Source organism: Vicugna pacos, chromosome 1 (assembly GCF_048564905.1).
Source record: "Vicugna pacos chromosome 1, VicPac4, whole genome shotgun sequence".
NCBI classification, from domain to species: Eukaryota; Metazoa; Chordata; class Mammalia; order Artiodactyla; family Camelidae; genus Vicugna; species Vicugna pacos.
Genome location: NC_132987.1, coordinates 68,372,415 through 68,499,750, shown reverse-complemented (window position 1 = coordinate 68,499,750; position 127,336 = coordinate 68,372,415). Strand labels below are relative to the sequence as shown.

General features: G+C 44.2%; 1 protein-coding gene across 1 annotated transcript; it reads left to right on the top strand.

Annotated features, from left to right (window-relative positions):
• Window positions 1-22,663: 22,663 nt before the first annotated feature.
• Window positions 22,664-119,242, top strand: ARHGAP31 (Rho GTPase activating protein 31). The gene is made up of 12 exons (XM_006210319.4): window positions 22,664-23,562; window positions 78,849-78,951; window positions 81,189-81,333; window positions 90,750-90,832; window positions 91,803-91,910; window positions 92,597-92,739; window positions 98,794-98,992; window positions 101,032-101,156; window positions 104,803-104,865; window positions 106,720-107,295; window positions 112,279-112,556; window positions 115,579-119,242. The coding sequence occupies exons 1-12, from the start codon at window positions 23,463-23,465 to the stop codon at window positions 118,009-118,011; spliced, it is 4,356 nt and encodes a 1,451-aa protein (XP_006210381.2). The 5' UTR covers window positions 22,664-23,462; the 3' UTR covers window positions 118,012-119,242.
• Window positions 119,243-127,336: the final 8,094 nt, after the last annotated feature.

Here is a 127,336-nt window from a genome sequence, read left to right as displayed (position 1 = left end):
TAGTCCCTGTCACTCACACTGGTTTGGGAAAACTGCCTATTTCCATCATTTTTATGGCTGGAAAAACTCATAATTCACAAAGCACTGGGTAGAGTACTCAGGAAAGTCTTGCTCAGTAATGGAGAAGAAGTAGCTCAACAATAAACAATGTTCCAGACCTGACTACTATATAGTAAAAACAAGACCAAAAAGACCAAACTAAATCCAAATAAGTTGAGTGTTTCCTAGAACAAAGTTCAAGAAGATTTATAGAGCTATAAAAATATCCAGCACCGAATAAGGTGAAATTCACAATGCTTGGCATCCAAACAAAGATTATCAGGTACACAGAGTCAAGAAAATACAACTGATGGGGGCAGAATAATCAGCCAAAAGCAACCCAGAACTGACACAGGCATTAGAATTAACACAGAAGAACATTAAGACAGTTATATTATAACTGTATTCCATGTATTCAAAGTTAGAGACATGGGAGATATAAAGAAGGACCCAAACTGAACTTGCAGAGATGAAAAGTAAAACACATGGTGACAATAGCATATAAGCCAGAAGGGAATAAATGAAAGTGTACTATTATAAGGTTCTTAGATTACATGTGTAGTAGTATAATATCACTTTAATGTAGGGTATGATAGACAAACATGTACACAATAAACCCTTAAGCAACCACTAAAATAGCAAAATAATGAATTATAACTAATAAAGCAACAAAGGAAATAAAATCAAATCAAAAAAGAAACTTAATTAGTCCAAAAGAAGTTAGAAACCAGGAAAAGAGGCAAACATAACAGATGAGATAAATAGAAAACAAATAGCAAGAGGATATACTCAAACTTAACTACATTAATAATCACATTGAATGTAAATGGTGTAAACACCTTGATTAAAAAGCAGAGATGGAGAAAAAAAGCAAAACTCAATTATACACTGCCTATAAAAAGTGCTCTTTAAATACAATGATAATATAACAAATAGATTAACAGTAAAAAGATGGAAAGAGATACACCATGCTAACACAAGTCAAAAGAAAATAAGAGTGGCTACTTTAAAATCAGACAAAATAAATTTCAGAGCAAAGAACAGTAGAAGGGATAAAGCAGGTCATTTTATCATTATAAGGATAAGGGCGTCAATTCATCAACAACAAATAACAATCCTAAATATTGATGAACCTAATAATAGTTTTTCAAAATACATTACATAAAAACTGATAGAACTGCACAGTTACAGTCAGAGATTTCAACCCTCCCTCTCAATATTTTCTAGACCAATTCTACAGAAAATCAGTGACAATACAGAAGATTTGAATAATACTATTAACTACTTGATCTGATTGACATTTATAGAACACTCTACCCAATAATAGAAGAATACACATTTTTTCAAGTGCACAGAGAACTATTATTCCTAAAGTAAGACAATAATATTCAATAGGATTAAAGTCATACAAAATACGTTCTCTTACTACAGAGGAATTAAACTAGAAATCAATAACAAAAAGATCCTTGGAAAATTCCCAAGTATTTGGAAACTAAACAACACCCTTCTAAATAACTGGGAGAGTAAAGAAAAAATAAAAAAAGAAATCGAAAAGTATTTTGGACTGAATGAAAATTAAAATATACATATAAGAATTTGTAGATGTCATTAATGTAATGCTTAAGTGAAAACTTACAAAATTAAATGTCTATATGAGAAAAGAAGAAATGTCTCAGAACAATGATCTCAGCTTCTACCTTACAAAACTAGAAGAGGAAGAGCAAATTAAGCATAAAATAAGTAGAAGAAAAAATAATAAAGATCAAGGCAGAAATCAATGAAGAAGAAAAGAAGAAAGCAATAAAGAGAATCTAAGTAATTCTGGTTCTTTGAGAAGATCAATAAAATGGATTAAGCTCTAACTAGACCAATCAGAAAAAAGAAAACAGACACAAAACTATCAATATCAGAAACTAGAGAGCTGGCATCACCACATATTCTACAGGTATTAAAAGGATAAAAAGAGATTATTATGAATAACTTTATGCCAATAAATTTCACAACTTAGATAAAATGGAAAACATCTTGAAAGACATACATTACCACAACTCCCACAAGAAAAAACAGGTAACATAAACAGCTCTATATCTATTTAAAAAATTGAAACTGTACTTAAAAGTCTCCCAACACAGAAAACTCAAGGCCCAGATAGCTAGTGAATTATAGAATTATAGAATCCACTAGCTAGGAGAAATAATGCTAATTCTACCCAAGATTAGAAATAACATACATATTCTACACAAATTAATATTTGTACTAATACTAGTTCTACACAAGGAAGAAATAATACTAATTCTATACAAGATTTTCCAAAATTTGAAGAGGAGAGGCTAAGTATGAGGCCAACATTACGCTAATACCAAACCTAGACAAAAATTTTACAAGAAATGAAATGGCAGACTAATATTTCAAATGTACATAGAAGCAAAAATTCTAAACAAAATTTTAGCAAATTGAATCCAATAGTATAAAAAAGATAATACAATATGACCAAGTGAAGTAGATACCTCCCAAGAATGCAGGATTGCTTTAAATGTTAAAAAATGGAATGGTAATTCATCATATTAGCAAAGGAGAAAAACATATAATCATGTCAACAGATGCAAAAACCACATTTGACAAAATCCAATATCCATTACTGATAAAAAAAAAAAAAACTAGGAATATGAAGGAATATCCTCAACCTGATAAAACACATTTACAAAAATTTACAGCTAGTGACATGTTCAATGATGAAAGATAATGATTTCCCACTAAGATCAGGAACAAGACAGGGATGTCTTCTGTCACCACTTATATTCAACAATGTATGTAGATACAAAAACTCTAAACATAATTTTATCAATCAAATTCAACAATATATAAAAAGGATTTTACATCATCACCAAGAGGGAGTCATCCCAGGAATGAAAAAGCAATCAATCTAATTTAATCAATGTAATTCAGCATATTAGTAAACTAAAAAGAAAAATCAGATGAAATAATACTTCTTAAAAAGTAATAAAAATGAATACAGATTGGAAAGAAAGAAGAAAAACTATCTTTTTCATAGATAACATGATTGTTTCTGTAAAAATTCCAATGGCACATACAAAAAATGCTACAAAAATGAATGAGTTTAGTGAGTTTGCAAGGTACAAGATCAATATTCAAAAATGAATTAAATTTCTGTATATTAGCAATGAACAATTGAACTTTAAATTTTAAAATACCACTTATAATAGCATCAGAAATATGAAAAATTTAGGGATAAATGTGAAAAGATGTGAAAGTGAGGCAAGCTGGGACCTGGGACCCTTGGCTGTAGGGCTTGCATTTGGACAAACATCTCCTGGAGCAACAGAATACAAAGTAACTATAAGGGACTAAAAAAATAACTGTGTACATGCACAGTTGGGGCAAATTATGACCAGCAAGATACAAAAAGTCCAAAAACTCAACTGTCACTTCTGAGGTGCTGGGAGCAAAAGCAGGGTACTGCATATGATCCCTACACAGAGCACGGCCTCTGGTCCAACCCATGGATCTGCCTACTTTCACACAATTTAAGGGACCAGCTCGCTCTCCCTCAGGAAGCAAACAACAGAACCTGTCACTTGTTTCAGTCCCTCATGCTGCAGCACGTGTCTGAGTAAAGTCTTGCCTGAATTTCTCCTCTGGCCTCTTATCAATTTCTATTGATTATGGAGTCCAAGAACCTGACCTGTAACAAAAGGTCTTACAGTGAAGATGACAGAACATTACTGAGAGAAATTCAAGAGGCCTAAATGAATAGAGTTATATACTTTGTTCATGGGTCAAAAGATTCAATATTGTCAAGATTTCTCTCCTCAAATCCATCTGTAGAGGGGCAAGGTATAGTTCAGTGGTAGCGGGCATGCTTAGCATGCACGAGGTCCTGGGTTCAATCCCCAGTACCTCCATTAAATAAATTAAATACATACATACATACACACATACATACATACATACATATATTTAATTACCCCCATATAAAAAAGTTTTAAAAAATTTAAAAATTGATCAGTAGGTTCAATGCATTTCCAATCAAAATCCCAGTACATTGTTTTCCTTCAGAAATTGAAAATCTAACTCTAAAAATTAAATGAAAATGCAAAGCACCTAGGATTCCTAAAAACAATTTTCAAAAAGAACAATTGCAAACTCTAAATAAAGCCAAAAAAGTTTTTTAAAAGGTAGTATGAAATATATTATTTGAGCAAGTCATGTAGTGTAAGAAAGAAGAGTCTACTTGGCCTTGATGCTTGTTTCATTCTCCTTTGAGCTTCTCAGGCTTAAAGATATTGAATTAGTTTATCTTCTGAGCCAAACACTCAAAGTTCTATAAAAAATAATATTTGCTGAAATGTAACTGTAAGTCACAGCTGGTTTAGAGGAGTGAAAAAAAGACAAAAGAAGAAAACTGCAAGTCACAAAATAATTTTTTGATTTCAGCTTTTAGAATCAATCAACAGATAAAATACAGAAAAATTAATTATACTTACAGAACAAAATGCAAATGCTATAAACCCTCACATTGTAAATATAAAGGTAGAGAAGATAGAAATTGGGAGGTACAGAGGGAGAGTGGGTGGAAATGAGGGGACAAGGAGAGGTGAAGAGCAGGATGAGGGGGCTACTTTTTTCTTCCTACCCAGTAGGGAATCAAGAATTACTACTTACATTGAAGGAGAAAGAATTCAAACGTTAAGCATGGTGTTTAGATTTATAATGATAATCAAAATAAGTATGGGAAATTATATCATTAACAAAGCACAGGAAGGGGGAAAGAAATGGAGAGCTAGTCTCAATGATTTGTTACCATTCATAGCTTTGGGGTAACAGACCCTGGATAAAGTATATAAACAGTGATATAGGCATAGAGTTTATAATTATAGCACTAACCACTAAAAGAATTAAAAACAAATTCCTTTTAATTAAAATTAAAATAGGAGGAGGGTATTGCTCAGTGGTAGAGCACACGCTTAGCGTGCAGGAGCCCCTGGGTTCAATCCCCAGTATCTCCATTAAAATAAATAAATCAATAAATAAACCTAATTACCTTTCCTCCCCAACAAAAACAATAAAATTAAAATACATAACAAATTCTTTTTAATTAAAATTAAAATTTTAAAACAAAATTTTTAATTAAAATTTAACTAAAATTTAATTCTTTTTAATTAAAAGCCTTTGGGTGGTAAGACATGGAGGTGAGAGAGAGGTTTGAGGAATGAAGCAAGAAATTCTTCTTTTTCCTTTGAATACCATTCTGTACCTTTTACATTTTTTTAACCAAGTGCACATATTACTTTTATTGTAGATATTCCTTATGCAATTTTATCATTTTAGTTTTGTTTAACTTTAGGTTTAAGGTTCAATTCTGTGTCCTCAGCACTGAGCCATGAGGAAATTATAATGCACCTATTTTTTAAGTTTTATGGTCAGAACATTTACATTTTCCAGATAAAGCTAAGTTACTTCACAGCCCATCTCCTCATGATCTTATTTTCCAAAAAACACTAACCCACATCCAAAAATCCCAGAAAGGCAATTTAAACCTTTACTAGTGTCATGAAAACATCAAAGGAGGGTTCCACTCATAATACATAATAAAACCTCTTAAAATCTTTCCCTGACCCGTTCTCAATGTCTCACACCATATGGTAGCTGCTCCCAAGTCTCTCTCCTTTTCAAACTTCAATGAAACACATCTCACACTGATTCTAGTCTCCTCCCTTTTCTTTCTGGGCCTTGCTCTCTTCTAAGTCTCTACTTGCTCAAATACAAGTCAATCTTCTCCTGCTGTCCATTTCATCTTTTACCACAAAGGTCTTTCTTCTTAGTCTGGGGCAACTGGCATCACTGTAATGCTATTGCTAAAAGAAAACCACATTTCCCAAAATTTGATTTCTGAAAAATCTGCCCCAAATATTTGAGACATATCTTGCTGGAATTTAGTCACAAAGCTATGTTTCTCTACTGTAATCATCTTAAAGATAGAAGTGAGATTTTATTCATCTTTGTGTTTGGGGAGCCAACAACATGGTAATTCTCCTTATAGCAAATGCTCGTGTTACTGGTGAATTGTAATTTGAAATCGCTTTTATGGGAGCATACAGGGGAGGAGGAGAGGAAGAAAACTAACATTTACTGAGCATCTCCTATGGAGCAGGCATCATGCCGTTAAGGCGGGGATAGAGCTTTGCACCTTCTTTTCTAGATCAGTAATTCTCAACTGGGACCAAGGAAAGCGGATGTGGAGGAGCACATGTAGCTTAAAAGAACCCTCCGTGTGAAGCTATTACTCCCCACCGTGTGTGCAAGCACACAGAACATGCATAGAACATTCTAGTACCCCTGATTCAGATAAACTAAGATGTTTTTACAAATAGTGATGTGTCCAAAATGCCGTTTGACCTTGAGGTCTTGAGGGTGGGGGAGAAAGATTTAAGAACCAGTGGTGGAAACTCTGTGTATGTGTGTTGAAGTGTATCTGTACACATACACACTCAAGATGCCCACTAGATGGCAAACCCACATCTCAAACGTTAATGATTACTAGGATGCCCCCTTCTGAGCATTTTAATGATTCAAGTCAAATTCCTGTAAGGCCGGAATATGATATACAGTTTAAGTATGCAAATTAACTTTGTGGTGATATTCTTACAACTAATAGCTAGGGATAGAGACTAAACTTATTGCTCTACAGTTTGTAGAATCTTCTGTGGCTTACTTTCCATGCAAAATATAGTATTAATGCAGATGAATTAAATTCCCTTACAAGATTATCTGATTTCATCTTTAGGCTTCAGAATGAGCTAATTATGGGACAAAGCAAGCGACAAGGCCAGGATTTTACCCCAAGTAGCTTAACTCCAGAAACTATTCTCCATTTACCAGGATGCATCTCCACCTCTCACTAGGATGAGAGCATAGGCAAGGAGGAATGCTGGTTCTCCTCTCTCTCTGTCTGTCTCTTGACGCCTACATCACTGCCAGGCTTAGTGAACACCACCATGCTCCAGGGTCTTAATGACTGCCCACTGGACTAGCACAAGCTAGCTGTGCCTTCGATCTTGCCCATACCCAGCCACGCTGACTTGCTTTCCACTCCCTGATCAGGTCCTGGTCTCACACACACATCTGTGTCTCTAGAAACACAGTCCTCACTGTCCTGAAAATCTTCTCCCCTATTATCTGCAGAAGCAATAGTCACTCTTCAAGATTCCACTAGAGTCACCTCCTCTAAGATGCCCCTTGCTGACTTAGCCAGGCTATTGGGCACTCCGACTTCAGGGCTCCTATCATGACCTTTGTCTCCTGATACTGCAATTGCCAGTGTGCCTGGCTCTCTTGCCACTAAAGTGAGGGTGTGGATGGAGTCTTTTCAACTCTGCGTCCTCGGCACCGAGCCAGAGCCAGAGTGGCCCCCTTAGGCAGGCTGCTGTGCCATCACAATGGTCCCACTGAGCTTCCTTTCTCTGGTAGCCCAACAACATGCTTCAAAACGTTAAAGTATGTGGGAAGAAGTCCCCCTAATCTCCCATATCCAACTCATCAATCAGATGAATCCCTGTCTACTTTTGTCACTATTCTCCTTGACCGCCACTGGAGCTCCTGGCTGAAATGAGCATGTGCTGTATAAAATTTACTTAGTGTTAGTGCCAGCTTAAGATACAGATATTTCCACCAAGAGACTTCAGAGTTTACTTAGATTCTTACCAATCTGATCGTTAGAGTAACAGATAACAGATTCTGACAGTACTAGGGTGAGCTCTGCTTCTTTACTGTGTTGGCTGTGTTAGTTTCCTAGGGCTGCCGTAACAAAGTATCACACACTGGGTGCCTTAAACAACAGACTGTATTATCTCACAGTCCTGGAGGCTAGAATTGAAGATCAAGGTGTTGGCAGGGTTGGTTTCTTCTCAGGGCTGTGAGGAAGAATCTGCTCCAGGCCTCTCTCCTGGCTTCTGGTGGTTTCCTGCCAACACTTGGCATTCCTTGGCATGTAGAAGCATCACTCCAGTCTCTGCCTTTCTCTTCACATGGCATTCTCCCTCCGTGCATGGCTGTGTTCAAATTTCCCCCTTTTCTAAGGACACCTTTCATAGTGCATGAGGGACCCATTCTACTCCAGTTTGATCACACCTTAACTCATTACATCACAACCACCCTCTTTCTGAAGGAAGGTCACATTCTGAGGTACTGGAGGTTAGAACTTCAACATAGGAGTTTTGGGAGGACACAATTCAACTTGTAACATTTGCCATATTTTCTAAAGCAAAAATAGGTACACATCCTTTGGCATATAGTTGACAGGGGGGCAGAATGTTTGTAATCAGGACTGTCTGGGAAACATAGGGGTTTAGGGAGGATATTTTAAAAGTAAATCCAGGCATATACATGTTAATCTGAAAGGTTTTGAAACAACTTGAAGGAGATATTCAATTGAAGTTCTTCTAAATGTCTAGAATTAGAGCAGAAACCTGTAGCTGCTTTAAATAGTCAGGTCCCATGAAACCAAATTAATGTAAGATAAATAGATGATAGAGATTCACACACATCTTAACTTTAAAAAGTGCACAATAAATGAGATTTGTGTGCCTTTGACTAGGTTCTTTTAGGGCTAGCATGGAGAATTAAATACCTGTGTACTGAGGATTGAAAAAAGCACAACGTTCCCTGAAATAGATGTGAGATATTTCAAGTGTAATTTTTATTATAAACTGGTACCATTTCCTCACCAACACCAACCCCCACAACCTTGGAAACATACATCCAAGAGGTATAATGAGAAGCAAGGGAATATATTGTCCAGGTTACAAATGTTTACAATTTTAGGGATACAATAATATATTGAGGGTAACTTCCATCTGTAACCTATTGTAATTCCTGTCCTCAAAGTAATTTCTGCATATTATGCTCTCAGAACAGGAGTGAAAAACACATCTGGGGACACCAGAGATGTAAGAAAATTGTAAGCCACAATCAGAGCTGCTTCCCAAATCACCCACAAAAGACAGTATATCTTCAGTGTTAGGATGCTGTTTAACAAGAGACAAGCTAACACTTTCTGAAACTATTTCCAGGTTCTAAACACTTAAATGTGAAGTAAATCATCCCAAACCACATTGGAACTGGGAAAGATATAAATAAATAAATAAATGCAAATAAAGTCTTATAAATGTGTTTTATATGGAACAAGAGACCAGGATGGGGAAATGGGGAAAATTCCCCAAGAAACTGCATAATGATAGAGGAAACAGAAGTACTGCTCAGTGAGAAGATAATAAAAATCACTCTCCTTTATGTATGGAGCACTAGCCTAGATACAGGGCAAGAGCTAGGCTACTTCCTTATCTTATTTAGTCCTCATAACATCCTTCAAGGTAGTTACTATCACCTTGATTTAACAGATGTAGGAACTGAGGCTCAGAGAGGTTAAGTAATTCGTCCAACCAAGGCTATGGAGCAAGTAAGAGGTAGAAGCAGGCATGGAAGCCAGGTCAGCCCCCGCCCACAGCCCATGCACCCAGAGCTGGTGAGGGGTCTGTGGGGGATCCAAAGCTCCTATCCAGTGCCTCTAGAACATCCCTGTCCAGAGAGGCCTGAGTAGGACCACCAGGCACATTGAGAAAGGCTGGACTGGACCCGGTGGGGAGTGCAGAGGCAGATTACAGGGCATCCCATGGAAGCTGAACAACAACTGTGTATCGGGAAAACAATTTTGTTCAAGAGGGCTATTTATAGGGATGTTTTTCCTCAGTACTCCCTTCCCCCATCTCCTCCCTTTTGTGTTAAAAGGCTCCTGGCAGATTGGTAAAGGGTTACAGGCAATGCACAGGAAACTCTGGAACACAATGAACGGGGCGGAGACAGATCCCCACCCACCTAAGAAAATCACTTGCTTCAGTATTCAGAGACCCTGGGGGAGACAGATGAAGGTCTGAACCCGGTCTCTGCTCCTTTTATTTGCTCTCTCTGAGCCAGAAAGAAGGCAATGTTCCCAAAGTGATGCAGAAGCAGAGGCAGAAAAGGAGGCAACAAACACCAAACAAACAAAATGCCAAGATAAATGAAATAAATCAGATGGCCAAGCCTTCCCCTTTCCTGAGGACTCCCGAATTCTCTGAGGAATCCAGGTTTTTCTTCCCAAAGCCTCTGTTTGGTTTAGGAGCTCCCAAGATACAGAGAAAGAAGTGAAAGAAGTGACCCCCAAAGCCAGCTGCTCAGTGAGACCCCAGAACCTACTGCTAGGTCCTGGGGACAGAGGACCTGTCTCCAGGGGCTGCCCTTCCAGCAGCAGCTCCATCCCCCTACCCTGACATCTTTCCCTCTGGGTCACCAGACAGACACCTCCATTGAAATGGATCCAAATTCAGACTCAGAAACTAAGGCCAGACCCTGTACAGATTCAGATGTCGGTATAATAGTGATTCAGCCCAGGGCACGGGACTCTCTCTCTGGCCTTATGAAGTGTCTTCTCTGCATGTGACTCTGGGAAGGAAGTTTCCCGCTGCTGTTTGGCAACGTCCAGTGCCCATGTGGAGTGGGATAAGGGGGTCTTGTTCATCGTTTCTGAGCACTGAAGATTCATTTAGTGCTACATTGTGCGTTATAGGTTACATGTGACTATGATTCTTAAAATACTCTACAGAACACAACAGATCTCCAAACTTGTTGTTTTTAAACAACATACAGTGCAAAGAAATGAGAATGTAACTAAAAATATTGGAGGGGGAAACTTATTTCTCAAATAATTTCAAATACCAGGTGCACATGTCTCATCTAATCTCTAGTCATAACCCCTCAACTTCCACCTACTTCTTCAGTTTACACTATCAAAAGACATTTCCTCCTGAGAGCTCTGGCTATGGCCCTTGACAAGTATGTTTTATCTTTCTCCAAAAAATAGTGTTTATCCTTAGCAGCCCCCAATCTTATAAACTTGGTGTCAGCCGAGGGGGGCTGAAGAGGGATTCAAGGAGGTGAGCTGCCCAACTGGAAAAATGTGCGAGGAGTCGACATGCTGCAAAACAGACTGCGTGAGGACTCGACATAGAGTGAAACAGCACTGTATTCTAGTACAACAAGATGGCTCTTGCCCGCATGGTGCACTTGTCCTGCTTTTATCTATTCTGCCCGCACATACGCACTATTCATTTCTTTGTTCATACTGCTTACATAATGCTACTAGCGCATGTGTACCTTTACTTCTTTGTTCATAAGGCTTACATAACTGACGCATGCATACATTTACTTCTTACCTCATACACAGGCGAGTTATTGTGACCTCTGACCTGGGTCCCATGGCCTTCTTACTGAAGGCTGCTGACATTCCACCCCCTAGGTCACGGGGACCCTGGCCCAAAGAGCAGAGTACTATATCCAAAGACCACAACAACAATATAGAGTACAGCATCCTGTCACTAAACAGGAAGCTACGATAGCCAGGACAGTCAGGCCCTATCTCCAGGAGGAGGTTAGGGATGACCACCAATCCTTAAGGGAGTCTCAAGTTACATGATCTCTATGTGGTCTAATTCTTGATCTATTTCTTGTAGTGCCTCAGCTACTTCCTTTTGGTGAACTGGTAAATAGATACAGCATTTAATGTGTAACATAGCACGTGTGCCACCCTGCCTTGCAGTGAGAACATCTAATGCCATTATATTTTGTAAGACCACCTCTGCATTTGGGTGGTCTCATCTAATAATTCCTCTATACCTTTCCTAGTTACATTTAATGCAGCTGGTATTTGCTGAGCTAAAGCTTCTACCTGCAACTCTACACAGATGGTCCCGGCACCAGGCAGGAACAGGGCCATGGTATAAAACCACCAAGCTACATGCTTTCCATGGTGCCACCAGGTGTGCAGCAGATCCCATTTCATGGGGTGCTCCATTAAAGTGGGCCGGATATACCCAGGCAAGTAAGTTTTACCCCAAGTATAGCACCCTGTCCATTTAGCCGTGCGATGTGACCATCCATGGGTGCCACATACCCATTGATACCCTGGTGGCAGGAAATTGGTGGGTTTTGTGCCAATCAAACACTGTCCATCCTACCAAGTGGAGGCATTTACATTGCGAGTGATGTTGGCACATAGCCCTTTGGGGAGCCACCCCACTGTGCAGTTTGGGGCCTCACGTTTAAACCACTGCTCAGTACAGAAAGGGCTTAGACTTCTCAATTTTACATGAACACTATTTATCCATCCCCATCCATTCCATACTGTCCTTCCAACTGGGGAGGGGTGCATTGCCCCGCTCGTGACAGGTGTATCTTCAATAGTCTGCCACCACAAGTCCCAGCGTGATCCAGTTGTCCTGTTGGCATTCCATCGAACCAAGGTGCTCCAATTGGCTTTAGACGTGGGGTGGAGGTGCCATGGCAGTCCATATCCTGAATCTATGGGAAGTTCAGTACAGACCCAACAATGAGAAACATTGTGGACTCACGCAAATGTGTGCACCCTAGAGAATACGGTATTCGTCATTACCCTGGGTGAAAGGATAGAGCAGAGTTGGACACCATAATTGGCAAATCTCTCCCTTCCAGGAGGATGCAGGTTACTTTATCATTCTGCAAGAGTACATGGCAGGAAGGGCTTTTTGTCCTGGGCGGTGGTACCACACCAATCCACCCGCACTGGGTTGGTTACATTCTGGAAGTGCTTCAGGAGCTATCAGCGGGATTGCCCAGAGTTCTAGGGCTTTTGCTTCTTTAAGTAGGGGAACTCCCATTTTCTCTAGGGTGACCCGTTCATCAAAAGGCTATTCTCCGACCTGTGGGGTTATCTGCAGGGCTTTCTTTAGCGCATTGCCCCATGGTTCCAAAAGGGCTAGCCAGGGGCCTTCAGTCTGAATCTGGTTCTTTCATGTCCAGGTATCCTATTGTCCCAAATTCAAAACCCTGGGGGCACGAAATATTAACGCCTGCCCTACTATTGGTATATCAGAGGCGTCCTTCATGGGCCCAACTCTGAGCCTCCAAATGGTCCCTCGCAATAACTTCTCTAGTGGGCTCATACCTGTATGGCGAGGTTGTTCATTTAAAAGACGTACCATCTGTGGCAAAACAATGTTCCAGCCTCATTCTTGTGGCTTGAGAGCCTGCAATTTATCCTTTAATAGGCCATTGTATTGCTCAATCATTCCTGTTATTTAGGGGCAGTAAGGCACATGCAATGTCTATTTAATATTATTTTTCTTGGCCCATTTCTGGGTCTGTTGAGCAGTAAAAGGGGTCCCTCTATTCCTTTGTATTTCTAACGGGGTCCCGTAAAAGGCCTTTAAAATTCCAATGCTGTGATGGTGGAGTTCTGCATAGCTTGGGGCACATGGTGAGCAAACCCTCAACCAGTAGCGGTGTCTATCTCTGTCAGCAGGTACTGCACGCTTGTACTAGGAGCGAATGGGCTTATATAATCTATTTGCCATACCTGCAATGGCTGGATCCTCCATGCAATCTTCTCCACTTGCTGGGTCCATTGTTGCCAGTGTGGATGGTGCTTAGCACACCATGGGCATTGCCGCATGGCATTCTTGGCTTCACTTTGACTCAAGTACAAGCCCCATCGGTCAGCTACCTGCCTCATTGTGTACAAGCCTACATGGCCAAGTTTCTTATGGAGCCAGGGACCTACGTTGGGTTCTGGGTTGTGATCTGTACAGGATGAAATTGGGCTAGGACATCAGTAGCATCATTGCCTGGTGCCAAGGCTGGGTGGTGACCCAGAACATGATAAATAGTATACTGATCTTCTTGGCCTTTATCCCACAACTGTTTTCACATATGCAGTCCCCATAGGGGTTGGTGCCCAATCATCCAGTCTTGCATGGCCCATTGGGGTATCCACAATGTGAGGCCTCGATATGCAGCCCAGTTATCCATGCAAATCTGCAAGGGGCTAGGTTCATTTATTAACATCATCGATACCACCCATAGCTCAGCCCATTGGCTTGACTGGCCTTCTCCTGTCTCATACCAGAAGACTTCAGTGACAGGGTGCAGTGCTACTGCAACCCAAGTGAGTGGACTGTCCTTGCAAGAACCATCTGTACACCAAGCAGTTCCCGGGGGTGGCCCTTTCCCTTCGTGAAAGGGACTAGGTACAGGGCCCACCCCTTGATGTGGGAGCATCTGTATGGCAGGCACAACAAATCTCACAGGCCCTAACACCTGCTGCAACTCTTCAGCCAAGGGACTAGCGGTGTACTGGGCTCTTTGTTCCAAATAAGCACTCCACTTCATCAGAGTTGTAGTCTGGGCAGTTCCCGATCAGGGTTGTTTCACCCATGTCTGTGTCCATCCTGCAGTGGGGTATATGGTCTGTACCAGGACCGTTTGCTTCCCCTCAGGGGTTCAGCAGCTATCAGGGACACATGCATTGCTAACAATTGTTTCTCAATTAAAGAATAACGATATTCAGCCCCTTTTCATAACTGATACCAGAACCCTATGGGCACTTTCCGATGCCCATGCTTTTGCCATAAGCCCCAACCATATCCATCACTGTCCACATGGACTGTTAACCAGAAAGGGAGGTCTGGATCTACAGTGCGCAGTGCTTGTGCTTGGGCTACCGCCCCCTTAGTTTCTACAAATGCACGTTCGGCCTCATCAGCCCAATTCCAGACTTCTCCCTTCTTAATCAATTTATAAAGGGGTTTAGCTATTTGGGCCAAATGAGGGGTAATCACCCACCAGTATCCCAGAAGACCTAAGTAAGTCTATAACTGTTTCACCAACTCAGGGCGGGAATATGCCCGAATCTTCTCTGTTACCACCTCAGGCAGCACTTTCATCTTACCCGACCAGATAATACCCAGACAGAATATCCAGGTCCTTGTACTTTGTCCTTGTTTATGGCCTGTCACCAGCCTGCCAGGGCTTCTCGCAGCACTGTGGCACTGGTTTCCAAATCTGAAAGAGAATCAGAGGTTAGCTTTATGTCATCTATATAATGGAACAAACAAACAGCATCCGGTTCGCTCCATGTAGCCAAGTCCTGGGTCACCAGGCCATGGCACAGTGTGGGGCTGTGCAGGTATCCCTGCGGCAACACAAGGGTCCATTGTCTACCTTCCCAGGTAAATGTAAATTGTTCCTGGCTCTCAGGGGCTATGTCTACAGAGAAGAATGCATTAGCCAGGTCAACCACAGTGACAAGTACCCAGTTCATGGGACAGCCGGTCCATCAAGTCTGTTATATTTGGCACAGCTGCGTGCATGGGGAGTGACTTTATTCAGTTTTTGATAGTCCACTGTCATGCTCCAGGAGCCATCTGGCTTCCGCACTGGCCACACTGGAGAGCTATATGGACTATGCGTTGGCCGAATAATATCGGCTTCCTCAGGCTTCAGAATAGTCCATCCTATCTCATTGTGGCCGCTGGGCAACCGATATTGTCTGCCACTCACCACTCGAGTGGCCTGTGGCAGAATCAGAGGTGCACGATAAGGGTGCCCCCATATGACTGTTTTCACTATGTAAACTCTCAGGCGAAATTCTCCTTAAGTCATCTGTATTTGTAATCCTTGCAAAATGTCTATTCCCAGGATATACTCAGCTACTGGAGATATATGCATTTCATATGCAGCAGGGGGCAAATGGCCAATACCCAAATTCAGAGTCACTTGTTTAATTCCCACGTGCTTGCTTCCATATCCTTCTATATCAACCCATGGTCCCCGAAAGTGATCCAGATTTCCATGCAATAATGTAATTTCAGCTCCTGTATCTACTAGTGCCAATACCCGCTGCTTATTCGTAGGGGACCAGTGGATAGTAAGTTCAACATGTGGCCTCCAGTCGCCTGGGTTCCCCACAACCCGGATGCCTCGGCCTTCTCCCTAGTCTGGGAGGAAATCAGCAAGGGCCACCTCTCGGGCCTGTAGGGAGGTTGGCAATGGGGTATAATGTTGCTCTGCGCTGTAATTTCTTCCATAGGGCTATCAGGATCTCCAATGATTGGCTGTCCAATTTTGCACGGTCCAAGCCAGCTGCCAATAAGTCACACCATATTTGTCAGCAGCTTAGCTTCTGAGGCCCTCCCTGAATAAGGGCATTCCTCTTTCTTCCCCCTGGCATGGGCTTTCCTTTCTGAGTCTCTGCATGGGAGGAGGTTGTGGACTCACCTTGAGTCTTGGTGGCATGTACTCCCTTTCGCCGCAACTCTACATCCCCTAGATGAGCCAGAGCCTCAGTTACCTCATGTATGGGGCGGTCTACATATGGTGCTAGTAGTGCTGCCATGGCCCCAAACGTTTCCGCTGGGCCACTAGCCAAAATCAAATACTTCATCCGAGCTGAAAGGAGTTCATCATCTGGACTGTGGAAGCGCAAAGCAAACATTTGGCTCACGCCCATTTCTCAGACAACTCGTGCTAATTCCAAATACGTACGTAGTCCACTTACTCACGTGTTCGGGCAAATCCCTGGCACTGTCCCATACAGTGTGTGCAGCAGCCATTAACCAGTTTATCAACGTATGGTTGCCGGCATTAGCATTCAACTGGCGAATGTTTTGCAGCCGTTTCTGCAATAAAGGGACGGTTGTTATACTGGCCAGCTGGCCCCTCTCCTTCGGAGATAGCTCAGTCTGGTTAGCCCCATCATCCCAAAGGCATAATAGCCAAGCGGGGACTGACTCACCCATACGCTGTTTGCATTGCTTTGCCAGGTCCTACTATTCCATTGACGTATCAGAGGTATAGGTGATTTGTTGTCTCTTGCCGTGGTCCCACAGGAGCTTCCCCATGGGCCAGGGGTTCCTCCAGTTTCCCCTCTGACTCACCGCGGGTTATAGACACAGCGGAATGGGAGGGGCCGGGCTTACTGCTCATGAAGAGGCGGTGGAGCTGAAGCCACGCAGGCATCGTTCCGCCGTGCCGTGTCTCTGCTCAAGGTCCTCTTCCTTGCGCTGTAACTGCTCCACTTGCGTCTGCAGTTCTCTCATGTCCCAGCTAGTGTACAGTAAAACCGATAAAAACATCCAGGATAGCCTCCCAGCTGCCTCTTGGTAGGCCGGTGGGACATTGTTTTCCTCTAAAGCCTTCAGGATGTCATCTGGCCTGGGTGCCACTGTGTCCCAGTACCCGGGTGGAGCCCACGCCAGCAAATAGGCTGCTACCAGTTACCATAAAGAGGTAGGGGGCCACATTGTTTCCATCCAAGCGTCCCTGTCAGGGGTAGGGGGTACAGAAGAGGCACTCACCTCATCCTGCCGGCTACGCCAAGTGTTAGTCGAGGGGGGCTGAAGAAGGATTCGAGGAGGTGAGCTGCCCAACTGGAAAAATTCACGAGGAGCTGACATGCTGCAAAACAGGCTGCCTGTGGAGCCGACGTGGAGCGAAACAGCACTTTATTCTAGTACAACAAGATGGCGTGCGCCTGCGTGGCACACTTATCCTGCCTTTATCTATTCTGCCTGCACCTGCACATTATTCATTTCTTTGTTCATACTGCTTACATTATGCTACTAGCGTATACATACTTTTACTTCTTTGTTCATAACGCGGACATAACTGGCGCATGTATACATTTACTTCTTACCTCATACACAGGCGAGTTATCGTGACCTCTGACCTGGGTCCCAAGGACTACTTACTGAAGGCTGCCGACAGGTGGAGTCATCTTGGACTCTATGCCCTCCTACATCTAGTCTTTTAAATAAAAGTCTGAGGTTCTGAATTAGCAGACAGGGGTACTGATCAATGCAATTTATTTTAAAAATTTACTGAGATTTCCTTTTTTGTAACCAAGTCTTTTTCTCATTATTCCCTCACCTTCCACTCTTTCTACTCCAAAATGCCTAGTTGACAGTGAGGCAACTGAATCACATTCTCAGCTAGGGAAGTGAGGCTGTAAAGCTGTGTTTCCTAATGCTTTTTCATTTATATATATAGTAATAATTTATATGTTAATTAATTATTATGAGGTATTATTATTATAAAAAATATATACATTTTTATGTACATTGTATATACAATATATATATACAATATATATACATTTTATATACATTGCAACTCTAGGAACTGAAAGGGAGCTAAAATACACAATGCTTTGGAGATAAAGACAGAAAAAGAGAGAGAATAACTTTTATAATAATAACCATATCTGTCTTTCAAACTTAAAGCTGGGAGTGGGACCATTTAAAACCTTCCTTCTTCTCTGTTCTTATCTCTGTGCCTGCTTGCTCTTAGAAGCCCATTTAGAAGCAAAATTGGCTTTCCTGGTTGCAGTGGTGGTGGAGCAGTGGGAGGCCAGCTGCCGTGTTTCAGAATGTATTGCCTGGTTACAGGCTAAAGGTTATCCCTGCTTCTAGGATGGGGCAATTGATTCTGGTTCTCATTCCTTTTCTCCTGTGAAGCTGACCGCTCCTCCACTCTGCTCTGATTAAAGATTGATAATGTAGACCTCCCTCAACCCCACTAAGGATGCTAATCCAATCTCATTTGGATACTTAGAAGCAAAAATTTGCATTATAACCTAAATTTGGGAACTCCCAGCACAGGGAAATGCAATAACAGAGTTTGGGATACATAACTTTCTAGAAGCCTTTTTGCTCTGGCCAGCCTCATCGCCTACTGGCTTCAGACCCTCAGGGCACTGGTGGCTGGGCTCAGAGTGGGCACAAGACATCTCTCATGGAAGAACCTCACACGGTGTATCAGTCTACTAGGGCTGCCATAGCAAGATACCATAAAGTAGGTGGCTTAAACAACGGAAATTTATTTTTTCACAGTTCTGGAGGTTGGAAGTTCAAGATTAAGGTGTCAGTAAGTTTGATTTTCCAAAGGCCTCTCTCCATGCCTGGTGGATGGCTGCCTTCTCCCTGTGTCCTCACCTGGTATTTTCTCTGTGGTACACATCCCTGGTGTCTCTGTGTGTCCTAATCTCTTCTCACAAGGACACCAATCACATTGGATTAGGGCCAACTCGAATAGTTTCATTTTAACTTAATTACATCTTTAAAGGCCTTATCTCCAAGTACAGTCAAATTCTGAGGTATTGGGGGTTAGGGCTTCACCATATGAACATCAAGGGGGGCACAATTCAGCCCATCACACCCAACAATCAGTGACAACACTCACATCTTTAAACTGGGAAGGGGGAGAGGAATGGGGGAGAGAAAATGTACCCAACAGGAGGAGGAGCTAACACTCATATCCAGAACAAAGAATTCAGAACATATTCATCACAGTCCAAGGATAAGGAATCATGTAAGAGTATTTAATTCGTTGGGCATGAGAAGAGGAGGGAGAACTCTAAAACTGCTGATTTCTAACTCTAATTTGATGGGCAAACTGGTAAAAGAAAAGGCTAATTCACAGGTGACATTAAATCTCCCAGTACTCACTGAGAGTGAGAGTAAATAAAACAAGTTTTTACAGCAGAGAAGATTGCTACCAGCCTTGGTGAGTGAAGGAAGCAGACAGCACCCTTTGACAGTCATCAGTCTTAAACAATTGCAGATAAGATACATCCTAGGCCAGGACAGAATTCTTCTGTGGGAGCTCCATGTGAGCGAAGTGCTTTTTACATCATGATAATCTCCTAAAGGCATAATTTATATTATCGCCAAATAGTTTATTAGTCATCCTGTTAACATTCCTACACTGTCTCCATGTAACCTCCTTCCTGGGAAATCCTCAGCCCAAGGGAAAAGTCCATTGAGACCCAAATCTGACTTCCTTCCGCAGGCTCAGAAAAAGGTACACATCTTAGAGTAAGCGAGGAGAAAAAGAAAAATGGCAAGAAGGGAGGAGAAAGAAAAATAGAGAGTGTCCCCCAAAATGGCTAGATTTGAGTTTGGCACCTAACACGGGGCTTCCTCAGCAATGAGAGGGGATAGGGAGCAAATGGGAGAGGACAGCTTTCCTGCTCCCTGGGTCAGGCCGCCACCATACAGCTTTGCAGCTTCGTTATCCAGCTTGATAAACTGAGAGTTCTTCCCACCATAAGGTGTAGATAATTGAGAGCTATCAAGTAGAGACAAAGAACTACCATGTCCCCATTTCAGACAGGGTTTGTTCAATCAGCTAGGCATAATGGACGCCTTGTCCAGTGTTCAGTATTACATTGACTCTGAACCTTAAATAGCTTGAACTCAGCTTATCATGAAGCAGGGGCAGAAGGGTCTCAGGCTGTTTCAGAATAAAAATTCTATGATTATGGAGTCCCTTTGGGAAATCCTCAGTAAAGCACAGAAGAGTCCTGGGGCTATGTCAGTTATCAGCTTTATGGTTCATCTAGGCAGCCCTGTACTGTGACAACCTACACCTGCTAGGTTTGATGATAATTGGGGCATCTGGTACATAGCTAATGTTATAATCTGAAGATTTTGAGAATTACTTGTAAATTACTGTTTACTTAACCCGTGAACTTTATTGTGAAAAAGACTATATCCGATGAAAAATTTATATAGGGGGAGGGTATAGATCAGGGGTAGAGTGTGTGCTTACCATGCACGAGGTCCTGGGTTCAATCCCTAGTACCTCCATTAAAATAAATAAACCCAATAACCCCCCACAAAAAAAAAAAACCAAAAAATTTTTTTAACTTATGCAATTAAAAATAAATATTTGAATACAGTCTGTTGATTCTCTAATATTGTTGTATCAATATACATTTCCTTACTTTGATAATTGCACTGTGGTTATATAAGATATTAATATTTGGGAAAGCTGGATGAAGGTAAACTCTTTGATTTTATTTTGCAAATTTTTTATAAGCTTACGTTACTTCAACACAAAAATTTTAAAGAATGTTTTTAAAGCTTTCGAAAGGCAATTCACAGGGCTTGACAATTTATCCATAATTTGTGCCTGGGGGCCTGGGTCTAGGAAAAGAACAACCTTTCAGCCTCTCTGCTGCCAAAATGATGAAATCCACTGTAGGTCAGATGAAATAATGAACATGAAAGTCTTTGCTACAGTAAACTCCTAAACAAATGTTAACAGTAATAATTATAGTCTTATGTGGAGATGCTTCTCCATAAGTAAAGGAACAAGCCACTATACTAAAAAACGCTATCAAATATTCTCCAAGTAGCTTATAAGATGCTTAGAAATTGCTATCCTGGCATTAGAAAACAGGTAATCATTGATGGATTTTGAGCAAAGCAGGCAAATAACAATAGCAATACTTCAGGAAGATTCAACAAGCCTTTAGTGCACAGGATGAAGGAGGAAGAGCCAGGACCCAGCAAACCCCACTAGGAGTGATTCTAGTAACTTAGGAGTGAATGGTCCTCACTGAATGGACCTGGAAAGAAAAAGCCCAGAGGACAGGCATTTTGAAGGACTCATCGGTCTGGGCGGGATTAGGCTGGAAGTGTGGGCGGAAAGAGAGAAATGAGTCAGTGGTTACTTGAAGACGTCTCGCCAAGATGACTGGGGCAATGCTGGTGTCATGGAGAGACAGATGGAAAATAGAAGGAAGGAGAGACCATACACAGAGCTTGGGCTGCAAACTCCAGTGGATCAGAGGCCAGGCAGGAGCAAAGGGGGGATAAGAGGCAGTGGGGGCTGCGAACTGGAGGACTCATCTCTCTTAAGAGGGTGGAGCCTCCATGGGGGGCTGCTACAACTCGGCATCAGCAGTGCTTGCCATGTGGGAATGTACCTTTGGTATTACCAGATCTTCCATTTTGCAAGAGAAGCCAGAAATCTAGATCTCTTATGTGATAAATGTTAACTCTTTAATGTTGGCAATTAATTTAAAAAATTTTTCAAGCATGGCATGTGCTAAACCAAACACATCTGTGGTCCAGATTTGGCAGGCAGGCTCTCAATTGTGAGCTCTGACAAAGAGAGTAGGTCAAGGGTCAAAGTTCATAAACTGTCTTGGTGATACATAGAAAAATGAAAGACTGTATCTAAAATACTGTACCTAAAGCTTTTCCCAGCATTCTGAACTATATGAACGTCCCTACCCTTCAAGTCTATATTTGGATTTGAATTTCTACAGGAAGTTTAATAATCCTCAAATGGTTAAATCACAAGAATCTGAGTGCTTACTGTGTGCTGAGTACACAAAAGTCAAGGAATTTCAAATCTAACTGGAGAAGATAAAACATGCCCTCCTGAAAACTTGATACATTACGAAACATCCTGGGAGACTGCTTTCTCCACACGGTGTAAGAATATTAGAGTCATCTTAAATCCTGGATTCCCCCACCCCCAAATAATTTCCATTTAGCAAACTTGCGTGTACTTTAACCAGAAGTCTGCTTTCACGAACACTGGTTACACAGCGGCAGCCTCCATCCCTCCCTCAGCTTGGGAGGGGAGTTAGCAGGGCTGGGGGTACCTGGACGCCGAGAGGAGGATGGGAGTGGCCGGCGGAAAACCGCTCCCGGTCAGGTTTCTCTGCTGAAATCCCAGTCTTTGTTTCTGTCCTTACTCTTTAAGTGTTTGTGTAGGAGAAGGCGGGCACCGAAATAGAAAGTGTCAAAGAGAGGATGACAACGAAGATAAAAAAAGGCAGGACTTTTTTTTCAGTCCACCTAGCCCCCTCCGTCCAGAAAGCCAGCGCGCCTCCTCCCGCCGTCTTCAAAGAGCCGTCGGTGGGGCAGGAAGCAGGCGGCTCGGGCGGCGGGTGCTCATAGGAGAGCGGCGATTTCCTCCCGAGCTGCCCAGTTATCTCTGGAGTCGCAGACCAGCTCCCCGAAGAGCGCGTTCTCTCCCCCACCCCGTACTCCTCAACCCACCCACCTACTTCCTCCAGCTCCATACACACACGAGCTCAGAGCTGCCAAAAATTTCCACCCTCCGCCCCCCTCCCTAGCTAACTTCCTTCCAGCATTTCCTGAGCTGGATGATCCTAGGATTTGTAAGACAGGAAAAAAAGGAAGGCGTGAGGGCGGGCGAGAGAGACAGGATGCCTGTTTTTCGTTCCACCGAAGCCGTCTGAAGGCAAGACCGCGCGCGCGGGGCAGAGGACCCACGGCAGCCCCCCCGTCTGTCTCCGCGCCCCTCGCCGCCGCCGCCGGCTTCCCCGCGCCCTCCGCCACTCCAGGGCTTCCAGAAGGCGGACCGGAGAGCTCGCCCTCCCTCCGAAGCGGAGGGAAGGACCCGAAGCCACCGCGGGAGCCTGTGAAAGTCCCTGGGACTCCAAGTGAGGAAGTGACACTCCCAGCGAGCCGGCCCGCGGCTGCCAGCTCCGCACGGCCTGCGGCACCGCGGCCCTGGAGGAGCGCGCCGTGGATTTCAGGCTCCCCGCCCGCGCCGGGCTCTGCGCCCCGCGGGGTCCATGCGCGCCGCCCCGGGCCCAGGCTCTTCCGGACGCCCATGCGGCCCCCCAGCGCCGCGCCGCAGCCACTGATCTAAGCCCCCCGGAGACCATCGTAGGCGCGGTGCCAAGCAGAGGGGAGGGAGAGACGGAGGGGCAACCTCTTCGGGACTAACTCATGAAGAACAAGGGTGCCAAGCAGAAGCTGAAACGAAAGGGAGCCGCCAGCGCCTTTGGCTGTGACCTGACGGAATATCTGGAAAGCTCAGGACAGGATGGTAAAGTGCCTTCGCCTCCCCCACCCCCGTCTTTTTGTTTTAGAGAGAGAGGGACTCTCCTAGGGTGTGCTATGTTCAATTCACAAGTTAATGTAATCCAGGCCTGTGCGCCGTTGTACTTTTTTTTTTAAAGAACATACAAGATTCTTAAGGTGCATAGCGCTGACATCCCGACGTGCAGAGGTTGTGTCAGTCCTTCCGTTTGTGTCACACAAGCCGTTAATGGGCGGTGCTGCTTCAAGTTTAACGGGCTGCCTCGGGGGGGTGGGGGTGGGGGCTCGAGAGGTACTGATACAGAACTTTGGACATCGGAAGGGAAGGAGGAGGGCTGGACTTGTGGGATGGTGTTCAGTGGGCTTCTCTGGGTACATAATTATGACTGCCTTAGGTGTCCCTCCCGGGCTGTCCAATTTCATCCGCTCACATCTTTTTTTATTAATGTGCTGGAAGGCAGGGGGTGCGGTGGATCCTGGCCGGGGGAGTGGTTGCACAAACATTTTCTGAATTTCTGAACTGATGCCAAATATATAGTACCTCCCTCTCTCCCCTTCCCACCCCCTCAGACCCTTTACCTCCTCTTGGCTTTCAAATTAGCATTTGGTGTGTCAGACCAGAAGAGTGTTGTAAAAAGGTCAGAGGGCCTTGATTTTAAAATAGTTTAGGATAAGTAAAAGAACATGAGAGTCTCTTGGTTTTCAAGGTCAGATTGGTGGGTCAGGGATCCTGAGGAGAAGAGACAATTTAAACATTTGTTGGGGGAGGGTGAAAGAAAATAGTCCAGAATACAATAACAGCATCTGAGGTTAGATGTTTTTACTCATAGGGAAGTTGGGGAAATTGAGCATTAAATGACTCCTTTTGTAAGGTTGACTGGCCCTGCACTTATCCGTGACAAAAAGGCCTTGTCTTCAGAAACTTCAGTGAGAGAGAAAAAAGTCCACTATATGGGCCCTATGTTTATACATAGAGAGATACAACAAAGGGGGGAAATGAAGGGCTGTTTAACTGTGCAGAATAATTCTGCCTCCAGGAAAGTTATCTCAGAAATGATTTGATTAACTCATATCAAATGTGCATCTCAAAAACAGAGCAATGCTTTTGTTTCTATTTCTTTTTTTTTTTTAAAGACTTAGCACCACCTAGTAATTTGCAGTGGTGTGATATTCCTGCGGTAGTCCTGAGTTCAGTCTGCCGTGTCATTCGGACAAATAGCTTAGTATTTTACAGCTGGGGAACCACAGGTTTCAAAACTGCCTCTTTTGAAATTGGGACACAACTGAATCAATTCATTTAATCCTCTCCAGCAATCTGGAAATTGAAATCTTGAAATAACATTGCTTGGATTGAGTTGTTTTGAGTGTGAGAGAACTCCAAATGTGCATCTTAACCACTATCCCCAGAAGTTCAGAATGAAATGTTGTCCTCTGCCTGTTTTTGCAGAGGGTCTTCATGTTAAGTCCAGGTTCACTTAATGCTCGCAGATACCACGTTCCATCATGTGGGTGCTGCTCTGGGCTCTCACTCCAAAGCTGAGAGTTGCATCGAGCTGCTGCTCAGTCCTGCCCTATTCTTACCACGTCACAGATCATAGGATGAGCCAGGAATCTCAGGGTTCTATGAAGACACCTCAGAGGCAGCCTTAGACAGTTCCTCTTTCACCTGCTTTATATTTGAGGTTTTCACGTATGTTTCAGTTGGAATAAAAAGAAAAGGGGCTACTGCTTAAACAAACAAACAAACAAATTGAAAACCAATACCCAGTGCTCCCTGCCCTGGGAGGGAGGGTAGGGGTGGTGAGTGCACAGTGGTAAATTGACCTGCCTAAGGTCATACCATCAATCATGCAGGATGCAGAGGGCTCTGGCACCCTAGGCTCCTCTCTCCCCTCTCTGGCTTCCTTGTCTAGGCCAACATTCTCCTCTAATGATTTTTTCCCCCTAAATTGAAAGCAGAGAGCCCTGCCCCAGGATCAGCAAACTTTCAAGACTGACATACCTGCATAAAGTTCTGCTGTGAAACAGAAGGAAACTGACCCACTTAATCATCCATACACCATTATTGTGCCATGTGGGAATTAGCCATGCATGATAAGCAGCTTACATAAATAAGAATAATTGGGATTTCTTTTTTCTCACATCTAAAACTAGTTAGGTGGTTGTCTCATTTTTGTTATAGTGTAGCATCAATAAATAGAGTCAGTGCCAATGGTTTTCTCTAAAACAATGTGTCCTCCTTGTGGACTTTCTGAAACATGTATCAGTTAATAGACAAGGCCTGGACTCTGCCCCCAGGGAGGAAAAGCTGACCTGGGCAGTGCCCCTTTGCCCACCGTCTTGAAAGTTCAGCCCAGAATCCTAAGGGTGACAAGTCAGTGTGGTAACTAGGATCCAGAAGGCTAGAGAGGGCCTCACCAGGCTGACATCACAGTTACTCATCTTTGGAGGTCAATGATAGAATGATAGACCTGGGTAGAGACAGAGAAAAATGAATTCAGGTCTAAGAGCACAAGGGCAGAAGGAAAGAACAGAGATGTGGGGAAGCCAAGAGAACTCTGGTGCCTGGGAGGGAGGGAAAGCCCTGAGCTGGGGTGCAGGACAAAGCTGGTGACAGTTAGCTGAGCTCAGGCCACCTGAACATGGGGAAGCTGCACCCTTGGACTGAGCACAGAAGATGAATGTCATCCACATCTGTAATTTGCTGTAGCCCAGCCCTGCTGCCTTTGGTTGGACAGATCTGATGGGGCAGGGTATGCAGGTGACAAATAGGTGTTCAGCTTAAAGCAGACATTGCTCAGGGCCAGTTGTCATCCTTGATCTTTAGGAAACTGATGAAAACCAGAAACCTTTACCTTACACACACACACACACACACACACACACACACACAAATCCTGTATACAGTTTCTGCGGGCATCCAAATGGATGCCACGTTCAGACCCTGCTGTTGATTGTACCCAGCTGCACATGGGGCTGATGTGAAGGGCCAGTTTCCCCCTTTTGTTTCTTTGACCACTTCTCCAGCCTGGTGAGATCACCTGAGAATGGCATGAAATTGCTTCTGGCCAACTTGGCCAGTATTTCTCTCACTTCCCCTCCAGCATAGTGGCTGCTGCCCCAACCCTCAACTCTCCCTTGGGAACCAGATAACTTTCTCTTCCTGTCTGTAATAGAGGGAGAAGAGCATCCCTTTCTCACTGCTGATGCTGAAAATAGTACACTTTTCTTTTTCTTCTCTTTGACCACTGAATACGAAGACCCTTGCTTGCAGCTATGTAATGAAAACCACATCATTTTGATGCCTGTGGTTGGGAGGCCGTGGGTGAAGCTCTGTGAGGCCACAGTGCAGCCGTGAGCATTTCCTACCTCTCCCCTCTGAGCCAAGTGCTCTGGGTCTTCCCACAGTGCTTGGAAATGCTGGGGCCAGGAGTCAAGGGCCCAGTAAGAGAGCATTACAGGAAGGCCATCTTCTGTCGCCATGCTGGTCCCACTCTAAGAGCTGAGGATGTCCTCTCACTTCCCAACAATCTCTGCCATTTTACTCACTCCCTGGTAACAAGTGTCGACGTGGTGGTTTGCCATGATGGCGGCCCAATAGAATCACCTCAGGAGCTTTAAAAAAACACTGATGTCCAGGCCCCCTCTCAGAACGATTAAATCAGAATCTCTTGGTGCCCAGGCATGGGTATGTTTTAAAAGCTTCCTAGATGATTCTGATATACAGGCAGAGGTAAGAACCATTGCTTATGGTGTAGGGGGTTACAGATCATTTTCCTCGGATTAGCAACCTTGACTATTCAGAATGTACCCTCTGAATGTTTGACAAGAACATGATTCTTAAAGTTTTTTTTTCCTAGTTCTTATCAGGTTGAAGAGAAAAAACTATATATATATGTATTTGATTTGAGGGATTACAGAGGTTCCATAAGAAATAAATAAACAGCCATTGCAAAATATAATTTTAAGCTCGATGAGAGTAAAATGGCCCCAGTATTCCAAAGAGCCAGAATAAGATAAAGGGAACTTGTAGCTGTTCTACATTTCTGAGGCTGAATCATTTTCTCACTTTGTTCACTGATTTAACAAACATGTATAAGGTGCTGTGGGAGAGAAAGAAACAGGCACCCAGACTCAAGAAATTTAGTCTTGAAGGAGGGTATAGGCCAGTGGTAGAGTGCATGTCTACCATGCACAAGGTCGTGGGTTCAATCCCCAGTACCTCCTTTAAAAATAAATAAACCTAATTACCTCCCCCTGCAAAAAATTAAGAAAATAAAAATAAATAACTTTTTTAAAAAATTGGGAGTGGAGACACCATAAGAACATTTATGTTTCAAATTTTTAAAAAAATCTACAGTCTAAGGGATGTGAACAAACTTTCAGAAACCAATAGCTCAATTAAGCTTTGAAGTTTGCCGTCATAACCAAAGGAGAAAATGTGAAAGTTTTTTATCTTCAATTCAGTAGATAAGAAACCCAAACACAGATAGGAGCAAAGTCTCAGCAAGGAAGGTGAACATTTTTCTGTTCAAGAGAAGACTTAACACTGAATGGAGAATCAAGGCAGGCATATTCTCTTTGGCTTAGTTGTTTTCTTCCCAGCATCTTGCCTGGCACCTGCTTATCACCACTTCCCAAGCTAACTCTTCATGCTTTGGGTCTCAGCTGCTTCTAGACGCCTTCCCTGATCCTCCCAAGTCAGGTGCCCCACGCTGAAGGCTCCCATTAGGAATTCTGGAAGCCTTCTGCCTGGGGTAGAATCCTAACTTTGACTGTTCCCAGCTGAGTGACCCTGGAGCAAATTACTTACCTCCCTGGGTCTCAGTTTCCTCACTTGTGAAATGGGGATTAGAGGACTGATGTGGAGAGAAATGAGTTACAGTGGGCAAAGCACTAAGCAGAGGGCATGCATAGGGTCAGCTGTGCATGTAGCTCTCATCATAACACCCTGGACTTGCCCCGCATAATCACACACTATCTGTGACTGAGTGGATGAGGGCTGCAGTGAAACCGGGAAATGATATGGTCAGATGGGCTAATCAGTCACCAAGAGGGAGGAAGCACACTGGTTGTCCCACCGAATGGAGGGTTCCCACAGGGATTTCCCAGAGCCACTGGGGAGTGGACCAGCAGTATTTAGTTGTGGGAGAGCAAGATGTTACCTGAAACTAAAGGGCCCTCAGAAAGATCTGAGAAACTGAAAGAGAAGTCAGGTCCTGGAGGTGGAGTTAGTGGAGATCAAATAATCCCCTCATGGGCTTGAGTATAGAGGGGCATTCTCGAATCGGGACTCCCACAGTGAAACAGGAAGATGAAAAGAGGAGAATTAAGGCTTTAAACCTGGGCAGAGTGACAGATGGCATGAAGCAGAACTGTAACTTCCTCTGTGTGGTCTGGATGTGGAAAACAGCACCCCACCCCACCCCCCAGGAGGATGGACATGGCTATTCCACCTACCTGCACCCCTCCCTCTCCAGATCTCTGCCCAGAGCCCCCTGACCACAGGTGTGGCCTTGCCCTGCCTCCAGCCCTACCACCCCCACAGCCACACAGCCACACAGATGCCTTCCAGTCTCTGGAGACCCAGGTGTTGGGATACCTAAGGAAGCCCTTGCCTCTGCCGCCCCAGACCTGCCCTGGAGCTCAGCGGACCATCTGCTGGGGCGGAGCGAAACATGTTGAAACTAGGAAGCGGTTTTCGCGTAGACAAGGCTGTAAGTGCTGGGTAAGCTCCCCACTGCCATTGGAGTGGTGGGTTTTGATGCCTTCTTTTTATTTTCCCCCTCAGCCTGTTAGGCATCTGTGGGCTAGCCTGGAAACCTTTCTCTGTGGGGTTGAGGAAGAGGGGAGAACACATTCTGAATTCCAGAGGCTGACTGACCAAGGCAGTTGTGAAGGTCTGTCCCCGGGGGTCACCACAATGCAGAAAGTTGCAGGGGTTCTGTGGCAGAGCATGGGAGAGGAGGACAGGGCTGGGAGGTCCAGGAATCAGTCAGGGGATACGAAGTGCCTCCAGCCCTCATCCATTAGTTATTGTAGCTCAGAACTTTTGGAACAAAGTAGTGCTCGACCCTCCTGCTTGGGGCTCCCTGGTGCTCATTTCCTCCAGAACAGGCCGGTCAGCGTGAGCTGCCCCTACCCTGCTCACACACATACACCGTCCTGGCCTCTGCGCTCTGGGCCTCAGAACTCCACTTCCTCTGTTGGTTCCTTCACACCAGTCTTGAGCCCCGGGAACATGGAGCTACTCGCTTTTTTGGTTTTCTGTTGTGTTTTCTTCTTCACTCATTGCTTGCCATGCATTTAAGCCAAGATGGCATTTCCGCACATATTGTCATTCTTCAAATTAATTTTCTTTTTGCTTACAGCAAAAATGTCCCAACATAAATGTCACACTACAGTTTAACTGGTTTTGGTGTTCCGCCCTCAAAGTATTGTCCTGACTGAGGTGGGGCCCCCGCCTGAGGGAACTCCAGAAGTCCTTCCCCTCAGGGTGCAATTTTAGGTAAGGCTCACAATAAAGAACCCCTGAGGAAACATGCTGACTTCAGTTCAGAAGAGAATAGATACTAGTACTAGGTCTTTTTTAAGAGCAACTTTTGATGGAGGAAGATGGTTGCATTAGGCTGCTGGATGGCTTAAGAAAGAGGGAGGGTCAGCCCCTTGGAAGGAGAGAAAGGCCCCAGAAATGAAGGCTGAGCCCCAGATCACACCTGCTTGTCATTTCCATTAGCAGAGTTACAGTCTGCACTGATTGCTTACTGTGTGCCAGTCACTTTACACATACAAAGTAATGGTTTTGAAATCCATAAGAATTGGGCATTTCCCCCCATTTTTACAGAGGAGCAAACTCAGACCCAAGAGGTTAACTCACTTGTCAAGATTATAGAGATAAGAAAGGCAGGATTTAAATCCAGATCCATCTGACTCCCAAGGCCATGGTCTTAGGCACGAACACAATCTCCCAAAATAGCATATTTCATAATTGGGCTTTTATGTTACAGTTTTGTCAAGAAAAAAAGAACAAACCTGCAAAAAGTGGCTTTTTCTCCCTTTGCATTGTGCTTCCCCCAGCCTAGATGCGGAATGGTGATAGTAACAGCACCTCGCCCTCTGCCAAGCGCCTTTCACACACATTTACTCTAAACCTACCTACCAGCTTCAAGTCCAGCTAGACCCCACCTTTCCCTCCTAGCACCTCCCTGAGCACTGTAGCCACAACCCTTCTTCCCTCTTGGAACGGCCCCTTCCTTAGAGTCAGAGGCACCCCATTTGGTCTTGGTTCTACCTGTTAGTCTGTTTTCTCACTGGCTTTGTGTTGGCAAGTGGATGGTGAGCTCTGCTGAAGGCAGGTGGCAGCTCACACAAATTGGTAGCTCACTGGCCTCTCAGGGAGAGCCCCACCGCCAACACTCAGCAGGTGATGATCCACCCTGTTTCCTCCTCAAGAAGCCAGAGTTTGAGCCCTTCTAGGAAGCTCAGGGCCTGGGATGTTGCTGATGTGCTGGAATATCAGGAATCCGAGATTGTTCAAGGTTCCCCACGAGGGCACATTAACTACTCCCAGATAGAAACCGACCCCGACTTTTCACAGGATGCCCCAGAAACACTGCCTTTTCCCAGCGCCTCACCAGTCACTCCTTGGTATGAACCACATTCTTGGCGGGGCCCCAGAACCAACTGAGTTTCTGGGATCGAGTCTCAGGCACTCTTTGTTCTAGTTCAAGCTTGGCTGATACATTCCAGGCCCCGGTGCCCCGCCCATGGCCTGATGCTGGCCCAGAATGCCTCTGGGGGCCCCTCCTCACCACCCCCCAGAGGGAGAGGGGTGAATGTCACCCTCTCAAAAAGCAACATATACCAGCTCTTGCTATTACAGACAGCAGAAAACAGTTCAACACATAAAGTAGGAGTCTGACAAACTAAATAAATCTGTACCCTTTGTGAATTTAGCTAATTTGTGTAATTACACATATTTCTTTCCCTGGCTCTTTTCATATTTTTGTTCAGAAACCATCTTGTATGGGGCTTTCAATTCAATGCAACAAACATTTAGTGGGATCCTAATGTGCTAGACACTCTTGGGCTTACAGGAGGCTCTCAAGTTGCTCTCAACCTAGTGGGGTTGCATAAGACGGGAAACAACTCGAAGAGTACCAAGAATGTAATGAGGGTTCTAGAGAGGGCAAGCGGGGGATGTTAACATGTGAGGTAGCCAAGTGAAAAAGAAATATCAAGAGTGGGTTCTTTGTAAGAGGGAAAAGTCAATGAAATGATAACTATCATCTGACTCGTGAGGAATGACGGAGATATGGAGAGATGGGGTGGTTGGTTTTTGCAGACAGGAAACCACATGATTTTGCCTGATACTTGTAATTGGTCACGCCTTCTTGTGCCCTGGGGAAGAAGATGCTTAAACTGTGGGAAAGTTGGTTGAGAGTGACTTACAATGGCCAGGCTTGGAAGCGGGTACCCTGGCCGGCTGACAGAAGCTGTCTTCAATGGCAGGAAGCTGATCCTACCCTCAGGAGAAGGCACTGTACCTGATCACAGCAAGATGGCAGTTAGTTTGGCTATGCCTGTGTCCTGTCCAAAGGCAGGGGAATGGAAGTTTCTGTTTAAAGGTAGAACTTTAAGAAGTGATGTTAACTGACCACCCTAATTGTTTCTTGATTAAATCTAACAGTGCAATATAAATGTGCGACCTCAACTTCTCCCCACTGTGTGTGGAAAGTTCTGTTTTTGCCCCCCATTTTATATATGAAGACTAACTCAGAGAGCTTAAGCAACTTGCTTAACATCACCCAGCTAGGAGTTGGGAGAACAAGGACTCAAACCACATCTGCCTGACATTAAGGATTCCCCTCATGCGGCATTGTCTCCCCTGGACCCAAAGAGCTGCAGTTATGCTAACAGTAAAACAGGGTCTGATATGCAGAGCTCCATGTAACCATGCATTGTGCCAAGGTGATAAGTTCAGTAGGATTTAGTTCGACTTTAACAAAACTTCTGGCAATGGAGTTCCCATCCTCAGTTTTTCAAAGTCAAACATTTCGGTTCCAAATGGCAGGATTCTAAACAGAGCGCATGCCCTGTTACCATAAGTAGCCCCTTCCACCGCTGCTTTCCCATCTGTTTCCTGCATGCTGAGTATTATTGGGAAACAATGATGTCAACTCTTCCATATAAATCTGCACCTCCCTGCTTGCCCCTCCCCTGCAATGCATATTTTTGTTCCTCTTTCTGGCTTTTGTCTTGCTGTTCTGTTCTTTAAGGACTCACGCTTTTTGGCGTCCATTGTTGGCTTTTTTTTTTTTAATAAGTTTTAGTTATTTAAGCTTCATTGTGGCCTTCAAAGTGCACATGCTTTCTTGGGTCCATATTTGGAAAATCCTTTGTTTGGCTGATAGCTAGAGTATGAGCCTGGTGTGAATGGGGAGAAGCCATTTTGCTTTCTGGAGAAGCAAAGCTCCATGCAGGGCTCTGTATTGGGTTCGGGGCTGAGGACACAAACCCAGCTTGGGGGCTCTCAGGCGCTGCCTTAGAGCTGTTTGGACCCTGGGCACAGAGCCTGCAGCTGAAGCTCAGGAAAATATACCCATCAAGTTATCTGTTTGCCCTCACCCAAGCCTGACTCTCAGACGAGACTTGGTTTCCTCAGTTCCTTTTTTTCTTACTGCCCCTAAAGACAACTTGGTTTCAGAAAGGAAAGGGGGTGCTGTTCTGGGGGTGGGTAGGAGGGGAGAGTATGAGTTTTGATTTCTGGGTGTAAGAATTCTGGACCTCTGTTTTTAAGCCTCAGGCAATGATACTTTAACTTTACTGGGCATAAGGATGACTAAAAATGTAGTATTTATTTTTAAAACGTAATTTAATTTAAAATTTAATTTCAAAATTTAAAAAATATTGGTTAAATTTTAGTACACTATTAGTACACAATAAGGAGTATTAGAAGTGCTCCTTAAATTCCATTTTGGACTCCTCGAAACAAAGTGGACTTCTGATAAGTGTTTCAAATGGGCATTTGCGTAGGTCCTGTAAGGCTCTGGGTCTGTGGAGAAAACATGATCCCACTGAAGGAGTTACTACACTGCAAGCCTTGAAGTGCCACTGCAGGCCAGTGTTCTAAGGCCAGTCTCTCTGCTTTTGTGGGTCTGAGGTGGGGCCCAGGAATCCGCATTTTCGAAGATGAGCTCCCGGTGACTGTGATGTGTTTGGCCTACTGATTTCACTTTGACTAGCTTGTAAAAAGAAGCAGCTAAGTGAAAGCACGTGATTTTCTTTTTTCATTATATTTTTTATATTGCTCAAAATTTCAGCAGTGAACATGTATTTTGACTATTTAAATTGAGGAAAAACTCTTTTCAAGTTAGTATGGGAATGGGGTGTCTTGATTCCTTGAATTTTTCACAAAGTCCCTTTGTTCCAATCCTTATTTTAAAAAAAGAATCTTCATAAAGTCTGTTAGTTTGCTTTCTTGCCTTAATAGATACAGATTAGTGAAATCAGTTCACCTCTCTGAGAAGCAGTGCATGTAGCAAGGTGGTTAGTGTGTGGCTAGTGTGCTGATAGTCTGCCTTGGTTCAGACCCCAGCTCTACTACGTGCTAGCTTTGTGACCGTGGATGAGATACCAAACTTCTCTGTGCCTCAGTTCCTTCATCTATAAATTGGGAATTGTAAGAATAATAGTGCCTATCACACAGGGTCCTTATAAGGATGAAATAAACTAGTGTACTGCCTGGAATTTAGTTAACCTTCTGTAAGTGTTAACTGTGGTTATTATATCCTTGGTGATTGGAAAGCTTATCCTGTTTCAGCCTCATTACTCAGAATGTGGTTCCTGAGTAATGCTACAGACGAGGAAGTTGAGAGAGCTGAGAACATATATTCCATGTATGTTCTCCCATGTATCCCTAAGGGCTCCTACTTAAAAAAATAGATAGATAGATAGATAGAGACGTAATTATTTGTTTCCTTTGGTTGAATGAATAAAAATGCTAGTTTTAAGATCCTTATCTGTTGATAAATATTTCTGGGGTGGGAATTTGGTAAACTTTTTAAATTTTACATTTCTTTAATAACCAGAAACAGAAAACAACTTAACAAATCTGAAAAGAAATGAAATGAGGGATATGGGTTATGGCAGGAGGCAATCATCATAGTGACACCCAGCCAACCGTCTAGTTTCCATCTGTGTTTCAGGAGAGTTATGAATCTGGAAGATGAGCCTGGCTCTGTCGCTGATGGACCAGTGTAAGGCCGGGTTTCAGTGGCCCCATAGGACATTCCACATGTGCCTGTTGCTTTGCCCCACAGGTGCATTTTGACAGCTGACTGAGTGAGGTATACCTGGCTCCATCTTAGGTTCTATGACTGCAGAGTGTGTGGATCGAGGGGTCCACCCTGCCCTCTTCACAGGTCGAATCAAATAGGGCATCTGTGTCCATTTCTCAGTGCTCTGTTTGAAGATGGAAGCTTACATATAGAATTATCTTTAGGAGGTTGATCAGGATGGTGAAGTTTGGACCTTCATTACCTCTGACCTCCAACCACTGTCATAGTTTCCTAAATTGTCTCCTCCCTTGAGTAGAGAGAAAATGAGCTCCTTGAAGACTGACCGTTGTCTGTTCATCTGCATGTTACATGTCTGCGGTCACTGGTTCCTTTCTGAACGCTCCTGGGAAGAATGCATTTCTTTGCCTTTTCCAGCTTTTAGAGGCTGCCCTCGTCTCTTGGCTCCTGCCCCCTCATCCCATTGCTTTTGCTCTGTCTGCTCCATCCTCACATGGACTTCTGTCTGATCGCCTGCCTTTATCTCATAAAGATCTGGTGATTACATCAGATAATCCAAAATAAACTCATCTCAAGATCCTTAGCTTGATCACATCTGCGAAAACCCCTTTAGCTATATGAGGCAACACTCACAGATCCCAGGAATCAGGACATGGATTTCTTTGGGGCACCGTTACTCAACCTACCACAGTCTGTTTTCCCCACAGCACATGGTTGGCTCAATAGCTATTAGTAATGTGAATGAAGGGAACAGGGTTGTGGTTGTGGGAGGGAGGAAGAGATGGACATTCACTAAGCACTTACCATGCACTGGGCACGGGGTCAGCTGGGACACAGGGATGAACAGGCACTGTCAGTCCCTGTGGGGGCTCATGATCCTGCGCAGGAGGTGGACACATCTTCCACTGAGCCTTACAAACCACAGGAGGAAGTGGATGTCATCAATTCTGACTCGGAGGAGCTAGATCTTTGAAGGAGTGGAATCTGAATAGTCTCTGCCTAAAGGGAAGATATTCCAGACAGAGGGAACAATACAAACAAAGGTGTTGAGGTGCAAAAATACTGTGGCAGAACCAACATTCTCAAAAGAAGACAGGAGAACAAGTTTGAAGCTTGAGTCACCTACCTGCCTGGAGGAGATTTGTAGGAACAAATGGCTTATTCAGTGACCAGTTTAAATCTTCCAGGGAAGAAAGAGTGATGAAGACAAATGTGCTAGTTTACATTCAGATTGAGAGGGGAAGAAGAATCTCGAGCCACATTTAAAGCAACTGTGTCCTTTTTGCTGTTTCTGCTGTTGCTCTTGAGAAAAAAACTGGACCCCAGTTTAGGCATAAACTTCATCCAGGTGGAGGGAAAATGAGGTGCCCCCAGCAGCTGTAACTCAAGAGTTTCAGAGTTTATTTCATGTATTTATTTTCCACCTTAGGAAGTTTCATTTCTGTCTGGTGGATGATAACCAGAGTGATGTTTAACATTCAAATCCAAGTTTTATTTGAGGTGAAAATGTTTGTAACATTCCTTCTCACCTGCCTCCTGGTCATACTCCTATTCCATCCAATCTCTTTGTCCTCCAGCTTCACTTCATCCTTGTCACTCCTCCAGTTTAAGGAACCACAGAGCAGACACCAGATCTATCGTCTGGCCGGTTCTCCTCCCAGGTGACCCCTTGAGATTGGCCCTGGATGCTCCCATTCCACTCTGAGAAGGCTGTCACCCCCTCAGAGCGGTGTCCTCCCCAACCTGCCTAGGTCCCCGTCTCGGAGGAGACCTCAGGGTCCCTTGTAGGTGGGCCTCCCTGTGCAGTGCCCGCCTCACCCTTGCCAGATTCCAGAACTCCAAGAACTAAAAATACTTGCTTCTCCAGCTGGCAGGCGCTCAAGCTGATTTTGTGCCTTGTGACTGAAAAGCAGAGGCCCAGAGGGTGGTGAGACTGGTGGGATAGCTGGCCCATGCCTGAGGGGTCCTCCCAGACTTGTGTTCACTCTGGACCGTGGGCGTCTAGCTTCATCACCCCTTCCCCAGGTAACCCCTCTAGCAGTGCTCCACATCTCTTGGCTCTTGAGCAGAATGGCCAGAGTCATGAAAAAAATTCAGGATGCCATTTTTCATGAGGAATGTGTACCTGCCACAGGTGCAAGCCATCCTCTTCTCTTGTGAAATTATAAAAGCAATTATAAAAAAAATCAAACAATACAGAGATTCATGAAGTACAGAATCCCTTCCCACATCCTTGCAGTCCCATGGTCAGTTCAGAGTCTGGGCTGGATTCATCCAGACCAGTTCTGCCCCAGAGAATCTGCTCCCTGAGGGAAAGTTGCTTGCTCTGCACTGTACACTGTGGCAGCCACTGGCCCCATCTGGCTGTTAGTACTGAATGTGGCTAGTGCTACTGAGGAACTGAACTTAAAATTTTAATTAATTTAAATTTACATAGCCACATGAGGCTCATGACTACCTTATCAAACAGTACAGAACCCTTTCTCTGTGTACATACTGAGAAATACACACATTGAATGATTGTCTTTGTTTTTTCCTCCCACAAAGATAAAGTTACAACATATACATGTCCTGAAATAAACTGTTCTAAATACCAGTAGATCTTGGAGAACTATCCATTTTTGTAATTATAGCTCAATCTCGCTCTTTTTAATCACTGCATGGGATTCTGCTGAATGGATGGTGTTTAAAGTTAATTTTATTTTTTAAGGTCAGGTGTCACATTCCTGTGGTTCAAAAGGTAAAAGGATTTAAAGGGTATAGCAACAAATCCTTCCTATTCCTGTCCTCACCCAAGAAGCAACTAGTGTTAATTTTCTTGGAAATCGTTCCATACACTTTGCATGTACAAGCAAATATATGTACCATAATTTATTTACATTTCTTTGTATAGAAATCTTTCTCTTTTTATGAGTTCCTAGAAGCTTTCTCTTATTGTCTAAATCCTGACCGGTTGATTTAGTTTTTATTGAATATGTTGTATGGGCCGTGCATCCTTTTCACTGACAATTTCTGTTACTCATAACTTATTGAATATTAATACCGCTTCCCTCTGCTTATAATGACGGTAGAGTTCACACATTTCTAATTATACCTTAAACTTGCTTTCCAGTATTTCTGAGGGATATTGGTTGGTCAGTCCATATTCTGTCAGCTTGGAGTCCAAGCCCCAGGCGAAGGCTAAGGCTGGGAGCAGGGGATAGTGAGAAGCTGTTTGCTGGCCTATCCAAGGCATCTTGATCACAGTGCTCTGGTCATCAGAGCCAACCTGGCACAGGCCACAGAGACCCAGGAAAGGGGCCAAAGCAGGTGAAACGGAGGTGGCAGCCTAAATAGGAAAAGTATCCTGAAGTTGATCATCTATATTTTTGCAGAAACTAAAGCCAGATGTATCTTAAAGTAGGACTGAAATTAATTATGACCACAGATTCTCACAGTGGACAAAAGGAGACTGTCCTGATGAGAGCTTGTCACCAGCATCACTCACTAAACCCTTCTGTGGCTTCCCGATGCCCTTGAGACAAACATCAACTCTATACTACCAGCAAGGTTTAGCAGCCCATCACACTCAGACACCTGTGTCCTCTGCAGCCTCCATGGACACCAGCTCCCCACCTGCGCAGGGCCCCCGGCCACACTGTCCTTCTCGTGGGCATCAGAAGTACCTGTGCTCCTCCTGCCTCCAAGTGCTTGTGCATTGACCCACCCTCTGGGTAGAATGCTCTCCCTGGCTTTCTTTCTAACTCTACCTCAATCTTGCCAACTCCAGCCCATCTTTGGGGACTCAGCTTGGATGTCGTGTCCTCCAGGATGCCTCCCCTGACCCCTCTGAGGAAGGGTTGGTGCTCTTCCTTTCTGATCCCATTGTACCCTGGGCTGCCCCAACACTACCGCTCTCACCCCCACACTATCCCTGCCTCTTTCTAGACTCTAGGTGACCCCGGGTCAGCTCTGTGAGATAGCAACCACATCTCCTGCTTCGTCATTTTACCACTGGTGCCTAGCATAGTGCTCATAAATATGTGTTGAGTGAGTGGATGGCTCCAGGGGAGGGCACCTGTCTCGGGTCTGTAGGGTGGCAGGGTCGGGTGGAGGGTGTGTTCTGCAGGACTATTTTGCACATATGTGTGCATCTGTCATGTGTTCTGTGTATCAGTGCAAAGACTGAGGAGGTGGTCAAGCTCTGGTGAAGCACTGGTGGAGCTTAGGGCTGAGGCTTCATTTGGCAAATAATTGTCACCTGGTTTTGGGGGAAGTCATCACGTTCTGAATCTCAATTTCCTCATCTAAAAGACAAGAATGAGAATTAGATGAGATAATATATGCAGAAGGGCCTTTAAAATGGAAAGTGAATATTGTAATTATCCTGCAAGTTTGGACACTGGTGCTCGGAAAGGACTGAATGGCCCCAAAGACTCTATTTACTGATACGCTGTGGATCTGATGCCTCCTTGTAGACATCACCTGCTGCCATATTGGAGGGAAATCAGGACAGCTGTTTCCCTTACATGACCCACACACACCCTTGTGCCTCCCCAAGCCCTGCCAGCTTCAGCCATGGCTCCTAGTAGAGGTTCTTCAGGGCCTTTCAATATGTTGTTGTGCAGGTGCACAGCTGGGGCTCCTGTGATGCCTTGTTCACTTAGGGCCTGAATCATCCTGTACTGAGGCAAACAGAGATAAGTGAACCAGAAGCTATGTCATGTTCAAGTTGAAAGACTCTTGGGAAATCACTATCCAAACCTCTCATTTAACACATGAGAACCTGGAGCCCTAGAGAAGATAGTCACTTACCCGAGAAGGTGCAGCTGGCCCAGTGATGTTTTCTGGCTGCTTATTGATGTGGACCAGAAATCATGGGTCAGTGTGTTTCTCAGAACCACCTAGCATCAGGGATCCCTGAGATGGGAGAAGAGGCTCAGATGATGATACCTTTAGGAGAGAAGGGGGATTCATCAGACTACCTCACAGTTTGAGGAAAATATCCTTTATTACATAACTGGTTGAAAGGATGACATCTATTTACTGACACAGAAAGATGCCTAAAAATATTTAAGTAAAAAAGTTTATAGAAGAGTACATAAAGTATACATAATTCCATTTTGGTAACTATAAATGTAAGACATTTTCTGGAGGAATATGCTCAAAACATTAATAGTGGCTTTCTTTGGATGGATCTTTTTCTCTTTCTTCTGCATTCTTTGCTGTGTTGACAGATTTTTTTTTTAATGATGGGCATGTAGATTGTTTATACTTTGAAAAAACTATAAGGTATTTTCATTTTTCTAAAAGCATACCTCCTAAATTATTCCAGTTTTCTTTGATTTTGTTTCCATCAGACATCTTTTGTCATCTGCAGCTTGCTCTCCTGTGTGAGGCCCTCATCTATACAGAGCCTAGACCCAGTTGTGAATTCCTATTTTGAAAAAAGATGAGATTGCCACCTGACTTTACAAAGTTGTCCCCTCAGAACATGGTTACAGAAAACAGGTCACTCTCAGATGAACTAGCCAGATTCAGGTTCTGATCCTGCCAAGAAGACAAGACCCCCACCTGTGATGACTCCACAGAGACCTAGCTCCTCCCACGCACACACACCCTGAGGCCCTTCCTAAACTTCAGCTGGACCTGCAGGCCTTCTGGCCACCACTTGGGGTTCAGGGTAAAACAGTCCTGGAAACCTCTGGTCAGACCTGGAATGTCTGACTTGTGGGGAGAGAGAGCTTTGGTTTGAAGTTGTGCAAAAGCATGGCTCGCTGGCTGCTCTGGCCACTGGCTGACACTCATAAGAGACTTGTATGATACCAACAGAGTGTGAGATAAAGGTTTTTTTTTTTTTTTGGTTTGTAAAAGTGAGGTCCAAGCTATTAGAAGGCAGAGAACCTGCCAGGACTGCAGGAAAGTTGGGGTCTGGGAGTAATTAACTCTTAGATGCTTACACCTTGTTTACACCAAGTCATCTCTTGTCCTGCACAGTCCTGTGAGTTAGCTGAAGCAGGTAATGATTACACCTGCTGCAATAACGAGGACACTGAGCTTCCCCAAGGGCACAGACCTAGTAATGCCCAAGCTGTGGCCTTCACTTACTACTCACTAGGATGCAGGATTTAAGTACATAGTATACATGTTTAAAGCTCTGGACTGGGAATCAGAAGACCTAGGTATTTGTCATGTGACCTTGTGGGAGTCCCTTCATCTTTCTGAACCTTAGCTTCCTCATCTGTAAAATGGGGATAACAGTACCTGTCCAGCTTGCCTTGTGGGGTGGGGATCTGACAAGACCATGGGCACGAAAACAGTGTGCTGTGCAAATAGTGAACTGCTAAAGGATGATACGGTATGATTAATTTCCCGGTGCAGCACTGAGGGATGTGTGTTTGAGAGTAACTTTCGCTAGACGGAACTGTTATTTTAGGACTGGATAAATCTAATATAGCCCACAACAATCCAACAACCCCCAGCCAGTTTCCTAGGAACCCAAACCTTCTATTTTCACACCCCTGTCCTGCTTTGGGTAGATTTTCAGCTTTGCAGAAAAATAATCAGATTTCCAGGGAAGAAAGAGAGGCCTCCCTGACCAGACATAGCTGGGCTGGAGTGAGCTTGAGTTGGAGGCTCTTCCTGAAATAGCTGCTTGGGGGATCATGCTTTAATCCTAAGAGACTGAACTTGCCTGCTTGTTTTGAGGGCTATTTAAGTACAAAACCCCTTAAATCTGTGCTATGCTTTCCTCATAGCAGGGGCCACTAGAGAGGCTGGGAGGCAGGGTCTGGGGTCCTCGCCCACCTGCTTAAGCTAGGATACTCTGCTTTTCTCATTGCTTTTTGTTTTATGCTGTGGGATGGAATTTATCAGAACAAAGCACTTCATGCTTTTTTTTTTTAAGTTGGAAAACCACTGCTACTTAAATCTGCAAATCAGCAAAACTTCTTTTCTGTCTCATGGTCACCCACCCAGCCAACCATCTCTCTCCCATGCCCACTCCTGACCTCACTAGTACCTCCTCGCTGAGATCTGCCGCCCTTACGTCTGCCCTGGCGCTTTCCTCTGGGCAGTCTAGGGTCTTGTTTTGTTTGGGGATGAGACATTTCACAGATCGTGCAGAACACACATGCAAAGTCGGTTTTGGGGGGTGGAGGGAGTCAGCCTTGATATGTAACATGCTGTTTTATATAGTGTGAGAAGTTTCCATTTTCAATGGAAACAACGAAGAAATGAGGCAGAGATGAAGGATTGGCATTAATGTTATTTCTCCAAATTTCTATGAATAGTTCTTGATCTGTTTTGCCATTGTGGATATAAATGTTTCCTATGTGAACACTAGCAACACAGAATAATTTCTGGCACTGCAGATGTATCCCAATTAATGTTGGATGAAAGAGAGGGAAGAGAGAAAGGAAGGGGGATAGGAAGAAAGAATGGAGTTGGAATCTGGTAGAGAAAAGTAACTTGAGAATTTTGGAAGCAGATAGCCTAACTTGAAGTCCTGCCCTTGCTAATGATGTTTTGTGTGACATGGAGTAAGTATTCCATATGTGACATGCAGTAACATATAAGAAATCTGTTAGATGAGGATAAACATATTTGCTTTATAGACCTCACAAGGATTTGTGAGGATCAGCTGAAACCGTGAATAGAAAGAGGACTTTCAGGTTTCAGTTAGGAGGCCATTGTTGTTCTCCAGCTGAAGACTCTGTCATCATTTTTTTCCCACTGTTCTTCGAACAGATGGTTTGGAGGATTAGGATCTTTCCCTCTTTCTGTTTAATTTTGGAGCTTTGAAACTAAACCCAGCTGTTTCTACAGTTTTGCAACGCTAGATCTCAGTGGTTATTCACCGGGTAGGATTGGAATTGATATAAATCACCTCCATTGGTACTCTTGAATAATAACTTGTGATAAGAATAATTTAAAGATAGCACTATTGGCAGAGGGGTTCTAGTCTAATCTTTTTAAAAAATATCATCTAATAATTTGAATTTTGCTTTGAATGTAACTTTTCCAGTCTTCAAATGCAGGTCAGCTTGATTTTTCATGAACCTCACATAATTTAGTAAAATGGGATATTTTACTTACTGTTTAATCTTGAATCCAGTTTCACAGAGCCTAGAGAAATGATGGTTTCTTCTTTTCCTGGCTAATGTGGCAAATTTCCAAATGATATAGATTATTTACATATTTCACTTAGACTTAAGACAGCTAGAACTTTTTTATTCTTGCATACTCCTAACTGAATACTGTAGCATCAGTCTCTTCACTTAACCATTTATTCTGAGTTAGACATTCAAATCTCTGTCTAAAAATTAAAAAAGAAAAACTAAGCTCAGCTAGTGTGGAATGTAGTGATAATTCAATAAGCAAATATTTCTGGGGAAAATTTTGAGAAGTGATGAAAACAAGCTCAAATACATTCCAGTATTGGATGGACATCCATCTCTTGGTACAGTGACATGCCCATTTTTTTTTTTTACATATAGGTCAAATTGCTCCCCCAAAAATGCCTTTTCAAAATAAGCAATGCTGCTGATCTAGTCCATCTTGGGACTCATTGTTAAAAAATTCTTCCCTTCTGCTGCCTTCTTTGGGGCAATACCAAACAAACATTAACAACTGTGGAACAGATGTTCTAACTGGAGAAGATTCCAAAGCTGGGCTCAAATGTATCCCCCACCAGAAAAATGCACCAACCACAGAGATTAATCTTCTGGTATGGGTGTTATGAGATAAAAGCACCTTCTGGATTTCATCACGTGTTTTTATAGAACAGCCTTTAGAGGGTTTTTTGTTTGTCTGTTTGTTTGAGGCCAGGGTCAAAAAGTTCTTCAATTTTGTGAGCCCAAGTGTCAGACTAATGCTTACGCTTGGTGCTTGGATTTTAGGCAAAGGAAACGGAAATCCTTTCTGTTCGCTATTACAATTTTTAAATAAGATGATTTCTCTGTCACCTTTTAAAATTTTGATGGAAGATACTAAGAAATCACTGTAATTGTAGCATCAGATATTTTAAGAAGATAAATTTTACTGATTTCCAGGAGTTGCAGGGTATCAAGCAAGACAGTTCCCACCTTCCATCTAGGTACCAATATAAAGTCTATGCAACCCAAATATCATGCTCCCTATTTCTTCATTTAACCAACAAGTATCTGTAGAAATCCTACATTGTCCTAGTACTGAAACATCCTATCTCCCAGCTCTAGTTAGCCTTTAATTTTAAAAGTCTGATTGGAAACAGAGTGATGAAGCAGGGGAGACTAGAAGGTGATGATGTTGGTGGGACTAGCATGTTGTTAGGGGAAGGCAATGAATCCACAAAGGTCCAAGTTCTAGCCCTCAACCGAGTGAGTCCTCCCACCTCATTCCCAGTGAAGGGTGTACACCTTTCAATAAGTGGGGGAGGGAAAGTGAGAAATAGTCCCCACATGATGAGATCAGCAAGAGAGGTGAGATCAGCAAGGGATCTCCTCTGACAAGGGGAGAATCAAGGGCAGGGAACTGGAATCACCCAAGACATCATTAAGCCCAGACAGACAGCTTTCTGTGTATGGTTTGGTAAATGTCATGCACATGGACACAAAGAATCCTAGATTTCAATCCCACAACAAGAGCTTTGCCTTCTCTTATAACATAGTTTCTCAACGTAATTTAAGCTCCATTAGTTGTTTTCACAGTGTCTAGTGTTAGGTTACATGAAGGAGACTGCTGTAGGCTTCATTCTACCAGATCCTCACACAAAACCAAAGGAGCACTGCTTTTATTAATTCGTGTATATTTTTGCTGCTACATGAGGATCTTCAGGAACACACAGCATGTAGACATGAGGCTTTCTTGACTTTCCTCCCATTCCCCTCTCTATAGAAAAGGAATGGGCCCCAGATAAGGGGCCACTTCATTGTTAAGCATTTTCCAACCCCAAATGAGCATAATCGTCTGCTTGCCGTGAGATACAAAATACTGGTATCAACAACCTTGGACCAAACATGAACATGAGGAGTTCATTTTGCACATCTAATCTTCACAATTAGAAAATATTCTCTTGATAAATATATTTATTGTAAAAGAATCTTTTCATGATGCTATTACATTGCCGTTTACTCCCTTACCTCCTTTCCTAAGTAATTATGTTTATGAATGCATTCTTTCCTTTGCCATTAAAAGTTCTATTCCAGTCTTCTTCCCTTCTGCCCATGAGTCAGCATGTCCTGCCAATCAGGAATCAGCTATGACCTCATCATTTCCTTTTTGTATATTCTAACACTCAGTTATTTGTCCCTCCTCTGGCCCACCGAAGGCATGCCCTTCCCTGTCATTAATGTCTTGGACGTATAAAAATTGCCCATCCCCTTTAACTTCTACATACACTTTAAATTATGGAAAATCTTTCAGTTAATGGAACAATTGCTCCAGTACCTCTTTTCTTTCACCCAGACCTAGTGGCTTCCTATTCAGTATGAATGAAATATATATTCATAAAATATACATTACATATGTAAAGTTTTTTGACAGATGTTCTAATATTTTAATTAATGATACATGCTAATCCTCACTGTAGGGAAACTGGAAAATATATCAGTGCTTTAGAAAGAAAAAAGTGCTTGAGTTAATTCTACCACACAAAGGTAACATTCACTTTCAGGGTTTTTTTCTATGTATATTTTCCACACATAATTGTAATTATATTGTATATATCTAATGTTGTGTCTTGCTTTTTCACTTAGCATTAATAACCTAAGTCTTTATTCTAGTCGTCAAACCCTGCTTTTAACATTATTTTAAGGCCTGGTAATATTTTTTCATATAATGCACCAGTTTATTTACTCTTCCTCATTATTGGGACATTTAAATTATATATTTTTAATATTATAAAGAAGGCCACAGTGAATATTTCAAGGCATATGGCCCTTTTGTTATGTTATGATATTTCTTTGGAAGAGATCCCCAGAAGTAAAATTACTGGTTTAAAGGGTGTATATTAGTCAGGCCTTTTTAGGCTGAGAGTGAAGGAACTCAAACTGCATAAGAAAAAAAGGGGCTGGTGGTTGATTCATATATGCAAACTTTGGAGGTCAGGATGCTGGCTTTAGGAAGCTGGGACTTAAGGCTGGAATTGCAGCTTTCTGAGTTTTCCTTGTCTCTGGAATGATGTAATAGCGTTTCTCTCACGGAGATAAGTGAAAATGGAGATAACGTACTTCAAGTGCCTAACCCACAGTGACAGCCCTGCACCATCTTCCACCTTTTTTTAGGGTCAAGATATTACAAACTTGCCTGGCCTGGCGGTTGAGCTTATCACCCATGAATCCCCAAGGCCCTTTCCTCCTTTTGGCCGGCTGTGTTGAAGACGGGTTTGTCTTGGTCTCCCTGGTGCCGTTCAGGCAGCCCTGCATTTCGCACCCTCATCATTGTTTCCACCCTGACCGCCCTGCCCAGCCATCTCCCACCCCAGCCGCCCACCCTAGTGCTCAGAGGCCACCGCTGAAAACAAAGGAATCTCCGGCTAGTCTGGGAAGGACAGGCCGAGAAGGGGAGGTGGGCGGGGGTTCTTCGACGGAGCCGTCTCTTCACTCCGTTGCCCTCAAAGCCGGCTCCTCAGTCATTTGCTTGCTGACCTGGGTTTAGGTCGGGCCCGCGCCAGGCCGGTGCCAGGGACGGGACAGGAGAAAGGGGCTCAGGCCCAGCCGGACCCAGGCGGTGGGGTCGCGACCCTCTCCCCTTCCCGCCGCCGCCCCCTCCCTCCCCTCCTCCAGTCCCCGCCCCCGCCAGCTGGGGAGCCGGAGAATCCTCCCGCACGGCCCTCGGGGTCCGGAGCCGCCCTGCCGCTCTCTGTCCCTTCGGGCGGCATCTTCAGCTTTACCAATGTCAAGGCCACGTTCCCGCTGATCTCTCCCAAAAGAAACAATGACGCCGCCTTCTTCTCCCACTGCCTCGGCTTCCTCTCCAGCCACTCCGCCCACGGGTTTCGGATCCCCTTTCGGCGTCGGGAACCCGCCCCCCTGCGGCTGCGGGGAAAGCCCTGCGCCGCCGCCGCTTCCCGAAACGGCTCGGACGGCTCTGAGTCACCCGCGCGCGGCGGCCCCTGGCACGGCCGCCTCGCCGACCCCCGCCGCTCTCTGCTCCCGCTTTCCCAGGAGCCGGGATGCCCGGGCGACCAGAGATCCCGACTCCCCCGCCCCGCAGCCCGGGTCTGTGCGGCCCCGGGCAGAGGTGGGGTCCTCCCCACCTCCTCCCCGCGCCACGGTGCGGACCCACCGCGCACAGAGCAGGAACAGGAGGAGGAGGGGCGCCCTGAACATCAAACTGGGGTTTTGTTTGTTTTCTTAACCATATCCAGGAAGAAGGGAAGCCTGTCAGATAACAGGAAAGGAAGAAAGAAAGGGGACAATCAGAACTGTAGGAAATTGTTTAAATTGCCTCATGTGACATATTATCAATTGAGAGCGGGAAGCCGGTGGAAACACAAGTGGGGGCTGGCTCAAAACCTTACCATCTGAAGCGGGGCAAGATGCGGGGGTGGCGGGGGTAGGGGGGAACTAGGCCTTCATCTCACCATTTGGAGGATCTTGGGCAGGTCCTCTGAGCTCTCCGGTCTCGGGCAAATTGGAGCGAATCTTTATCAGAAAATGTTTATATTACTTTGTGGCTCTTACTTTACTTTCAAAGGGAGAGTTTAACTTCATTTTGAAAGTCTTCCATTATAGTGAAAAGAATTTCTTTCGCCCTCCCTGCCTTGCATTTTAGCTACGTTCTAATGTAGGTTCAGACTGTGGATGCTGTTTCCATGTTTCCTCTCCTTCATCCTTGCCCTTCCCTCCAGGTGGCTCCCAAGGCCCCCTGGGAGACAAAGAAGGTACACCCCTGAATGAAAAAGAAAAGTTGGCAACCGGGACGTTCTGCCACTGTGAGCATTCTTTCTTCAAGTATAACATGTGAGGTTCCTGCCACCCCTGCCTTTTTACCAGGGGATGAAGTTCCCTGCAGGTCCAGTGTGGCAGGGCTCTGTTACCTGAACCTGCATGTAATCCGGGGGAAAATGATTGTTGTGGAACTCTCCTGGCTTCTTTCTTCCCGCCTTTTTAGAACACACCTTCTTTAGACCCCACCTGTCTTCAGGACACTAAACATTCTCAGTCCACTTCAAATCCTTCCAGCACAAATGCAGAGCTAGGAAAAGTAGGGACTGTGTAATATATTTATCTGTATCTATCATCACAGTTGTAAGATTTCAACTGTCCCTTCTTTCAAGAACAGTCCTTTTATTCTAAAATTATGTTCTCTATAACTTTATTTTGAACTGTCCGTTCTATTACGAAATGCTAGTAGTTGTTACTGTTTTTAGTTGATATCCTCTGTCAGAAAAATTTAAAAAGTTAGTAATCCTATGTGTGTCCCCCAAAATATTTTAAAATTGGTTCATGAACACCAAAAATCCTGGGCACAATTGCTGTCTTCAGCATCTGGTTCACACCACGATGCTAGGGCCTTCTTGTTGCTCCTTCCAAGGGCATTAGTATCTATTCAAAGAAACTGTCAGAATGAAAACCTCAAAGAATTTCTAAGGAGTGATGTGGGGGAAGTATATTTGGTGAAGAGGCCTTTCTGTACTCTCTCAGCAGCTAGTACTTGGTCTAGTTGAAGGCAGCGAAGTTGTATCTGTTCCTAACTTCCGGCATTTAGCAACTGGCGTGACTTTTGATGGGCCCCTCCTAATACAACAGAGAACCCATTTTGAATGTGCCTGCGTCTCTTGGTTTTTTAGTTTGCACACCAGCAGAATGGCTAATGAAGGTGCCATACTTTTCCTTAAAATGTGAAAATTAGGTCATGTGGATAAGCAGTAAGTAGCACTCCTCACTGCAGTGGCGGCATGCTGTGGTCTTACATCATACCATCGTAAGATAAGTCTCCTTGGTTAATATCTGTTGAACATTCACGGGGTGTTTAGTGCTAATCAAAATATCCTCAAGTCACAGAATCACTGCCCTGCGGTAACCAATGGTGCAGCAAGGTCTGATTGTTGAACCGCACCTGCCCACATCAGTACAGACACTACACAGTCATGTTCATCCTGTATGCTAAGATAAAATTTTGCTTAAAATTTTTTGCTTAGATTTGGGAAGGAGGGGAAAGGCAGATTTTAAGTTTGAAGTGATTAGCCAAGGACTACTGGCCAGGAAGCCATGCCAACTTTCATAAAAACACTTTCACACATGACCTCTGTTGATCTTCCCCCAAGACCCTGTGACTCCATGAGGCAGGCAGACTGGAGAGATACTGTTGTCCTCCCTTTCCCGAGAAGCAGTTTAATTGACTTGCCCAAGGCCACCCTGCTGGGTGGGGAGTCTGCTCAGAATTTGCCTCCTCCCATGGCCCTCCTGCCTCCACTGTCATCTTCACTCCATGGAGGCCTCCAAAGGGCACAGGGCCCTTGAGCCAGGGGACAAAGGGGAGAGGGGAAGCCGCTTCTGGTGCCACACGTCTAAGAATCCATCTCAGGAAAAAAAAAATTGGCCAGGGCTGAGGGCAGGCTGTTTGACAGCTAGGGAAAAACCGTGGGGAGAGGACTTGGAGGGAACTGAGAGAAGAGCTACCAGTAATTCTCAAACTTTGGTGCATATTAGCATCACCTGGGAATTTTTAAAACATCTCAGTACCCAGCTCTCACCCCATGCTGATTCAGTCAGCATCTCTGAAGGTGGAACCAGGCATTGGTATTTTTAAAAGCTCCCCAAGGTTTTACCATGTGCAGCCACATTTGAAGATGAGTGACTTAGAGCTCTAACTGCAGTGTGCACACCAGTCGCTTGTGGAGCTCATGAAGATGTGGGTTCTGATTCAGCAGGTGGAGGGTAAGGCCTGCTATTGTTCAGAGTCAGATAATCTAATGGTCAGGAAGAGCTCCATGGAGCAGGACAAGTTCCGGCCGGACTTAGCAAGTTGTGTAACATCTAAAGCAGAATTGTGGGAGGAGCATTCTGGCCTGCGTGGTGGACAGCCTGGAGGTGGAAGCATGTGAGGTGTCATTGGGGGGACGATGACTGGTCAGTGTAAATAAAGAGAAGTTTTTCAATGAACTGATCTATGCAATTTAGCCCTTGGCAGTTGCCTGCCCATTGTTTTGGGTGCAGATGTTTTCTTTCCTCTTCAAGATCCTTGTGCAGAGACCTGTCTTTTACTTCTTTGTGCCACACGTGATGCTAAGCACTTAGCAGGTGTCCAGGACATGACTGAGGGTTTGCATCTGCTGCTGTTCCCTCTGCCTATAGTTTTCTTCTGATAGGTACTTACCCTGTTCACTTGCTCACTTCCTTTGAGACTTGAAACTCGAAGGTCACCTTCCTTAGTGATGTTCCTACTCTTTAAACAATATGTAAAGGGACTTGGCCACCTATTTAAATTGAAACATCCTCTTTCTTTTACCCGCCGCTCCCACATACTTCTTCCTGCTTTATTCTTCTCTTTAGTATGTCTAAAGAGAACCATCTAATATATACTTCGTTTATCTTGTATGTATTTACTTTTTTATCTTGCTTACTTCTGTCTCCTGCATTAAAAGGCAGCTCTATGGGAGCAGACAGTTTGGTTTGTTATTCATTGCTGTTTCCCCAATGCCTCGGACAATATCTATCACACACTTCACAGATATTCATCAAATGAATGAAAGAGTGAATGAGTGAACTGACTTGAATACAGTCCTATTGCCAACACAAGTGACTTCAATATTCAGAGGCAGAAGAGACCAAAGGAATTGATCTTGCTGCGGTTCCATTTTAGAAGGGGAAGTGATGACAGTATTTGATCGCTAGGTTGGAAGATTTGGAATGACGTGTTCCTAAAGATAAATTGCCCTCCCTGATGGATGAGAGATCTGCTTTAAATGTCCTGTGTTGGAAATTAGGATAAATGTTTGGCTGATCAAAAAGGTCAAGTATCTAAAAAAAATTTCAAGGATACCTCATAAAACCAACAATTGTGAATTTAATATTTAAGTATTTAACAATAGAGTTAATTCAAGTTAAGGGAAAAAGTAAAGGCCACCAAGTGTAACAGATTAAATGCAAATGAGATATTAGGAGGGAGAAATATGGAATCTGAGAGGATGTTTATGACGGTTAATTTACCAGTGAATGAATTGTGGGATTCAGGGGTTAGAAGGGACTTTAAATGTCAGGGAGCCCTGATGCTTGTTGTCTCCAGTGGTGGTAAACTTTGTACTTCACAAAGCAGACACGTCCATCTGTGAACAGTTCCACATATTAGAAACACTTTCTTCTGTTGAGCAGTTGACAGCATCCTTACACTAGTTTCACAAGAATATAGAACTAACTGCTTGTGACCATCATGTGGGAGAGCTGCATTCTTCTGCACAGCAGTTCACAATTTGAAGATATTTGCTAAGTCCCTTCTCCCCTCCCCAACCCCAATATGTCCCAGAAACTACGACTCTTTTCCAAGCCAAATAACCTCAGTTCCTCAGTTTTCCACATGGGACGTTGTTTAGAGTCCACCTACCTTCAAGGACAGACTCTTCTGAACCTGGCCCAGTGTGCCTGTGGCCCTCTTACACTGTGTTCCCCAAAAAAGGTCATGATGGGCCAGGTGTCACCGGAGGAGCACAGAGTGGTGTTTTAGGCACTGTGCTGCTGGTAATGCAGCCTAAGAGATTTCAGTGACCTTATCAGCCACATGTCACTCTGGACTCCGCGTGCTCCCTGTCTGGTATAAGCAGCAGGACAGTGAGTTCTGCCCTCGGAGATGAAAGAGCAGCGCTACTCAGGACTGAATACACCTTACATGGCACGAAAAATTATAAAATGTTTTAGAATTGAATGCAGCATTTGCTTATTACTTTCTCATCTCTTTATTACTATAAAGATACAAGCTTTGGGGTCAGACGGACCTAGACGTGAAAGCTGCCTCTACCCTTCCTAGCTGCACAGACATAACCTCTGAACCTCTGTGTTCTTATTTATTAAAGGGGATAATAATACCCACTTTTCAGGATCATTGGGGAGAGGAAATTAAATCATGTATGTGGATATCTGGCATATAATAAATGCTTGAAATGATAGCTCCTGGTAAAAAAACCATTATTATTATCCCAAGAAGTATCTGTTGGACAATTAAATCACCCAGGATGAGACTGCATGACCTCATCATGTGGTATCTCACGTACCTTGGAAGGAACCTAAAAATCCTACAGCAAGGAAGTCTGTCTGAGAACATGGGCCCAGGGCACCGGGTCCCCAAATGCTACCCTGAGCTAGGAACTTTGGGGGTCCCTGCCACTTCAGTGCCTTTTAGATCGTGATGGCAGTTGGTCACCAAGCTCGCTTTTCTCTGCTGCTTAGTCTCTGGGGCCATCTGTCAGCACAGCCTGCGTCTGGTTCCCTTGGGGTGCCTGGCAGTGCTTCATGCACGTCCTGCACAAACACCACAGGCTCCAGGTCTTCCTGCATGAAATCCTCGCAGCCTGTGTGGGTGGGAGCAGCTAGGAGGGACCGTTCAAGAGGCGGTGGAGGGCAGCTGGAAGACCTGGAGAACTTGCTGCGGCGGAGCAGGCCTGGCCTGGGTCCTTCTTTGTGGGCCTGCTGCAATTCTGTTCCCTCTTTCCTGTTCTTTTCCATCCTTCTTTGCCAGGCCCAGAACGCAGCTCTCCACACCCTCCTCCTAAGGAGCCTCCAGTGACAAACAAAGGCCCCTCACAGGGACTTGCCACCCCCATCCGGCCGTCTCCAAGGTGACGGTGGGGAACTTGGAAACCGGACTTGGCCGGCAGACAGAGGATGCCCAGCGTGCCCGCTGGCCGAGCCCGCGCTCATCCCACAGCAGCCAGTGAAAGGACGGACTGTTCTGTGACTGCGCCGCATCCGCAGCGTCCCCACCACGAGGTCACCAAGCCTCATTGTGTGGGTCCTCACTGGTGCTGAGACTCCTGTCACTGAAGACCCCGGCTGGGTAAACAGAGACCCCGAGGAAGTTGCCCTGGAGAAGAGACCGAGGCTGTGTCTAAGACCAGCGGCTTTCCCACTGTCGTCAGCGACTCCGCCGGTCGCTTCATAAAACGGACTGGTGTGGTAGATGTTTCCATCTAGTTGACTGAAGTTTGAACTGATCTAATCTAGTTGCCCCAGTTGGTGTCATAGTCTCAGCCTTCAGGAAAGGAGTAACCAGGCTGAAAGGCATGAGCCACATGTTGGGGAAATGTAGGAGACGGGGTTTTTGTCTTTTCCCATTTGCCTCTTCATATCCTTAGCAGATGGAAACAGCAATCGGAGAGAACCCAGGGCTGCACAAGGGGTGGAGCGTGGCAGGGCTGGTTCTACTCTTTGCAGGCAGGGTGATGCCAGCAGCTCGGCCTGCGGGCTTCATAGGGACGAACCGCCGTCTTGCACTGCATGCCAGGGGCATGACTGTTCTGTGACCCCGGGTGAGAACCCCACGGTCTGTGTTGCAGTGGCCAAAAAATGGGGCGGGGTGTGCCTTCCTTTCCTGGGATTAAACTCCAGGGCTCCTGGCCCCCAGTGGCTTTGCCCGTTTTTAGCATTGCTTTCTAGTTTACAGTGTGGATATTGTCTCCACCATCACATAGTAAACTCTAGTCTTAGAAACAAGGAACCTGGGTGAGGCCTACCTTTCTGACCACCCTACAACAAGTCACCTCACCTCTTGGAATCCCAGTTTCCTCATCTGTCAAATGAGGAAGACGGAGATGGTGTGGACGTGGCCGGCAGATAGGCAGTCTGTGGTTCTTTGGGGAGAGACCTGGCCTTCTCTATCTCTTTATCTTTTCACCCCATGGCACTTAGGAGAAGCCATTACTAAATCAGCTTCGAGATGCTTTTAAATAGACAGTTGTGTATATATGCCGTGCATAGAAACAGACCTGTGCTGTATGTGTGTGATACATTTATAAAGTGTGCGCCTTTGAAAGCACCAGAAATAATCTCCGCTGTCAAACTGGCCTCACCAGGGCACTTTAAAGCTGCTCTGCTTATCAAGGGCTCCTTCAGATCCGCCCGCTGCACATTCCTTGGGAGGTGGCAGGGCTGGAGGTGGGAGTGTGGTTGTTTATAATTTTTCAGATTAAAATGTCATTGGGTGCTCCTCTGAAACTGCTGACATGTTTCACACGTCCGTTTCTGATGGTCTGCCCTTGCTCCGATGAGTTCAAGGGTGCCTGGCCAGGGCCTTAGGGCTCCCAGATCTCCTTTAGCCCCAGGGTCCCGCGCTGAATAACTGAACATTGTGTGAGCCCTGAATCGCATTTCTGTAGTGCTCCGTGCTTGATGCAAGCTAAAAAATGTCATTTACACAGTGGTATTTGGAGGAAAAAGAGGGTCAAAATTGGCTCTTTAATCAGTTTCCTTCTATGTGTGTATATATTATTTCTGCACAAATATGATCTGAATGTTAGGACAATTTGAGAGAAAAGAATAAAAATGGATGGGCTTAAGGAAAGTGATGTAAACTGGCTTTGGATTTTTAAGTTTGAAAATAATTTACCTTTTGGATAGAACACTGATGAATAGGACTCTGACTCCAGGATGGGTTTTGAGTGGGAAGGAGGAGTTAGGGAAGATACGTGTACAGGGCCTTGGAACTTCAGGAAATAGTCCTTGACTCCAGACTGGAATGGAAATCATCACAAGTGTAATGACAAAAGGAAAACAGCTCTGACATATTCATGATTTCCTCTAGCTTTTAGCATGTCTTCAGGCATAATCACCTCAATCAACCATTTTGAAAAATTTGAGATTTATAAAATATGATTTAGTAAGAACCAGGCTTATGAGAATCAGGGCTCTGTTAAGGGTCAGTTGACTCAGAAGGGACCTTATAGGGCAGCAAATTTTCGCCCAGCCCAGTGCAGGGATCCTGGACCCAAGGGGTTGCCTGGGTAACGGTCCCTCAGGTGAAGAGCTCCACATGACTGGGAGTCCTTGCTGTTAACTGAGCCACACTGTGCTTCTGTCATCTCAATCTCTGGTCCTGGTTTGCTTTCAGAGCCACACAGAGTATGTCTTCACCTGCTTCTGCACGAAACCCTTCACCTATTTGGAAACAGTTCTCACTTTGTCCTAAAACTTCTCTTTTCTGGGTTCACTGCCCCCCCCACCAAACTCTTTCTACTACTCTCCAAAGAGGTGGTGTGTGGGCCTTCTGGACTCCTCTTCACCTTCCTCTGGATGCGCTGTATTTTAAGGTGGGTGTTCACAAGCTGCACCCAGAGCTCCAGATATGGGATGAGGTCTTGCTGGAGCAGAATACGTGGGGACCTCTCTCTCACACACAAACACACACACACACGCACACACATACACAAGCTCCAGACCCTGTGTTTCCATTCACAAGGCCTGCGGTGGGTTAGCTTTTTTGGCGGCCTTATCTCACCGCTCACTCACATTGACAAGCAGCAGGCCATGGCTGTGGTCTTTGTCCCTGGCTTCCCGGCAGTGCAAGGCAGAGGTCATAGTGATGGTGGGTCTCCTCCTCTGTGCCAGGCACAGTACTTGAAATGTGCTAGATGTTATTTAATTCAGTCCTGACAGCAACTCGATTAGGTAGCTACTGCCACTTTCATTTCCGAGGTGACAGCGCCGAGCCTCAGTGAGGCTGAATACATCACCTGAAGTCACAGAGGAGCAGTCAGGGCCGGCTTGCAAAGGAGCCCAGGCTCATCAGATTCCACAGCCCACACTTCTGTACCACGACGCTGCCTTGATCAAAGGTGTTGTTTGTTCCATTGATTGGAAATATTGGGCCAAAATAGATCCACTCAGCATCCTGATTCGAGCCAGGAGTGTTTGTTGGAAAAAAAAAAGATTGCCCTTCCTTTTTCAAAAGGGGACTCTGAATGTCCATTAGTATTAATATTCTAGTATGGATCTATCACCCCTGTATCTGTCTTGACTTTTGGGGGAAGATATTTATGTTTCCTAGCTGTTGTACATGTCTAGAGGGAGGTGAGGTTAGCAACTCCCACCAACATATTCCAGGATCATGTAAAGGACTATTTCTTTAGTGTTTGAAGTTGCCCTGCTTCTAATTACTAGAGTCTGTTCATTACATTTACCTCAGTTGTATTATTTTTTAAATACGATGTTATTTCTTCAAGCTTCTCTCTTAATACAAATGATAAATGTCTGTTTTGGAAAACGCTGCTACTTTACTAGTATAAAGCAGCTATGTTAGCTTGCATTTGTATGTTCCTCCACAGTCTTTGTAATGCTCACATACTGTGCTCTCTGTTTATCTTCACAGCAGTTACTCCTTCGCTGGCAGTCGAGGGGAAGTGAGCTCAGGGAGGTGCAATGACTTATCACAAGAATCAGAGTCACAAAGTCCCACCACACACCATTAGTCCTTTCTTTTCACCAATTAAGTTGGCTTCTTAATTAGTAGGATTTTGATCATTACCCCTCGTTTATGAGAAGTGTTTTATGACAGTTACTTTGTGAGAAGTCAGTACTCAGGCAAAACTGAAATGAGTTGCCAGTTCTATTGTTGAACGGGCAAATTGACACGAGGAGACAGAGGAAACAGCGCCTCAAGAGGTGTAGTCATGTTTGGTCCTTGTCATCGCCGGCAGTCTTCTCAGTTACTGGTCAACCCTGGCACACGTGGAGGGTACGACCAGGATGTGCCTGAGACAGTGCCTCAGCCCCCTTAAAGACGAGGAAGGATGGAGCCACCTACCATGGGGGGCTGATGCCCAGGCACCCCCTCCCATGCACGGTGACACCCATCGCCCTTCCGGCACCTCGCTGACCTCCCTTACTGGTGTCCCTGACACTTTGTCTCCTGGCTTACCCTCACCTCCTGTTTGGCTTGCTGTCTTGGCCCCCTCTCCAGCCCCCACCCTGCCCTTGTGGCCTGGCTCCTTGGCAGGACTCCTGGCTGACCAGACACTTGCGTGACTGTTGGTTCCTTTGGCTGGGCTCCCTAATCCCTGCAAGCTCTCTTCCTGGCTTCAGCCTCAACGGAACCCAGACTCTGCTTCTGGAATCATCCAAACAGTAGCTCTCAGCTCCCTGGTGAGATTTGCTTGACAAAGGCCAGATTTTCCTATGATTAGGGAGCTTTGGCCGGGGGACTGTGTGATCCCCTGAAGTCACCATTCCTGGACCCTGCCCGCCAGCCATCGTCAGGTCAAGTGACCATAGAATTTATCATCCATATTGGGGCAACTTAAGAGTAAAAAGGGACACTATTACTAATTTCACCTGCACGGCAGGATAAACAAGGGTGCCCTGGTCAGGGGGCATATATTCCAGGTTGTAGTGCCTGAATTCCCCCTTAAAACTACAGCACACATTTACTGCATGTGGACTCAGGGCAGAATACCGTACTTTACATGCCTGCCTGTTCATTCATTCTTAACGATAATCCTGTATGTACAACGTTACCCTCATTTTACAGAGGAGAAACTCAAGCTCAAAAAGGGTAAATAATTTGCTGGCGGGCCTGAGTCTGACTCCAAAGCTTTATTTTTCATCCTCCCTTTGGATCCTGACCAGTGTAATAACGGAATCAATAAAAATGAAACTTTGGTTGGAGAGACAATAGAGTCGGCCCCCAAATTAAACATGAGTTATGCTTCAGAGGAACACTTGTACATTGATTGCTTGGAATTTGAAATGCATTTTCCCATGAAGAATAAAAATGATGTTAGGCTCCAAGACCAACCAACAGTCTATGCAGACTATAATTTTATTGTGGTTTACTTCTCTATGTAATACTGAACTGGAATAGGAAGCAAAACCATAGGTTTCTGTCATAGTTCCTTCACTTACTGGCTCTGTGATTTGGGGCAAGTTACTTAACCTCTCTGAGCCTTAGTTTTATCATCAAAATTGAGAAAATGTCTAGAAAATGTTCTAGGAGCTAGAAAGTGTCTAGCTGCTAAAAACTGCAAGAATCACCGGAGATAATGTACTAGAAAGTCCTTTAAAAATAGCACTTGTAGTACTATAGGAACTGACCACCATTTATGACATTGCCGGAAGGCAAGCCAGTTTCCCAGACCCCTAATTCTGACTCTTAAAGTGGAGACAAGACCTCTTTTGAGCCCAGTAGGCAGTGGGCAGGTCTGAGAGCCTCTGGGGAAATGTGTCCTCCCCGCATGGAGCTGGTGGCACTGTGATGGAGGAAGAGGGATGGAGGAGGAGATGGGGCGGAGGAGGACACAGGGGCTCCCACACGGATTTGGGGCTCAGTCAGGAGAAGGGCCATACATGGCAGCCGTGCTGCAGTTGGAGGGGTTTAGACTCCGAAGAGCAGGAGTGTCGGGCCATGACTAGGGGGTGATCACCACGGGGCCAGTGTCTCCACAGCCATGGGAGCAGGGCTCTCACTGCTTTGGGTTTGGAAAGAACAGCAGACATTTAGATCTATGGCTTGTTCCATCAGTATAGGGCTCTCTGTGTTGGTCAACCGTGCATGGGATCTGGATCCTGGGGTTGAGTTTAGAAGCAGTGATTTCTGAACAAAAAGTCTACAGAAGACTCACTTAACTATATAAAGTTTTTATTTCATTTTTAATGGCTCTCAACTCCCCAGACAGGAGTGTCACCTCGCTATTTTAATTTTTTTAAGTTCCAAATTATACTTTTCTCTGCACACAAGCAATTTGTAAGAGCTAAGCACCAAGTGGGCTGTGGTATAGACATACACTGAGCGTATTCACAGTGATGTATCAAGACTCAGCAGGGGGAGAGGTCCACTCTGAATGCCCAGAATAAGAGGGTGTGTCTACAGAGAAATTAAAAATGACAGTAAGACCATCTAAAGAGTGAGTCTACTTTTCTTGGTCACCACACACAGGTAATGCTAACCATGACAGTGATAAAATGTCTTTCCTCCCAAAAGTCTTTTCTTGGTCTAAGTTCTAAACAATTGCTATATTAATTCCTTTAAAAACATTTTTAGTGAGACACATTCAGCTCACTCATTTAAAGTGTTCAAGTCAATGGTGTGTAGTCTGTTCACAGAGTTGTGCAGCCATCACTCACCACAGTCCATTTCAGAGCATTTTCTTCACCCCAAAAAGAAACTGTGTCCATTAGCAGTCTCTTCCCATTCCCCCATCTTCCTACTCACTTCTCTAGTCCTTGGCAACCACTAATCCTTCTATCTTTGTAGATTTGCCTATGAAGGGACTCATACAATATGTGGCTTTTTGTGTCTGGCTTCTTGCACTTAACAAAACGTTTTCAGGGTCCATCCATGCTGTAGCATGTATTAGTACTTCATTCCTTTTTTGTTTGTGGAATAATATTCCTTTGTTGGGCATGCCATCCTTTATTTATCTGTCCTTCAGTTAATGGACATTCGGGTAGTTTCCCCTTTTTGGCTATCATGAATGATGCTGCTGTGAACATTCATGTACAAGGTTTTGTGCAGAAGTATGTTTTTATTTCTCTTGGGTGTATATACCTAGGACTAGAATTGCTGGATCATATGGTAATTCTGTGTTCAACATTTTGAGGGACTGTGAATTTTAATAGTATATGTGCAGGCATATTCAGTGTGCTAGTACATTTTTAATGCTTATCCTTTGATAAACATTGTAGTCTACATGGACATTGACTTGGACACCTCCAGCTTGCACAGCCATCCCCTAATGCATGTGGACTTGAATGCAGATGTTCATTTTAACAGTCTGTTCATGCTGGTTTGAATACTGTGAGTTTGTTTCAGGTGCACTTTGTGTCTCTAACCACTGTGATTCTACACATTCCTGTGTTTAAACAGTAGACGTGAAATAAACAACAATAGCACAGTAATTACAAATAGGGGGAAACAAAACTTAAGTCATTCACTATATGTGCACTTGAGGTGTTTATTTGTGGTTAAAATTTAAAATAGTGAAATAGAGTATAAACTGCAAAGTGTAATCTTTTTGTTTCATAAGCGTAAATTTTAGTTCATACGTGAACTATTTTACTGAATTTGAATGTCTTGAAAGCAAAATTCTATTTTTCCTTTTTAAGTAAATTGATTTAAAACTAAAGAACAAAATAAGAAAATAACAATTATTATTGTATAACCATTATATTACATGTTTATTCCTGAACATAATTCCATTATATAAAGAAAGGTGGCATTAAAAATGACCTGCTCAGGATGTCAGAGATGCTGGCATGCCACTGTGCAGGAACATGGACAAGATGACTAGGTTATTTAGGGAGTGTTTCTTGTGTGGAGTAAGCTTGAACTGGCAGAGGAGAATGGAAGCGGATTAATTAGTGTGGCAGTGTGGGAGGACTCCTGGCTAAGTCCTAAGAATAGGGAACGTCCCAGAGTTGTGAATTACTGGGTATGTCAAGAATGAATGAGCAGAGGAAGTCTGAGGAGTTTGCAGAGAGGGTAAACCTGGGCCTGGGTCTGGAGTAGAAAGCTGTCTGAGACTCCCAGACAAGAACTTTGTGGAGGAGAGCTTGAGGGCCACTATTCAGCAGCAAGATGCAGGATGAATGGGGATACCAGAAGACCACAATCCAAAGGAGAGTTATCAGGTTGGTCAAGTAACTTAGACCTGAACTAATGGCATTCTCCTTTGGGTAGTAGTTACAGGAATGGAGAATGAATAAACCCAAAGAGTCTTATAAACTCAACATAGGGAAGATGTCAGTTTCCTCCTAAATTGACCTATAGGTTTGATGCAATTCCTATCAAAATCCCAGCAAGGTTTTTTTTGTAGCCAAAGACAAGCTTATTCTTGTCACGTAGTCATTTCTAATTTTGCTGAGCCACACCTTTATGGCACACATGGAGGGTCTGGGGGGTAGGAATGAATACCTCAGCCCGCAAAAGAGCTTAGTTCACCCCCGTGGCCATCTCTTCAGGTGACCCAGTCTCTTCTCATTTTATCATATAAATTAAATGCTGTAGTGGTAGCCGCATATTTGGAGCTCCACAAAGGTCTGCAGAGGTATCTCTCCCAAATGTGGTATATAACCCCAGTAGGATTTAGTGACTGATTAGATACAGGAGTAGCTCTAGTTTCTTTGAAAATTGGCTCCATCTCATGCCAGCAGTAGCTTGAAGCAGCAGCTTCGTGCGGTGGACAGCCTGGGCCACTTACCAGCTGTATGAGGTGACAAGGGACCTCTTTCTCTGAGACTCAGTTTCCTCCTCTGGAAGTGAGGCTGATGATTCTTACCTTCCAGGGTGTTGTGAGGATCAGATCTGCAGACGTGAGGCATCCAGCCTAGCTCTTTGTCCGTGCATGGGAGTGTGGGTATTGTTTTCGCACACAAGCCAAGGCTGCAGTCTCCAGGAGGAATCTGAGTGACTCTTCTGGGGCTGTTTAATTCTGTTGACCGTATGGCCAAGAATATGAGACAATCCCATCTTTATTGTTCTGCCTTGCTCTTCCCTTAAGTTTGCCAGTGCTCGTCCAAGCACAGATTCTGACTGAAAAACTCATAGCCGATGTTACATAACATCCAGAAATCTGTGCACAAGACATTCCTGCTACCTCTCAGGGGTCTCCCAGATGTCTTCTCACTTTCTAACACAAGACTTAAAAAGTTCTGGGCACTTGTGGAATGTTGATCTAAACCATACCAGACTGCAGATCACAGCTTGTACCCAACCTGGTCCCCACAACTTTTTTCTTAAGATGATGGTTGTTTTACTTTTTTATATTCATTGACACATTCCTCAAAGTCAAGACCCTCTCTGTTTCACAGCCTGATGTCCTGTGACTCAGAGTGTGTGAGTGTGTGTGTGTAACAGAATGTGTGCTATGATTGTACGTGCTTTGAAAAGCAATTCTCTCTGAGGCCAGCGGCTTCAAGGACTTTCCTGAATCTTCATCCAGCTGTAGCAGTGCTCTGCTAAAAACAGACTGAGGTCATTCATGTGTAAATGGAAACACACCAAGAAAAAAATTAATACCAAATGTACATCAAGATCAAAAGAAAAAATAAATTTCTCAGTAGAATACTCAGAGCTATGCAGAGACTGTTGGTTACTGCTGGTTCACATAAAATTGAAGGTCAGAGCATGTTTCAGTAAAGTTCTTAAAAAGGCAGTGACCAGCCAGAGGCTATGATTTCAGAATCCCACAAGGATGATTTCCCAAAAAGCCAGCTGACTCCTGAATTACACAGGGAATGTGTTCTCCCAGAACACTGTAATAAATGGAAACTCTAACTACGAGCATCAAGGTGTAGGGAACTCAGGATCCACAACCAACACATTTTCATTTAGAGACAAATACACAAGATACTGTAATGAAATTAATAGCCATGGAATATTTGATCACGAATTATACTCTGATAAATTTTCAAAATCAAAAATCTATTGACACACCCTGACGCATCGTTCTCCTGATGAACACTGGTGAGTCTACAGAGGCTCAGTGTGGCCCCTCGGGTCCAGATACACTCATTCATACATTCAGTCAAGCGTTCGATGGGAAAATAATGATTGAGCACCTAATAGGTACCAGGGTGTATTCTGAACAAAACGAAACAAAACAAAACATGGTGGTCAGATAATTAAGAGCAGGATTCAGAGTCAGAGACTCTGCCTAAATGCTGGCTCCACCCCTTGCAAACCAGATGACGTTCAGCATGAGGGTACACCTCTCTCAGCCCCTGATTTCTCACCTGTAAAATGAGGCCAGTTACACTTGCCTTGCAGGGTTGGATGAAGTAATACATTTGAGATACTTATCCCAGTGCCCGGCACACAGGGAATGTTCTAAGGAAAAAGGAGAAGCGTGGGAGGTGGTACTCCAAAAATTCATACCCCCTAAACTCAGAGAGACCCCGGTGTCTTGCGCCCTCCTTTTCTAAAAGAATGCTGCAAAAATATCCTCACCCATTCACACACTCATACAATCAGATATACTTGGTAGCCAAGGAGAAAGGCCACCAGGAGGTGGGAACACACAGAGGCAGGCTTAGCAGACAAAGAGCCCAATGGGAAGGGAAACCCTGATCAGGGTGTCCAGACTGGTTTCGTCCTTGCTCTCTCTCCCTGTCTCCCGAGACCAGATGGGGAAGTAGCTTCCCCTTGTCTCTGCAGGGAGGGGAGCCCACAAACACCTCTGCACATCTGGATGCCTCTGACCCGGCGAGGATTCTGGCCCCCTGACACATCCACACCTGGGGCTGCCCCACCCCTCTCTCAGTTCCTTCTCTTGTTGGACAGAGCTAAACTGTGAGAGCTGTCCCCTGGCCAGGCCTAATGTTGGCCATGAGGGTAAACAGGAGTCAGGGAAGACTTGTAGTCGTGGCTTTGTGAGTATGAGGCTTCAAGGGAACACTGCTGTAGGGGAGGGGGAAGCAAAATAGAGTGGGTGCCCCCAAGACACAAATTCATGGACGAATGAATCTGGGAGGACTTCATGGAGAGGGTGGGACGTGAGCACAGCTTGCACAGTGGAGAAGACTAGGGCAGGGATCTTTTTCTTTTCCCTGATCTGTCCCTCTTCCCAGATGCTTAAAGGGAGGTAAGTGAGAGAGGACCACTAAGTGAGCTAAGCAAGTGATTCCAAACCAAGACGCACTTGAGGCTGAGTCATGAAGGGCTCTGTTAGCCTTCTCCCACGTTTCTTATGTGGACACCAGCCGCCCACTGCCTGCCCTGTCCAAACCCTCTCAGATCCCAGGATGGAGAATTGGTCACATGGCCTGGGTCCTGAGCGGCTGACTACCCTCCACTGGGTCCTGTGGCACCAGGGCTGCTCTGTCCCCCATATGGAGGTGGTCCTCCTGGTAGGTTCCCCAGTCCTCTCAACCAGCTCAGGCCTGCCTTGCCCGTGTCCCCAGGCCACACCTGCCACGCTGCTCTGAGAGTCTGCTAATCCATCTCTGCGGGGAGTTTCAGCCATTGCAAGCCCACACCCTTTTTACACAGGAATCATGATGTCTTTCAAACAATAAAACCCTTCCTCCTCACTGAAGTTCAGCTGCTCACTTTTTAAGCAGAGGAAGCAAATTTATAGAAGGGGAGAGAGGGCCTCAGGAGCTGACTCCCTCTCCTCCCTCTCCAGAGAGAGCTCATTAGGCCCCAGTGACCCCTGCCTGACGGCTGTAGGATGAGCAAGAACGGGCTCCTCCTGACAGTTTGCTCTACCCACAACTTAACTGCGTGTAATTGAACTAACTGGACCGTATACTGAGGTCACGAGCGGTGTCTTCTAAGTATGAGATACTTCTTTGAATCCTAAAAGTCTGGCACAGTGTTTTACACGTGAAGATCCAATAAACATACTTAATTTGGTTTGACTGCTAAGGGTGTGCCTCAGCTTAAATGCTCTAAATTACTTCTGACACCAAAGTGTGTGTTAGTCTGGGCCAGAGAGAGGCCTACCAGATGCTTAAACCCTAATCCTTAAAATTGGAAAGAAAGGAAATCCTAGTCACTTTTCAACACCCTTGTACCTTTTTCTCAGTCTCCCTCTAACTCCAGGGCTTTACCACTGTCCAGCTGAGTGACTTTGGATAAGTCCTCAGACTTCCTGGAGCCCCAGTTTCCTGGCACTGAATCAGGCAGGTTCAACCAGGTGATCTTAAAAATCCCTTCCAACACTGACGTTCCAAAATTCCAGGATTCTGGTTGACTAACCAGTGGGAAGCAGGAAGGAGAATGGAGCATGCTGGCAGGTGGGGAGGGGTGGCTGGACAGGAGAAAATAAATACCAAGTCGGGAAGGAAAAAAGCCGTGGAAACAGACGTGCACTTTGCGTCTAACTTGGTCCTTGCTGGGATGGGTCATCTCGCCACATCCTACGTGAGGTCCAGGTGATGCTCACGCAGCTGCTCAGCCTGTCTTTTCACTTTTTCATCCATGTGTGCACTCTGCCTCGTCCACGTGCTGCTGGAGGACCATTCCCAGACTGTAGGAATCATGGGTGGTGTCGTACAAGTTGAGTAAGATAGATGTAGCTCCTCATGGAGTTAACGAAATAGAAGAAAAGCAGGCATTTAAAACCATGAAAACAAAAGCCACTTAATCAAGCATGACTTGTGTACCTTGTTCTAAGACTGTGTAACAAGGACTCCCTCTTCTGTAGGGATCAGGGGTGGCTTCTCAGAGGAAGTGACCTGGTGCTGAGTGACCTTGTGCCTGGATTATCTGAGAAGGTTTCTCTCCCTCCAGGTTCTCTTCACTGTAAGTGGTACTGACAGATCCTTTAAAACACCAATTTCTTGGCATTGATTTCTTCGTGGACGCTCTGCAGTGGCCTCCTCGTGACAAGCTTGGGTGGAGACGCAGTCTCCTTTCGTAGCATCTTCTAGGCTGTTACTCCCAACACAGGCTCTTTTGTCCTCTGGTGCCCAGAGAACCCTGGGGTATGCCTGACCCCCTTCCCCGAACCCTCAAAAAAGGGCTTAGAACCTGAGCCTTTCCATTTCAAAGCTGCCCATTCTTGGGCTACCCCTGGATCAAATCTGACCACTAACACTTTCTTGAGCAAAAAGCAAGCAGGAGAAAATTCCAATTTTGAAGCTGTTAAGGAAAAGGCAAGAGCAAGAGTTAGAAATCAAAAGCATGGTGAGCTGTTTGAGACCCAGCTTCTCTAACTAGAAATAACGTTGTCTGCATGGTAAACTAGCCTTTTCTTTACTAGTTGTCCACGTTCTTTAGATATTATTCATGACTTCCTCCTCCTCAGAGGAAGTGCCCCGAACTCTGACTGTAATCCTTCATGCCGTCTTTATCATTTGGCTCTATCCTCAGCATATCCGGGGAGAATCGCTTCTAAAGACTGAGCTGAGAGCAGGGTTATGATAGTGGGGGGGAAGGAGAGGGATTCAGGTTCAGGGAATTACAGTACCTGGCTTCTGAATGAAGCTGGTTCTCCGTAGGAAACATTCAGAATACTGGGTACATTTTGATCTGCAAAATCTCAGGATAAAAGCTTGGATGCCATCATCCCTTGCTGTTTTAACACACTGCAGATCACTACTAATTTTGCCTGATTTTACGTGAAGAACGATGCATTCCCCACAAAGGTGAAGGTGCAGTGCCTGCAGGAGCGTATCTTTTTGTTGTGATGCATCAGAGATTCAGAAAGAAAGCTGGGGAAGGGAGGAGTATCAGTTTCCAAAATACTCTACCTTATGTTCAGCTATGTTCCCTGAGACCAAAAAACAGAAACTCAAATAAATTAGACAACCTTGGTTTACATCATAAAACAGTGTTCAGAATTCTAGACAATACAGCAGAGCTTTGTGTCCTGTTTTTTTGGCGGTTTACTCTATTTGAGGTTACAGGAAAGGCTCTAGAGAAGACTTCCCTCACCTGGGTTCTGAAGGACGCTGGAGCATCTGGGTGCATCTCAGTCACAAGGAGCGTGCAAAGGCATGACGGGTGGGCTCAGGGAATGGTGGGGAGTTTGATGTGACTGGAGAGGGTCGTGTTGGGGGAGGGGTCATAAAGAAGCGAGCAAGCCCTCTGTGGTCCTCGGTCTTCACTGGGGACAAACACAATCAGATCTGTGTTTTTGAAAACTCATTCTGGTGGTTTGCAGGGGGATGGACTGAGGAGACTGCCAGCACTAAAAGCCCCAGCAACGTCACCACTCTGCCGCCTCCCCAACTCCTTCATGTTCAATTGCTCCATGAACACCTTTCACTTTTTTAAAACAAACTTTTAAAAGAGGATCTCTTTCAGAGTTTCTCCAAGGGTAGTCCTGAGAATTTGTAGGGGAATCTCCTGGAGTCTGCACTTTTCTTTAGCTGCTGAGAGGCTCTGTTGCACACCAAGGTATGAGAATCTCCAGGAGGCTAGTTTCTAGGCAGGCCTCCCTCCCTCTGTTTTCAACCATTGGAAATGGTCAGCCCTGGTCTCGGGGAGATCCTGCGTATGCAGATGCATAGTCTTAAACCATGAACACCAAAGAGGCTTCAAGTTCTAATGGAAGGGGATGAGACTTGGTGGGTTTTTTCCTTCTACTCATCTGTATTTAAATTTTTTTTCTACTTGCAGTACTCGTATAATAAGGGGAAAAAAAGCTAAATAAAATAAATTTAATGAGCACCCAGTATTTGCAAGCACTGAACAAGTTCATGGAAGAAACGGGTTGTCCCAAAAGGGTTACACATTGCAGGGAAGTGCCGTTGTTTTCAGCAGGAAAGAGGCCTTGTAACAACAGGAAGCTCTGGGAGGTCGCGGTACCCAGGCTTCCAAGCACAGCGGTTCTGGAAACAATGGCTGCCTGTGGCTCGGGAATATTGGGCAGGAAATGAAAGGATGCTGGGAGGGGGGTGAGCAGGGAGGAGCTGATAAGCGCTACCTGGCTGTCCTTCGCCTAGGCCCAGCAGGCCAGCGATGAAGTTGTTTTTTCTAAATGCTCACCATCTTTCATTAGCACAGTTGATCTTAGGAAAACACAGAAATGAAAAGAACCCATGGTGCCCTAAGCCTGGAAACCATTTGGAAGCTGAGTCCCCCCGGGGGAAACCAGAAGGTACAACCAGGAAGAGGAGGTAGTTCTGGCTGTCAGGGCATGGTCCCCTCAGTCACAGGACCTTCAGGTGAACTCAGCACCATTTAGAGCCCACTCCCTGGAGGACTCCAGCCTCCGTAATAATAAAAATAGCCCTGGGGTTAATAGGAGTCCAGCAATACCGAAGGAGATGCAGGTAAAACACAAATTTTTGTTCTTATGGATGGAGCAAGATGGGGAGTCAATTAACAACACAAATAAGAAACAAAACCAAAACTAACAAACAAAAAATAACGCTAATGCTTTGCCCTAGAAGACCTAGATAAACTGGAACCAGTAGGAGTGAGGACCTGAACGTCGCAGGTAGAATCAGTTTCATTTCTAGCCTGGCTTCTCCCTGGCTTCATCCAGGAAGTTCACAGGTCATGGGATGTTGGCCTTGGAAGGAATAAGCAATCATCTAGATCCAGAACTTGAACTTGGTACAGAGAAAAGTCTGAGGCTGGGAGTGGCTGTTTCTTGCTTGAGGACATACAGCTGGTTTGTGTTGCTTTAACCAGCATCTGGTATCTGGGAGACACCTAGGGGCAATTCAAAGAGGAGAACGGTTACTCCCCTCAAAGGTCTGAAATCTAGTACCTGGAGGTCAGGACTAGAACCCGGGGTCCTTAACTCCCTGTTGTAAGTCCTTCTCTCTCATCAGGTTGTTCTTAGACATGAAATCACCCCAGCTTTCTGCTGCTTTCTGGTCTTCGCCATGCCTGGTCTGTGCCTGGGTTCCCCTAGTGTGGAGGTTATGCTTATGTAAGGTACTGAAAAATGCATGAACTTGGGATTCAGACAGACTCATCAGTGCTTTGCCACTAGCTGTTTGATCTTGGACAAGCCATTCAACGCCATCAAACCTTAGTTTTCCACCTGTAAGATAAGAGCAATCACGTCTACCCCTCAGAGTTGTGAGAATTAAATGAAATAATGATCATTAAGCAAGGGACCCCACATAGCGTTTGGTTAGTGCATCCCATGACCACCTACTAGGCATGCAAACAAAAAAAGTCTGGACACACATGAGAAGAAAACTTGCATTGTCCTCATTCTTAGGATGATTGGTGTTAGTGAAGCATACAATTCAAGAAGCTGGTTTATTTTCCTTGTTTCTCTCTCATTAACCTGCTCAGCTCCATCCCTTCTTCTGGGACTCTCTCCGGAGGGACATGTGGTCATCCTCTCTATCCATCGCTGTGGAAGAGCCCCCATCCGTGGCATCTCAGAAAGCGAGTGGCAAGAAAGAGAGGGGCTGCTAGTCCAAAAATAAAATCTTGAACACATGAGCCACCCTGACTGTGTGCAGTTAAGTTGAGAATTTAAATGATTTCTCGGCAATGAAAGGGAAGCTGATGCTCACAGCCGGACCTGAGGCTGCTGGGATATGACCGAACTTTCTGCCATCCACAGGCAGCCTTATGGAGTGAGTGACGTCTGCCCCCCACGCCCCTGAGAACAAAGACAGACCGTAGAAAAGAACAGCCAAAAAAAAAGTCTTTGTAAACTATACGAAGCCTAGCACCCTCTATTTTCAGTGAGGGATATTCTCAGCAAAGGGACACTTTCTGCACAGTTCCTGTGTACAAGGTGACGAGGGCCAGCTCTAAGCCCAAGGCCGTGTGTGGGCTCCTTGAGGTCTGTTCTCTGTGTAGCCTCATCACACCCCACCCTTTCTCTCCACTCAGCACCACCCTTCCTCATGGTCACAACCATCCCCTCCTCCAAAACAAAAGCAAACCCAGGGCCCCTGTGACAGTGCCTCCGAGGCTGTTTCCACTGGCTTGTTAACTAGCAGATAATGGACATTTGGTCCCAGATATTTCACTGCCCTCACCCAGCCTTTTGTCTCTGAGTCTCTCCTAAAGAAAGTTTAGGAAGCAGCTAGAAAAGCATGGGCCTTCTCACCTCCTCTTCGACAAAGCATAAGAGGTCCTCGGCACTGACCCTAAAGGGACACCTTGGTTTTGCTCATCTGAGTGATATGTTTGTGGCAAGTCTTTATCCCCTCCCTTCCCCACCTTGCTCAAAAGCCCCTTCCCTTGAGGTGAGGAATTCCAGGATACCCCTGATGAGGCCTGGATTGGACATTATTCTGTAGGCAATGGGGAGCCACTGAAGGGTTTGGAGTCAGGGAGCTTTATCATCAAGATAGTGTTTTAGAAAGATTTGTCTGACAGTGGAGCTCAAAACAGATTGTAGTCTTCCTAGGCTGTCATTAAAAGCTCCCCCAGTTTACCTGAGTTTGCCTTCTCTTCCACCAGACTGGTCTAGTCAGCATTCCTGGGATTCAGCACATAATTTCTTGTTTTCCCACCTTGCGTATGCCAGTCCCTGCTCTACCTCCAACAGAAAGTGGGTGATGTTTACAAAGTGATTATTATATGCCAGAAGCTGACATAAGGCTTCTGCCTGTGTCATAGTATTTACTGCATCATATCACATCACATCACATCATAGCATCTCAGATCACTGCTAGGAAACAGTGTCAGGGTTCTTAATGTGTAGCCTTCTGAGTCCTCTATCCACTTACTCACACATCGTAAGGACCCAGGGCGAGGGTCCTGTCTCAGCACTCTCTAACCAGCTCCTTCTCATACTCCCAGCTCTCTTTAACGCACACAATTTCCTGTTCTTGTTCAAGACCAGAAGCCCTGCCTGACTTCCCCCACTGTGGTGTAATCTGTTTAGAAGAACTGCTATCACATTTCTGTGCCTAAGGCCCTCAACGTTAATATTTTGCTTGATATTTTCACACTGGCCAAGTTACATAATACCTCTGAGCTTCAGTTTCCTCATTTATAAAACAAGGATAAATGCCTTCCTCATAAAGTGGTTGTGAGGACTGAACTGGGTACAAATCATGCATGGAAGTGTAGCGCTCAGGGCTGAGCACATATTAGGTGCACAGTAATCGTCTATTCCCTTCTGGGCTTCTTGAGGGTAAAGATCTCATTCACCTTCTTGTCCCCTGGGCTACATAGGCCCCCAGTGCATCTGCTTAGGTAGGAGAATTGTTGTCATTGGAAAGAGTTGGTGCACTGATAGCAGAGACCTGAGGGCCTGGCTGGGACGGGTCAGGGCATGGACCGGGGGGGACCTGGACACTTCTACAGGAAAGAGCTGACTGGACCTAGCATCTGAGACCCTGGAAGTGAGGAAAGGAGGGGACTCCAGGCTGCCATCAGGAGCTTCACCCAGCAGTGGAGCAGAGCTAGTCCTCAGCCACAGCAGGCCTGCAAGTTAGGCAAACCCTTCTATTTAACAAGGAGCAACCACCTCGCAGGGTCACTGGAAAGGACTTCAACAAATAGACAGAAATTGCCTCACTAACTTCAGAAAGGCCTCTGGCTTCTTTAGTGAAATTTGTTTTTTAAAACCTAGTTCTTTCTTTGAAAAAATTATTTGTGCTTCATCCTCATTAGAGAAAATTCAGAAAAACAAAGTTAAGGATATAGAAAAGCAAAAACGCACTATTAACTTTTCAGTGATTTTTATCATTTAAGATACTGGGAAGGGTGATGTAAAAGGGAGACACTCTTTGCTCTTTGTATTTGTGTATCTTTTTCATTCTTTATTCTTTTTCCCCATTTTACTGAGATATAATTGACATACATTACTGTATAAGTTTAAGGTGTACAGCATAATGGCTTCACTTACATATATTGTGAAATGATGACCACGATAGGTTTAGTTAGCATCCATCATCCCATATAGATGCAAGAAAAAGAGAAAGCAAAGAATTTCTTTTCCTTGTGATGAGAACACTTAGGATTTCCTCCCTTCACAATTTTAATACATGTAACATACAACAGTGTTAACCACAGTCATCATGCTGCACCTCACGGCCCTGGTACTCATTGATCTTGTAACTGGAAGTTTGTACCTTTTGACCACCTTTCTCCAATTCCTGCACCTCACCCTTCCCACCTCAGCCTCTGGTAACCACAAAGCTGATCTTTTTTCTATGAGTTTGGTTCTATTTTGGTTTTTTAGATTCCACGTCTAAGTGAGGTCATGCAGTATTTGTCTTTCTCTGACTTCTTTCACTTAGCATGCCCTCAGTGTCCATCTATGTTGTCACAAATGGCAGGATTTCCTTATTTTTTATGGCTGAATATTATTCGATCGCGTATGTATGCCACAACTTCTTTATCCAATCATCTGTTGATGGAGACTTACTTTGTTTCCATGTCTCAACTATTGTAAATAAAGCTGCTATGAACAGGAAGGTGAAGGTATCTTTTCAAGTTAGTGTTTTTGTGTCCTTTGGATGTACTCCCAGAAGTGTAATTGCTGGATCATATGGCAGTTCTATTTTTAATTTTTTGAGGGTGCTCCATACTGTTTTCCATAGTGGCTGCAACAAATTATAATCCCACTAATGGTGCACAAGTTCTCCCTTTTCTCCACATTCTCACTAGCATTTGTTAAATCTTGTCTTTTTGATGTTGACCATTCTAACAGGCATGAAATGACGTCTCATTGTGGTTTTGATTTGCATCTCCCTAATGGCTAGTGATGTTGAGCATCTTTTCATGTATCTGTTGACCTTTGGTATATCTTCTTTGTAGAAATGTCTATTCAGATCTTTTGCCCACTTTTAAATTGGATTATTTAATTTTTTTGCTATTGAGTTGTGTATATTTTGGATATTAACCTCGTATCAGATATATGGTTTGCAAATATTTTTACCTGTTCCATAGGTTGTCTTTTCACTTTGTTGATTGTTTCTTTTGCTGTGCAGAAGCTTTTTAGTTTGATGTAGTCCTGCTTATTTATCTTTCATTTTGTTGTTTCTGCTTTTGGTGCTATATCCAAAAAGTCATTGCTAAGACCCAGTGAAGGAGCTTTTATCCTGTCTTCTTCTGAGAGTTCCATAGTTTCAGATCTTACATTGAGTTCTTTACTCCATTTCAAGTTAATTTTTGTGAGTGGTATAGATATAGGTCTAGTTTGACTCTTCTACATGTGAATATCCAATTTTCCCAGCATCAGTTATTGAAGAGACTATCTTTTCTACATTGAGTATTCTTGGCCCCTTTGTCAAATACAACGGACCATATATTCTTGGGTTTATATCTGGGCTTTTGACTTTTTTCCATTGATCTATTTGTTTTTACACCAGTATCATACTGTTTTGATTATTATAACTTTATAGTATGGCTTGAAGTCAGGAAGTGTTTTTCATTTTCATATTGCTTTTGTAACTTTTCAAAAGAAATTTAAAAGTAAATGTTAACTGCTAGGTGTTGAACACCTAAAATCCATCACCACTGTAAAGTAGGGTCTGCAGTGGTAGAATTTCAGGCATTTGGGTAGTTAAGGGCAAGGAACCAGTCAGCTTTCATTAAATGCTACCTCCATACTTGGCCAACAATTCATGGGACCTGCCCTCCAGGTGGGGAGGGTTTGAGTCAGGCAGGTGTAGCCTAGGGCTTTCTTTTTTGTCTTCCTCAGTGTGGTACCATGAAAAAAGTCAGACAAACCTAAGTTTGGATCCCCACTTTGGCACTTAAACTGGCTGTGTGATGTTGGACAACTTACCTAACCTCTCTGAGAATCAGCTTTCACATTTTCAAAATGAAGAATTTTACCTTTTTCATGGATTGGCTATGATTATAGAATGGAAAATGCTATGAAAAGAGAAAAAAAAGCACCTTATGCAGTGCCTGACACATAGAAAGTGCTTTCTTCTTCAAAGGACCCAGATATCAATGGAGCACTGGAAACCAATCTGGAGAATAATGGCCAATCTCCTGCTCAGCGAAACACTTCAAGTGTGTGTGTTTTCAAGGCTCTTATGGATGAATAAGACAGTACTGTCCTCATTGTCCTAAGAAGCTCACAACTTAGTAATGGAGATGACACAGGTCGAGACAACACCCAGCACCTAGTGCTGGATAAAAGCAAGTTTGCAATAAGTATTTATTGAATTGGACTTTTTTATGAAAAATTTTTGGAAAAGGTAATATATTCTTATAGTTCAAGACTCAAAAGTATAAAAGAATTGGCTCATAGCTCTGGCCCCAGCCTCCCAGTTCTTTTTCCTGTAGGCAACTAAAGTTGTCACTTTCTTATGTGTCCTTCCATAGATATTTAACGCATATACAAAGGAATTGTATAGTTGTTCTTTTGTTTTCTGTAAAGAAAAAAAAACAAATGCCACATACCACAAAAAAACAAATGCTAGCATACCAATACGATCTGCACCTTGATCTTTTTGTTTAATAATATATATTGGAGACAACTGCATATCAGTACATGAAAGTTCCTCATTCTTTCTGATGATTATATAGTATTCCATTACATGGATGTTCCATTATTTACATAAACAGCTTCCTATTGATTGACAATCTTGTGCTATTGCAAAAAATTTCTGCATTGAATAACCTTGTACATATAGAAATGTCCCAGAATTGGGGTAGTGAAAGTGTTCTGAAATGGTTGCTTAACTCTGTAAGTATACTGAAAACCACTTAATTGTATGCTTTAAAAGGGTGAATTTCATGGCATTTGAATTATATCTCAATTTTTAAGGGTTAAAAAATAAAAAAAAAACTTTTTTCAAAGGAGGACAGGTGAAAGTCTAAAGATATTTAAAAATTCTTTTAAGCAGTTACTTGCTTTTTGTAAAGAACAGAGAATATTATACTCTTAAAGAACAGAGAATATTATACTTTAAAAAAATAAATACCACAAACTTTCAGGCTTTTCTATAATTCCACATTATGCCAGGAGGAAGAGAGTAGAAAGAAGTGAAAACAGGGAATTGGCAAAGAACAGTGAGCTCTCAGGCAAGCGGAGACTCACAGAGGCGAGGGAGGAGTGTGGCACAGGAGGGATGGAGTCGCAGGACAGAGGATGGATGGGACAGAAACAAAAACTGGGAGCCGGCAGAGAGAGAAGGTACAGGAGCCACTGAGATGGCTCTTAGATTCCCAGGGAATGGGAAGCGAGGAAGTTCTCTGCTGACAGTCAAGAATCATGGAAAAGTGATTGAAATCTTTACTTCATCTCTTGAAAAAAAATGTGGGAGCAGAATGGGCTCATCCACTGCAGAGCAGAGCTGCTTGGAGTTCTCACTCTGTCCCCTGTGCACGGCAGCAGACTCTCAGAGATTTCTTCCCTGTTCAGTGGCTTGTCTCTCTGTGACCTTCCCCCTGCAAGTATCAGTTCTTCATCTGCCAGTGGTCCTTGGTCCTTTCTATCACCCTAGTCAAGATGATGAATATATCCATCACTCCCAAAAGTTTCCTCTGCCCCTCTGCAGTTCCCACTTCCCTCCTCTTCCTTGCTTTCTCTCACTAAAAATTAGGTTGTATTTTCTAGAGTCCTAGATTAATAGAATCATATAGTATGTACTCTTCCATAGTCAGCCTTCTATCACGTACATGCTTTTATCATTGCTTTTTATTGCCGAGTAATATTCCATTATGTGTATGCACTTTGAAGATTAGGGATGCAGAACTCAGAGAGGGGGTGAAATGTGACCTGTACAAGACCCTAACAAAAATCCAGAATGGGGATGGAGACATGCCATATTTCCCTGAAACACAAATGCAATTTGCACTATGAAAGAATGAGGCCGCCATGACCACACAACTGACCAAATAAAACTGTACTTGTTCCAATTTCTTTCTCCAGATCTGATCAGATCTCAGCCACATGGGGAACTGGGGCAGCTTAGCAGACATTACTTCTGGGGGGATTCAGAGAAATGGTTTGACTGCTGGCCTTTTCTGCCCTAAACCCTTGAAAAGGTTAGGGATTGAGGAAAGGAGTACCCCAACATATGTTTATTTATACTTATTTATTTCTAAGTGTAAAATGTCTTTTAGTTGTACCAGATTGGATCAAATGTAACAAAGAAGTTTAAAATGTTTTGTAAACTGTAAAGCGTAAATCAAAGGCAAAGTTTTCTTTTCCATCAGAAACCACCTCAAGATTTATTTTGTGCTCAGATTAAAATTTAACGTTTAAGATCGCTGATCCAGGAAAAACAAAACAAAACAAAAAAGGGACTTAGAGAACCATCAGTGGAACAATTCAAAGAAGTTATAATATTGCATCATAATCAGCAACTGTGTGTACCTCTGTAGGAGGAGACAAAGTTCTTTGGGTTCATGATAAATCCCACAGAACTAGCTCTGTGACTCTGACTTCCAACATCACTCCTTTCAGGCCTAAGTAGACAATGAAAGCTTTCTTTTCATCTGTAAGTTCTCAGCTATTTTGTACCAAGCTTCTACCCTGTCCAGAGTCCTAGGGTGCCCCCAGTTTGATTGGACCCCAGGGACAATAGTCTAAAGAGTTCTGAGGCTTTGAAACAAAACTCTTATTAGCGCCTGCACCACCACGGGCCAGTATTACCTTTAGAGCCTGGCTACCCTTAATGTGGGTTGCAGACTGTGTGTATCTGAATCATCTGGGAATTTGTTAGAAATGCAAGTTCTTGAGCACCCCCAGCAACCCTCCCATTGGAATCTGCATGCTAAGAAGATCCCAGTGGTTTGTATCCACATTAGAGTATGAGATGCTTTAGTGTGCATCAGAGTCACCTGGAAGCAGCTGCTGGCCCTCACCTGGGGACCACAATCTGAGAACCACTGCTCTGACTCTAGAGCCAGATGATTACAGAGATCAAGTGGGTCCTTTCACATTTACTGAGAGTAATGGAGACTCCTTAGTCTTCCAACGCGGCCTGAGACGAGAATCCAGGAAAGCTAACACTCCTCAGGGACTGGGACCATGGCCTTTTTCTCTGAGTTGTTTTAATATTGCCTCCTGTTTAAACAGATCCAGGACAAGAGGTTCTAGGGCCTCTGTACCAAAGCCAGAGTAAATTTATGTCAGAGGCTCCATCCGGGAATGTGTTCTCCACCTTTAAAACAAACGGAGCCCGAGGTGCTGCAGCTGAGGGCCATGGTGCTGGCAAGCTGCTCCCTGAGGATGGGGTAGGACGGATGGGTGACCCTGCACTGCCCTTTTGTGGAGTGTTCTTTATAAAGGGCCTTCAAGGCTGAGGCTTTTGTCTTTGAGTCCTCCTTGGAAATGGTCCAAGCTCTTAAGTCCACTTGTGCCCTGTGTGGCATCACAGCCGTATACCTTGGTACAGAAGCACCTTGCCAAACACGTCCAGGTTAAGCACAGTTACAGAACTGCTAACAAAATCCATACCCTGTTGCCCTGCTGCCTTTGTATTATGAAGATACACCTCAATGCATAGAAAAGAAGCCACAGGTGAGCAAAATGACCTTCAAATAGAAACACTGAACTGGAGAAGTCTGCAAAAGGCATTCTGAATAGTGGAGGTGAGTGTTGACTGGTAAGAGGTTGGTCAACCTGCCCCCCGCTGCCCATCAGATGGAAGGAGGCGAACTGTTTTCACCAAGCTTGCATCTCACAAATTATAAATTTCATCATAGAAAAGCTTCAGGTAGAAATTGTAACTGTCACTGTGGAATACTCATTATATGCCAGGGTCTGTGCCAAGTGTTTACAGGTGTTACTTCAGTCCGCCAGCTCTGAGGTTAACATCATTGTTATCCTCATCTTACAGATATGGAAACTGAGAGAATGACTGCATATTTTGCCCAAGGCTACAAAGGCAATTTGGTGTCCCAACCTGTGCTCTGAACCGTGACCACGTGTGGCAGGTTACAGAACAGCAGCTGGTGTGCTGGGGAAGGAGCTGACCTTTTGTGCACAATAGGGATTTAAAAAAAAAATGAGACAACTTTTTATAGCATTTGAACTCTGTTTGCTTGCTTATTTGTTTGTTTGTTTATAAAATGTTTTGAGAGACATGAGGGTTGGAGAGAAAAATTGTACCAAGACCTCTATTTCATAAAATAGATCCGAGTATAGCTCTTCTGGTTGAAGCCAGGTGGGGGCTCTAGACCCCGCCCACTCTCACAGCCCCTCCTCCACCACACCCTGATCCTACCCTGTAGTCACTCAAAGGGAGTAGCTCCACCTCTGTGTCTCTGGCCTCAATATTTCCAAGTCCACTCCCTGCCCTCTTTCCACCTGGGGTAACTAAGAAACATCTCACCAGTTGGTCACGAATGACACTGGGAAAATATGGATGTGTCCTGGAGGGGAGAGGCTCTGGGGGTGCACTGCCTTTGAGATGTGGGTATCAGCACCTAAAATGATAGTTAGTAGTTGAAGAAAATGATGGGAGAGTTGTTTAGAAAGTATTGTAATAGTGAATCCAGGAAGAATGTTGAGTCTGAATGCCTAGTATCTACTCATGTCAAGGTCCAGTCCAACTTGGAATTAGGTGTAGGTATGATCGTGTGCATTAAGCATTAATGGATAGGCACTAGTCTAACCTAAGGTGTTAATGGACTGGGTATTTTTTAGGGGAGTGGGCACAGTGCTAACCCAACCACAAGTTCATGAAGTTCCAATACCATCTCTATGCCTGAAGACTTTGGCACCCAAAGCTTTGGTAAACTACCATCCACAGCACACTCATGGAGGGACTTCACATGAGTCTGCCTGAGGACCAAAGTGTCAAGTGACTTGCCACTCTCTCCACGCCATCCAGAAGGCCTGTGGCTCCCATTCTAGGTCACTGAGCTGGCTAGGCTGGTCAAAGTCAATTCCAAGGAGAGAACAGCATAGGCAGACTCTTCTACCCAGGCACTGGACTTCTAGAGTGGCAGGAATTCAAGAGGCCATGTTGGTCCCTTTTATGTGGTCCATTCAGTCAATGACTGGTTTGACCCATTTGGTGGTGGTGGGGTGGGGGTTGGTTTTTACCTTTAAAAAAATCAAAACACTTTAACCTTTAAATCACTTTTAATATTCTGGCAGATATTCTTCCAGTCTTTATTCCCTTTGTAATTTTTTAAAACATAGTTGAATTCACAATGTATATTTGATTTTGTGCCTTGTTTTTCTTTTACCTACCTATATCATAAGCATTTTTCCATGTGTTAATTACTTTTCATAAGCAACCAGTACTCTTGAGTGAGAGAAGTAGATTTACCTGCCCCTTTGTTTCTTCATGGCTAGAATAGGCAACAGTTCTCTAATTTTATCATTCAACAGTCACAGGAAGGCTTTTTAAAACACAGATGGCTGGGCCCCAACCTCCAGGATCTCTGACTCAGTGGGTCTGGAGTGGGGCCTGGTGTTTGCATTCCCATCAAGTTCCCAGGAGATGCTGCTGCTGCCAGTCAGGAGACCACACTGGGAGAACCAGTGAAATGAAGATGTTGGGTTGTGGGATTTCCAAGGTCACCGCTGGTTTCAAAATCTAAGTGTTTGCATATTTTTCAAATTCTTTAAGAAAAAAAAACCCTAACTCTTAAAACACATGAGTTTTCCAAACTTTAAGAAAACCCTATGTTTTTTTTAAATACCAAAGAACATCATCTACCATTTATAAGTAATTGTTTCCACTTGTAACTCATATGCATTCTATACTCATTTCTCTTTTGAAGTTACCTGGATTTTTAAAAGCCTATCTTTAAAAGACAGTCAGACTTATGTCTAATACTTTACTGTTTTCTCTTTTCTTTTGCATAGTTCCATATGTATTGAAGAGCTGTGCAGAATTTATAGAGACTCACGGCATTGTGGATGGAATTTATCGGCTTTCAGGAGTCACCTCAAACATACAGCGGCTAAGGTAAGTCAAAGAATAGCCCACCGAAGAATTTTTCCATGATCTTTCCTCTGTCCATACCTTTATCTGCAGGTGTTGGGGTTATTAAACACTGAAGGGATTGAGGGAAGTTTGGCAGGACAGAAGATCAAGTGCTGATGTTTTCAGCTGCCTGACTGTTCTTAATCCAATCAGGAAGCTCTCCAGTCTGATGTAATTCTTTCCAACAAAAGCTCCTGAGGGCTTTTATTCTGTTTCTTTGTCTTGTACCAGATTTATCCTTCTTAGGTAGATTCAATTGAACTCAAACGATTTAAATTACAAGTTGGGGAAAAATGATTTATTATCACCCACTTACCAACCCAAAGCTCATATCCCTGTTCCATGGTTTTCAGAACTTAGAGATTGATGTGAATTTTTCTGTTGGTACACACTCAACATTTGATATTTCATCTGGTCGAGAGGTCAGAAGTCTTGTGCATTTCTCTAACTGATACATGTATTTTAAAAATTACTGATGGAGGAACTATTTCCAATCCTATGGATTTATCCTAAACAATTCTGAAATGTATCCTAGGATTTTTTTTGAAGAAATTTCTATCTCATTGAATTAAGAGGACGATAATCTTCATATAAAACACAGATATGTGTGTGTATATTTTATATGCATTATATATATAAAATAGAGTATACATAAATCTATATAGCTTATGTACAGCGTATATAGGTTATATATAATATATTGTTCTATGACTAAAACAATAGATTCATTATTTTGAATATTGTTCTTTAATATCAAAAGAACATACTTTATTGTATTATTTTTATATATTTACTATACGCTCTTTAGCTATAAATGTAGACTTTTAAAATAATAAAACATTCTTGTCACAAAATTAGTATATAAATGTAATACATTGTGCAATTCATTTTTATTTTCTTCCTCCTATTTGGTTTTCTGTCCCTCCCCCTCAAATCTCCACTGTAATAAAACTATATCAAAGGAATAAAACATCCTTTTTACTTCTGGAGAAGTAAGAGCTGTTAAAAAGTAATTGATTTATTGCAGCCATAGATTTTGACAAATTTATATGCTTATATAATTTCACTAATGTACTCATGTGACATTTTTCAGAATTTCAGCAGCAAGTATTTTTAGTGGTTTGCTCTTAGCTCTGGAATATACTACCCAGCAGTTGGTATCAGGGAAGGACACTTGGACAGGGGCCAATTCTTTTTCATTTAAGGATTGACCTTAGCCTTGACAAGGGAAATTTTTGTTTTTGTTCTGCCCTCGTAAAAAACACATGCCTATGAATTTATAAGGCCATTGCATGGTTTTCTTTTCAAGGCCTCACTCAGTTCCTTTCAGGTTCTGACAGCATAAGGGATTTCCCTTCCCTTTATTAAAGGGGCAGAACCGGACTACTGGTGAACAGGCAGTGAGCTGTTGGAGATGCTGGCTTGAGTCTGGCTGACTTTGTCACTCGTTGTTTGACCAAGTGAATACTCTCAAGAAACCTAACTTCACTTCTGTATTAAAGCTTAGGTTTATCATCTTTTAAATAGATTTTTAACTAGTAAGTATATATAATTTGAAGCAGTATATTCATGTAACCTTGTTAGGAAATTTTTAAAAATTAGAAACAAGGCCTGGAATCTGACAATGTTTCCAAACACCCGTCTATAGATTGTTTAAGAAGATATTTATAAGCTCATCTGTCCTGTGGGAGTCACTATGAGGCATCCTAGAAGTTTCCATTCAGCATCAAAGAGAAAGTTGATTCAAGTTCTCAAACCCTGGGTTTGAGTCTCCAGATAAAACAAGTTGGCTGACATGAATATGTGGACATGAATGATAACAATCTGACTCACCCTGGTTTTGGTCTCTCCTCCAAGAAAGAGAAGTTCATTTAGAACAATATTTTGGAAAAACTGAAATCTCAACAGGGTTTTTGGCAAATTGTTTACATGTATCCCCACTGTTTGTAATTGAGACTACAGACACACCATGAGAAATCCACTTGTAAATGGGATTCTGGCTTGCTAATTCCAGCAGCTTCTGGAAGGATGATCCAGACCTGAAGTGGAAATCTTCCTGTAGCTTCCTTGTGCTTGGACGAGAAGGTCTTTTTGAATCAAGGTCAAAATTATGGTCAGGTCAGCAGTTTAGGGTCTTTTGACCCCCTAAGCAGCCAAGTAGCTGCTGACATGGAACACATGTTCCTGGGATTGTTATGTCTCTGTCTGTGTTGTTTCAGGCAAGAGTTTGGCTCAGATCAATGTCCAGATCTGACAAGGGAAGTGTACCTCCAGGACATCCACTGTGTGGGCTCCCTCTGCAAGCTCTACTTTAGGGAGCTCCCCAACCCCCTCCTGACCTATGAGCTCTATGAGAAATTCACGGTGAGTGTTTGGATTTCCATCATGGTTACTGGGTGGGAAGCATGGATGGGTCAAGGAAAGTTTCAGCACTAAAATAACAATAATAATACTCACCAGATGGTTAACATTATCTTAGTGATGGAAGCAGGATGGTATAGTGAGGGAATCAGGGTAGCGGGACTGTTGGCGAAATTTTTCCTTTCTTTAACTTTCAGAATCATGTTTGTTTTAAGAACTGCGTTAACTCATCTCCATATTTATTTAACCAAATGTGCATCATTATATGGGGAGGAAACTAAGAACCAAAGAATGAAATGACTGGCCCAAGGTCACTCTGTCCCCAAGCAGGACAGGAGCCTGAGGCTCCAGATGCTACCCTCATGGCTCATTCATTTTTATTAGGCTATTCCTTCCGTGGTTTGGGGGTCGGGAGAGTTGGGCAGAGAGGCGGGTGGGTAGAGAAGGGAGAGAGAACAAACAGAAGTCAAGGCAGAGGTTAGAAAGCTGGGAAGAGAAACGAATCATCTGGGAAAAGCAGCCAAGAGGGAATGCAGGATAGGCCAGTGAGTCTGGCTGGTGGAGGACGGGTGGGCGACAGCAGAGCACCTAAGCAGCAGCAGCATGGCCACCAAATAGGGCACCCAGAGAAGAAGCAGAAAGGAGAATTAATGCCCACAGCACGTCTGTAGAGATAGCATTAAAGGCAGAGCTTGAACATCTGGCTGCAGGGGAGGTGCAGAGTAGGTGAAGAGTTGCGTTTAACCAAGGTTGAGGCTCAGCTGGAAGAGAGTGGAAGAGAGATGAGAGTGTATGCAAGGGAGTGACTGAAATAACTGACCACACAATTTTGTCTGGATAAGAAAGGAAATGAGGGCATAAGTCAGGTGAGAAGCAGTGAAAAAGTAGCTCAGTGGATTATTCATCCCAGTGAGGTCAGTAGACTGTTGGAGTAGGGTAGTCAGAGAAGATGTTTGAAATTAAGATTATGAAGGAATTGCAATTATTGATAAGGTCCAGATCTAGGCTCTAACCATGGGAAGGAATCTTTCTCGTGGCTCCAATGATAAACCTATTTTAAGCAAAGAAATGTTCTTCAATTTGATATTATAGAGGAATATATGAATACTTTTTAAAAACTGGGCTTGGACGATTAAAATATATTTAGGAGTTTTCAGTGATACAGGGAGAAGCAGTGAAAAAGTAGCTCAGTGGATTATTCATCCCAGTGAGGTCAGTAGACTGTTGGAGTAGGGTAGTCAGAGAAGATGTTTGAAATTAAGATTATGAAGGAATTGCAATTATTGATAAGGTCCAGATCTAGGCTCTAACCATGGGAAGGAATCTTTCTCGTGGCTCCAATGATAAACCTATTTTAAGCAAAGAAATGTTCTTCAATTTGATATTATAGAGGAATATATGAATACTTTTTAAAAACTGGGCTTGGACGATTAAAATATATTTAGGAGTTTTCAGTGATACAGGGAAATACTCATAATGATAATCGGAAAAAGCAGATACATAACTGTATATTGAGACATGAGTAAAAAAGAAAAATGTTTAAAAGATTAATAGCCACTTATTTCAATGATGGAATGATAGTTTTCTCCTTTTTTTTACATTTTTTTATTGAGTAATAGTCATTTTACAATGTTATGTCAAATTCCAGTGTAGAGCACAATTTTTCAGTTATACATGAACATACATATATTCATTGTGACATTTTTTTTTCGCTATGAGCTACCACAAGATCTTGTATATATTTCCCTGTGCTATACAGTATAATCTTGTCTCTCTATTCTGCATTTTAAAATCCCAGTCTATCCCTTCCCACCCCTCACCCCCTTGGCAATCACAGGTTTGTATTCTATGTCTATGAGTCTGTTTCTGTTTTGTATTTATGTTTGGTTTTTTTTTTAGATTCCTCATATAAGCCATCTCATACGGTATTTTTCTTTCTCTTTCTGGCTTACTTCACTTAGAATGACATTCTCCAGGAACATCCATGTTGCTGCAAATGGCCTTATGTTGTCGGTTTTTGTGGCTGAATAGTATTCCATTGTATAAATATACCACCTCTTCTTTATTCAGTCATCTGTTGATGGACATTTAGGCTGTTTCCATGTCTTGACTATTGTAAATAGTGCTGCTATGAACATTCGGGTGCAGGTGTCATTTTGAAGTAGGGTTCCTTCTGGATACAAGCCCAGGAGCGGGATTCCTGGGTCATATGGTAAGTCTATTCCTAGTCTTTTGAGGAATCTCCATACTGTTTTCCACAGTGGCTTTCCTTGCTTCCCTCTCCCACTCTTAATGATTTAGATGTCTTCTTTTACAATTCTGTGTTTATTCTTTTTGTAATTCATGGCAGTTATCTCCTTTCCAGTTATGAGTTTCTCATTTTTGTAGCATCCTGCTTCTTTTCTATTTAGAGTAGACCTGTCAATATTTCTTTTAGCATGGGTTTAGTGTTGCTAAACTCTTTTAGTATCTGCTTGTCTGTGAAGTTCTTTCTCTCTCCTTCTATTCTAAAGGATACCCTTGCTGGATAGAGTATCCCAGGCTGCACCTTTTTTTTCATTCAGGACTTTGAATATATCTTGCCACTCCCTTCTGGCCTGTAGTGTTCATGTAGAGAAATCAGCTGAAAGCCTTATGGGGGTTCCCTTGTAACTCACTCTTTGTTTTTCTCTTGCTGCCTTTAGGATCATTTCTTTATCCTTGACTCTGGCCATCTTGATGATGATATGTCTTGGTGTAGGTCTGTTTGGGTTCTTCCTGTTTGGGGCCCTCTGAGCCTCCTATACTTGAATATCTGATTCCTTCTTTAGGTTTGGGAAGTTTTCAGTCATGATTTCTTCAAATACCTTTTCAATCCCCTTTGTTCTTTCTTCCCCTTCTGGAATCCCTATTATGTGTAGATTGGCATGCTTTATATTATCCCATAGGTCCCTTATGTTGTTTTCATTGTTTTTATTTGTTTTTCTCTCAGCTGTTCTGATTGGGTGCTTTCTGTTGTCCTGTCTTCTAGGTCACTTATTCATTCCTCTGCATTATCTAGCCTGCTTTGTACAGCCTTTAGGTCAGCTCTCATCTCAGCAAATGAATTGACTAATTCTGCTTGGTTCTTCCTTATAACTTCTATTTCATTTTTGACATTTTATATCTCTAAACACTATTTCTTTTAGCTCCTTCAGTACTTTGATCACTCCTTTTTTAAAATCTTGATATAGTAGGCCATCGATGTCTATTTCCTTGATCATGCTTTCAGGGGATTTCTCTTGATCTTTTAATCGAGAGTGGTTCCTCTGCTTCTTCATATTGCTCATATCTCTCTGGCATTGTGGCTTAAGGAGTATCAGTTATCTGGTTCTCCTGGAGATGGTGTGCTCTTAATGATTTTATCAAGAGGTCTTTGTGTCTTTGCCCTGTTTCGCGAACTCAGCTTACTGTTTCCAGAGGCCCTCTGTTGGCGCCCTCTTCTGTGCTGCTCCCAGTGGCTGTTGGCTAGTAGATCGTGCCTCCTCCCAACACTGGGTCAGGTGCTGAACTCTTACCTTCTGGGCGGGCGGGTCACTCCCCCTCCTGATGCCGCAGTCAGATGCTGCACTCGGGAGAGGCAGGTGGGCGGATCGCGCCTCCTCCCAGCACCGTGATCAGGTGCTGCATTTCTGCCAGGAAGGTGGGTGGCTGCCCACCCTCTCCTGGCGCTTGTTGCTCAGCTGCTCTGTGCAGCTGCCCACTCCACCTTGGGTTGGCGCTCTGAAGGGGGGCTCAGGGAAGACCGCGGAACGGCCCCGCCCCTGCTGCGTGCCAAATCTCAGTTCCTTATTTGTCTTGGTGGCACGAGTTCTCTGAGGTGCCAGGGCAGAAAGATCCTGTCTGTCTCGGGCTGTAAACAAGTCTCAGTCCTGCCTAGGAGGTTGTGGAGCCCCGCGGGCGTGGATTCAGTCCTCGGTCCCACCCCTGCCCGGGTACTGCACACAGGAGGAGATGGCAGCTGTGGCTGCACCCCGCCTCTCTTCTCACTCTGAGAAGCGCCAGTAATGGTGGCACAGGTCTGAGGAGACAAAGGCTATGGTGCCCCCCAGGGCACACCAGCTGTGTTGCTTTGCTTTTTTCACAATTTATGGGGGACCAAGGTTGTTCTGCTCTGTATTCCCTCCCAGCCACGGTGCGCAGCCCCCTGTAGTCCCCCAGGGCTGCCTCAGTGCAGCCGCTCTAGTTCTCTGCCCAGCTCGGGCAGCCTGTCCCGGCCCCAGCTGCCAGCTCATGTCTCAGGCTGGGTGTCATGGGGACCCTTTGTGCCTGTTTAACTCAGTTCTGTCGGTCAAGGGGTGCTTGGGGCAGATCTGAGCCTCAGAGGCTCCCCCTCCATCACGCTGGCCTCTCCGTTGGAGAGGGGAGCCCCAGCAAACAAGCGCCAGTCCTCCTTTGCCGCTCCCTCCCCGTGGGACTGGTCCCACACTGTTTTGCTTTTTCTTCTTCTTTTTTCCTTTTCTCCTACCAGATTTTTGGCGTCTTTGTCTTTCAAAGAGGGCAATGTTCTGTCGGAGTTCGGCAGATGCTCTGGTTGGCTGAGTGGGTCTGTAGATGTGGGTCTTGGTGTATTTTTGGGAGAGGGTGAGCTACAAGCGTCCTTCTACTCCACCATCTTGCTTTTCCCCATTTTCTCTCCTTCTTTATACTTTAACTTTTAAATTTTTATCCTTTAAAAGTACGTTAGTCTTTTAATGAAAAAAAATTAGGCCAAAAGGTGCAAAAAATGTGGGCATAAATGTTGACCACTAGAGAAGCCAACATAAACCAGCTGATGTGGAAGTGTCAGTGGTTAGGGGACTCTTAAGAGATCTAAAGGGACCTTGAGATCTAAGATGCAGGGCAAACGAGCCTCCCCTCTGAGTGGGTAAGTTATGAATAATGGCAGCCTCTGACCCTCAAACCACAGAGGAGTCTTTCCCAGGAACCAGGAGTAAAGGCTGTGGGCCTTGTGAGTCTGTTGGATTACCATCATCATCGTTAGATGTGAGTATTTCCTCATTTTAAAAGTAACCATATTCAATAAAAGACAACTTGGAAAATGGAGGAAAATAGAGAGGAACCCTTGGTTCCTATTCTAAAAAACCAAAGACAACCATAATTAACGTGTGTGTATTTCCTTGATTCTTTTACTCTTTGCATAGTGCTTTTGTTGTGTTTTGTTTTTCTAAGTCTAAATACATTTTTATTGCAAAAATTAAATCAATCTAGAAAAGTGTCAAGGAGAAAATACAAATCACCTGAAATCTCACACCCTAGGCATATTTGTTCTTAATATTTCAGGAGACGTCCTTACAGTTCTGTTTGTCTGTCTTTTTCTGTCTCATCCTCTTATCCCTAGACTTCTTTCTTAAATTCTCTCTCCCTTTCTCCTCATTTTTGCTCCTCAATGTATGTATTGCTGTTTTGGAACAGTGTTAATTCAACAATGTGACCATCTTTCCATGGTGACAAATATAGAGAGACATTATTTTTGCAGAGTATTTTCTTACATATATGGTGATTTCTTAAACCAGTTTCCTATTGATGGACATTTAGACTTGTTTCTTAACACTTTGCTCTTATAAATAACGGTAAAGAGATTTTGAACATATATATGTTTATTTTTGTCTATTTATATCCTTCGGGGGAAAAAGAAATCATAGAAGTGGTGTTACTGAGTGAAAAATTCTTATTTAAAATTTTGTCACATGTTGCCAAATTGTTCTCCAGAGAGACAAGACAACTCTTTTTCCTGCAGCCTTGCCAACAGTGGACGTTTTCAATTTGTTAAATTGTTTGCCAATCTCAATCAACAAGAAATATATCTTATTGCGGCTTGATATTTTCAAACACAAAGCAAAACACAGGGTCATTTACTTACTCATTTCATTCAACAGACATTTTTCGAGTACCTACTCTGTATACCAGGCTGGCACAGTTCCAGATGCTGGGGATTTAATAGTAAGGAGGACAGATAAAATCCTTGCTCTCGTGAAACTTATATTTTAGTGAAGGAAACAGATGATAAACCAACTTAAAGCATAGCTCTGTAATGCTAGCTGTTGATAAAGACTCTGAAGAAAACTAACGCAGGCTCAGGGCAGAGAATGACGGGGCTGCTGTTTTGGGGAGATGATCAGAGGTCTCTGCATGAAGTGATATTTGAACAGAGGCAAGGATGGAGGAGAGAACAAAGTGTGCAGGCATCTGGTAGGAGAGGGCACCAAGAAGAAACAGCAGGTGCAAAAGCCCCAGTCGAGGACTTGCCAAGCTTGCCTGAGAGAATATCTGGAGGCCAGCGTGGCCCACAGGGAGCAGGCAAGGAGACGATGGGAGAGTTGCAGATGGGCCAGGTCACATGATCATGCTTGCCACACCAGGTGTGACAAAGCCAGGGAGGTACAACGACTGTCTGGAAGACAACAGTGGTTGTCTCTGGAGACGGAGGGTCTGCAGTTGGAGGGAAGACTAACTTTCTTCTGTGAATTCCTTTGAATGCTTTGCATTTTTTAAATCATGTGCATGAATTATTTTTAATCTACTAAATTAAAATGATTAAAAATACTAAAAGAGGATTTATAATAATTTAAACATAATTAATACAAAAGAAAGGGCAAAAACTGAGTTGCATCTGGGGTGTGGTGAAAGAGAGAGCCACGGGTTGTTTGTCCACCCTGGTGAAGGGGCTGCCCAGGCGGCAGGACTTGGTAAACAGCTTGGTAAACGGATGAAACAAGAGCCGGGGCCTTGCCAGGGGGGACAAGAGTCCAGTCTTGACAAGAGTCCTCAAAGGGCAAGGAGCTGGTCTTATTGGTACTGATTGGAAGAGAACCAATTGTCACAGATTCAACCTGTATCGTTTAAGGTTTAGCCATTAACAAGATTGGCTTGGCTAATGTTGAGTGAAATTCTCTTTCAGGAATAAAAATGGGGATGGGCAAATTTTCAACTCCCCCCCTCCCATCCTAATGGGGGAACATAAAGAGAGCTAAACATAGGTTTGCAGTGACTAGATCCCTCAGAAGAAAAACCAGGATGTAGGGAGCTTTTGAGTAGGATTGGGTGCGATGGGGAGAGGCTGTGAATAATGAAATAAACATCAGTCCCAAATGGGACCTGCAGGCATCAGGGGTGAGCCCGCCCGGCTCTCAGAACAAAAATGACTAACATCTTCCTAAAATATTAAAGGAACTTTCCATGAGGGCTGTTAAATTGACCTACACCTTTATTCTCCAGTCACATTTTTAGAAAGTCAGGGGGAAGAGAGGGAGGCATGGGGTGGGATGTGTGTGCAAAGCTTTGCAAAACTCGTCGTAGGTTTGCAGGGAGAGGGAGAGAGGCCTCCCTCCCCTCCCCCTTCTCAGGACAGAATGTGGGAGGACCCGCGCCGCGCGTTCCTCCGCCCCTCCTTCCTCTGGAGCTCTCTCCCTTCACTCGCCCTATGAGGTTCTCCCTGTCTTGGGAGTCAGGGTCCTCCCCCAAATCTGTTTTCTAAATGACAGCTCCCAGGAAGAGAGCAGCGGTGTCAAGGTACTTATCCCAGTTCCCTTTCTTGTCCTCACCCTCCACATCGTGCACATTTCAAAAGGCGAGGCTTGCAGCAGACAGCTTGCTCATGTAGGCTCTATTCTCAGGCTGCCAAACCCACCAGAAGACTGAGACGCCTGTGACTGTGAACCTCCCAGCCCTGAAACTCTCCCCACTTCTGCTTAGGAAGTGAAATCTCGCTTTCCCAAAGAGATTTTTGATCGCCTTTGAAAATGGTTTGCTTCTGTGAATGTTTTACTTCAATTAAATGAAAAAGTAAAAGAAGAGCAAAACCAACTTGGTGGACAAAGCCTTGGCATGATGTCCCACTTAGGGAAATGGGGGAGGAAATGTGCAGTCATCCAGCAGACCTCCGGGGAGCACCTACTGGGTAAAGGGCGCAGTTCTGGGCACTGGGACCCCGCACATCCCTGCACCTACAGAGCGTCCGTCTAGCAAGGAAGACAGACAATAAGCAATAAGCCTCATGAACAAGGACACTATGTAGTATCAGTAACGGTGATGAATGCTGTGGGAAAAGATGGAGGAAGCACAGGGCGGTGGGAGGGCCAGGCTGGGACAGCGTCTTGAAGTTCTCCTCCAAGTGAGAACAGAACAGACACAACAAGTGTGGCCTAGAATAGGGTCTGGCAAACAGAAGGCACCCAATAAAGTTAATTTCCTTCCACTCCTCTATGCCTAAAAATTCCCATTACTGAGAGTTTGAACTTCAAGTCTTTACTCCCAAGCAAGAAGTGACAGTTAATGACTGAACAATTTAAGAAAATCAGACCACAGTTAGGACCTTCTTTTTGGTTGTATTGTAGAAGGCAGCATTCATCAGATTAAAGAATGTATTTTCTGATTAAACTTTTCAGTATGTACAAATGTAAAGCAAGTTTCCAGCATTGGGATACAGGAGTGTGTAAGTCACATATGTCTGTGGATTGAGGTGAGCTCAGGAGCCCCTTGGAAAGTGTCTCTTGATCTGAGTGGGGTTACAGAATTATATGCATTTGAAAGGACTCAGGGAGCTGTAGCAGAAGATTCATACGTTTTTAATATATGTAAATTATACCTCAGTAAAAAAAGAAAGATGTGGTTACCACTGACCTTGAACTTAGGTATGGCTCCCATGCTGGTGGTCTTGAGCACTCAGCCACTGCCCTGGGCGGGGCCTGAGCACAGACAGGACAGATTCTTAGCCGAATCTGCCCAGGGACACCTGCGTCGTGCTGGAGCCCCTGCCAAGCCTGCGATCACTGTGCCTTTACTGAAGCCCTGCCTCTCCTTGTGGGCCTGGGCAGAGGGAGAACCAAATTCCCACACCGGAAGCAACCAGAGAGCAAGTCTGGACAAGGCCACTGGGTCTCAGGGACAAAGCTCTTATCCTGCTGAGAAGGTCTCCATGTCTTCCCTGTTTCCTGGCATCTACGACAGGCAGCTGTGGAGATAGCCAGGCCATGGGTAGTCTCGGATTAGGTGGGGAGTGGCTGTTTTCACCCCAAAAGACAGCCAGCTGAGGGTAAATGTGGAGCGGCTCTCTCATCCATCTCACTCTGTCTGAGTCTCTTGTTTCTCTCTCCCAGTGTGAGCCTCTATGACTCTCTGCCACACAGGACACACCCAAGACTCTACACCTTCCTTATCAGTTACCTACCAACCATCTGATGACAGAGACCCCATGTGCCTGCTTGTTAGACATGTCCCATCTTGAACCGTCAGAGATTTTAGTGGTTTATTTTTACTAGAAAGCATGCTTCTTGGCAGGATGATCTCTACGCATGGGAGGCTGGGAGGCTGGAGGACCAGAAGCCTAAATGAAAGCAGCAGACAGGTGGGTGGCCACCCTCTCAAGTACTCACTGGGCTGCTTCCTGTTCTTGTCCACAGGAGGCAGTGTCGCATTGCCCGGAAGAAGGCCAACTGGCCCGAATCCAAAATGTTATCCAGGAGCTACCCCCATCCCATTACAGGTAAGAAGCCCTGGTAAAAGAAATGCACAGCCTCTCGACGTGATGTAATACCATAGATGCAGGCAGGCATCAGAAAAGGGAATGAATTCAGTGGTCAGTAGTCCTCCCAGGGCATTCTGAGTTGGGGGAACAGGTCACTTTTATTAGAGTGAGTTCTTGCCTGACCAGAGACATTGGTGGGAAGGGGCAGCCTGTGTCCAAGTCCCTTCCAGGGCACCCCCTCAGAGTGCCACAAGAGGTCATTCTGATTGCAGAAGCCAGCCTCACAGGGATACTGAAGTTTCTTACCCAGGTTCATAGCATAATCTAATCTATGGAACCCAAGGTGGTTTTTAAACAGAGTTTGACTGACTGATCTGTCCAGATGCTCATCAGTACCATCCCTTACATCATCCCATCTTTTTATTTCATTCTCACAATTTAGTCCCTAATCTTACCAACCTTTCCCAGTATTCCCCAAGCCTGCCCAGCTTTTACAAGAGGGCAGATTCTGATGTGGTATTAGAAAGAACTTACCAGCAATAATAGATGTCATCCATCCCTGAAATGAGCTCCCTGACAAGCACCAAGGTACCTGTAGCTGGAAGACTTAAAGTAAGAGCCGAGCTGGGGGCCAGTTTCAAGTCAGTGTGGTGAAGACGCTGCCTTGGGTGAAAGGAGGCACAAGGAGCCATGAGGAGCCCTTAGGTTCCGGGTCCAATGAGTCCTCGGTTCAGTCTCTGACTGGTGCTCCAAAGGCCTCTGCTGACTTCTGACAAGACTGCCTTGTTCTCCACCCTAGCCAGCATGCCACAGCCAAGAAAACTACCTCCGTCTATCTTGATATCTTCCTGAGAGTGCTCCAAACTTCATGAGATAGAAATACACAGAGTCTCTTAAATTCAAACTTAGAAATTGTCTCCAGATGTCAGGCTTCACACAGGCTCTGAAGTTTCTCACTTGCTTGAAAAAAAAAAATGACCCGTTACAGGACCCTGGAATACCTGATTCGACACCTGGCACACATCGCCTCCTTCAGCAGCAAGACCAACATGCATGCCAGGAACCTGGCCCTGGTGTGGGCGCCCAACCTCCTCAGGTAACCAGCACACCCTCACCTTCTCACGACCCCAGTGGGCTCAGAGCAGCCCCCAACTCATATGAAGACTGGGTTCTTCGACACTGAAGCTCCTTGAAGACAAACCTTTGGCTGGGTGGTTTTTTGGAACACGTGGGAAAGAAAGGTGATTTTAATAGCCTTTGCCCACTAACCTTGGAATCTCTGGAGCCCAGAGGTATTTTCTGGGTACAACCAAGATGTAGCCAGGTTTGGGGCCTTGTATGTTACAATTTCCTTAAAAGGCCTTTCTGGGTCTTTGAGGCTCCTTGGCTTTTGTTGGTTTTGGTGGGGTCCCAGCTGGCTATAACCTGAATCAGCTGCTTCACGTGACTTCATAAATGATGACCTGCCCTTAGAACAAGTGGGTGGAGGTGGAAGAAGAGCCTATGAAGAAAAAAATTAACTCCTGTGTATTCGCTAATACAGTGTTTACTGTCTTTTGATGTATAAATCCTGGTAACTGTTTCCAATTTGTTCAGTGCGTTGGGCTTCACAGCCTTTGGAGAGTTCCTTTAATTGATCTTAAGTAGTTAAAATATTCTACAGATTAACACACTGTACACATTTAGGAGTTGGGGGCTTGTACAAAAGGCTGGCTGGCTCCCTGTCATGCCTCGGTTGGTAGGGCAGACCCGTTAACTGAATGTGTTTCTTCCACCGTTCAGGTCCAAAGAGATTGAAGCCACTGGTTGCAATGGAGATGCAGCCTTCCTTGCAGTCCGGGTCCAGCAGGTGGTGATTGAATTCATACTGAATCACGTGGATCAAATCTTTAACAACGGTGCTCCGGGGTCTCTGGAGAACGATGGTAATGGCTCCTCCTGGCATACGCCCCGCCAGCCCACCCATCTTTCTTGCCTGGTCGCAGGGCCCAGCGCGGGCTGGGTTCTAGCTCAGTGTCAGCTCTGTGTGTGTGTGTTTGTGCACGTGCTGACTACAGTGCATGTCAGCGTATGGGGATTGTGCACACATGTGTACACATGCAGCAAAGGTGTGGTGTGTTTGTATGTGGCTGTAGCATGTTTCTGATCAGTTGTGTACATGGCCTATCCCACGAATGCAGTGTGGGGAGCTGGAACTCTAATGATTTTAGGGAGTTTTTAAACTCTTCCAGTTATTATCTAGAGGCATTGGCAACATTCCTCCCTTTAACTATTAGATTTCATTTTTACTTTCAGTATGATATTTTAGAAGTCTTAAGTGAATGAGCTAAGAGGCGTCCTGTTCATACTCATATGTGTATTCAGAATGCCTTCTCTTCCCTAGTGTTTTTTATTTTTTATTGAAGTATATTTGATTTACAATACTGTGTTAGTTTCAGGTGTACAGCAAAGTGATTTGGTTATACATATATATGTATATACCCATATTCTTTTTTTCTGATACTTTTCCATTATAGGTTATTATGAGTTATTGAATACAGTTTCCTGTACTATACAGTGAATCCTTGTTGTTTATTTTATATATGGTAGCGTGCATCTGTTAATCTCATACTCCCAATTTATCCTTCCTCCCCGCTTCCCCTTTGGTAACCATAAATTTGTTTTCTGTGTCTGTGAGTCTGTTTCTGTTTTGTAAATAAGTCCATTTGTACTATTTTTTAGATTCCACATATATGATCTAAGTGATAGCATATAATGTTTATCCTTCTTGCAAGCATTTCTTGAGTGCTTACTTTATTCTGCCCTGCACTGGGCACCAGGCATACAGCATTGAGTGTGTGTTTGTGGCCATGTGTATGCAGAGACTAGCTAGCATTGAAACCCCCTGTAGCCCTACTGTGAGAAAGAGAGCTATTTCAGGTTGGATATAATGAGACGCAAGATACGATGTTTCTGTAGTTCTCATACTAACATAATTAACCCCAGGAGTGAATTGGTATTGGTTTATGCTGCTTGAACTCATATAAGCCTAATTTGTAAAAGTCAAAAATCCAGCTGACCAAGAAGCCTGCTAATTACCACTTGTGTGAGAGTGGTTTTACAACATTAGCGGATGTCACATAATCTGGAAGCCTTGTTAAAACACAGATCACTGGACCTCATCCCCAGAGTTTCTGATTCAGCATGTCTGGAGTACTGCTGGTCAGGGTCCATGCTTGGAGACCCAGTGGTGTATGGGAACCTTATCTGCAAAATATTTGCATTAGCTGATCAAAGCATTCTTTTCTAGTTCAGCTAATATACTTGGGAAGATCAGTTATAACCATCAGAGTAATCAATTGCAATTAATATCAAATTTCGATTCCTGGTATAATTGTTCCCACCCCATCCTGTCCCCTATGTGGTTTATGACCTTATTTAAAAAACTTTTTTCTGTTGACTTAAAATTCACATACCATAAAATTCACCACTTTTATCATTTTTAAGCATACAGTTCAGTGGTTCTCAGTGTATTCACAGAATTGTGCAACCATCACCACTATCTAATTCCAGAACATTTCAATCACTCCAAAAAGAAACCCCACACCCATTAAGCAGCCACTGCACATCTTGCCCTCCTCCAGACTCTGGCAACTGTTCATCTAGTTTCTGCTTCTATGGATTTGCCTCTTCTGCACATTTCATATAAATGGAATCATACAATAATGTGGTCTTTTGTGACTGACGCTTTTCACTTAGCATATGTCTGCATGTATCAATATGTCATTTTTTTATGGCTGAATAATCTTCTAGTGTGTAGATACACTGCATTTTGTTTATCCATTCATCAGTTGATGGACATTTGGCTTGTTTCTACTTTTGAGTTATTATGAATAATGCTGCTGTGAACATTCATATACAGGTTTTCGTATGAACATATGTTTCCAATTTTCTTGGCTAAACCCCTAGGAGTGGCTGATGTTTCTTTTATCTCTAACTCTCCCATTACAAATATATTTTTTATTATAGCAATATAAATCCTTTTTGAAAGTAAATGAGAAATAATATGCATTCATTCATCCTTTTGAGTCAACCAGTAATTTACTGGGGACTTACTCTGTGCGAGGAACTTTGGCAGGTCCTCCACATACATTATCTCATTGACCCATCAACGGCCATCATAAAGTTGTTATCAACCTTATTTTATACGTGAAGAATCAGAGAATCAGAAAAGCTTAGTAACTGCGCAAAGCCACACTGCTGGTAACTGGTAGGACTGAACATTGAACCTAAATCTTCCAGCCTGTGCTCTTTCTTTACCTGTGCTACCTCTGTGAGGAAAAAAAAAAGAAAAGAAAAGAAATAAGTAAACCATTGTGAAGAATTAATGACTTTTGGGAAGTGTTCTCCTAGATAGCAAATCCATCCATGGCTGCTAGTGTTAAGGCTGTTCTAATTTTAACCTGGAAATGCCTGTCTCTTTATGACCATTGCCTTAATCAGGCTTTGTCCTGCATATTGAAATCCAGTTTCCTCTTGAGCCTTTAACTCTTGATTGCCCCCAATACTTATTATTCAGTGCATTTCATTTAAATGTTCTTATTATGAGTTCTTATTGAGTCTGGTAATATTTACACAAAATGAAATAAGTCATACCCTCTGGAATTTTGGATTTAGAAATAGGGTTCTGTTTCAAATTGGGAAGATTCTAGAAGTCATAGAATCCAACACATTTAATTGGTAAATGAGAGTAGTGAGGCCAGAGAGATTGTGATATACCCAACTTCTGTTAAGACATAAATGTATACTGAGCACCTGCTATGTGCCAGGTACCGTTCTAGACAGTGGGGACCCCTCAGTGCCCAAAATGATAAAGCCCCTGCTCTGCATAGAGCTATGGTCTTGCTGGAAAGATGAACAATAAATAAGTTTACAAATAAATACATTATCACTTCAAAGGCAATAAATGCCATGAAGGAAGTACAGCAGGGTAATGTGATGGTCAGTGACTTGGGGGCGTAATTTTTGTACATAGTGGACACACAGCCCCTGAGGAAGTGATCTTTGAACTGAAACCTGAATGACAAAAGGAACCAGTCATGTGAAGATCTAGGGGGGCAAATGTTCCAAACACGGAGAACAGGGAGTATAGAAGTTCTGAGGTGCAGAGGAGCTCATCGCGTTGCAGAAAGTTAGTCAGTGTGGCTCGAGCAACCCAGTCTCCAGTGTGGGCTGCCACACCCTAGGGGCACCCAAGACCAAAGTATCCAAGTATGGGTGTTGGAAGAAACTATTAGAATTTTCCCCCTGTTGGTTTTACTGTCTACTTTATAATTTCTATGATTTTGTATGTTTTCTATTACAGATAACACAAGCACAGTGGTATATATGTATAATTTACAAATGTATACATGTATATAGTGAGAATATACATCGGAACAACTTCACCGTATATTTTTGCATACCACTGGGTCAGTGGGCAAAGAGGAGAGGGAAAGCAGATGGAAGGTCCTGGTCGGCCATGATAAGAGTTTGGTTTGTTCTCTGTGCTGTGCGAAAGCCTGGGAGGAGTCTGAGTAGGGTGTGCGGGATCTGAATACCCTGGTTGCTGTGTGTGGAGTGGGGACTGAAAGGCCAGAAGTCAGGAGACCAATTAAGGAGTGATGGCAGAAGTCAGGAGGGAAATCATGGTGGCCTGGACTACTGATCTTCCTCGACTTATGATGGGGTTACATCCCAATAAACCCACTGTAATTGAAAATATCATAAATCAAAAATGTGCTGAATATAGCTACCCTCCTGAATGTCATAGCTTAACCTAGCCTACCTTAAATGTGCTCGGAATACTTGCATTAGCCTACATTTGGGCAAAATCACCTAACACAAAGCCTATTTTATAATAGTGTCGATGAGCTCCTGTAATTTATTGAATACTGCACTGAAAGTGACAAACAGATTGGTTGCACGGGTACAGAATGGTTACAGGTGTATGATCCTTGCAATCGTGTGGCTGACTGGGAGCTGTGGCTGCAGCAACTACCCAGCATCAGGAGGGAGTATCGTACTGAATACCACTAACCAGAAAAAAGATCAAAATTCAAAATTCAAAGTACAGTTTCTACTGAATGCATATGGCTTTCACACCATTGTAAAATCAAAAAATTGTAAGTTGAACCACTGTTTAAGTTGGGGATCATCTGTGCATGTTAGCTGTGGAAAGGAGGAAAGCGGCTGGATTCAGGATATATTTTGGAGGTAGAGTTATAGGACTTACTTCTAGGAGGGATGTAGGGGAGAGAGGGTACATCAGAGAAAGGATTGAATGAAAAATACCTACTCCAGGTTTTGGCTTACACAACTGGGTGATGCATGGAGCTATTTACCACCTTGGAGAAGATGGGAGGGGAGACCAGTTTGGAGATAAGTAGCAAAAATCACAAGCTCTGTTAGGAGATGTAAATCTAGAGATGCCTATTGAACATCTAAGCACAGGGGATGAATAGGCCTTGGGACAGGGGAGCCTGGAACCAGGGAAGAGGTGGGTGCTAGGTCTCCTGATCCTGCAGTTTATATTCTTCCCATTGTTCCAGTTGCTCCCAGAATGATTTAATTTTTTAAGTAAATAAGTAAGTTTTTAAAATAATAGTCTAGGATCTGTGAACAAATATTAAGAATAAATTAAATTTAAATATTTTTAGTCTCCTTTGGATTAAGTTGGAAAACTGAGTTAAAGTTGGAAACTTCACTGAAAAAATCTTTAGGTCACAGATGTACCTAATGATAGTCCTGCTGAATGCCAGCCATGCTGTCCTCCCTGGAAACACTCCAGAGTTACATCCCAACTCCATTTTCTACAAGGCCCTTTGTCAGTGGTTTTATTTCCCTCCACTCAGGGAGGGTCATGCTCTGCAAAGAGAAATGGTGCCAGCAGGGTGCTTTTTGAAAATGAGGTGAGTCCTATACCAAAAATGATTTTTTAGTCTCAACTGGTCCAAGTTATTCTTGAGTCTCCTCACACCTTCTGAAGGTACAGAAAACTGGCAAGGTGGCCAAAAGACTAAGTAGAGGCAAACTTAAACCTCTTCTTTTTCACTTAGATCAGGTTTTTCAGCCTTGGCACTGTTGACATTTAGCTCTGGATAACTCTTGTGAAGGGGCCGTTCTGTGCATCGTAGGATGTTCAGCTGCACCCTTGGCTTCTAACCACAAGGTGCCAGTTCGCATTCTCACACACATCTGTCACAATGAAAAATGTCTCCAGACATTGCCAAATGTCCCTGGCCGGAGAAAGGGGTACAAAATTGTTCCAAGTTGAAAAAAATTGACTTGGAGAAAAGCGCTAACCTTGGATACCACTGATCTGTCATTGTCACTTCCACTCTTAAAAAAAAAAAAGTAGAAGGAAAGGATTAGCTTGCATGCACTTGAAGATGACTGGGGTAGTGAGTAGAAAGCCACTCATCTCTTAGGGAATAGCATAGGCCATAAAATGTCCTTTTCCTAAAGAGATATAAGGATATAAGGATATAAGGATAGTTCATCTCAGGAAAGTTGAGGCTCCAACCTTAAACTGGTGCCTGTGTGCTGGAGCTGCAGGAGGCGGGGGGCAGTCTCCGGCCCTGCCCTAGCTGAGTGAGGCTACCTCTGTGGCTGACCAAAGCCATAGGCAGTTTCTGGGGGCAAATATCCACTGCTGTTTCTCTGGCCCACAGTGAGTGCTCAATATGTTTGTTTTGTGAATGAATGAATGAATGAATGACCTGTCTCTGAAAAGTACAAGAAATGTAGGCAACCTTCTGAAGCCCGTGTGCCCTCTGGCTGGTCTGGCCAGGAGAGTTGTCAGATCCCTGTGTGCAGCCTCTGCTCCAGACCCCACCATGCTCAAGAACAGCCCCTGTCAGGAGGTCAGGAACGGAGGGGCTGTGGATGGGGGATCCGGCTGGTCTGGGGGCACACGCTGCCTCTCAAGAGAGCTGTGAGCGCTTCACTTCTTGTTACAGAAAACCGGCCCATCATGAAGAGCCTAACTTTGCCAGCCCTCTCCCTGCCCATGAAGTTGGTGAGTCTGGAGGAAGCTCAAGCACGGAGCCTGGCTACTAACCATCCGGCTCGGAAGGAAAGGAGGGAGAATAGCCTGCCTGAGATTGTCCCTCCCATGGGCACCCTCTTCCACACTGTCCTTGAGTTACCGGACAACAAGTGAGTGGACTTCTTTCAACTTCTGGGAGATGTTTGGGTGGAGGGAGACAGAGGAGGGAGTGATAGAGTCTCCAGGCTTTGATGGCTGCATGGGTTGGGGATGTGGTCCTGGTTGGGGTGTAAGGAAGCTTTCCGGAAGGGGAGGGAGCTGCCTCCACGACTTTCACCGGCGGCGACGCCGCCTTCCGTCGCTGCCCCAAAGTCACCAAGACCTTGACCTCCCACCAGAAATCTCCAGTACCGAGGTGGGGGTGGGGCTCATAGGTGCCAAGAATCATAAATCCCTGACTCCTTAGTTTAGACAAAATAGGCTTGACATTTTCAAAAGGAAGTTTGCTAAAAACAAAAAGTTGACCCCCTCCTCCCACCCTTCACCTCCGCGGGACGTTACAAAAGGCTTAGAGAGGAACGGAGGACAGGCTGGCAGAGAGCGCCACTCTGGACCGAGAGCTGTGGGAACGCGGCACTTGGGGACGTGCATCCCGCTTCCGTTCCTCTGTCTCGCCGGTCAGAGCCCTCCCTCCCCTCCCAAAACAAACCAAACACCATTTTCATTCAGATCTTTCCTCATTTCTCCTGCTCACTGCTGTTGTAACCCTGGTCTCCACACAGCCCTCCTCCCACCTCCCCCTCACGCCCCGCTGTAAAAAGGGGGTGGTGATTGGGGCTGACAGTAGATGGAGGTGCGGAAAGGCAGGCTTGTCATTGGAGAGCGTCATCCTCGCTGTTTGGTCAGTGAAAGGAGGTATAAAAACCTCAGACCTCTTGGCAGTGTCTTCCCCGCGATGGGGTGGCTGTTTTCCTTTTTGGGGAGCAGAGAACGCTGCCACCTTGGGGCGCCTGTCACACTGCGTGCTCTGGGAGAGGCACCTGGAACTCACCTGCTGAGAAAGCCCTCCGTTTGCTGGAGAGCACTGCTGGTGCTCTCTCGAGACTAAGTCCCACTGCTCCTCCCCCTAAGTTTCTAGGGAATAAGACTTCCACCCCTTGGTCAGGAGGAAGAGAACCTTGGAAGGACAATCAAGTGCACTTTCTCTGTGCCTTAAACACCTGGGGTGTGCCATAGCTTGGGGTGTGCCATACCTCAGGGTATGCCATCGTATAAAATCCATCCCGAGGCCAAGTGCTTGAAAACACCAGCCGAGATCCAAAAGAACCCGCTAAGCACTGCAGATGTCTCTCTGATTGATCATTAAAAACGTGCTGAACTTGAGATCTGGATGTTCTATGAGAACCCTGCAGAGAAAAGGCCCTTTGTGGAACCCACAGGGTGCTGGGTTCATCCTGGAACTTTATGGAGTCTGATGGCTGAGCGAGCCAGAGCCTGGCAAGGCCTCTGTGGTGACTCCTGGTGGCACCAGGCTTTGGGCTCAGTCTGGCATTCAACTTCCCCTGCCACCTACTGGAGCAGCCTGGTGGCATCAGGGAAGTGAGAGACAGAGCCAGAGATACAGTGACTACCCTCTGCCTTTCTCTGTGATGACTGCTGACAACGGCCCAGCAGCCCGCAGCTCTCCCAGGCCAGGCTCTGCTCCAAGTGGTTTTCTCATCCATCCCCTTTCCAGTCCACCAAAGTCTTCAGCAGCCCCCTCAGCTGTGGATGTCCCAGCAGTGTGGCCTCAGTGCAGGGAGCATAATGGGATTGGGGTTTATGATCTTTGGTGTTTATTCCTGTAAGAAATGCCTGTCTTTGAAAATGCTTTTAAATTGCTTACCTGAATTACTACCAGAATTCCCATAACTGTGGTTGCTCATGACCTCTGAGTCTCCCACCAGCCCCTGCCTTTAATAGCACATCTTTGCCTCTTCCTCTGGGGAAAGTGGTCCTTCACTCTGACTCACGAAAACCCAGCTCCATCATCAAGGGCATCCCCAGACAGGTTGAGAGTTGGGCTCAACTTGGATTTTAGAGAGCGATTTCCTGACATGTCAGAGCCATTCATAACTAAGAACATGATTGGGGCATTCCTTCTCAATTTAAAGGGCCCATTGAAATGGCAGGTTACCAAAATAACCCCTTTGTGGCTTGGCTCTTTTAGAAGAAAGCTCTCCAGTAAATCAAAGAAGTGGAAGTCAATATTTAACCTGGGACGTTCTGGATCAGACTCCAAATCAAAGCTGAGTAGAAATGGGAGTGTGTTTGTGAGAGGACAGAGGCTCTCAGGTAAGAATCAACAGCAACTCTGTTTATAAGAGATCTATATTTTTCCAGTTCTGTTTCTTAAGTCTTCAGTTTGATCACATCAAACTGACTAACCCTGAGAGACTTACAAATTAACTAGAGAGTCTTCTTGTTTTTTAAAAATAACTTTATATTTACAAAAAGTTTGCAGAGAACCCATATACGCTCACATAGCTTCCCCAAATGATAACATTAGATAACTGTAACAGAATGATCAAAATCAGAAAATTAATATCAATATAATGCTATTAAATAATTTATAGGCCTTACTCACATTTGACCAATTGTTCCACTAAAGTCCTTTTTCTGGTCCAGGATCCAATCCAAGAAGCCACATTACGTTTAGATGTCATGCCTCCTTAACGCTCCAACCTAGGACAGTTGCTCAATCTTTTTGACCTTGACACTTAAGGAGAGTTCTGGCCATTCATTTTGCAGAATATACCTCGGTTAGGGGTTGTCCAATATTTCCTCAGGGGTAGATTGAAGTTATGAACGCTGTGCCTGTCTCAGTGTGTCATATCAGGGGGCACGTAAGGTCATATTTTATTGTAGGTGAGGTGAACTTTGATCACTTGGTTAAAGCTATTTACAAGATTTGTCCCTGTAAAGTTACTATTTTTTCCTTTGCAGTTAATAAGTATCTTGTGGGAGATATTTTCAGACTGCAAATATCTTTTTCTTGTCATACTTTCATCCATGAATTTCAACATCCATTAATGGTTCTTGCCTGCAACAGTTATTACTGTGGTGTTTGCCAAACGGTCATTTTCTATTTCCATCATGCCTTCTGCACTTATTAATTGAACTCTACTGCAAAGATTCATTCCTTTCTCCCCAGGGTCATATAATGCCCTGTGGAATTATATCTGAGTAGGAAATAGGAATTGAGGCAGGAGGGACTGAAGGAACCACTGTATAATGGGGAATATAATGAATCCAGCTAAATATTGTCAGAAAGGGAAAGACAAAGAAATTTTCTACAATGACCTTTAGTGTTAGAGATTAAAAGCATGATTTTTTAAAAAATGAGGGTGATAGTTATGAAAACAAGTAGTAAACTGTACAGATGCCATGAGCAAACCTTGAAAGAATCCTAGTTGAAAAAAAAGGACTATAAAAGATGATACCGGGGACTAATAGATTCCATTTTAGATGATATTAAAGAATAGTAAATTTTTATAGTGTGCTGGTGGTTCTTAGGACACATGCTAAAATTGAAGTATTTAAGGATGAAGTGTCAAAATATTGAAACTCACTTTCAAATCATTCAGAAAAATATAGGTACATAGGTATATACACACACACACACACACACATACAGACATACACACACATATATACATATAGAGAGAGAGAAATAGATAAAGCAAACGTGTGGCAAAATGTCAACCTAGGTGGTAGGTTTAGAGGTCTTCAACTTTTCTGAATGTTTGAAATTCTTTTTTGGGGGAGGCGGGTAATTAGGTTTGCTTGTTTGTTTGCTTACTTACTTACTTAAATGGAGGAGGCACTGGGGATTGAACCTACACCCTCTTACATGCTAAGCAAGCACTCTGCCACTGAGCTATATACCCTCCCTGCTGAAATTCTTGATAATAAAGATTTGAGGGAAAAAACTAACGCCTGTAGGCAAAAATGGGAGAGAATATGTTTTAAGGACCTTCCTCGACCCCAGTGATAACTGTATGCCGTGGCTTATAAGGCACGGGTGTTAGAAATCATCCCATTTGCCTATTGGAGTAATGAGCAATGCTGTGGGGTACAGCAGTTACAATGACTTAGGCTGTAGATAACAGCAAATCCAACTCAGTTGGCTTATGCAATGAGGGGATCTACTGGGACACCCAGATGTAGTGAAGGCTTCAGGGATGGCTTAATACTGGGGCTCTGTCTCCATTTCTCCATGTTTTCCTAAGCTCTGCCTTCCAGTGTGGGTCAGCTTTCTCCACAGACTAGTTTCCTTTGCTGAGAAGAAGTGGCTATAGTAGTTCCAGGCTTTCCCTTTGACTCTCACTGTGTCCAGTAAGAGAACATCATTCCTGGTAGCTTGCTCCGAAGTACAGGGACCCTTCCTTCCTACAGACCCCCATTAAGTGTCTCTCCTCTCCCCCTGCCAAACAGTAGCCTTCACTGAGTCACACAGATCAGTCCCTGTGACCAAGGGAGTACCCTGTGCTTATTGGCTTAGGCCTGGGTTCCTGAGCCGACCACCGCCCTGAGGAATGGGCTTGCAGTCAGATGCACCCAGGAAGCACAAGGGCTCTGTGAGAAGGGGGAAGGGAAATGGATTCTGGATGGTCATCTACAAATTCCATTATATGGGAAAAAATGCCTCTCACGAAATGGAAAGATAGCCTAGGTGAAGAGGACAGGTTGCTCCAAGTATGGCAGATCAGATACAAATCAGAAATTAGGATTCTCGAAGGAGAATTCAAGAGGTGAAGTACCTGGCAAGAAACTCCTGATCTAACAATAGATTTGCTGAAGCACAGCAGAGGGAAATTCAGTTACAGAATCAGTAACACAGACAAAGAGGTTCACCAAGTAATGAAAAGTTAAAACAATAGAACAAAGCAATCAAGTAAAAATAGAATCAATGATCTGCTTTGATCTGGACTTAGGAGGAGTTCCACCCCACTATGTGGTTTTCAAAAGGAAGAAGCTCAAGGTGCTGGACCACATGGTAGGAAACTCACAGAAGGCACAGGATGTCCCAGGCCAGGGCTCCTCAGCTCGGCTGCACCTCAGAATCCCCCAGTGTGTGGTTCCCACCCACCGCAACCTTGCCTCGGGAGTTCTGTGGTCAAGTCAGAGTGTTGGTCACTTTTTAAAAAGCTCCCCAGGTGATTCTGATATGCATCTGGGGTTGAAAGCCACTGGTCTAATATTTCTCTTTTTTTTTTAAGTTTTTCTTAAACTCATACATGTACTTTCTTTCTTTCTTTCTTTCTTTGAGAGGTGTTGGAGGTAATTAAGTTTATTTATTTTTAGAGGAGGTAGTGGGGATTGAACCCAGCACCTCGTGCATGTTAAGCATACACTCTACCACTTGAGCTATACCCTCCCCATGGTCTAATATCCCTTGACCAAACTAATCAGAGATAGATTATCAAACTGGCTAAATTCTGATGGGATGCAAGGGTGAAATTAAAGAGCCATCAGTGTCAATATAAGTGACTCTCTGTGACCTTGGGTCCTCTCAGCTGTTGTACCAAATTCCTGGGTGCTGTGACATGTGGCTGCAGCCAAGAATCCTGCTCTCCGGCCTATCAAGTAGGAGGAGTTGCTGGAGCCCCATGGATGAATCTTTTCTGTACACAAAGTTGGGCTCAGGACTCCTCATTTGCTAACAGCTATTTGACAAACTGTAATTTGTAATTACCTTTATCTGTAAAATGTTAATAAAACTTTGATCTATAAATGCGCTATTTTTATAAGATCAGTCCCATCAAGAAAGTAGGAACATCTAAGGTGGAGTGGGGAATATTTTCCAAAGGGGAAAATTATGAATACTTGAAAAACTTTCCTAAAGAAATTTCTCTTTCGTATGTACAGCCTGACCTATTGTTCTGAACACTCCCTCTCAACATGCATTCATCAGGGATATTTTTTCTTTTGTCTTTAGTGGAAAAGGCTACTATCCGACCAGCTAAAAGCATGGACTCACTGTGCTCAGTGCCCGTGGAAGGTGAGATTTCACAGTTGGATCTGCAGCTGGGGCTTACCGGTAGGAGAGTGGTGCTCCCACACCAGACCTGCCTTCAGACACTGCCGAACCTGCTCATCTCCAGGCAGGATCACACACACTCTCCCGGACTCAAATCCCTCCCTGACCCTTCCCAAATCAAGGGGCTCACATAGCCCTTGCAATAACCTTCAAACTCCACCAAGCCTCTTTCTCCAGCCTTTCTGCATCCACAGCTGGAGACAGCAGCCTCTTTACATTCAAGCCTGAGCCAGGTGAAAGGTCCACACTTGAAAACGAAGGCGGACGAGGGTCCCCTGGGGCATAAAGAAGAGTTTCAAATTTAGGTGTTTCCATAGGCATGAGCTTCATCGTATTTGTCAAGTCATGATTTTGAGTTGGTGGATTCATTCATTCCTTCATTCATCGGTAAACACTGATGGGCACCAGCCTGGCACGTAGCTGGTTATCGCTTGTTGGAGTAGATGTGCATGCCAGGTGACACCCATCACCAAGGTGGCACCTCACCATGTTGGTTCTTACAGCTCCAGCCTTCAGGGCTGACTTGCCTGTAGCTCTCGCGTCTGTTTTTGTTAAGCAGCCAACAAGCACTGCTACAAGCTACAAGACACAGGGCTTCCCTAACAGCAGACTGGTTAAACTCCCTCACAGTTATCCCATGACTTTCCAATCCCTTTAATACAAGATATTTTTCTCTTTGATAAATGAGGCAGCCTGAAACTACAGAAAGTCTTTAGAACAACTTTCCACAAAGAATTCTAAGCTTATAAGATATTCAGTGAGGTGTTTTTTTTTCTTTAAGCTGAATCGATCCTTTTAGCATTTTCTCACTTTTATATTCATCCATTTGCTTGGTTTTGAAACCTCTTAGGTGCAATTCTTGCTCAGTTTGACAGGATTTACTATTTCAAAAGCTAGGTCACTGCTTCCGTGGGTGCTGGGCAGGTTAGCTAAACCTCTCTGAGTCTGCTTCTTTGTGTGTAAAGAGAGGTGATAATACTCCCCCTACAGAGTGGTCCTAAGAATTTTAAACCTAGTGTGACCTAAGATGTAGCACTTGGTGCCCAGCTGGGAATTATTTCCCAGATCCCTGGCAGTTCAGTTGTCATCTCCCAGCTTGTTTATTTCCCATACAGATATTTCTCTTCTTTGCCTTCACTTTTAAGTCAGTCAGGAACTCACTCCTCACAACTGTGCTTTCTAACATGTAATTAATTTATATTTCTGGTTTCTCATCCTCTGAATCAGCAGGAAGAAGCCTGGGAATAGGCAGAAAGGTCTAGCTGAGGACTGCATTTGTTTCCTTGCAGGGAAATGAAACCCCTGTTTGGGTCCATCTGCCACAGAAGACTTAAAACAATAAGTTTAAAAAAAAAACCCAAAACAATAAGTTTCAAGGTTTTAAAATGAAACAAGTTTCTGTTATTTTGGCCTTTGATTCGTCTCCTTTATTTTAAGCAAACATCATTCTACCACTTCCCATCCGTCTTTTCAGTTTTCGTGACCTACATTTAGTGCTTGGTGGCTGGCTGCTCTGTTCAGCAGCCTTAGCAGTGGCTGTCTTTAGGAAACTGCTCTACCTGCAAAGTTTAAAAGAGATGCATATGAGACAGCAGGAAGTGGTTCCATCAGTACACTGCAACAAAATTCCGTGCACATAAGATACTTTTCTCCTGTCAACAAATGTCATGCACCTGTCTTTATGAGGATGGCTATGCCCTTATTAGCACACCATGCCTTTCCATTATTCAAATATTGTGTGCCTTCCCTTATGGAAGGCTGTGCAGTGATGTGTGTGCCCAGGCTGCTGACCACATTTGTTTATTTTTTCACTAGGAAAAGAAACCAAAGGAAATTTCAATCGAACAGTCACCACGGGTGGATTTTTCATTCCAGCAGCGAAAATGCACACGGCTAGCACTGGCAGCTCATGTGACCTCAGCAAGCAGGAGGGTGAATGGAGCCAGGAGGGGATGCCAGCAGGGGCAGAGGGGGGCTTTGATGTGAGCAGTGACAGAAGCCAGCTCCAGGGCGCTCAGGCCCGGCCCCCACCAGAGCAGCTGAAGGTGTTCCGGCCCATCGAGGATCCTGAGAGTGAGCAGACAGCCCCGAAGATGCTGGGCATGTTCTACACCTCAAATGACAGCCCCAGCAAATCTGTCTTCACCAGCAGCCTCTTCCAGATGGAGCCCTCTCCCCGTCACCAGCGCAAGGCCCTGAACATCTCCAAGCCCTTTGCTGTGTCCGTGCCACTCCGTGTATCAGCTGTCATCAGCACCAACAGCACCCCGTGCAGAACACCCCCAAAGGAGCTACAGTCTCTTTCCAGCCTGGAAGAGTTTTCTTTCCAGGGCTCGGAGAGTGGAGGTTGGCCCGAAGAAGAGAAGCCACTGGGAGCTGAGACTTCTACAGGTAAAACAGAGGAGAGGGTCTTGTTCCATTGTAAGAGAGAAAAACCAGACTTACACTGGCTTAAACAGAGTTTGCAGGACAATATAGTAAAGTGGTTAAGACTGTGGGCTCTGGCTGCAGGCTGCCTGGGTACAAGTCCAGGCTCAGCCATTTTGCTGTTTAAGTGAACATAAACACTCTGTGCCTCAGCTTCTTGATCTGTAAAATGGGAATAATGTTAAGGATCATACTTTTTTCGTAAGTCTCTTGTGAATTAGTCTTGTGAATAAATCTCTTGTTAAATTAGTTGATACAGGTAAAGCTCTCAGAACAGGGTCTAATATATAATAAGTACCCGATACATGTCACTTTACCTATTACTATTATTTTATTGACTCACATAGTAAGAAGGCAGGAGGGAATGCTCACAGAATGGCATGCAGAATTGGAATTAGTGATTCAGCTCTTCCAGACTCAACCTCTGTCCATGCACCCATCCCACATTTCTACCTCACACATGCAGAGAACATGGCTAGCAGCCCTAGCAATGAGAAAGAGCATCTCCCTCCCAATTTCCTTATATCAAACACAAGGAGGACTCTGACTGGGCCTGCTTGGGTCACATGCCCAGCCTTGGACCAATCACTGTTGCCAGGCTAATAGGGTTCTAAGACTGGCTGAGCTTGAGTCTCCGGGCCATCTCTGAAGTGAGAATCAACAGCCAACTGTGAGCCACACAGAAGGGAAGTCACAAGAACCTCAAAGGAAAGGATGGCTGAGAGACAAACCAACACATGCTCATTGTGGTTTAAGAATAGTTCTATTTCACTTAGCTAACTTTGTCTGATCACCTACCATGGTGTCAGCCACTGTCCTAAGTGTTCTACATGTATTATCTCCTTTCTCTGCACAGCAGCCCCATGAGGCATGGGTGGTTACTGTTGTCCCTGTTTGCTTAGAGAGGAGGCTGTTAACTTGCCCAATGACTCGTAGCAAGGAAGTGTAAAAGCCAGGATTTTAATCCAGATTTTTAAAAATCCATGCTTTTAAGCACTCCTCCCTGTTCCCTCCTGTTTGCTATGGGCTGTGGAGTTACAGAATTGTTAAGACACAATCCCTTCCCTCAGCAAGATCACAAACTAGGAAGGGAAACCGAAACTCTGCACCCACCTGCAGCCCAGGGGCAGCCTGTGGAAGTAGTCTGACTCTGCCCTCGGGCTTTCTGAATGAGGGAGAGCACAGGCACCCGAAGTGTCATGAAAGGGGTGTTCAGAAAGGACTTCAAGGGCGTCAAAAAGAAGCAGCCCTCTCCTTCTTGGAGGATTCCAGGAAGGCTTCTCTGAAGAGGTGACATTTGGGCCTTCATAAATGGGTAGGATTTCTTAATGCAGATGGTGGAAAAGGGCAGGCTGAGCTGAGAGACTCTGCCCGTTGTGGGAAGGGTGTAGGTTTGGGACTTAAGCTGGCCAGATTCAGATCTTAGCTTTCCCACTGCTTGGCAGGGTGACAGCTGGTTGACATCTCTGAGCCTGTTTCTCTTCTGCAAAGCAGAGATGGCTCCTATCTCAAGGGCTGGGGTGAGGTCTGCATGGGAAAATGTCTATGAAATGCACCCAAAGAGATACTAGGAGTTGCCTCATGTTTTTTTTGAAGAATTTACAAAAGAATTATTTTAAATAGTTATACTTTAGTGCATCTGAAATTTGAGTCTTTCTACAAAAATTTGTTTTGCCTTATTGTTTTTTTAATCAGGAGCAAGCCTGTCTTAAAAACCCATGATTCTGTTAGTTAAGGGTACAGCCAAGCTGCTGTAACAGAGAGAATCAAAAACACAGTGGCTCAAACAAGATAGAAATTGATTTCTGCCTTACATACCAGCCCAGAGATAGGTGGCTGTGCTCTGGGGGATCCTCTGTGGTCCCAGGGTCCTTCAGCCATCTCCATGCTGTGCCTTTCTACATGGTCAAAATGGGCTCAACACCCCCCACCACCATATTCCCACCTGTGGGAAGGGAATCAGGGGAGGCAGCCAAGTAGCTTCCATTTAAGGATGGACCCAGAAGTTGCACCCATCACTTCCACCTCCATTCCATTTTCCAAAACTCACATGGCCACACTGACTTTACTCAGGGAGGCTGAGAAACAGCACTGGCTGGATGGCCAGGTACCTAGCTAACCTTAAAGGATGCGAAAGGATCTGTTTCTAAGTGAAGAAGAGACTGGAACTAGGGGACATTAGCAGTCTCTGCCTCTATGATTGCCCACTTTGTGCATCATGTGTCCCCTTGGGAAGTTGACAATGCCTTTCCCTTTTGAGCTACAGAAAATCTTTTGTAGTGTACAAGTCTCCAGCAACAGAATTCATTGGCCAACTAGGCTAGGGTACTTTCTAGAAGTAGATGCTGCCTCTGTCCCGAAGAACTTAACTGAGGGATGGATGCCACATACTTATGAAAAGAAAATGGTAACCTGCTGACTTGGCACCATGTAGGGAATAGCAGTGAGAACTTCAGGCAGTAGAAGGAGGGTGTGGTCTGGGGAGGCTCCAAAAGAGATGCTACTTGGTTTATGGGTTAGATTTGGGAGGACCGGAGCAGAGGAGTAGAAGGCCCGTCTGGGGCAGCACGTCTGCTCAGTGTCATGCAGGGGAGTGGTAGGAGAGGAGCGGGTACATGGCTGGGCTGGAGTGAGGAGGGCTTTGAGCAGGACAGTGAGTGATCTGAACAAGCTCACATTTGGTGCAGGGCCTTCCTCCTCGCCTTACTTTAAGAGTCCGCAGTTATGGTCACAGTCAATGAATGGAAGACCCTGAGCTCTGCAGAGACACTGGCAAACACATCCAGCTAAGAGATCTTAGTAACACGGGGAAAAACAATTCTTTTTTAAAAATCACTGATGCATTACCCCTTTACCCAGAAGTCTCACGTCCAAGAATTTATCTCAAAAAAAAAAAAACAGCTGCATGACTACAAAATGTTTATGTGCATCATGACATTATTTGTAATAGCAAATGGAAACAACCCAAATATCCAGCTTTAGGAGATGGATGGAATAACTAGGCGCATCCACACGACGGAGTCTCGTGGAGTCCATAGCTTTGTGGTCCTGCCCCCATTTCCTCAAACCCCTGCACATCTGCAGGAGACAGTTTCGGTGCACACAGAAGGCATCCTGTTCCAAGTGTCTGCCTCACGGCTTTTTCTGAAGGAAGGATCTCACCCAGTCCTTGGCTCAGGACAGCCCAGAAGTATGGGGAAAATTAACTGGGGCAGCTCTCAGTCAACAGGAGATGGGAACCGGTGGGTTAATGACCCAGCCTCCCTCCCTTTGGTGGAATAACTATGGGGTACATTTCTCATGATTCTTCAGAGGGCCACCAGGGACTGAGTTCTGGTTCCTCACTGTGGTAACCAGCTCGAAACCATACTCTTTATTGACTTTTCCTCCATCACTGTCTCGGCTCCTCTCTCCTGCTTCCTGGGACCACCTTCCAAGTAAGCAACCTGCTGCCAAGACCTTGGCTGAGACTCTGCTTTGAGGGGAACCCAAACTAGGTCACAGCCTAAAGAACAACCTTCTGATATACTAATATGGCGTAGATTTCAAGATATGTTCTTAAGTGAAAAATTGCAAAGCATAGAACAGTATAGATCATGTGCTGTATTTTGTGTAGTAAAGGTAGGGAATCAGAATATACACAGTACAAGGATACGCTTATATATGCAGAAAGGAATATGGCAGAATAAACCAGAAACTAATAAAAATGTTTATCCATAAGGGACAGTAGGGGGATGTGGAGCAGAGTGGAAGAAACACAAGGATGAAAGTGGAACTTTTCTGAGAATGCCTCTTTTATAGGATTTTAACTTTTCAGGTCTCTAGATGTTTTGCATAGTCCAAATTAAATTAAATTTCCAAAAATAAGCCTGCTACAGCACTCTTGTCAGTTCTGAAGCAGTATTAGTTAGATCAGGATGCTGTCACTAGGTCTGATCCAGATTCAAGGCCAGGACTGTGGTGAGATACCTGGAGTTAAGTCACCAGCATACCCAGAGGCAATGAGCAGAGTTTGCTTTTAATCAGTGAACTTTCCTGAGCTTGTGCTGCATGTCAGACACGGTACTAGGTGCTTTGCCTCCCTTGTTTATCTTCACACGAGCCCTGTAATGTATTATTACATATTATTATGCCATTATACCAAGATTACAAAATTTGTTGAGAAACTAAAATTTGAACTTGTTTCTTTAATTCCAATAAAAGTAATAATAACATCAGTGAGAATCTGCTGTGTACCAAATACTTTGCTAGATACTTAGTCCTTCTTCATGCAAGGCAGTAGGAGCCAAATGTGAGGTCTGCCTCCCTCTCTTCTGTTCTGGTAGATGTTTAAGATTGGAGCTTAATCACTTTAGATATAGAGATATATCCAAATTGGCGCATAGATCACCCCTGGAAAGAATCATGCAGGGAGCTTCCATTATAATCATAATACATCTTTGTAGCTTGGTGACCTTAGGCAACAAGTGAAAGATCAGATTAGAGCAGAGTTTCTCAACCACAGCACTGTTGACATTTTGGACTGGACAGTTCTTTGTAGGGGGCTATCTTATGCTTTGTAGGATATTTAGAAGCATCCCTAACTTCCACCTACTAGATGCCAGTGGGCATTCCGCCCGCCCCATCACCACTCCCGGTTGTGAAACCAAAAGTGTCTTCAGACATTGCCAAATGTCTCCTGGGGAGGGGAGGAGCAAAATGGTCCCCAGTTGAGAATCACTGGACCAGATGATCTTCAAGGTCCCTCCCATCTCCGACAGCCTGAGACCTGGGATCTGATGACAGGACACTGCTAAGAGGAAAGGGGAAAGAATGTGAGGGGGCAGTGAGCTGGGAGATTTCCTCCATCTATTTGAAGCAGGACCAGTCCAGGACAGTTACTGTGCTGGCAACCACCTCTGTTGACATGGAGCCTCCTTCAACTGATAACTCTCATCCTCACTGCAGCATCTATACCCAAGAAGGTGGCCCTAGAGGATGCCAAGCCAGGACCAGATGCAATGAGAAGAGTGGAATGCAGCAAAGGCCTTTCCCCAGAGCCAGGCACCCAGCTAGAGAAGACGACCTCAGAAATCTCCCTCGGCTCTCAACAGTCAAGTGAATTAGAGAAGAAGCCTGATGCAGAGAAGGCGATGGAAGAGGGTGGAGAGACTGGCCAGGTGGAGTCCAGTGCTCTGCAGGAGAGCCCCGGGGCCAGAGCCGAAGCTGTGTTTCTCCATGAGATGGTAAGGTGGATTCACTGGTCCGGCCAGTGGAGTCCTCTTTTCCCCAAGGGTTCTTGGTAAAGCTTAAAGTCTATTTTCTTTTTATCTTTTTATTTTATTTTATTTTATTTTGAAGAACCAGTTTCCACCAAAGGAACTTTGGGACACAGCCTTGTAACCAGGTCTGGGATTTTTTGGCAATGAACTTTTCAGGGGTCCTGTGGTGATAGGAAATAACTACCAATTCCCTAGGACAGATCCAACTCTAAATATTTCTGACCTGAAGTCACCATAAACCAGTAACGTCCCGGGAATGTAATGACATTCAATCCCGGAAACAGCACAAAACCCATTTATCATGTCCCGGGCCCAAGCATGCTGACCATGCATGGGGGCCAGCTCCCTTCTTCCAGACATCATGAATGGACAGTTGTCTGTGCTTGTTTGTAAAATCTTCTGTAAGATTTTCAAGATCTATTCCTTCTCCCTACAGTTTCTGGAAAAGTTGAAACATGATGCCAGAGTGTACTAAACCTCTTCTGCTTTTTAGTGATGGAGATTCCGAGATTTGTTGGGATATCCTTGCTTAAGATGAAGTTGTGAGAAGTTTTCCAGGGACATCCAGGGAGGAATCCTGCATTTGGGAGGCAGTGTTGTGACCTGGAGGAGTGTGCCAAAGAGGAAAAGGAAACTGCCTTTTCACCTGCTTCCAGGAACTTGGTTTCTGGGACATGCACAGAAGGCTTATGGACTGGGAGTTAAGGCAATGCAAGGGCACCACAGTGGCCTCAGGAAAGCTGAATAAGGGTTCCTAAAGGGTGTGCTTGTATTTGTAGAAGGAGGATACAAAGATTGAATTCTGAAAGGGATCAAGTATGAGGGACATTGCCTTAAAAAGCAGATAAAGGTGATATTATAAGAAGAACCAGGCTGGATTCATGGGAACAAGTAAAGGCATCAGTTCATTCATTCATTTAAAACTATGTATTATATACTGACTGTGTCAGACGCTCGGCTGAGCACTGGGATCACTGTCGTGTACAAGACGGTCACTGTCCCAATCTTCCTGGAGCTGACCGCTTAGTAGGTGAAAGGTCATTAAACAAGTCATTTCTAGGGGGATATGAAAGTATGAATTCTGTGGAAATATAATAGGAGGACCCAACCCAGTCAGAGGGAGTGGGGTGGGGTGGGGTGGTCACAAGTGCCAGGGGAGGCTTCTCTGAATAACAAACATTTAGATTGAGAACTTAGCTAGAAGAAAGGGGTTGGGGCAGAATAGGAATAGGGCTCTGATTGCCGTAAATCTGGATGGGAAAGAGCACAAAACATTCAAGGAACGAGAGCAAAGCTGGAGAACGTGAACGTGGACTACAGCAAGTACAGCTTAGAGGGAGGCAGCACGTCAGGCAGGGCTGCTTCAAGGGACTTGAATAACCTGAGGGCGATGGAAACTCTTCTGATTTGTTCAGAATTTTATCTTAAAGGTCACTGTATTCTGTGAGGAGAATAGCTTAGAGAAGGACAAGAGAGGAGGCAGGGATGCCAATTAGAAGGCTAGTCTGGGGCAGTGCAGTTAAGAACAGATGGTGGCTCAGATTAGGGTGGGGGTGCCGGGGGTAGAAATGGAAGGCTTCCAGAACTATTTGGAAGGTCGAGTGAACAGGACTTGATGAAGGATTGGCTAAGGAGTGAGGAAGAAGGATGAGTCAAGGACACCCCATCGGTTCCTGATCTGAGCAAAAGATGTACTATGTTCCACTTACTGAAAGGGCAGAGTGGGGCGGAGGGGAGTTTAGATGTTCATTTATTCATCTAAATTTAGCATTTATTAGTAAGAGGTTAATACTGTAGATGCTGCAGAGAGTAAGAAAATGCCTCTGTCCTGAAGGAGGGCACAGTCTAGTAGGTGAAATAGAAATGTACACAGATACATGCAATATAGTAGGATCAGATCTAAAAAATTGCCTCCTGGAGTTATCTGAAGGCAATAACTCGAAAGAAAACAATGAATCTATTTTAATTCACAGACCTCTTACTGAGCAATTACTCACAGTATACCAGGCATCATCTGGTCTGGAGTAATCAAAGATGGATGAATATAATTCCTGATTAAGGAGCTCACAGGCCTCCATTGGGAAAGATAAGCATCAAGTTAACATAATGTGAAATGACATGTGATCAGAGCCATGGGAGAAGTGATGTCAGGTTGGCAGCAGGTCAGACTTCCCAGAAAGGCCCACTTCCCACTGCCTACAAATGTCACCCCCACCCCTCTACCCCCAAACTGCTTCTCCTTGGGACTGAATTAGGCCTTGAGACAAGAAACAAAAGGAACTGAAATTTGACTCCCTGGCCCTGACCATCCCTCCCTTCATCACTTTCCCATCTGCAACTTGGGCTCTGTGTAAGGAAAGGATGGAGCCAAGAAGGACAAAGAAGTTGGATTTGAGGGGAGACAGGGACAGCAAACAGGATGGAGGAGGAAGCACCGATACCATTAACAGTGGTTATCTCTGGGTAGTAGGACTGTTATCATTTTGCTATTTTTCATTCTTCTTTCTTTTAATAGGTATTACTTTTTTCCATGTGGGATATGTATTTCTTTACATAAGGTAATACGCAGGGGGAAAAGTATTTATTTGTTTGGAAAGCAGGTTTCAGGGCAAGAGTTAACATTTTCGTTCTACTGGGAGAAGCTCATTCTTGTGAGCTACCCATTCAACCTGAGGTTATATGAGCTCAGGGATTGGTTTGTTTTATAAGGCAACAGTGCACAGGGATTAAGTGTGTATATTTTGGTGTAGAATGAGCTGGATTTCAATCCTGGTCTCTGCTGTGGGACGTACGTAAATTGTTTAATCTGCTTGAACATAGGTCTCCTCATCTCTAAAATAGGAATTGTCATTAATGCTGTGGCCTTTACGTGCTGAGGTAGCCAGCCGGGAACTGCTCCAGTCCCTTCCCTCTCCCTGGGAAACGGTGCGGAGGTCAGCGCCGGGAGTCCTTGGTTCTAAGTAATCAGTTTCTTGATGTTTTTCAGGATGAAGATGATCTGGCCAACGCTCTACTCTGGCCTGAGATTCAACAAGAGCTGAAAATTATTGAATCTGAGGAGGAACTCTCCTCGTTGCCACCACCTGCCCTAAAGATTAGCCCAGCTCAGCTGGTTCTTGAGTCTAGTCCAGGGCCGTTTGCTTCCCCAGAGCCCGCTGGGAACTTGCCTTGTGGCTCCACCCCAGCTCAAGTCTCTGCCCCTCTGGGGGAGTGGGCTAAAGATTCAACCAATCAGAGCACACAGGGAGCTTCCACAGCAGCCAATAGAGAAAAGTCGGAGGCAACCAGCCTCCTCCACAGATGTGAGCCTGAGAAGGGCCCGCGCCCAGATCCCGCCAGCCTGACTCCTCTGGAAATAGTTCCATTTGAGAAGGTTTCTCTACAAGCAAGTGTGGAGGTGGGAGACCCAGGGAATCGGTCTCCTCTCCTCCCTCCTGCTCCTCCTCCACCAGCTCTTATGGAGGAAGCGCCTCGAGTCCATCCATCGAAAGGCGACCCAGAGAGAGAAGACCCATCCAGGAATTTGAGAACAAATCCATATATAGACCAACTCAATTTCAAAGGCAGCCCTGGGATTCCCAGTCTTTGTCAGGGAGTCGAGGCTTCTCCAGAACAAAACGAAAAGCAAAATTCAAAGAATGCTGCTCCTGAGGAAAAAGACTCTAGCTTTCCCAGCCCAACCAGGGAGGTTCCCTCCCCACAAGGAGAGGGGGATGTAACCCACTCAGTACAGGAGCCTTCAGACTGTGATGAAGATGACACTGTGACAGATATTGCCCAGCATGGCCTGGAGATGGTGGAGCCCTTGGAGGAGCCCCAGTGGGTGACAAGTCCCCTTCACTCCCCAACCCTGAAAGATGTACAAGAGGCCCAGATGCAGAGTGCCCAGGGCCACCGATTGGAGAAGAGGCTTTCCCATCGGCCCAGCCTTCGCCAGAGCCACTCTTTAGACAGCAAAACCATGGTTAAGAGCCAGTGGACTCTTGAGGGTCCCTCCTCCAGCAGCTGTGCTAATCTTGATGCAGAGAGGAATTCTGACCCTCTGCAGCCCTTGGCACCCAGGAGAGAGATTACTGGATGGGATGAGAAAGCCATGAGGTCCTTCCAAGAGTTCTCTGCCTTAAAAAGGACAGAGGCTCTTCCCAACCAGAAGGGACCAGGTGGTTTGCAGTCCAAATCAGCAGAAACCAGCCCCGTCAACTTAGCAGAGGGAAAGGAACTGGGGACACACCTGGGGCACCATAGCTCTCAGATTGAGCAAGGTAGTGCTCCTGAGCCAGAGAGCAGCAAGGAGAAGTCACCTGGTGTGCAGGACAGCACCTCACCTGGAGAGCATCCCCCCAAGTTACAGCTGAAGAGTACTGAGTGTGGGCCCCCCAAAGGGAAAAATAGGCCTTCTTCTCTCAACTTGGACTCTGCCATTCCCATTACTGACCTCTTCCAGTTTGAGAATGTGGCCTCATTTGGTTCACCTGGAATGCAGCTCTCTGAGCCAGGAGATCCACAGGTCACATGGATGACCTCATCTCACTGTAAAGTAGACCCCTGGAGGGTTTACTCCCAGGACTCTCAGGACCTGGACATCATTGCTCATGCCCTGACAGGCCGCCGTAACTCAGCTCCCGTGAGTGTGTCAGCTGTGAGAACCTCCTTCATGGTCAAAATGTGCCAGGCCAGGGCAGTCCCAGTCATCCCACCGAAGATTCAGTATACTCAGATCCCACAGCCCCTGCCCTCTCAGAGCTCAGAAGAGAGTAGGGTTCAGCCTCTGGAGGGGAGCAAGGAGGAACCTGGCTCAACTGGTGGGACCTCTCAGAAACTTGCCAAAGATGATTCTTTCTCCTCCTCAGAAAGCCCAAAGGAAGAGAAACCAAAGCAAGATACAGAAGCCATCGAGTCCTTGCCAATAGATGCCACCACATGCCACATGGGTGAGGAGCCCACCCTTTCTCCAGAACTGGGTTTGGCTCACCTGCTCTCCACCCAGGATACAGTAGTGCAATGTAGAAAGCGCACATCAGAGACAGAGCCATCTGGGGACAATCTTCTTTCTTCAAAAATAGAGCGACCATCAGGGGGTTCTAAGCCTTTCCACAGGTCAAGACCAGGAAGACCTCAGAGCCTAATCTTATTCAGTCCTCCTTTCCCCATTATGGACCATCCACCCACCTCATCCACAGTGACAGATTCCAAGGTCCTACTGTCCCCTATCAGAAGTCCCACCCAGACAATTTCCCCTGGCCTTCTTTGTGGGGAGTTGGCAGAAAACACATGGGTCACACCAGAAGGGGTTACACTTAGGAATAAAATGACCATCCCTAAGAATGGCCAGAGACTAGAGACCTCAACCAGTTGTTTTTACCAGCCCCAGCGAAGATCAGTGATTCTGGATGGAAGAAGTGGGAGGCAAATAGAATGACATCGGCTCACCTGCTGGTGTCTGAAAAACATGCCATGATTCACCCGGAAGTTATTACAGGAGTAACTTGCCTTTATTCCAGGTAGAGGTTATCCAAGTTCGGGCTTATTTTGGCCTCTTCTCTTTCTTCAGCCTTTTGGCCATTTATTAATTAGTCCATTTGCCAGAAGAAAGGTCAAGGGAAGGACCAAGAGATGAAATTCAGATAAGCCTATATGACCAGGCAGGGACAGGTCAGGTAAAGGAAAAGGATGAAATGCTGGTCTTCAGTGAGACTTGGGGCTTATGAGTTGCATCACTTCCCCATCGCCATTAGCTATTACTGTTGAGAGCTGGATGTGTTGATGTGTTAATTTGATATGAAAGAAAGAGAAATCCTTTGCCTGTGTTGGAAAATGTTGCTATCGAGGTCTGAAGGCCTCCTATTTACTTCATGCTTTTTAATGCTCTTTAAAGCATGTGTTCTTTTAGACCAGTTTTCTGATAAGCTTTGTAAAAGTGTACTATCCAGAATAGAAGCAGATTTGGAAATGCAAACTAATGTACACTTAGATATCCAAGTGGGTGAATTTACCCATGCTCCCTCCCTGGAATCCCTGCAGACCTGTCCAAGATGGCTCCATATACCAGCATAGAAAATCAGAATCTATATTCACTCTGAGACTGGCACAATCCAGGAAGACTTTCTGGCTTTAGCTTTTATTCATTTGGGATTCCAACTGCCATTATCCTGCCCTCTGATTTATTAATCCAGTAGCCGGGCAGAGTTACCTCAATGAAATGCGCTGAATCTTCATTTAGGTATGCGGTAGTGAAATGAAGTGATCTGCTCTCCTTCCAGTATCAGCCTCACCCATAGGCGGAACTACACTCCAAACTTTAAATGGTTAAATCAGTGAAAGCACCTCTAGTTCAGCTTCACTCTCCTTCCACACTAGGCTCGGACCAGAGTACTGGAGAAGGTAAGGGGGAGAGCCCCAGGAGAAGAGGGAAATGCCCTTGCAGGGTGGCCATCACTCCTGTTTGGTGAGAGCTGCCCTTCTTGAAAATGTATTTCATTTTAACCCGGGGGTGCCTTCCTTTCTCCCTCCACTGCTCAAGAGCAATATGAGGCAGCCCTCTCCCTTCTATAATCCCTCTCACCCACTGCCCACCCCAGGCACTCCGACTTGCTCTTCTCCTGTCTGTATGCAAGCAGAAGCAATAAACCAATCTAATTTTATTTCCGTTATTTAGAACTTCAAATGGTTCTTTCCTTTTCAGCTGGAGAGAGGAAGGAGAACCAACATAACCTGCTGGCAGATTTTTGGTGCTCTTCCAAAAAGGGCTTCTCAGGAGCCCTTCTCAAAGCAAAACCCATCAGGATTATCAACACTTTCAAACCTTCTAAAACAATTGTCTTGTTTGAGAAACAAAGACAGGTAGGACCTATATGTAGTCTCATGCACCTCTTCTCAGGTCAGGGCTTGCTCTGTCTAGTTGAGTCACTGCAGAAATTTCTCTAAGGGTTTGAAGTACCTCTGGGCAAACCTCATGACCAAGGCTGGTGCTGGGCTGGGGAGGGGCTGAACTAAAGTTACCTCCTCCAGTGAGAGATTAGAGGCTGATGTCCTGCAGCAGATACATACTCCTCTCTCTCCTTCCCTGATAAGCTTTACAAACAGCTTTGAAATCTTGCCCAAACCTTTTAAGCCAGTGTCTACGGCAGAGATAACTAGCAGGCCAGATGATGAGTTCTGCTTTCAGAGGGCACTGACATGAGTGAGCAAGGGAAGCAATTAATAGGCCTTTGGTCAGTGTCTTCTGCATTCTTTTTGGGTGAGCAAGACATTGGACCGACAGCAAATAAGCTGTAAACCCCTAAGGAAAGTCCTAGGGTACAGCATTATCCCCACTAGGCAAGCAAGGTGAAGAAATACAGCGGTGCTAAATGAGGAGGGCCATGTTCAGCAGATTTGAAAAGTACATTCCTGCCTTATCAGAAAGTGTGGTAGGCTTTATGTCAATCTTCATGCACTGTGGTGTCTATGCTTCGATAAAGACCATGTTCCAGTTAGAATGTGAGAGAGGGTGGGAACCGCACTTTTTCACCATCAGCACTCTGAGCCGAGTAATATTTAAACTATTTTATGATTATTTTAAATTTTTGTTTGTAACACTTAGAGGATATATTTTTATTTGGAGATCGACTGAGAAGCCACCATTTACACATTAACAGGCGAGTTCAACTTGAGGTTCCTACATAGATTTATTAAGTGGCTGCCATGTTCCTTAGACTCCGACATCTTTCATTTGTAGCATCATCTTCAGGAGTGTGAGTGTATGAATGTCATCATGAGGTGACAACTGTCTGGAGACATTCCCTACTCTGAGCTTTCCTAGCCAATCAATCGGGAAGGCCTTGGAAGCCAACTCACCTTCTTGGTCTGTGTCCTGCTGCTAAAGTGTGGACCTCTCCATATTCATAAACTTCTTGTGAGCTGGGACTAGTCTAGCACTGGTGAAATTCCATTCCATGACAGAGAAAACTCATTACATTTTTCCCCTGAAATTGTTCTCCCAAATCTTTTGAAATTATCAATTTGGTCATCCACTTGGGACTGAGAAATGAAACCTCTGAGAATGGCTGGGGGAATCAGATTGCCTGCTTCCATCCAGGAGAAGGACAGAAGAGGTACTGCTGTTCATAGGAGGACTTACATGGTGCCCTGGAAAGGGCTACAGAATCAAATTCTTAAATGTGCCTTCAAATCAACTACCAGTCCTCAAAGTGAGGATGGCTGATTTTAAATGTTGAATTTGAAGTGAAATGCATGCATATTCTAATGTTTCTTTCAGTGTTACTGGTTGCTTAAGAAGATAATAATCTATACTTATTGGCAATATGGAGCTCTCAGGCCTTTTTTCTTCTTTTTTGCCAAAATGTACTAGGTAGAGGGAATTTGGTTTTTATTCTGTTTCAAGTGGAATATGAGGAGGCTTGACCAAAAGCCCCATTAAGACATTGTTAGCCTAATCTAAGCTCTAAAATTAAAAATATTGGCCAAGTCAAAATTCTGGGTTCTGTGAAAATTAAAATGTAAACATCATCATCTTCAACAGACAGTATTTATCAAGCGCTTAGTAATATTGCACTGGGTACCCTAGAACCTGAAATTCTTGAGGAGTTTAATGAAAAGGGGGAAAGGGTAGCAAATGAAACATCCCATAAGCAACCAGGAGCAAGATTTAGAACCCTTAAGTTACCAAATGAAAGCAGAAGGGGAAAATACATAGTGACTTAGCATCTTTTAATATGATTGTTAATAGTGTTGAGGTTACCTAAGACTTTAATCAAATTAAACACACTTACAAATCCAGAAGGTACGAGGAATATATTCAGTTATTGAAAATTTTGCTTATCAAAAAAAATTAGAGAGTGGTAACTAAAAATAAATAGTTCTGAGGTTTTGCCTGATCTTAATTGGTTGGGTTGTGAAGTCCTGTTGGATCTCTGCAAATGAGCCAGATATCAGGGTTCCATACTCCTTGAGAGGGGGTTTTAGACACTTCCATCTTCATGAAATGGGTTAACTCTTGATGATGACATTATAGGTCCAAGATAAATTGTTACTTTTATAGCTAATGTTTAGCAAGTGATAATGCTACTTGACTAAAGTTGAGTGGGACAGTCATTTGTCTACACAGGCCTTGTGTTCTGCCTGAAGAGCTACTGGGAAACATAAGATTCATTTGTCTGGGATTGGAATGGGAGAGGTTCAGGGTAGGTCTAATTCCCACCAGGATTGATTAGGGCCACATTCTACCATGGCCTGTGCTATCTGATGACAACATGAATCTTGGGGTTAAGTGTTGCCAGGAATATGATTTTAGTCATTTCTAGCAGGAAAGTCAGTTCAAAATGTGGAATGACAAAGAATGTGTCCTTCTTTGTCAATAACTTTCCTAGTAAGGTGAGGCCAGAAGAAGGAACAAGCACCTTTTCAAGCATGTGAGAGGAATGGGAGATGGTAGAAGGATGATTCCCTGAGATCAGAGTCAATCCAGTTAGTATAAAATTGGGGCTGTCACTGACTGGCACACAGTAGATCATTTAGTAGTATTGAAGTTCATGAGCAATGCAGGGATCACTTCTACAAGGATGAAGGAGGATGTAGTTAAATATAAGAAACCCATGAAAGTACACAGCCGTGTGTTTTACTTGGCAAATCACAATGCTTTGCATTAACTTAATGCCATAGTATTTCCTGGCTTATAATTCTGCAAGGTAAAGCACTTTCTCAAAGGAGTCTATTAAACAGCCACACAATTTCAGCTGTTGAGCTTGACAAATGTTTCCAAAGATATAATCAAAATGTTTCTCTATTGATTAAAAAAGCATAAATATTAAACCTATCCAGAGACATTTAAATGTAATTAAAACAGATTGTTATGCTTTAAAAGTATACTCTAATAAATGATATAAAATATAAAGCTCACGGTGGCACTATGAACTAGAGGACATGGAGGTCATTGAAATCAATAATAGGAAAAGTGGATTATATGCATTCAGGCTCATTGTTCTAGTTTGTTCTGTTGGATGTCATTTTTTATTACTTCAAGGTCTGGTCTCACAGCAAAAGTCCTGATGGCTTGCTTCGGTAAGATTTTCTTGTTTTTGTTATTTTACAACTTAGTAATTGTCAAACATTTGCAACTTCAATTTCACTCTCTTATGTTGCAATCATACATGTTACCCAAGATACCCAGTATAAATCAATGGATACTGTAATGAAAAAATGAGTAGGAAAAAAAAAGCTGTCACTTCTCAAAATTCCACAGCTTAAAGGAGTTATGTGGGTCTACCTGCAGAGGTGCGAACTCAATTTTTCTATTACTTGAATTAATCAAGGACTATTCCCCCCGCCCCTACCCAGTGATTATGTTAATGGTGCTCTGGGTTGCAGAGAAGGGGGTGGTGGAAGAAGTTTGCTATAATGGCATATATTATCACAAAAGGGGGTCGGGGTAGGAGAGGCACTCAATGGGTGGAAATGGCAGGCCCTTAGAAAAATAATCATACAACCTAGGCTCACAACCTAGTAATATTTGCAGTGAAAAATACTGTTGCCAAGGGGATAAACATACAAGTATTTTGGCAATATTTTATTTAGAACTTTACACTCCTTGGCCTGCTCCTGTTCATTACTGCCCTAAATGCCTTTTTCTCCTGTGTACTCCCAGATCCCCACTCTTCCGTTTCTCTATCCAGAATAAGCCCGCCACCCTGCCCCACCCCCCAAACTGGCAACACTCAGTCCCCCTCAGTCCTCATCTTTCCTGCAGTTCTTCTAGAGCCCTTACCTCCTTGCAATCTCTTCAATGAACGTTGCCTCCACTTCTTAGATGTCAATAAAACTTGACACTCACCAGAGGGGACTTCTTTCCCTGCCCATTTGTTCCACAAAAAGCCCAGCAACGTTATCCAGTTTCATACTCCTGCTTCTGCACCAGTTTTTCCCATCTCATACAAAAATCTCATGTTACTGAAATTTATGGCATCCAGCTATTTTAACTTCTCCATTCTTTGTGGCCATGATGTAGTCCATGCCCCAGATTTCCCAGTCTTTGACACCAGGCGCCCTATTTCCTCTCTACCTCGTGTCCCACCATCATTCTGGATGATTTCAATGTTCCTGAGGAAAAGTCACCCAACCCCTTGCCACAACCACTTCCACCTTTGACTCTACTCAATTTTGACCATTTGCTTCCAGGGTTACATATCAGGCTATTTCACAACCCAGAATTCTGTGATCCTAAACTTCCGCATTTCTTTACCAGAATGCCTCTCTCCTGGTTTCTTTATTCCTTCTACTTGCTCAAGACTGCTAATGCCTGGCCCATTCCTTTTTCTGATGGACTGTATCCCACCAAACTACATTCTTCTTCCCTAGCTTTTCCAGACCCCAACATGCATCATCTCGGCTTTCCTCAGCAGCACCGTTAACTCCCTTGATGCTGAACAGTCCTTCGGCCATACCTGCTTGGCAAACCTCCAAGCCAGGACCAGGATTCTTACCACCCATCGTCTCTAGCCTTTTATTGTGTTTGCTGAGTTAGACCAGAGAAAACCATAAACCCCTGATGTGAGCCTTTGGAAGTTTATGGTTTACCAACTCAGCAATGGTCGCATTCCCCAAACTCACAAAGGCTATTCCTCATCCTAGCTGGACCACTTCCCCCCCAAAGTAACTGCTTCTTACTTCACTACCAGTTTATGCTATCAGATGTGTTTTCCCCACCTCCCAACGCCACTTCTCCTTAAATGTGTGCACCTAGCCTCCTTTCTAGCTCAGAGGAAGTGCTATTCCTCTTCCCAAGAGCCCTCCTTTCCAATTCACTACTCCAAACCAACTGCAACCTGACCTCCACCCTCACTGCTCCATTCAGTTTCTCCTGCTAAAGTTACCAATGGTCTAAATAACCAAATCTAACAGCCAATTCTCAGTCTCTTGACTTTCCTCTTGTATTTGATACTGTTCATCATTCCTTTCTTCAAATTCTGACTCACCTCACCTCTTGGACTTCTATTTTCTTAGTCTTGTTCACTTGAAAGCTTCCTCTCCCTCTGCCCTTAAATGTTGTTATTCACCAGAATTCTGTCCTTCCTTCTCTTTTCACTCCACATACTTTCCCTGCATTATCTTATTCATGTCCATGGCTTTTTCTGTCACCCAAGGATGTCATCCCACCCCTACTCCCATTTTTTCCTACATGGACTTTTTTAAATGTTTGGCTAACTGGTCTCCCTGCTTTAAGTCTCATTTACATTCCCCTGTTCTCCAAACCTATCCTACGTATTGCTGTCAAAGATATCTAAGGTAGGATAGCGGTTCTCATCAAAATCACCTGGAGAGTGTGTGCAGACTTCTGGGATCCACCCAGTTTCTGACTATACTGTAGGGCTTGAAATTTTCCATTTCCAACAAGTTCCCAGTTAGTTGATGCTGGTGCTGTTCGTCCAGAGATTACAGTTCCTGGCCCCTTGACCTGAGAACTCTTTGGGTCACAAGTCCTCAGCTTAAAAATCTTTCGTTAGATGTCTTCTGTCGACAGAAGTCCCCAGCCTTCTGTCCACTTAAGAATTATTTGAAGTGCTTGTGAAAGGGGCATATTACTGGGCTTCACCCTAATGATTCTGACTTAGTAGATCTGATGCAGTGTCCAAGGATCACTCCTTTGACAATCTGTGACCTACAAAATAAAAGCCCAAACCACTTAATGTGGAATTCAAGTCACTCGAATCTATTCCTTATCTAGCTCTTCAGCATAACTGAACTATTAGTTAAAAACCTAGTACAAATCCATGCTACAAGTTTTTGTATATTCTGTTCCTTCTGCTTGAGCCCCCACTCCCTCATCTCTGTGGTAAACTAGTCCTCCTTTAAAATGCATCATGTGTGTTACTGATGCAGTGAAGCTTTCCCTGACACTGCAGCTTCCAAGCAAAGTTCATCACTCTTTTCTACATCACTTCTGTCTCTTGTATGTGCCTCCTTAACTGAACACCTTTGTGTTACAATTACTTGAAGTTAATGTACTCTGAACAACGTACTGTGAACTCTGGCACACAGCAGTAATTTGACACATAATAATTGCTCAGTAACAGAAATGAGAGGAGTGGTGTGTAGGTGATTATTGATAGGGAGGGGAGGGAAAGCAGCTTAGGGAATATAACACGGAGTCAGAGTGAACAGGATGCTGACGAATGTTTCCATCATGCTAATGCCTGTGAATAACCCCCTTCTACTGACACACTTAACTTTAAGCCACCCAGAAAACTGGTCAAGCATCTTTTCCTTTCCCAGTATCCCGGTTCACCTAACTGATCTTTTGCTGTAACATTTTTTCCACACACCATTTCCCAACTTTTAACAATTACAAGAAAATCCATTCTTTAATGCGTATGCATCTCCCATCACTAAACGAAGATGGTATCCTTTCCTTCACATGATCCCTAAGTAATAGGATATACAGGTAACTAGTAATTCCTCTATCCCCCATCTGATTATGAAACCTACAAAGGACAGCTGAAATAAGTAGGACCATGATGAACTGAGGGTTTAATCTCCCGGATGCTGTCATATCTGGAAGGAGAAGGGGGACACTTTGTAATTCCGTTAGTCAAAATTAAATTTTATTTATTATATTCACTCATTTCTTTAGCCAAGCTGGCATCCGATCCTCCTGTGCTACTTCTTTAGGATATGGCCAAGACCGGTCAAACCAAAAGGGGGAATCATGGCAGTTTACAAGACTAGTCTATTATCTCTAATCAGTTATCTAGGCTGCTTTTCAATGACAGAGCCAACCTGGGGCCATTGTGACATTTTTGTGCCCAGGCCACCCATTTTGCTCTCAGCTGTCAAGTGACTCATCAAAATGTCAGTTAGTCAAAAGCAGCATATGTTCAAGATCCTAAGGAAAGAATATGGGGATGGCAGCTTTCTCCCCACTCCCACTCCAAGAACCACCACACTTAGGCTGAATCACTTCACAAGAAACAACCAATACACTGATTATCTTGCTATTTTCCAATATACCAAAATCGTTCCAACCTGAGGGCACTCACCGCCCTTGCTGTTACTGTAACATGGAAGTCCCCCTAAAACTATTCAAATGGTTCAGTCTTGCTTCATCTGGTCTTTGCTCAAAAATCATCTCCTCAAAGATGCTTTCAAGCAGTGCCATTCCCAGCACTGTCTATCTCCTTACCTTAATTTAATTTCTCTTTACCACACTTATAACTACCAGGAGACATAATATATGTAAGTTTATTTATGGTATATTTTGCACCTCCCACCCCCCACAATGTAAGCTCTATGGTATAGGGCCTTTGCATTTCTTATTCACTGCTACATCCTCAATGCTTAACATAGTGCCCGGTGGTCAATGTATATTTGTTCAGTGACCAAATAGACTCAGACTGAATGCCAAATAATGTAACTTTAAAAAAATAAAAGTGTACCCATCAAGATATGTAAGGAAACAATGGTTAACTTAGAGCAGTCACCTTGGGTAGTTGTATACACACCTACTCCTCACAAGGCTGCCTTTGCTGAAAACCTGTTGGGAACTTTTCTGCAAGAACTGTTTTCAGAGACAGTTCATGAATTACATGATTGGTCTTTTTACTTCATAAACCATACCGTGTTTTCACCAAAAGCTTCAGTGTAAAAAAAAACCCAAAGTGACCATAGAAAACATATTAGAATTGTTTCAGGCACTCAAGACAAAGCCTCAGGAGTTTAGATGACTACTGACATCAACTGACTAAGCATATCAC

Coding starts and splice junctions, on each gene's coding strand:
- ARHGAP31 (XM_006210319.4), top strand. CDS start 23,463: ATGAAGAACAAGGGTGCCAAGCAGAAGCTGAAACGAAAGGGAGCCGCC. Junction 81,334..90,749: donor AGCTCTATGAGAAATTCACG/GTGAGTGTTTGG, acceptor TCTTGTCCACAG/GAGGCAGTGTCGCATTGCCC. Junction 112,557..115,578: donor CTGTGTTTCTCCATGAGATG/GTAAGGTGGATT, acceptor GATGTTTTTCAG/GATGAAGATGATCTGGCCAA.